At 40.3% G+C, this 144179-nt stretch overlaps 1 non-coding gene and 1 pseudogene across 1 annotated transcript; both read right to left on the reverse strand.

The window, feature by feature from the left end:
• Positions 1-36856: 36856 nt before the first annotated feature.
• LOC127796648 (uncharacterized) lies at positions 36857-119750 on the reverse strand (annotated as a pseudogene).
• On the reverse strand, positions 48948-49052 carry LOC127793631 (small nucleolar RNA R71). Its single transcript, XR_008021469.1, has one exon. It is a non-coding gene; the product is annotated as a small nucleolar RNA R71 (small nucleolar RNA).
• Positions 119751-144179: the final 24429 nt, after the last annotated feature.

Genomic DNA, 144179 nt, shown 5'->3' on the forward strand with positions numbered 1-144179 from the left:
GAGCACCATATGCCTTAGCTATTGGCTCGATCATGTATGCCATGTTATATATGTAACGACCCATTAGAGGGCCCAGTATTTATTCAGGAATTATTTAATTAATTATTGAAGCATTGATTAAGAGATTTTTCCAATTAATTATTTAATGTGGCAATTTAGAGATTTTAAAGGAAAAGAACAGCATTTATTTCTTTTTAATGTTACAGTTAAAGGAATTTGCCAAGGTGGCAATTTAGATTCTTAATTGAGAGAATAGTATTTAAATAGCATTTAAATGACATTTATTTTGTAGAAATTAAATGCAAGGACATGAAGGTAATTTTGGAGTTTTATTATTATTTGAGAGTTTTAATAATAATTTTTGTATTATTATTAATTAAGTGGGACTATGTATTTAAAGAAGAATGAGAATCCATGTATGAGATGGAATTGGATTAAGAGTCTCCTAGTCCCAATAGGAGAAGGTTTTGAGAGTCTCAAAGTTCAATTGGGAGAGGGATTCCAAGTTATAAAAGGAAAGGGATCTTGGACTTTATGTCTATATATAGAGCCCATAGCTTAGCTTTTCTTCACATTATGTGAAGAACAGAAAGGCCAAGAGATAGCAGAGGCTTGCTAGAGTCTTCAGGATCGCTCCAGGGTTCGATCAGAGAGTTCTATCAGGCAAGTATTCTTCCTGTAATCCCTTCCATTACAGGTTCATATCAGTTTTTCAGATTATTCCAGTTCTTCATTGAGTTCTTAGATTTTATATCAGTAAGCAGAGACGTATATAAATATATGCGTATAACAGTGAAGTTATGAGCAAGTTTCATTAATCCTTATCCATTTTGGATTGCAAGTTCCATTAATCCTTATCCATTTTGGATTGCAAGTTCCAGTAATCCTAATCCATTTTGGATTGCAAGTTCTATTAATCCTCATCCATTTTGGATTGCAAGTTCTAGTAATCCTTATCCATTTTGGATTGCAAGTTCCAATAATCCTTATCCATTTTGGATTGCAAGTTCTATAAATCCTTATCCTTTTTGGATTGCAAGTTCTATTAATCCTCATCCATTTTGGATTGCAAGTTCCAGTAATCCTTATCCATTTTGGATTGCAAGTTCTATTAATCCTCATCCATTTTGGATTGCAAGTTCCAGTAATCCTTATCCATTTTGGATTGCAAGTTCTATTAATCCTTATCCATTTTGGATTGTAAGTTCTATTACTCTAAGTTTTAATATCCGGATACCTTGTATCGTATCCGGATGTATCTAAAGTTCTTCAAGTATGATATCCGAATGGTTTGTTTATACATCCGAAAAGGTCAAGATAATATCCAGATGTCTCGCCTGATATCCGGATGCCTCCCTCAAAAGTTGAATTTTTCATTCGAATAGTCCCCAGTTATATCTGAATGCATCAGTGAGATATCCAGAGGACCAAAATCATATCCAGATGTCCTAGTTCATATCCGAATACTTCCCAGCATATCCGAATAGCTTCTTCTTTGAATGTCAGTGTATCCGGATGAGCCTTCTTCATATCTGGATGTCTTTCTTCTTATCCTAATATCCTTTCTAATATCCGGATGACTTTTCCAGAAATCTAATTTAGCTTCCAGTGAGTCCTAATTCAAGTTTAATTCAATCAATGTATTCAATACCTTCCAACATTGAATTCATAAGCCAGAACATGACAAGTTAATCATACCCATACCATAAATCATAATTCATAGAATCTTTGTATTCCAATATATAGATGAAGATCATATCATGTTCAATATTATTTTATTTTGACATGATCAACATTATTTTGTGAGATTATGTGCATACATTTTGGTATGAGCATTGAGCATGACTTTATATGGAGCACTACATATCGTGTGCCAGCATTTATGTGAGCATTGCATTGCATTATGCGCGCAAGGCGGCTTGTCCGCGGGGATCCCATCAGTTTTAGTTTCAGCTCAGTTTATGAGTTGCTCGCCTGGTGGCAACCAGGGGGCTAGGGGCTTTGCCCACAGTATGTGCTTACAGTTTTTATGTATGCAGGTTTCAGATCAGACAGGTATGTATTATCAGATTATGTGGGCCTATGAGCCAAAGTTGCATACCTGCATTTAGTTTACAGTTTATGTGCATTACATTTTTATGAATGCAATCAGACAGTGATTATACAGTACAAGTTTAGTCAGTTATTTATCAGTATCGATATTCTTCAATTCAGCTTCAGTATTCTTTCCAGCTTATTACTTGCTGAGCTTTTGTAGCTCACCTTGTACTCTTCACCCCTCCAGGTTCTAGCAGGGGAGTATCAGATGTGGGGCCTAGCAGCAGTGTTCAGTAGTGTGTGTACGTGGAGCCGCTCAAGATAAAAGATGTCTGGGAGTCTGTTGAGTTTCATAGTGTTTTCTTAGATTAGATCTTATTTTATATTTCAGTTGAGGGATTGTCCCTCAGTAAGAGTTTATGCATTTCAGTTTGTATTGACTAAGAGTTTTTATTCCAATTGATTGAGATGTTCAGTATTGGTATCAGATTTCAGATTATCAGTTAGTTTATTTTATTTTCCCCGTAGCACCTCTTCTCGGGCAGTTCTAGGAGAGAGGGTGTTACAGTATTGGTATCAGAGCGGTATTTTGAGGAGTCTCCCGTACACACATAGGATGTCGGGTTGAGTTAGGACTTGTGTCCATCAATTAGATATGTTAGCCCAATTAGTGGTATTCTAACCCTAAGTAGTGATGCAAAAAGATGAGTAATAGAAGAGGACGGCCCCGTACTCGCAGTCAGGCTGTTTCTATTCTAGTTGAAGTTCCAGTATCCACGCCTAATTTGCCAGGGGAGTCTAGTAGTGATCTACGATAAGGAATGGTCGAGATGCAAGGTATATTAGCAAGATTGATAAGGGTGGTAGATACCCTAGTTACTAATCAGGTAAGGGAATCACAAGTTCCCCAAGAAGTAGGAGGTAGTAGAAGCGATAAGTCAGTCGCTCCAACAACTCTAGTTGTGGAGGCAGATACAGGGAGCCAGCTATTAAAGGATTTCATGGCCTTTCGACCACCAGCGTTCCGAGGAGGCACATATGCAGCAGCAGTTGAGAATTGGATGCTATCGATGGTACAGATGATCGCCGAGTGCGACATAACACATTCTTATTTAGAGGCGATGCTGAGAGATGGTGGAAGACTGTCCGCCAAAGGTTTGCTAATCAAGAACCCACATGGGTCGAATTTTAACAAGTGTTCAATGACGCTTATTATCCAGCATGGGTCAAGGACCATAAAGTTTTTGAATTCGTTGAGTTGGTGTAAGGTATCAAGATAGTGGCCCAATGTGAGGCAGAGTTTTACAGCCTTAACTAGATAGGCCTCAGAGTTAGTGTCCACTGAAGCTAAGAAGGATGCTAAATTTCGGAGAGGATTGCATGCTGATATTTGCCACGCTTTTAGAGGAGCTCAGAGTGTGGATTATGCTACAATAGTTTAGCAAGCATATGCTATCAAGAGAAATGCTTGAGAATTGCGAGATCGAGGTACATGATAAGAAGCTATTTGGAGACTTAGAAATTCTTGATGTTAGGAATTTTGATTTGATCCTTGGCATGGATCGGTTGTCAAGGCATTATGCAAGAGTTGACCGTCGATGGAAGATTATAGACTTTGATTTAGCTCGACAGCCAGTCTAGATATATAGAGGAGTTAAGCCTATGGCTATGATTCCTATAATCTCAGTAATGAAAGTAAAGAAGCTGATGTGTAATGGATGTGAAGTTTACCTAGTTTTTGTTACCTCAGATGAGGGAAGCAAGAGGAAGTTGTTTGAGGTGCCAGTAGTACAAGATTTCTCAGATGCTTCTTTAATGAATTATCAAGATTACCTCCTCAGAGAGGAGCAGAGTTTACTATTGAGTTATTACCTAGTATACAGCCTATTTCTAAGGATCCATATCGAATTGCACCTGATAAACTAAAGGAATTGAAAGCCCAGTTAGAAGAATTAATAGAAAAGCATTTTATCCCAGTTCATCCCCGTAGGGTGCACCAGAATGGTTTGTAAGGAGGAAAGATGAATCTTTGAGATTATGTATTGATTATCACCAATTGAATCAGGTGACAGTGAAGAATAAGTATCCCTTACCTCAAGTGATGACTTGTTGGATCAGTTGAGAAGAGCTAAGGTATTCTCGAAGATAGATTTGAGATCGGGATACCATCAGATGCGAGTTAGAGATGATGATATTCAGAAGACTACTTTCAGGACTCGCTATGGACACTACGAGTTTGTGGTGATGCCATTTGAGTTAATGAATGCTCCAACTATTTTCATGGATTCGATGAATCGAGTTCTACGTGAGTACTAGATTGCTTCATTATTGTCTTCATAAATGATATTCTAGCTACTCACCAGTGTAGAGGAGAATACAAAGCATCTTACTATGGTATTGCAGAGGCTTAAAGAAGAGCAACTATATGCTAAGTTCAACAAGTGTGCGTTTAGCTCACTTAGATTGGATTTCTAGGCCATGTGGTGTTTGAAGATGGCATTTCAGTAGATCTAAACAGGACTAAAGCAGTTATGGATTGGCCGAGACCTACGATAGTGACAAAGATACGTAGTTTCCTAGGTCTTGTAGGATATTATAGGTGATTCATTGAGGGATTTGTTCGTTTATCTTCCCCTATGACTAAGATAACAAGGAAATGAGAGAAGTTGGAATGGAATGACGCGTGTGAAGGAATGACGCGTGTGAACGTGCTTTCAAAAAAATTAAAGTAGAAGTTAACTACTGCACCAATTTTAGCTATACCAAGAAGTGGAGAGAAATATTCCATTTGTAGTAATGCTTCCCATTAGGATTGGGATCCGTATTGATGTAAGAGGGTCGAGTTAATGCTTATGCTTCCAGATAATTGAAGAAACACGAGATGAACTACCCTACTCATGATTTGGAGTTGGCAACGATAGTATTTGCATTGAAGATATAGCGACACTATTTATATGGTGAGAAAGTCGAGATTTATACAGATCATAAGAGTTTACATTTTCTTCTATCCCAGAAAGAATTGAACATGAGGCAGAGACGTTGGGTCGAGTTATTTAAAGACTTCGACTGAGAGATTATATATCATCCAGGAAGGGCTAATGTAGTAGCCGATACTTTGAGTCGGCGAGGAGCTTCTATAGATATGATGATGGTTCAAGAATGGAAGTTATTAGAAAAATTAAGTGCTTTAACTATTTCAGCCCCAGAAGGTAGATCAGTTGTGAGTTGTGCTTACATAAGAATACAGCCCGAGTTATTTGATTTACTCAAGAACCAGCAATCAGAAGATGAAAAGTTGGAACAGATTTTAACAGATATCAAGAAATTTTCTCCTTTGGGATATACTCTATGGAGTGATGATATACTCTTATTTCAGAGATGTATTTGTATACTCAATGATGGAAATCTTAAGCAAGAGATTTTGAATGAAGCACGCAAGAGTTGTTACACTATTCATCCAAGTGTTGCAAAGATGTACCACGACCTTAAGTGGTAGTATTGGTGGAGTGGTATGAAGAAAGATATAACCAGATATATTTCACAGTGTTCAATATGCCAACAGGTTAAAGCAGAACATCAGAAACCCATAAGTTTATTATTTCCATTACCTATTCCAGAGTGGAAGTGGGATAATTTTGCCATGGAGTTTGTGATAGGTTTTACCCAGGATGACTAGAGGCTGTGATGCTATACGGGTGATTGTTGATCGTTTGACTAAATTAGCCCATTTTCTGCCTATCAAGAAGACTTACCCATTGAATAGATTTGCCAGAATTTATATTGAGGAGATCGTGAAGTGACATGGTGTTCTATCCAGCATTGTATCAGATTGAGATCCTCGTTTCACTTCTCATTTTTGGGGAGCTTTGCATGATGCATTGAGATCTTAGTTGAAGTTTAACACAACATTTCATCATTAGACAGACAGTCAATCAAAGAGGGCTATCAGGACTCTTGAAGACATGTTGAAAACTTATGTTCTAGACTTGCAAGGTAGTTGGGATGAGTATCTACCTTTGGTAGAATTTTCCTACAATAATAGTTTCCATTCAAGTATTGGAATGTCACAGTATGAGGCTTTGTATGGGCGACCATGTTGATCGCCAATATGTTGGGAAGAGATTGGTGATAGGGCTTTATTATGTCCTGAAATTATTGAGCAGGCATCAGAAAAGATTCGAGTTATCAAAGCTATAATGAAAATAGCCCAAGACAGACAGAAGAGCTATGCAGATAAGTGACATCAAGACCTCAAGTTTAAGGTAGGTGACCATGCTTGGTTAAGGGTCATGCCTATTAAAGGAGTTTGTAGATTTGGCGTAGCAGGGAAGCTTCATCCCCGTTACATTGGTCCGTTTGAGATTTTGAGATGAATTAGGACGTTAGCATATGAGTTAGCTTTGCCACCTCAGTTGTCCTATGTTCATAATGTGTTTCATGTTTCGATGTTGAGGAAGTATGTGCCAGATCCTTAGCATGTGATTGATTTTCAGAATCTTGAAGTTAGAGAAGATGTGTCTTATGAAGAGATGCCTACCAATATTCTAGAGCAAAAAGAAAAAAATTTGAGGAATCGATCAATTCCTCTCGTGAAAAATGCAATGGAAGTGACACTCGTCAGAAGAGGCGACGTGAGAATTAGAAGAAGAGATAAGGAGCTTTACCCCTCATTGTTTGAGTAACCAGGTACGAATTTGGAGGACCAAATTCTTTTAAGGAGGGGAGAAATTGTAACGACCCATTAGAGGGCCCAGTATTTATTCAGGAATTATTTAATTAATTATTGAAGCATTGATTAAGAGATTTTTCCAATTAATTATTTAATGTGGCAATTTAGAGATTTTAAAGGAAAAGAACAGCATTTATTTCTTTTTAATGTTACAGTTAAAGGAATTTGCCAAGGTGGCAATTTAGATTCTTAATTGAGAGAATAGTATTTAAATAGCATTTAAATGACATTTATTTTGTAGAAATTAAATGCAAGGACATGAAGGTAATTTTGGAGTTTTATTATTATTTGAGAGTTTTAATAATAATTTTTGTATTATTATTAATTAAGTGGGACTATGTATTTAAAGAAGAATGAGAATCCATGTATGAGATGGAATTGGATTAAGAGTCTCCTAGTCCCAATAGGAGAAGGTTTTGAGAGTCTCAAAGTTCAATTGGGAGAGGGATTCCAAGTTATAAAAGGAAAGGGATCTTGGACTTTATGTCTATATATAGAGCCCATAGCTTAGCTTTTCTTCACATTATGTGAAGAACAGAAAGGCCAAGAGATAGCAGAGGCTTGCTAGAGTCTTCAGGATCGCTCCAGGGTTCGATCAGAGAGTTCTATCAGGCAAGTATTCTTCCTGTAATCCCTTCCATTACAGGTTCATATCAGTTTTTCAGATTATTCCAGTTCTTCATTGAGTTCTTAGATTTTATATCAGTAAGCAGAGACGTATATAAATATATGCGTATAACAGTGAAGTTATGAGCAAGTTTCATTAATCCTTATCCATTTTGGATTGCAAGTTCCATTAATCCTTATCCATTTTGGATTGCAAGTTCCAGTAATCCTAATCCATTTTGGATTGCAAGTTCTATTAATCCTCATCCATTTTGGATTGCAAGTTCTAGTAATCCTTATCCATTTTGGATTGCAAGTTCCAATAATCCTTATCCATTTTGGATTGCAAGTTCTATAAATCCTTATCCTTTTTGGATTGCAAGTTCTATTAATCCTCATCCATTTTGGATTGCAAGTTCCAGTAATCCTTATCCATTTTGGATTGCAAGTTCTATTAATCCTCATCCATTTTGGATTGCAAGTTCCAGTAATCCTTATCCATTTTGGATTGCAAGTTCTATTAATCCTTATCCATTTTGGATTGTAAGTTCTATTACTCTAAGTTTTAATATCCGGATACCTTGTATCGTATCCGGATGTATCTAAAGTTCTTCAAGTATGATATCCGAATGGTTTGTTTATACATCCGAAAAGGTCAAGATAATATCCAGATGTCTCGCCTGATATCCGGATGCCTCCCTCAAAAGTTGAATTTTTCATTCGAATAGTCCCCAGTTATATCTGAATGCATCAGTGAGATATCCAGAGGACCAAAATCATATCCAGATGTCCTAGTTCATATCCGAATACTTCCCAGCATATCCGAATAGCTTCTTCTTTGAATGTCAGTGTATCCGGATGAGCCTTCTTCATATCTGGATGTCTTTCTTCTTATCCTAATATCCTTTCTAATATCCGGATGACTTTTCCAGAAATCTAATTTAGCTTCCAGTGAGTCCTAATTCAAGTTTAATTCAATCAATGTATTCAATACCTTCCAACATTGAATTCATAAGCCAGAACATGACAAGTTAATCATACCCATACCATAAATCATAATTCATAGAATCTTTGTATTCCAATATATAGATGAAGATCATATCATGTTCAATATTATTTTATTTTGACATGATCAACATTATTTTGTGAGATTATGTGCATACATTTTGGTATGAGCATTGAGCATGACTTTATATGGAGCACTACATATCGTGTGCCAGCATTTATGTGAGCATTGCATTGCATTATGCGCGCAAGGCGGCTTGTCCGCGGGGATCCCATCAGTTTTAGTTTCAGCTCAGTTTATGAGTTGCTCGCCTGGTGGCAACCAGGGGGCTAGGGGCTTTGCCCACAGTATGTGCTTACAGTTTTTATGTATGCAGGTTTCAGATCAGACAGGTATGTATTATCAGATTATGTGGGCCTATGAGCCAAAGTTGCATACCTGCATTTAGTTTACAGTTTATGTGCATTACATTTTTATGAATGCAATCAGACAGTGATTATACAGTACAAGTTTAGTCAGTTATTTATCAGTATCGATATTCTTCAATTCAGCTTCAGTATTCTTTCCAGCTTATTACTTGCTGAGCTTTTGTAGCTCACCTTGTACTCTTCACCCCTCCAGGTTCTAGCAGGGGAGTATCAGATGTGGGGCCTAGCAGCAGTGTTCAGTAGTGTGTGTACGTGGAGCCGCTCAAGATAAAAGATGTCTGGGAGTCTGTTGAGTTTCATAGTGTTTTCTTAGATTAGATCTTATTTTATATTTCAGTTGAGGGATTGTCCCTCAGTAAGAGTTTATGCATTTCAGTTTGTATTGACTAAGAGTTTTTATTCCAATTGATTGAGATGTTCAGTATTGGTATCAGATTTCAGATTATCAGTTAGTTTATTTTATTTTCCCCGTAGCACCTCTTCTCGGGAAGTTCTAGGAGAGAGGGTGTTACAATATACGAGGCTTGATGTCGCATATGTAGTAGATATCAAGCTGGTCTAGGTGAGAAACACTGGATTGCAGTAAAGAACATCCTTAAGTACTTGAGAAGACTAAAGAGATGTTCTTGGTATATGGAGAATGAGAGCTTACCGTGAAGGGTTCACGGATGCCAGTTTCCAATCTGACCATGATGATTTTAAATCACGTATAGTCGAAATTCATATTCTGCCTATATGGCAGGGCCATGAGTTGAAAGAGTTCCAACAAGAGATAGTGGCAGTTTCAACAACTAAAGTTGAATACATAACAGCTTTCGAAGCAAATAAGGAAGTTGTATAGATCCGTAAGTTCATTGAGGAACTTAAAGTGGCGTCCAGTATTGTTGATCCAATAATAGTTATTGGGACAACAATGGAGCCATCGAGTAAGCGAAGGAACCACGGTCTCATCAACGGACCAAATTTGTATTACGGCATCCCCATATAGAGAAAGTGTCGACAGATGACAACATCGTAGATCCCTTAACTAAAGCTTTGTCCCAAGAGAAACATGAAAGTCATGTTCGATCATTAGGTATAAGATACATGAGTGATTGGCTCTAGTGCAAGTGGGAGATTGTTAGTGTAGGTGCTCTTGACCCAATCAGATTGGACATGTTGTACACTGACAATTGTAATCATGTTTATTATTTGAATAATGAGTTATTCAAATTCACAAGAAGTCATTCTATTAGTTTCTTTTTATTATTGTAATGACCGAATGAAACTAGATAGAAGTCCATATGATGTATATTGTGATTAATCTATAAAGATGTGAGATGATGCATCACAGTTTCTAGATATCATTAAATGTCACAAGTCGTAGAAATGTTAAGAATGGACATTGACAATTGCAGTAAGATTTGTAGGTGCTATGTTTTTGCTATATGATAGTAATGGGGATCTCACACCCATAGGCATGGGGATGCCTGACAAGTACATAAACATGATTATATTCATATTTACATGCATTGCACCCTTACTAAGTCTTTATGACTCATGAGGTTTTACCTCATGATTATATTCATATTTACATGGATTTTTCTTGTTTGAGTTGGGACCGATTCCTGAGTGGATCGAAGGGAAGGACGAAGCCTAGTTCCCACCTAGGGCGTTTCCTATTGAAACATAGTCCAACCCTTCAGTTTTGGTTTGTCGGGTGAGTAATTCGGTCGATTATTTATCGGTGGCGCCCGTAAGTGGGAGCGGGTCGTTACAGTTGGTATCAGAGCCAGGTTAGCTATATGAGTGAGGAAAGCTAGCGTGCTTGGGTGTTAAGTATGGTCGGTTAAGTGTTTGATGTGAGCGATTGCCAGAGTAGTGAGTCGATGATGTCTGGTATGAATTCGGATATAAGTCGAAATGTCCTAGCTGCTGAGTTGGGGTCGAGAACAACTGATTTGAAATTTTGAGATTTCAATGTAAGGTTGGTCCGATAACCTTGAAAGTTGGACATGTGGACCGAGGACCCTAAGGGATTGGGTCAAGTCATTGAGGCCTGCAATGGTATGTTTGGATGTTCCTGTTCTAGGGATGAGAAAATACCCTGGATTGAGATGATATACCTGTGAGAGGTATATGGGTTAAGTAATGAGGAATCGAAAACCCGAGTATGGGTGTTGGTATCAAGAAAACTCGAATGTGGCATTTCGGGGATATGAAGTGTTTTAAGAATGGGAACTCCTTGAGATTGAAGTGTTAAGGCTCGTGTGGGGACACGAAGCCAAAGCATGACTAATCCGAGAGGGGATTAGTGGAGCATCCCTATGCTAGGGATTCGCCGAGCATGTTCGAGGGAATAGAGTTGTCCCTTGGAAGCAGTGCAGTAAGGCGTGTGCGCTTGAGATAAAATGAGCTAAAGTGGGTGTTAGCTCGAGGCTCAAGGAAATGAGTTATCAACTAGCTATGTGACGAGCCCCAGTATGGGGGCGAGGTTAATTGCAGTGAGGCTCCATGGGGGGCGTTCATATAATGCATCTGTATGTCATGGCCAATGAAGGCATGACGTAAGTTGAATCCGAAAGGACTCTGAGAGGAGTCAGGATGCTACATATATGTGATGCGATGTGATTGTATTGTTATGATGATCCCAGAGAGAATGTGCCTAGGGTATGAGTGGACCCTAGTTGGTCTCATGATGAGACAAGGTCTATCCTTGGGAATGATAGGCGTGTGGCAAGTGGACCCTAGCGGGTGTTTGCATGAGATGAAAGTCCCAAGTGAGTTGAGCTAGAATCTAAGGAAATCCAGATTGGGTATTAAGGAGTTAGGCATGCATTGATATGCGTGTAAAAGCCATGGGGTCAGAAGTCCTAGTTGTGTAGAGCCAAATGACTGTTCATGTGATTGATGGATGAGGGGCCATCAAAAAACTCTCTTTATGACGCTTGGGGTCTGGTGGGACACCTAAGGTCGGGAGATGAGAGGTGAATAAACCTTCATTATGATGCTTGGGGTCGTGATGACGCCTAAGGTCTCGAGACCCTTAATGGGAGACGAGGAGGTCACCTAATGAAGGGTATGAACGGGTATGTGGGCTTAGGGCGATGAGTTGTGACAACAGGACATCCATAGGCTAGCGCGCGATGGAAATGCCAACTTCAGATGCCTCGGTGGGCAGGGGCATGGCGTGTAATGTGAAGGCCCCGAATTTTCTATTCCAAGTCATGGGAGCCTGAGAAAGGCCTGCTGGAAAGCCAAGCTGGGCGTCGTGACTAAATGCACTGTGGGTGTGCAAGGAGAGTCGAGAGGTCTCGATTTACCTGGAAGGTAATGGTAGGTGCTCTATGGTTATGGGTGCCGGAGCTTGAGGTATGATCTCTTGGGGTAAGATCATGAGGCCTCAAGAGGAAAATTGGTTTGAGAGTCTCGTAAGCAGTAAGAGATGTAGAGTATGGAGGAGCGAGGCTCATGGTATGAGCTTAAGGTTATCAAGGTAAGGATAACCAAGTAAGATGGCTTTGGTAGGATGGTGGTGGAACCATCGTAGCTCGGGAAGGCTTTAAGTAGCCTTGATGCTAAGGGTGTAAGGCTCGGTGTAACGGATCTGATGCTATGGACCGTGTGGCAGAGGACTAATGAGTTGGCTCGCGTTAAGGGTAAGTGGCCTATGGGCCTGAACAATTTAGTGAACTGCAGATGACGGTTAGATGCTGAAGATCTGGAGCAGCACCTTAGGAAATCTGGTCAGGTGAGACCGAGAATCTCCTATAAAAGATAGGACATCTAGAGTAGTCCTAAGGAAGAATCGTGGAATGCGGTAATGATCCGATAGATTTTTGCCGAGTAGGAAGCCTGGTAAGGATAGTGGCTGCGAGCGTGGCGAGGTAATCATGTCAAGTTTGATATCAGAGGTGTGACTGAAAGGCTAAAAGTCACACTACGGAGTGCGAAACAGATCAGAGTGGGACCTGAGCCATGCTGTTGGAAACTGTTGTTGGGCCAGTGTAAGGGAGCCACACGGTAATAATGATTGGGTGTCGACTGTCCGAAGCACAGGGCAATACGATGGGGAACCAGTGTTGGACCAGTGTATGGGAGTGACACATGATTGGGTGTTGACTCTCTGAAGCACAAGGCGACACGATGGGGAACCAGTGTTGGGTCAGTGTATGGGAGTGACACGATGATGGTGACCAGGTGTTGGCGCGCGCCTAAAGCACAGGGCAACACAGTGACTATGTAGCTGGTCAGGGACTAAAAGATCTATGAGATGTTTGAGAAAGAAACCTGGGGGAAAAGAAACCAGTCTAGCGTGGGAATAACGCTACAATTGATGCCTACGGTTGATGGGTCTAATGCTAAGGACCACTGGATATAGACGGTTAGTTCATGGGAGGGACTGCAGCCCTCTATGTGGAGTAGCCTGTCTACGGTGGAGATGGTTAGACGCCGAAGACTTGGGGTATGTTGTAGGTTATGCCTGAGCCAGACCTAAATTTCTGTGAGGGTTGAAGAATCATGGTGGTGCCTTTAGTTGGCATGGCAGTTAGAAAGGTTGTGAATCGATTGGATGATATGTTGTGGTGTGAAAACAAGATGCGTGGCGATGCTCCTTACTAAAGAATGCTAACACAGTTGTGGTTAAATTGATCGCAGTTGATCGGGCAAACTGGGAGGATGAACCTTGTGTGATCTAGCGGTGAGGTAAGAAAATGGGTCGATTGGTGGAGTCAGTAAGTGACTCGAGAATGTTACGTAAGTGCCATGGCGGGCGAGACTTACGAGTTGGAAACCAACCATGAGATGGGAATAATGAAGCGTGCAAAAGTTTCAGGTATGGGGATCTCTAATCATGTGATGTGAGTTATGGCAGGCTGAATAAGTGGATAAGGCACGATTTGAAATCCATGAAGGCTCGTGATTGCACAGTCAAAAGTTAGTCCTGATGTGTCGACGCGAAAATAAGGAAGTATTCTCATGTAGCACTGGATGGATTTCCGGTTAATGACACAGGATCAGTTACCAGGTGGTAGCACCTGATGGCAATGATAGGAGCGTGAGGCTCGAGGACTGTGATGTAAAGCCTTATTGATTAACCGTGTACAAAAAGGTTCAGCAGGTCCTGGTGGTTAAACCAGGCGAATTTTGAGAAAGAGATCCAAGGTGATAAAAGATGGTTGGTCAAGGCAAAGTTGTGCCGCTTGAAGGAGTGTTACTCCGTAATGAGAGTTATAAATGGTGGAGTTGAAATGTGTCTTGGGTAGAACGTGAGAGGTTCTCCCGAGAAAAAGTTGAGCATAAGGCAACAACATTAAGTGGACCTCCTAAGGCACTACCACTCTAACAGGATGGATCACTCGAGAAAAGCCAGCGAAATGGCAAGTGCCTGAGTAGGAAGATGAGTCTTATGGCATTGAGTGGAAGTGCGAATTCCACAAAAGTGGCAGGGGTGATTTCCAGTGGATGGACTTTAAATCGAAGTCATAGTTGATGATTGCAAGTGTAGTGCTTGGAGGAAGCATGTGTTGGTTGTGAGCCGGGCGATCCGGCTGAAGCTAATCGGGTTAGTTAGTCGAAAATTGAGGGCGAATTTAAGATGTCGCCCGTGGGTGACTAGAGCTCGAAAGAAAGGCTTGGGGGACGAGATTGGTTCCCAGGAATGGTGTTTAGGTGATGAAACCACCTAATAGCTGTGAGTGATGCAGCTAGAGGGATGCCTTGGAGTGTGGGCAATTGATGAGATTTAATCTCGTGGCTAAAGGTTAACAGTTGCGAAAGAAAATCAGTTAGTGGAGTTGATTGGTGACCGACTGGGGGTAGCCGATGGTGATCGAAGACGCCGACCGGTGATAGCAGTTGCAACAATGCAGCGGCTGGCTAAGGTCGTGTGGCGTCGTGAGAGTAGTCGGTCAGTGGTGTAGGTGGCACCTGAGTCGTGGTTGCGGCTGGGTGTGGCGCTAAGCGATGGCAAGAGGTCGTTTTAGCTGATGATGATGGCCTTAGAGCCAATGTGGTCGCTCACCGAGTGGTGTGAGCTGATTGAAGCAAAAGTTATAAGAAATCCGGGAGAAGCCAAAGTCTCTCAGGGATTTAGCTAGTTGCTATAAGAAGAGCAAAGTGATATGAGGAAGGCGGCCTAAGAGTGGGGTCGTACCGGTTGCATTGAGCAGAGAGATTCATGGAGCAGCGAGTCTTTTGAGATGGCATGGTAGTGTCATCGTCGCTGTCAGGGAAAAGATGTCAGGAAAGGTCAAAGGTAGCCATTTTGCATGGTAAGACCTTGAAGCCAAGTGTGAATGGCCATGAAGGCCGGTGCCTGTGAAATTTCAGATGCAACGACCATGGAGGGAAAATTTGTTGCTGTTCTGGTGTTGTCCTTGCCGAGGAGGACAAAGGGAACCATTATGCATGGTTTAAATCGGGTGTTTAATGCAGATTAAGAATAAACCTAGTTTAGAAGGGCTGAAAGTGTAGTATCTCCAGAGAAAGAGGCCTTGTCGAGGCTCTAGTGAGATTTGAAAAGTCTCAATGAAATTGAAGCTGGGCGAGCAAATTTGTCTAGAAGATCGCTACAAGAGTGGGGGTGTAACCATGTTAGCTTATTGTGGTGCCGACCAAAGGCACGAGTCATCCTACATGTGCGATGCAATAAGTGATTGTGCAGATGGTAATAAACTAATCACTTGTGCCACGCACCATGGGTGATGACGAGGGCCGATTAATGGTTCCGCGACCTTAAGCGAAATGGTAGGACCCTGGACTCGTGGTAGGGTTAAACAGCCAAGGTAAGGCCTAGCATGGGGCATGATTGTGAAGGCCAAAATTAGGTGAAGATTTGTAGGGGGTTACTCAGTGAAGAGTTCCTTGTTATGGGTATGAGACCCTTATTAGCGTGCAATATCAGCCAGAAAGGAAGGCCAAGGTATTCTGTGTGCTTATGTGAGAAACTTCTGGTTGGGAGAAGGTTGGGGCCCTAGCATAGTTAAACTCGAGGTGAGATTGTAATGGTGCGTGCATCGCCAAGCTCGAGTTGGACTCGGGTAATGCACGTATGGTTGAAATGTGTAATTACCTAACATGGTGTTAGGTATATCGATTTTGCGTAATCGTATCGATAAATGAGGGTCGGTTGGTCAAAGTAGAAGACCATGTATGAAATGGTCGAAGCTGGCAGGGTGGGCCAAAAGGGTGCTTCCCATGTAGTGCTAGCATGATATGTTGATCGGTAATGAGAGATTGCCATGAGGATCAACTCAAGCTATGCATGTGTGTGATTAATGATGTTATGCCATGATAAATGGGTGTTTGAGTGTCTTGTGGGCACTAAGAGAAACATTGCGGCTGATGATCAGTGCTAAGACGTTGCTGGCTGGACCAGCGTAAAATTATGGCCATGTGTGATTCGCAGTGGGAAACGTTGCCGTGTGTGATCGGCGTAAAATCGTGGTGGACTGATCAGTAATGTAATGTTAGTGAGAGTTGTTTCGGTTGATGCAAAAAGGGGGAAATGGGAAGTAAACCTGCAAAGTGATGCTTCGAAGTAGAGAAAATCCATTCGGAGATGGATATCATTGCAGTAAGCATGACCAGCGACCAGTGGTACAGTTTGGCGAGAGGCCAAAGCGGTATTTGGTTAGTAAATGTCCTCGAGAGGCGAAGGATCAAATGCCTAAGTGAAGCCTTGAGGTGGGTATAACCCGAGGTAAAGGCGGAGAAATGGTTCGGCTACGAGATTCTCGAGCAGGGGATTCAGAGAGTAGCCTGAGAACGTGATCATCTTAGGAAAGCGATTAAGGCAAAGTGAATTTCGAGGATGAAATTCTTTAAGGAGGGTGGAATGTAATACCCGATATTACATGGTGTTGAAAATAAATAATTTTTTATTATTTTGAAAGGACCTCGGGTGGTTCGTGAAGCCCAGGGGTCAATCTCGAGAAATTAATTAGTAAAAATTGCCTAATTGGCAGCCGGGAGTGCCTCGAGACTTGGATGTCCAGGGAAGAGGGCAAGAGATTGGTGAGCATCTCGAGATGAGGATGATGACGCTTGAAGCAATCCGACCGGGAATAATTTTCGGAATAAATTCTATATAAGCCCGAGTGGGTGCCAATACCAAATAGTCGGAGGGGACCTCCTGGAAGCTGAGGGGACCCTAGGGGTGGTTCGGTTTTCTGAGTAAGGCAACCCTTAGGTGTTTTCGGGTCGAATAAAAGTCCCGTGTAGGTGCAGGGACGAGGTCGATATTCCTGAGTAAATGTCGTCAATTAATTTTTGAGAAATCAAGTTATTGTGTGGCTTTGATGATAATTAATTAAAACTTGGAGGGTCCAAGTATAATTATTAGAATTCCCAAGTGCAATTAATGTTTCTTTAAGTGAAATTATGAGAAATTAGTGGGTTAATTATGTAATTAGTTTATATATATATGTATATATATAGGCATGAGGAACCTTCCTTTAAGCTTCCTCGTGTACGCCTCTGCCATTTTTGAAATGGCCGAGAGGAAGCAAACCAGAGGGGGAGAGAGCTTGCGAGGGAGAGTGAGATCGCAAGAGTGAGCAGCTGAGAGAAAATGAGATCGCGAGAGAGAGGCGGTGATGGCCGATTGAGGGCGTCCATGGCAGACGCGGTGGAAGCAACTGCGGCCAATGGCAATGGGGTAGCAGCAGCGGTGGCGCGCAACAGAGCTTGCGGAGGCGGCTGGCGAGGTCGCAATGGGCTGAGGCGACTGCGTCGACGGCCGGAGGCGCTGGAAAAGCCAGTTGCAGCGGCCATGGAGGTTGTGGTCGTTGCAGCGAGCGCAGAGGAGAAGGCCAGCTGCTGTGGAGGCGGCGCAGGCCGGTGGTGGCGCAGCCGTGGGGTGTGGTCGGCGATGGCAGTGGGCAAACGGTGGCTGCCGGTGGTTGGTGCGCGCGCAGGTCGGCCGCGCGAAGAAGATGATGAACAGTGGCCGCGCACGGGAGAAAGAAAAGAGAAGAGAAAGAAAAGAAAAAAGAAAAAGAATATAGAAAATGAGAAAATCTGGAAAAATAGGAAAAATTCCAGAAAAATGGGGAAAAGTTCTGAAAATTAAATTGGGACTTGAGGAGCGTGTCGGAAGCTCGAAAATGGGATTTCGGGCATAAATGGCAGCTCGTGAGGCAACGTCGGTGCGGGCGTTTTTCGAATTTCTCTCTAGATGAGTCGAGGTAAATTAATATTTTCTTCCCAAATTATTTGCATTGAGCGAGTTAATTAGAATAATTATTGTTGGATTAAACCCCGGGTCGGGGTGGTTGGAAATTATTAAACGGCTGATGTATGGCGTGGTTGGTTGTTTGGAGATAGTGTTGTTGGTGATTTCGCGATGTGTGGCGAAATCGAGGGCATTGGGTTAATGCCGAATGTTAATTGGTTTGGGTTTTTGTGTGTTTGCCTCTAGGTTCGACCGAGAAGGCAGTAATCCTAGAAGAGCTCGGAGTTCGGGCTGGTGTTCTCGCCGAGGCAGAAATGAGGCTTTGAGCCAGGTAAGGGATGGCCCCACGTGGAGGTGGCCTTGCAAGTTGGTAAATATGTTTGATAATATTTTTATGTTACATTGGCATGTAGTGGTTATATCTTGTGTGATGCAAGATTCTAGTTGACCTATGGCCATATGGAGGACTAGTGTGGTAGGGGCTGATAGGTTGATGCCTCAAACCTTAGTGGGTTGTGAGGATGAGTGGGCCTAGCCTCATTTGCATGCATTTGTCATATATAAACATGATTATATTCATATTTACACGCATTACACCCTTACTGAGTCTTTAAGACTCATGAGGTTTTACCTCATGTGTAGATGATGCAAGTCCAGATGCAAGCAGGGAAGGCGCTGGGAGGCTGTTATGGCAACTAGCTGTGTTGCCCGAGTTGTGTATTTTATTATCTCTTGTACGTAGCCATGTGGTGTCATGTATGTATACCATTGTGAGTAAATGTATGTGTTGTTGAGCGTTTAATGTATTTAAATTGTTGTAATCATCATAGTGTGATAGATGATTGTGAGATTACTTGTTGTACGCGGCATATTTGGTGAAGCCAAGTTTCGGATTGAGTAAAGATCAGCGAGGTATGTTCTCATAAATCCCCAATACTCAGCGAAATGTTTGTATGCTAGCTTTGTGCCTGGGTCACCTCTGGCTTGCTATGGGGCAAGCTGAAGAGAGGTGAAGCTCACTCGGGTTTCGGGTCTTGGTCCGCTGGATTTTTCTTGTTTGAGTTGGGACTGATTCCTGAGTGGAGCGAAGGGAAGGACGAAGCCTAGTTCCCACCTAGGGTGTTTCCTGTTGAAACATAGTCCAACCCTTCAGTTGTGGTTTGTCGGGTGAGTAATCGGGTCGATTATTTATCGGTGGCGCCCGTAAGTGGGAGCGGGTCGTTACATCTTAGCCCCTGATTTCCATTTGCTTTTTGAGAGAAGATCCCAACCACACAAGGAAACACAATCCATGCCATTTCCTCTCTTCAAATTTCAACCATTGGATTATTTTGCCTTTACAAGACTTAATCTCCACCCTTAAAAGGAAACACAATCCATGTGCCTTTCCAAGAATTAATCTTAGCCATCCAAAATTAATCTTTAAATTAAATCATTAATATGTTGGCAATCCTTGCCAACTTTCAAGACTAAATGGTGGCCCTTAGATCATTTCCAATCCCAAGAATCAATCTCATCCTTCCAATATTTCATTTCTTTCCCATTTAAATTAATGGGATTATTTTCACCTCATCACATGAGAGACTACTTTGAAAGACATAAATCCTTCTTTTTCCATTTATTTATATCACCATTTTTATCAAGCATTAATGGTGACTAATTTCCCATTTTCTTTTGGATTTTCCTTAATCCATATAATCATGTCTCTCATTAATGCAAGAATGACCAATATCATTTCTTTTTGCATTTATTTAAATCACCCCATTTATACTTGAACAAGACTTTGCCAAGTGTCACCTTTTAAACCCATACTTGGCTCCCAAGTTTCCATCTCCACCATCCATCTGGCATTACCACATTTATTCACCATTTTAGGAAAAATTAATTATTTTCTTAAATAATTGCATATTCCTCATTTTCCCTATTTTCCATAATTAAATTCCTCTATGGAATTAATTCCAAAATTCTCAAAATACCTTTTTATGAATTATTAATCCCATATATCTCCACATAAATACAAAATTGGGATTTAATTCACTTACACACTTAATTCCACATATGAATTATTTCTAATTTACCAAAATACCCTTTTTTGGAGTTCACTATCCAAATTACCAAAATACCCCTCTCATAGGGCACCCTCATTCTTAAGGATCTATCACCTTCTCAAGGGTATTTTTGAAAATTTCACACTTCCTTTCTTATTCTCTTAACACCGATTACACCGGGTGTTACAGTATGCCTTGACATTGTTTCGATAGGTCTAAATAAAGGCTGCATGTGGGCTATCGTTGAGCATATTGCGAGGCTTATGGAGATGGGTGCATAGCCAAGGTGGGACTCGTCTACCCCTTGATAGAGGATGATGTATCTAAGGCGCCTTCAATGGATATTCACTTTAAATCAATGGCCATTGTGAAAGAGATCAATAAGGAGTTATTGATTCACTTTCTAGTAAGTGAAGATATCCGGATGATCAAAGAAAAACTCATGTGATCATAATCAAGTAACACATTGTCAGACTTGAGATCACATAAGATATATTGATGAGAGGATCGAATTACATGGTAACCATGCTCGTGAAAGGTTATTTGCGGATTATGAATCCTTCTGAATAATTGGGTAGGCATAATGCCTTGCTAGAGGCCAATCTTGTCTTATGTGTTCGTACCGATACATTGCCAACATATTCGGAAGCCTAATAAGTCATGCGCAATAAGCACGGTCCCTGGCTTTAACCAGGAGAGCGGACGTATGGTTAAGTGGGACACTCCAGCAAGAAGTTATGCCGTCGTAGGTTCTCGCAAAAAAAAGAACAAATAGACGTAATGACGTCAATATGATGAGGGGTCGTTATAAAGGAAAAAGTTTCCTAAAATAGCAATTGATTAAATTAGGAAGGAGTTTCTAATTTAATAATTTTTTATTTGTTAGAGTGGCAAATAGGAAATAATATATATTTTGGCTTAAGTTAATATTTGGATTAAATTAGATTTGGGCCAAATATTAAATATTATATTTGAGCTAAATTAGATTTGGACCAAATATTAAATAATAAATATTTGGGCTTGAATTAGATTTGAGCTAAATATTTTATAAATGGATTTGGGCCTCTAATTATATTTCTAGTTGGACTAGAATAAGCCCATTTAAGATTCTAGTTGAACTAGGATTAATGGGCTAGCCCAATCCATTAGGGTTTAAGAAACCGTAGGATGTAACTCTATAAATACCCCTTTATAGGTTACCCAAACTAGTGATTATTTTGGTATAGTTTTTCAAGAGTTGAAAAACAATTGGCATTCACTCTTCCCCGTTTCTTTTTGGCATCGATTTGAAATGTGGGCGTTCTTTTCCATCCATACACAAGCAGCAAAAAGGAGAAGGAGCTAGCACTCTTATTCCTCTCTCCTTACCAACGGATGCGTGCCGCGCATCATGAGTTAGAGGCTGGACGCTTGGACGACTGGAATCCATGGACGACTCGAAAATCTAAAGGTTAGATTTATTTTATTTGTATGTGAATGATTTGATTTCAACGTTGATCCTATCACTGGGATCGGGGTAAGGTTCAAAATTTTTTGAACTACACTGCTTGCCCCGTAGCGATATTGCTTCACTTTCATGTGGAGCCGCCCAAGAATAAAAGATGTCTGAGAGTTTTGTCAGTTTATAGTGTCTTGTCACTTTAGGATTATCTTATATTTTTAGTTGAGAGATTTTCCTTAGTCAGTGGATTGTGTTTCTTATTTATTTTGACTCAGAGTTTTATTACAGTTTGATTGAGATGATCAGTTATGATTGATCATTTTAGTTACTCCATCAATTGCGTTACTCCAAATTTCAGTTTATCAGAGATTTTTATTTATTTTATCTATTTTTCCCGTAGCACCTCTTCTCGGGCAATTCTAGGAGAGGGGGTGTTATAGCCACAACACCCACAATCTTATCAAGGTCTCAAGTTTTTTTCGGCCTCCACCCATGGTCTTATGCATCACAGGATCTACCTATTGTGAGCCTGCACCTACAGTCTTACACATCACAATCACAAGCCAACTTAAATCGCCATTACCACTATGCAATGCAACATATAAGGAATGTAACGGCTCTTGCAGCATTAACATAATGACAATGCCCCCATACGCCAAGCATTAGGCCATGCTACTCCTACGTAGGAATTCACACACACAAATGCTCTAATTCATATGCTCGCCTAACATACACAAGTTAGCACTTATAGGCTAACTGTGTGATGCCAATGCTCACGCTCCTAACACATACAAAGAATGACCCCCCAATGAGTGCAACCTATGGCCCAACATCATAATGTGAAACAATATGGAAACACAATGCAATGCAATGCAGCCACAAGCACAATTATCGTAATGACCCGTTAAAGGGTCTAGAATTTATTTAGAAATATTTAAAAGTAAATTTGCAAATTAATTATTTAATGTGGCAATTTAGAGATTTTTAATTGAGAAATAACACTTAATAGAATTTAGTTATTTATGAATTAAGTACAAGGACATGATACTCATTTAAGAAGTTGTTATTAGAATTTAATTTCTAATTAGTGATATTATGAGCTAGCTTATCCTCGCATGAGGAGAAGTGTGAGAGGTCTCCAAGTTATAATAGGAGATTGAGATGGGCTTTTAGGGTTATTCTCCATTATATATATATTCATAGTGTTTAGTTTTTCTTCATGCCGTGAAGAACAGAGAGTTGAGAAGGTTATAACAAAGAGTTGAAGAATGCAGTCAGTGAGATTTTTCGTAGGAGATTTCCATCGAAGTCGTAGAAGTCGACCAGAGAGATTGAAAGGCAAGTATCTTCCCTGTAATCCCTTCCATTATAGGTTCTTGTGAGTACGTCTTCAGATTATTTAATAGGTTCATTAAGTTTCAATTTTGTATTAGTAAAGATATACGTTTATATATCTCTATATATGTATGCGTATAACATTGAATTCATGAGCAAGTATTTATCCCGATAAACCATTCTTACGGGATCATGTTTCTGTAATAATCTCAGTTTCAGTAACTCTTTATTTGATTTTTTAGATTAATCAGATAGTATGTTTATATATATATACATGCAGTATATCAATGTACAGTAAGTTTTGATAAGTTATGCATAATTTTCTCGCAAGCATTTCCTTTCCCAGTATGATTGTCGATTCATCTTGATGTTATTCTATATCGATTGGGATTGTTCTCCTAAGATTTCTTTTGGAATGGTGTAGTAATATTAAGCTTCGATTCAAGATGCAGTCTCTATTACTGTAAGTTTACTCTTATGATGTTTTAGACATTTGAATAAGTTTTAGGTGTTATCTGAATGAGTTCTTAGTGTTATCGAATCATTCGAATGAGTTTTGTGGTGTCTGTTATCGTAAGCTTTATTTCATATGACATTTCAAACATTCGAATGAGCCTTGCGTCATTCGAATGAGTTTTTGTGGTATCCGAATGAGTTCTTTGTGTTATCGTATCATTCGAATGTGTTCTTAAGATTTTCAGTGTGCCATTCGAATGAGTTTTTTGTTATTCGAATGTGTTCTTAAGGTTTTTAGTGTGTCATTCGAATGAGGTTTTTTTTGTCATTCGAATGAGTCCTTGAAAGATCTGAGTAAGCCTTTGCTTTGTATTATCTAAGATTCAAATGAGTTTCCCTATCATTCGAATGACCCGTGTGTATTCCATTCACTCATTCGAATGGGGTACTGTTGCATTCGAATGTGTTACATTCTGCCCGTTCAAATGCTTTGGTTCCTTCAAATTCATTCGAATGAATTTTGGAGACATTCAAATGGCAATAGGGTGCAAGTCACTCACACCAAATTTTTCATACACTGCATTCCTTTTGGCAACCAATAATTAAGAACTCCAAAGTTAAGCGTGCTCGGGTAGGAGTAGTGATAGGATAGGTGACCCCCCTAGGAAGTTTTCATGTTGCACCCTCAAAATTAAATAATTAATTAAATAAATAAATAATTATGAGTAAATTCTATAATTCAAAGGGAAAAAACGAGTAATATGTGGATTCCAATAATAGTAAGAACAACTTGTACATTTTATACTTTTGTGTGAAGTTATGACATGTTCAGCATTATTTCATGAGATTATGCACATACATCTTGGTATGAGCATTGAGCATGACTTTATATGGAGCACTACATATCGTGTGCCAGCATATATATGAGCATTACATTATACTCGCCAAGCGGCTAGTCCGCGAGGATCCCACAGTTTTAGTTTCAGCTCAATTTATGAGTTGCTCGCCTAGTGGCCACTAGGGGGCTAGGGGCATATTGCCCACAGTATGTGCTTACAGCTTTTATGTTTGCAGGATTCAGATCAATCAAGTATGTATTACAGTTATGTGGGCCTATGAGCCAAAGTTGCATACTTGCAGTTATTTTACAGTTTATGTGCATTATATCTCATAAATACAACCTTATAGTGATTATTATATCTCTCAGTACAAGGACAGTTAGTATTTTTATGAGTATCGATATTTCTCGATTCAGTTTCAGTTATTCTTTCCAACTTATTACTTGTTGAGCTTTGTAGCTCACCTTGTACTCTTCAACATTCTAGGTCCTAGCGGGGGAGTACCAGATGTGGGGCCTAACAGTTGTGGTCAATAGTGTGTGTACGTGGAGCCGCTCAAGACAAAAGATGTCTGGGAGTTTGTTAGTTTATAATATCTTGTCAGTTAGGGTTATTTTATATTTCTGTTTAGGGATTGTCCCTTAGACAGAGTTTATGGTTTTCAGTTTATGTTGACTCAGAGTTTTATTTCAATTGATTGAGATATTCATTTATGGTATCAGATTTTAGTTTATCAGTTAATTTTATTTTATTTTCCTGTAGCACCTCTTCTCAGGCAATTCTAGGAAAAGAGGGTGTTACAATATAATGAATAACATTCACACACTCTTAATTTTTGCCCATTAAGGTTTTTGGCTATTTCACCCAATTCAACCTTTAAATAGGTTCCATCACATCAATTAAGGACAATTATTTATATGCTAATAGTATTGCATCACACATGAGATTCCATGGACATGCCAACCAAGAGCATTTCTTAATGACTTCCCAAATGTGATTATCATGCTTCCTCTTGCAACTTAATTACATTTTTATCTCATGAATCCCATGTATATACATATATATATCTTCAACCACATCCTATCATTTTAGAGGATTGAGTGATATCAAAGGAAGCATTTAATAGCAACTTATTTTAACAATCATACATAATATGGATTTAGAAAAGCCTTAATAAACTCATTTGATTGTTAGTTCTTAGTCTAGTCTCTCTCATCTTCTCCTCAATTGGCATTACTCCTACCTTATTACTAATAACCTCATTTCTAATTTTATCTTTTCTTGTATGGCCGCACATCCATCTTAGCATCCTCATCTCTGTTACGCTCGTCTTTTGCTCATGTTGGTATTTAACTGCCCAACATTCCGAGCCATACAACAAGACTGGTCTTATAACTGTCCTATAGATTTTTTTTCAGTTTTAATGGGATTTTACCATCACATAACACCCCCGATGCATTTCTCTATTTTACCCAATTGCCTTAATTCTATGCATGACATCCTTGTGAATTTCTCAATATTTTTGAATCACTAATCCCAAATATCAAAAATGGTATTTTCTTTGTAAGATTTGGTCTTTCAATTTTAATATAACATCCTCCACTCTTGCATTCACTAAATTTACATTCTATATTTTTTGTTTTCCTTCTACTTAATTTAAATCCCTTAGATTCTAAATTGTTTCTCCACAACTTAAGCTTAGTGTTCACTACCTCTTTTGTTTTATCCACCAACACTATGTCATCTGCAAATAGCATACACCATGGCATCTCTGTCTGAATGTGTTTAGTGAGTTTATCCATTACTAAAACAAATAAGTATAGACTTAGTGCAGAACCTTGATGCAGTTTCATTGTAATTTTAAACTATTCAGTATCTCCTCTACATGTTCTGACCCTTGTCTCTACACCATGATACATGTCCTTAAGGGCTTGTATAGAGGCTATTTGGACTCATTTTTTTCTCTAAAACCCTCCATAATACTTCTACAGGGACCTTATCATAGGCATTTTTTAAATCTATAAACACCATATGCAGGTCCTTTTGATGACCCCGATACCTTTCCATTAGGCACCTCAGTAGGTATATAGCTTCCATTGTTGACCTATCAGGCATGAAACCAAACTGATTGTTGACCTACCAGGTATATACTTTTACTCACTACTTTATTACTTGTACGATCCATGCACTTGTGAAAAATCACTATCATGGGGCAGTATTCCGCTTTTTCTACCGGACAGGCTTAAATTGAGGATCTACATTCAGATGGTGACATATCACATTTGGGCTAATCCCGAGCGTGTCATCTAGTGTCCAAGAAAAGATATCGACGTTTTCTCGAAGACACTTTACAATCTCCTGCTTTATCGGTCCTGGAAGCTTTGAGCCGACATATGTCAACTTCTCGGGATCGGTCTCACTCAAATGTATTGCTTTTAACTTTTCGACGGGCTGTGTAACGCCCCGTTTTTCGAGCGTGCTATAACTTAGGAAAATTCTAGGATAATAATTTTTTTCTTAATAACTATTGCTATAACAAGCTTCATCTCAAACCCTTGTTAAATAAAATTAGTTCATGATGAAATTAATGAAAACCCAGAATAACAGTGGTTGAAAAGAAAATAAGAGCTCCATGTGCGCTGCTTTAATACAAAGTATGTATATATATTATGTGTGCAGCGGCTTTCTCCAATCTTCAAAGCCTTCTGTGCACCTCCAATTTCTTCAATTGCGTCCACTATGCGCGGTTGAGTCTCACCAATATCCTCAATTTCTTGTGCGTCGACCAACCTCCTCCTTTCAATCCCCTCTTCTCCTGTAATCTCTTATTATATATATATATATATATATAGGATGCACGGTGCTCCCATTCTTCCTTCCTTCTCAACCCTTTATATATTATAATATATATATATATATGTATGGAGCCCTAGCCCAAATCTCACATTCACGCCATCCACTTTATAACATATATAAATAATATAATATATAATATAAAATATAATATTAAAAAAATATTAACTTTAATTATATTATAATATTATTTATTTTTAATATTTATTTTTATATTTATATTATAATATTAATTTTGAAATTAACTTTATAATATCTTCTTTTCTTTTCTTTTTACCTCCAAATCTTCAAAATAACATCCTTTGCTGAGTTCCTATAAAAAGAGATTAAAATGATGTAAAATCTATATAAACACACATTTTATGTAGGAAAAATCGCACAAGATTAAGATGAAAGTAGATAAAAATAATTAAACCCTATCAAATCATATCATTTCTCATATCCATCCCAAAATTTTCATACATCTATCTTGAAAGAGAATTATCATAAACATCAAATGCGGAAGCTAGAATCGAACCAAACATCTTAATATTAATCATAAATCAATTCTTACATCCTCATTAACCATAAATAAGGTTATACATCATCATTTCTCAAAACGTTTAGAATTCAAAGTAGCAGAACTAAAATATATGGGTTACATAACATACATTCAACTCATCATACAACTCATCATGCACTTTCCTAATTAGTGCTATTTCATGCCTCATTCATTCTCGTTTCTGCTACAATCTCCATTCGAAACGTTTAAATATTCCAGGGGCAAAGCCCAAGTTAGATGATGAATCATCTAAGTAAGGGAACAAAACATTTAATGCTTATGTATGTATACAATGCACATAACATCATAACTCTTTGTTTGGGTTGACCGCAACTTAAGATTACCTGCCATGTTTTACAGTCTCCCTACCAGATCGAGGTGTATGGGTGCCCCCTTGGAAAAGCAACAGCGCTAGTACCTAATCCCAAACTCATGCAACGTATGATCGTAAATCTCATCATGCTCATATGCATATTTCATAAATCAAAACATGTAAATGCAATCTACATGACATACTCACATCAAGGCATGATAACATGATAAAATCATTTACATAAAATCGAATTTTAGGGTAGAATAACTTACAAACCAAGCATTTTCATAAAACTAAATCCAGTTGGGAAGTACCACTTACTTTATCATGAAGTTCGAAATATCTCAAAAAATGTGCATCGCTTCAATTTGCGTGCCCGACCACGATTTTCGTGCCAACCCTCAAAAGTTGCCCCAATACAACAATCCTATAAACCATATTTAATCGCTAAATATCTTAGAACATTAATTTCCTCATTTTTATGCATTTTCTTCCATTTTTTTTTTCATTTTCCCTTCTAAAAATCCAAATAAATACCTTCGGGACTATTTTCTCTAATCTTTTTCCACAACAATTCATTAAAGTCAAAGAATATCAAAGGAAAATTGCTGGACTTACCTCAAACCCTTGTTTGCACGTAAAATAAGGTTGGTCGGTGTGGAAATCGAGACATCGGGAAGCCAAACACCAAATCTTTTTGCATGGACTTCAAGATCACATTTTTCTAGGAACTTCAAGAATTTTTCTCAAATTTTTTGAAGCCCTCACGCGCTTGCGCATTGGTTGCGCGTGGTGACTGCTGCATCACTCACCCTGCATTTGTCACTTTTTGTATTTTTCTTTCACTAATTCAGCTGATTTAACAACTAATTATGTTGACAGATAGGATGAGGTGTTTAGACTCGCCAGTGCACGAGTGTGATTGTAGCAGAAAATTTATATGTAATTTTTCTGGGCAAGACCGGGTCGACTCACAGGGAGATTACTCATGGAAGTAGATAACCACACCAGTTCTTTTGATTAACAGAATAATGAAATGAGATCAAACTAAATGTGATATAACTGTAATCTGGAAATGGAGAGATCTTGGGTCAAGACAAATCTGGTGCCAAACCCAACTGATTCACCATATAGCTTTCTGTGATGTAACTAGCAGCTCAAATAGCTTGGGTTTTCAACCATTAAATGTACTACTGAGATGATGATAACTCTTTGTTCAAGCAACCTCCATACATGACATGGAGACTCTATGGTAAGAAGCTATCATAAATCAGTGTATAAATAATGTTTTGACAAAATAATTGCTCGGGGCTTGGGTATGAGAACGTTTCCAGGTCAAGCAGCCCCCATACATGGCATGGAGACTCTAAGTTAGGCGTATGAACCAATCCAAGCCTGAGGTTTTCGTTAATAATATTTCCCAAACTGCTTTTGCTTTTGTTACTTTGACATATGGAGTTCTGTTATATTGATTCATCAGTGGCTTTAGGCACCATCTTTGCCTTAACCCAAGAATCGAATTAGCCACACATCTTCATAGGAAGTGCACGACTAAAACTAATCTCTACAGATGAATACACGATTCGTAAAGGAAATAAACTGAGACAACAGATAAGAACTTGGTAAACTACTGCTGTATTGATTACTGAAACGAACTACAACTTGAAGTAGAAATTAAAATGGACTTGTAATACAGAGCTCAGAATTAGCAAGAACAACTAGTGTAACTGAAGTGCTATTCGCAGAGAAAGAAATACAGACAAGAACAAAAATATAGGAGAAACAAACAAAAGGAAAGGAAAATCTCTACTTTCAAAATGATCTTCTTCTTTCTTGTATTGTTTTTCTTAGTATCTTCTGCACTCGCCAACCTCTGATTCCAAAGAATGTTGGTCCCTTTTTAAGCTTATGGCGCATGGAAGTGGGGACCATTTGTTGAAAAGTTGTTCAAAAAGTTGGTTGAATTTACCTTAGAGCCACCGCGTGTATTTGCGCATGTCAGAATTTTTGTTCGGCTGCTCATTCGAATGACTAGCAGAGACATTCGAATCCTTGCTGAGTTTCTTTTGGCTGATCGGCTCATTCGAATGAATTTTAGTCCTATTCGAATGAATTTCATGCTTTACTGTTCCTTACACGGTGATTTTCTCGGTCATTCGAATGCAACAGTACTTTTATTCGAATGAATTTCTAATTTTTCTCTTGACTTCTTCATTGCATTCGGATGACTTGGAGAGCATTCGAATATGGAATTCCTTGGGTTGCTTCTTATTCGAATTACTCAGCCTTCATTCGAATAGATTTCCTTTCTTCTTCAATTTCATTCGAATGACTTGGCTTTTATTCGAATATGTCTTCACTGCTTCCAATCGATGTGCTCATCCGAATTTCTTCTCATGCTCGGCTCATTCGAATGACTTGGCTTTTATTCGAATATGTCTTACTGCTTCCAAACGATGTGCTCATCCGAATTTCTTCTCATGCTCGGCTCATTCGAATGACTTGGATTTCATTCGAATATGCACAATCTTATCTGGAGATCTTGATTTTTGTTACTTCTTATTCGAATTAGGCCAAGCTCATCTGAATACATACCCGATATCTTGCATATTCGAATGTCTGAATAATTTATTCGAATGTTTGAGTAGCTCTCTTCTGTTTTGCTTCATATTTGAATACCTTTGAAGACTCATTCGAATGGCTTTGACTTTCATTAGGACACCTTTATTTCTTGACTTTTTATTCCTCTTTCAATCATGCTTTTGGAGAGTATGAGTCATTCTTTCATCTCTTTTCCTTCTTTTGGGCTGCAACAAGCAATTCTGGAGATTTTAAGTCGATCAAATGGATTAGGAGGTAATAAAAACATAACAAATATTGCATTTTTTTAACATCAATCACACCCCCCAACTTAAACATTGCTAGTCCCTTAGCAATCAAATTAAATTCACGAATGCTTCAACATTCACAAATTCATTGATAGTGCAAATCTCGTATGTGAAGCAAAAATGTATGGTCAGTAGCATAGGGACTTCGGACAATCAAAGGAATGTTTATTATTTGAACTTTTGTCTCAGGCATATTAAGTTAAATCAATCAGCATATTGCATTCAATTCTCTAAGCTTTGATTGCAAGTTTCACTGGATATGTATCTCTTCAATAAAATGTTCACTCAAAGTTGCTCTCAAGGATGTACCTCAATTTGGAGTGGATGTAAATCAAGTTCGAAGAGGTATCATCAATCATCAAAAATGCTATTAAGGAAGGAAAGGACCTGACATAGCTTCATGATTAGAATAGCATCTCAATGAATAGCATTTAAAATTAACCAAGTCTCCTTACTCTTGAAATTATATCCTGAAATTGCATGATTGATAAAACAAAGAGGGATCTTTCTGGGAAGAAATGGGGCCATATGGTAATGTGGTATAGCAAAGGGGATGATGGAAATCAAAAGAGTTATTAGGTCTCGGGAATTTTCTACTAAGAACTGAAGATTTTTTTTTTTTTTTTTTTTTTTTTTTTTTTTTTTTTTGGTATCAGAAAAAATAAACTGCACATGTGATGCATTCATGCATCAATAGCTGAAATCATATCAGGGCACCTAAATCCAGTTGGTCGTATCCGAACCTGAATCTAACTGCTATTCCAACTGATAATGAGCAAGCTTCCATTGCTTCACCCTCAATGGCTACGGGGGGTGTTTTTAATGTCCCAGACCTAGAGACAACCATTTATCTTAAATGGTAAAGTGGTCTTTTAACGTCAGATTCCCAGACGATTTTTTTTTTTTGGTAAACTACTGAGTAATTTCCGAGACCTAATCAATGGATAAAAAAAATGTCAAGGCTATGACCTGGACAGAGGGAATGATGCAACTGGTCATGAAGAGTTTTAATGGGCTATAAGTGGAAACTGATCAAAACAATAGGTTGATTGGCTCAAGTAGTAGGAAAATGATCCCTCTATGATGTTCCATAAATCAGCGTTATTCATTCAACTGGTTTCAAGCTTAGAGTCAGTTAAAATTAGCCGCGATCATTAAAGACACTCAAGGCAAAATGTTGTTTTGAAGCTATTGAAAGACAAGAGAATCAACAAAATATTTTATTTTATGAATAGGTGTTATTTCACTCAGAATAAAATATTATGAAGCTCTAACACTTACTTTGGTAACAAATCTCCACTTAATTTGAGAATTTGGGCAATTTGCTGATCATTTCACATGTTTTGTATGCCATCCAAACAAATGAACAGAAATAAAGCACCCTAAGTAGTCCTGGTCCTAGTTCTAAAGCTCATACAATTCTGTTCTCAAATAAAAGATTATCATTCAAGTAACCAGTTGTGAATCTAAAGCATCGAGCACAATAATTTGAAGCATAGAGTAAGCAAAGTCATTTTTATTGACAAATGAAAATGTGATTAAACTTTGTAGTTCATAGGTACAGAAATTAAATATGAAGCATCAAATCCTATGACTACTCAGTGCCATCCGTGGCATCGTCAGAAGTAGAGTTCTCCTCAGTGGAGTTTCCAGAGGGGGTCTTTGATGAAGGATCAGCAGGAGGAATAGAGGTAGAAGATGGAATGGTAGGGTGAGAAGGTGCTGCATGCTCCGGCTGCGGCTGTGCCCCTGATGTAGAAGGTGCACCCTCTTCCTCTCGCCATATGTCAATGGTCTTCTGTATGCAAGTTTCAGCATCAGCCAACTTGTCCTTTGAAGACTTTTGTGGAAGCTCTTCTATGGGTGTGCTTAGAAGCTGACCTACTCTCTTGTCCATCGCAGTGTAACGTTCATTCATGGTCATTATTCCTGAATAGATGACTCTCTGCCTCCAATGTAGATCTTCATAAATGGCCTCCTGTCTCTCTTGGATCTTCTTCAGTGATTGCTCTACTAGGGCTTCATGTTTTACTTGCCTATCGTGCATTTCCTTTACTATCTCATATAAGCCTCTGATAGTATGACCCTCCTCTTGTCTCTCTTCCTGATCTTCATGTAGTGGCAGTTCTTGAGTTGGTTCTTCTTGTGCTTCAACCTGCCTGCCTGATGTCTCTCTCTTCTCGGGTGTTGTTGCTTCAAGCCTCTTTAACTGCCCACTGCTCCTTCGTGTAGATGCTGGGCTGATCCTTTCCATTGGCTTGATGACTTCGAAAGTTGCCTTTTCTTTTACCCCGTGCCTTAGTACAAAATAGGTAATCAACCCTCCCAAGGGTAGTCCTCCGCCCCCTTGTGCATGCTTGGCCACTAAGTCGATGGTATCAAAAATGTGCTTGGCCAAGTCTATGTGTACTCCCAGGATCATCTTTCCCATGAATGTGGCTTGCTTAACCGAGACACTGCCAGTGAATGCGTGGGGCATGAAATGAGAACAAAGAAGCCTATGTAAGATGATGCATTTAGGGGACAAATTCTTCTTTGGGAGGGTAGGAGCTAACCACAAAACATCATCTACCTCTGTCAACAACCTAGCCAAGTTTTCTTTTCCTAAGTCTGCACTTGCCTCCTCAATGTCTCTAGGTGATGCCTCTCTTGGGATTTGGAATGTTTCAGCAATATCAGAGGGCTTCAACTCTATTTTCACCTTTCTCACTTCAGTGATCAAGCACCTATTCCCCGAGTCATCTCTGTCACTGGTTATATTTGAGTAAAATTCTTTGACTAAGGGAACTATGGCCTTGTGTTGAAACTTAACCCAAGTTTGCCATCCTTTGGCAGTAATCAATGACAACAAATCACATGGTGGTTCTTCAAATCGTTCAAGCATAATTCCCCTCTCACAAAGTACTGGCCTCTTAGCATACCCCTCAACATAGTTCTTTTCAGCCGCGGGGCTAATGAACCTGATATTGGAATAGGGAGGGTTCAAATCAATGGTTGGGATGGTAGTGGGTTCTTTTCCTTTCTGCCTCTTCGAGGCCCTAGAGCTTTCTCCTACGACCTTGGGGCGTTTTTGCTTTGGAGACATGTTGATTTGAGGAGTGTTTGGTCTAGGGAGTTGGTTCGGGGATTTTATCGAACAGTTGGTAGGCACAAACAGGTTCCTCTCTTTTCTTCTTCTTTTAACTTCCCAACCAATCCTCTCTTTGACACACTGAACTCCTTCACCCCCTCTTCACAACAACTCCTTCATCCAATCAATTAAATTCGGATTTAAACAATGGGAACAACTCTTACCTCTCGGCTGTTCTCTTCCCAGAATATTCGAATGAAGCGGCCCCCTATTCGAATGCTAGCGGACTGTTCTTCCTTGTACGAAACCGGATTGATCTTCGGGCGGATGAAATGGATGATGAATGAGGGTGGTTAGAACAAGGTAACAAGATATATAGGAAGGGTTCGGGTGGATGAATGAATAATCGCACCGCTTAAGGAGGGGTTTCGATCTTTGAAGGGGGGGGGCGTCGATTCGGATTTCAGGGACGGTTATGCGGTTAACAGGAGCATCATTCGAATGATACTGGGGTTATACGAATGATAGAGGAAGATTCGAATGGAGGTTAAGCAATTCGAATGATAGCTCGGGTCTTAGAACAATGGGTAGAAGAGGATTCGAATGAGAGAGAGAGAATGCGAATGTTCGCTGAAAGCTTTTAAAGGGCCAGACGCCTCATTCGAATGTGGAAAAAAATTCATTCGAATGAATTTTAAACAGTAACTTGGCTTATCGAAGGATTTGAGCCACTCATTCGAATGCAACAGTACTTTCATTCGAATGACTATGAGTGTCATTCGAATGAATCTGGCAGCACACTCTCAAAGAGGGCATTGAACAGAATGATCATTTGAATGCAAAAATCTTCATTCGAATAACCTTGAACACACTTTTTTTTTTTTTATTGCGCAAATTAACTAATTGAAACTATATTCGGATGTTAGAAATGGATTCGGATGAAGGGTAGGTTATTCGAATGAACTTGAGGATATTCGAATGCTGGCTTCAATTTTTTTAAGAAATAGCAGATTCATTCGAATGAATTTTGAGTATGGAGAAATTCATTCGAATGAATTTTAAACAGTAATTTCATTTGTGAAGGAATTTGGCCGGTCATTCGAATGCAACAGTACTTTCATTCGAATGAATTTTGAACATATTCGAATACAACAGAGGCTATTCGAATGCTTTCTTGCTTTCTTTTAACAGCTCACCGGTCATTCGAATGGTTTACAACTCATTCGAATGACTAAGCTCCATCCGGATACAGAATTCGAATAACAGCAAAGAAATTTTTTTTTTTTTTTTTACATTTCCAAACACCTAAACACAAAATTCAAACCCACACAGAATGTCATTAAATGAGCAAGGATCAACACAACAGTTCAGGCATACCTTTATCCCACCCAACTTGCTTTGAACAATTCTTAAAAACGAGGATATAAGGAATACCTGGAGATCTTCAGAAATGACTTTGAACACAAAGGTCCAATTGCTTACTTGGATGTTGCTGGTAACCTTCATTGCATGGGTGGATCCGTGAGCTTGCTTCAGTACTTTAAATCAAAATAAAGGGTGATAACAGTTTATGAAAGCAGAACACTAATTAAATTATTATATATATATATATATATATTTTTATTACTGACCACTACCCAATGGGTGGATCTGTAAGATCCATGCTCTCTTCCTGTTTATTCAAAAATTCATAGTATGGTTTCAGGCATTGTCCATTCACTTTGAGAATTTGACCAGATTGAAGATTTTCAATATCACATACACCATGAGCTGAGATGGAACGAATTTTGAAGGGCCCTGTCCACCTTGACTTGAGTTTTCCAGGAAACAGATGGAGCCTTGAATCGTAAAGTAACACATGTTGACCTATACAAAGAATTTTCCTGTTAATATGCTGGTCATGTAATTTCTTCATGTGCATCTTAGAAAACTTGGCATTCTCAAATGCCTCATTTCTAAGTTCCTCAAGCTCATTCAGTTGCAACTTTCTATTGAGTTCCACCTCTTCTAAACTTTCATTCATCTTCCTGATGGCCCAGTAAGCTTTGTGCTCAACCTCTACTGGCAGATGACATGGTTTTCCATAAACCAGTCGATAGGGAGACATGCCCAATATGGTTTTATGTGCAGTCTTATAGGCCCAAAGAGCATCAATCAACCTCAAAGACCAATCCTTTCGGTTAGAATTGACAGTTTTTTCTAAAATGCGCTTGATCTCCCTATTTGCCAATTCTGCCTGGCCATTTGTCTGAGGGTGGTAAGGGGTTGAGACTTTATGAACTACCCCATATTTTTTCATTAGTTCTGCCACTGGCTTGTTACAGAAATGAGAACCCCCATCACTGATGATGGCACGAGGCATTCCAAACCTACTGAAAATGTTTTCTTTGAAAACTTTTACCACTATCCTGTGATCATTTGTCCTTGTTGGAATTGCCTCAACCCACTTGGAAACATAGTCTACAGCAAGAAGGATGTATTCATGACCAAGCGAGTTAACAAAAGGGCCCATAAAATCTATTCCCCAACAATCGAAAATTTCAAGAACCAGAATGGGCTGCAAAGGCATCATACTCTTTTTTGTCAGACTTCCTAACCTCTGGCATCTATCACATGACAAGCAAAACTGGTGTACATCCCTAAACATGGTAGGCCAGTAAAATCCACTTTGTAGGATTTTTGCTATGGTTTTCCGGGTAGAGAAATGACCTCCACAAGCAAGGGTGTGACAGAAGTTCATAACACTATGTTGCTCATGTTCTGGAATGCATCTTCTCACAATTTGATCAGCACAATATTTAAACAGATATGGTTCATCCCAGAAAAATGTTCTGACCTTCCTGAAAAATTTTTGTCTATCTGGCTTAGTCCAATGACTGGGAACTGTACCTACAGCTAAATAATTAGCTATGTCAGCGTACCAAGGGGCAGAAGTCAATGTACTCACATGAAGAAGATGTTCATCAGGAAAGTTATCAGGAATGGAACCCTCAGTAAGATCCTGACCTGGGATTCTTGACAGATGGTCAGCTACAACATTTTCTACTCCCTTTTTATCCTTAATTTCTATGTGGAACTCTTGGAGGAGCAGAATCCACCTAATGAGGCGTGGCTTGGTGTTTTGCTTAGTGAGCAGATATTTCAAAGCAGCATGATCTGTGTACACAATCACCTTTGAACCTATCAGGTATGACCTAAATTTATCCAATGCAAACACTACAGCCAACAATTCTTTTTCCGTGGTAGTGTAATTTCTCTGGGCTTCATTTAAGGTTCTGCTAGCATAGTAAATGACATGGGGCTTCTTCTCTTTGCTTTGTCCTAACACGGCCCCTACGGCATAATCACTCGCATCACACATTAGCTCAAAGGGTAAAGTCCAGTCAGGAGGTTGTATGATGGGTGCAGTGATAAGTGCATGTTTCAGCTTCTCAAAGGCACTTTGACAATTTGGGGTCCACTCGAATGGAACGTCCAGAGAGAACAGACAACACAAAGGTCTTGCTATTGTGCTAAATGAGGCAATAAATCTCCTGTAAAAGCCAGCGTGACCAAGAAAAGATCTAATGTCCTTGACATTTCTAGGGGTTGGAAGCTTCTGAATGGCTTCAACTTTGGCCTTGTCTACTTCTAGACCCCTAGATGAGACTATGTGTCCTAGGACAATGCCTTGGTTAACCATAAAGTGGCATTTTTCCCAATTGAGCACAAGATGAGTCTCCTCACAACGAATCAAAACCTTCTCCAGATTCTTTAAACACAAGTCAAAACTACTTCCATAAACAGAGAAGTCATCCATAAACACCTCCACAATATGTTCAGCAATTTCACTGAAGATACTCATCATACACCTTTGAAAGGTGGCAGGAGCATTACACAACCCAAATGGCATACGTTTATATGCAAATGTCCCAAAAGGGCAGGTGAAGGTTGTTTTCTCTTGATCTTCTAGTGCTACATCAATCTGATTATATCCTGAATATCCATCCAAAAAGCAGTAGAATGCTTGACCTGCTATCCTTTCAAGTGTTTGATCTAGAAACGGGAGGGGAAAATGGTCCTTTCTAGTCATGGAGTTGAGTTTTCTATAGTCTATGCACACACGCAAACCTGTTTGGAGGCGGATTGGGACTAACTCATTCTTCTCATTTTTCACCACAGTAACTCCGGACCGTTTAGGAACGACCTGAGTTGGACTAACCCATTTTGAATCAGATATTGGATAAATAATACCTGCATCCAGCAATTTGAGCACCTCTTTTCGAACCACTTCTTTCATATTGGGATTTAACCTTCTCTGCATTTGCCTCACTGGTTTTGAATTTTCTTCTAAGAAGATCCTATGGGTGCAAATTAGAGGGCTAATTCCATGTAAGTCTGATATGGTCCATCCTAAAGCCTTCTTGTGTGCTCTCAGTACTTCCATCAACTGCACTTCTTGTTGGGTAGTTAGGCTGGAAGAAATGACTACTGGGTATGTCTCTCCTTCTCCTAGAAAAGCATACTTCAACTCATTCGGCAGTGGCTTCTTTTCAGGAATGAGTGGATAACTCACAGAGGTTGATGGTTTATGCAAAGGTTCTACAGGTTCTAGCTTAGGAATCCATTGAGTCAAAGGCATCTCACTTTTCTTTTTGATATCTTCCAAACGATTATCTCCTTTCACAGTTTGAGTGACAAATTCTTTCTCAAAATACTCTTCAGACAGAGTTTGAATTAAATCCACCTCTTCTATCTCACTTTCAGTGTTTTGTTGTTTGGAAATTCTGAAGATATTCATCTCCACAGTTATGTTTCCAAACGACAGTTTCAAAACTCCATTCCTACAGTTAATGATTGCATTGGAAGTTGCTAGGAATGGTCTTCCCAAGATGACTGGAATTGGTGGTTGTGGACCATGATGGGGTTGAGTGTCTAGAACTATGAAGTCTACTGGGAAGTAGAATTTATCCACCTGAACTAAGACATCTTCCACAATACCCCTAGGAACTTTGACTGATCTGTCTGCCAGCTGCAGAGTGACTCTGGTAGGCTTAAGTTCTCCCAAACCCAACTGTTGATAGACACTATAAGGCAATAGGTTGACACTTGCTCCTAAATCTAAGAGTGCCTGGTCAACCTTCTGGCTTCCTATTATGCATGGGATGGTTGGACAGCCTGGGTCCTTGTATTTGGGAGGAGTCTTAAATTGCAAAATGGAGCTCACTTGCTCAGTCAGAAATGCTTTTCCATGCACGTTCACTTTTCTCTTTACAGTGCAAAGATCTTTTAGGAATTTTGCATATGAGGGTGTTTGTTTGATCGCATCCAAGAGTGGAATATTGATCCTTACTTGTTTAAACACCTCATATATGTCAGTATTTTGTTGTTCTTTTTTTGTAACACTCAGTCTTTGAGGAAAAGGAGGTTTAGGATGATATTGAATTTCTCTTTCAATGTTCTTACCTTTTCCATCTTCTTTTTGTTTTTGCTTGTTTTTTTCTTCATTGTTTTCATTTTTTTCTAAGGTTGGCTCCTGTCCTTCTGCTTTCTCTTTCTCAACAACAGTTTGGCTTATCCTAAGATCATTTGGTTTTTCAATCACCTTTCCACTTCTTAGGATAGTTACAGATTGGACTTGTTCATGTGCATTACTTTCACCACTAGAAGATTCCACCTGATTTGTTTGCCTAACTGGGTTAGGATTGGTTTGTGAAGGGAATCTTCCAGGTTCTCTCACACTTAGTGTTTGGGTCAACTTTGTTATTTGGCTTCTCATATCCTCCACGGCTCTATTTGTTTGCTCTTGATTCTTTGTAAGCTGGGCAACCTGATTGTTGATGCCCGTTTGATTTTGAATGAACTGATGCAAGGTGTCTTCAAAAGATCTCCTATGAGGAGGTTGGTAGGTATTGGATGAAGAACCTTGATTCTGTTGGAAGGATTGTTGATGTGCAGGGAAGGAGTTTTGAGAATGACTCCCAGCATCATGTCTCCATGAAAAATTGGGGTGATTCCTATTATTGGGATGGTAGGAGTTGTAGTTTTGATTGTTCCCGTAATAGGTTCCACTTTGATTTTGATTCTGTCTTCCCTCAAAATTGTGTGAATTATTGTTGTTAGTCTGCCCATACAATACCTCCTTGAAAGCAGGTAGAGTAGGGCATTCTTCAGTTGCATGATCCATTGTTTAACAGATTGTACCTTTTTGGGCTCCAGATTTTCAACCTTTTTTGTTAAGGCAGTTAGTCTTGCATTTAGATCATGATTCTCACTCAACTGGTATCTACCTCTCGGTTGTGGATTTTCCCTTAGATCAAATGAAGATGTAGGGCCAGCTTCCCAATTTCTTGTATTTTCAGCCAATGTGTCAAAGAAGTGAAACGCTTCTTCTGGAGTTTTCTCATAGAATTCTCCATTACACATTGTAGAAACCAACATTTTTAATTGGGGCCTGAGTGAGTCATAAAAGAAACTGACCACTCGCCATTGCTCAAAGGCATGGTGCGGACAAGTGTGGAGAAGATCTTTGAATCTTTCCCACGCTTGGGCAAAATTTTCACTTGATTTACAGGCGAAGTTCATGATTTGTCTTTGAAGAGTAGCGGTTCTGTTGGCAGGAAAATATTTTTTCAAAAAAGTTGCTTGCATTTCTCTCCAAGTTCCTATAGATCTAGGTAGGAGAGTGCCTAACCACATTTTTGCCTTATCTTTTAGTGAGAATGGGAAAAGTTTTAACCTTACAACATCCTCATTTACTGTATGATCCATGCAAGTGCTACATACTTCCTCGAATTCCTTCATATGAGTGTATGGATTTTCAGAATCCATACCATGGAATGTGGGCAACAATTGGATTGTGCCAGGTTTGAAATTGAACCTATGGTGATTTATGGGAAGGATGATACACGAGGGTGTTGTCTGTCTTGGAGGGTGAAGGTACTCTCTAAGAGGTCTAATCAATTCCTGATCAATAGGATCAGGATCACCATGGTCACTCCCATGTTCAGACATGTTGTTTGGTTGAGCCATAAATGAGTGTGGCAATGAAAACTCAAAATCAGATGGAGTACTTTCTGAATGTAACACTTGTTCAACCACTCTACCGGATCTAAGTTTCATACACCAGACCAAACAGACAGAGAAGAGAAATTAAAGAACAGAAGTAAAAAGAAAAAGGACTAGGGATGATTATTTGGCTTACCTTAATCTCCCCGGCAACGGCGCCAAAATTTGCTGCATCACTCACCCTGCATTTGTCACTTTTTGTATTTTTCTTTCACTAATTCAGCTGATTTAGCAACTAATTATGTTCACAGATAGGATGAGGCGTTTAGACTCGCCAGTGCATGAGTGTGATTATAGCAGAAATTTTATATGTAATTTTTCCGGGCAAGACCGGGTCGACTCACAGGGAGATTACTCATGGAAGGAGATAACCACACCAGTTCTTTTGATTAACGGAATAATGAAATGAGATCAAACTAAATGTGATATAACTGTAATCTGGAAATGGAGAGATCTTGGGTCAAGACAAATCTGGTGCCAAACCCAACTGATTCACCATATAGCTTTCTATGATGTAACTAGCAGCTCAAATAGCTTGGGTTTTCAACCATTAAATGTACTACTGAGATGATGATAACTCTTTGTTCAAGCAACCTCCATACATGACATGGAGACTCTATGGTAAGAAGCTATCATAAATCAGTGTATAAATAATGTTTTGACAAAATAATTGCTCGGGGCTTGGGTATGAGAACGTTTCCAGGTCAAGCAGCCCCCATACATGGCATGGAGACTCTAAGTTAGGCGTATGAACCAATCCAAGCCTGAGGTTTTCGTTAATAATATTTCCCAAACTGCTTTTGCTTTTGTTACTTTGACATATGGAGTTCTGTTATATTGATTCATCAGTGGCTTTGGGCACCATCTTTGCCTTAACCCAAGAATCGAATTAGCCACACATCTTCATAGGAAGTGCACGACTAAAACTAATCTCTACAGATGAATGCACGATTCCTAAAGGAAATAAACTGAGACAACAGATAAGAACTTGGTAAACTACTGCTGTATTGATTACTAAAACGAACTACAACTTGAAGCAGAAATTAAAATGGACTTGTAATACAGAGCTCAGAATTAGCAAGAACAACTAGTGTAACTGAAGTGCTATTCGCAGAGAAAGAAATACAGACAAGAACAAAAATAGGAGAAACAGACAAAAGGAAAGGAAAATCTCTACTTTCAAAATGATCTTCTTCTTTCTTGTATTGTTTTTCTTAGTATCTTCTGCACTCGCCAACCTCTGATTCCAAAGAATGTTGGTCCCTTTTTAAGCTTATGGCGCATGGAAGTGGGGACCATTTGTTGAAAAGTTGTTCAAAAAGTTGGTTGAATTTACCTTAGAGCCACTGCGTGTATTTGTGCATGTCAGAATTTTTGTTCGGCTGCTCATTCGAATGATTAGCAGAGACATTCGAATGCTTGCTGAGTTTCTTTTGGCTGATAGGCTCATTCGAATGAATTTTAGTCCTATTCGAATGAATTTCATGCTTTACTGTTCCTTACACGGTGATTTTCTCGGTCATTCGAATGCAACAGTACTTTTATTCGAATGAATTTCTAATTTTTCTCTTGACTTCTTCATTGCATTCGGATGACTTGGAGAGCATTCGAATATGGAATTCCTTGGGTTGCTTCTTATTCGAATTACTCAGCCTTCATTCGAATAGATTTCCTTTCTTCTTCAACTTCATTCGAATGACTTGGCTTTTATTCGAGTATGTCTTCACTGCTTCCAATCGATGTGCTCATCCGAATTTCTTCTCATGCTCGGCTCATTCGAATGACTTGGCTTTTATTCAAATATGTCTTCACTGCTTCCAAACGATGTGCTCATCCGAATTTCTACTCATGCTCGGCTCATTCGAATGACTTGGATTTCATTCGAATATGCACAATCTTATCTGGAGATCTTGATTTTTGTTACTTCTTATTCGAATTAGGCCAAGCTCATCTGAATACATACCCGATATCTTGCATATTCGAATGTCTGAATAATTTATTCGAATGTTTGAGTAGCTCTCTTCTGTTTTGCTTCATATTTGAATACCTTTGAAGACTCATTCGAATGGCTTTGACTTTCATTAGGACACCTTTATTTCTTGACTTTTTATTCCTCTTTCAATCATGCTTTTGGAGAGTATGAGTCATTCTTTCATCTCTTTTCCTTCTTTTGGGCTGCAACAAGCAATTCTGGAGATTTTAAGTCGATCAAATGGATTAGGAGGTAATAAAAACATAACAAATATTGCATTTTTTTAACATCAATCAGTGACCAGCTCATGTGGCCCACACGCCGGTCGTCTTCCCCGGCGCCGGCACACTGGCAAATCTAGTTTTCTCTACCAGCTTCTTCTCCTTCTTCAGTTGATCAGAATGACCCATCTTGAGGCCTGAAATGACCATCGGAAAGCCGTCAACCAGCCGCTTGTAGGATCGGCAAGGTGGTCCGCCTTTATTTTTCGGCGAGGCCTAGAACAGCCTTCAAAACATCACGAAAATGCTTTAAAATTTCCAGATTTTCTTCTCATCTCATGGGTAGCAAAAGCCCCTTATTTTTGCCTCTTAATTTGTTTGAAAATGGCCTCGATTTCAAGCTCTATTTACTCTAATTTTTAGCCATCATGAATGCCTATTTATAGGTAAATCAAAAGCTTGAAACCCCTTTGGCCGCTCAATACCATGCCTTACGAGTCTCTACCTTCCTTAGATCGACCTGGAAGCAACCCTAGCTGACCAAAAATGCAACTTGCAGGGGCGACAAAATTGGCTAACTATCTGGTCGATTTTTTCTCAAAATCTAGCCACCCTAGTGGTTGTTGTCGGCCATGACTTGACCCAAAGGCATCCATAACCAACCCTCATGGGTTCCTCGTGGCCGAATTCGGTGATGGGATGGGCTGGTCGGCCATGGTTGTTTACAAGTTTTCTTGAAATTGCACTTTGGCCCCTCAAACTTTGGCTTTCTCACTTGGGCCCATTTTCACAAAGCCCCTCAACTTTTTATAATTGCATTTAAGACCCTCAAGTCCTAAAACATCCATTTCATTACCAAAGATTCCGGAAAAACCTAATTTCAACCTCTCTCTGGAAATTTTAGAAAACTGTACTTAGGCCCAAATCTTTGTTTTGGTCGTAAACCCTTTCGTTTCTTCTTGAAACCACTGAAGGGTTGCTCTACATGCCGAATATGAACCCCTTCAAGATTTTGTTGACTTACCGAAAATCCCCTATAACATTTCTATTTTTCATCCTGAATCGCAACTACATTTTAGCTATACCGAAAATCGTTCCTGGTCTAATTTCTTCCGATACCATAAATCATGCCTCAAAATTCTCATCAAACTCGTATCATTTTTCTTAGATATCTCTGCTTCAGGGCACTCCCTACAGTCAATTCAGCACTTATAATTGCTATCAAGTCAATTTTTTGGTATTCTAAACTTACTGAAATTACGTGGTAACCTCATGAAAATATGGGTTCTTACAGGCTGGGGCTTGTGGGCAGTTGCTCCTACCAAAGATTTATGTTTGGCCTGTTCAGCGATAGATAAAGTCTCATAAGTTCTGTAACACCCCCTCTCCTAGAGCTGCCCGAGAAGAGGTGCTACTGGAACAATACTGTATTATAAAATAAACCTGGCTCATACTATATGAACTGAAACTCTGATACCATAAGAATATCTCAATTGTGGAAAATAAATCTCTGGTATAATACTACTGAAAATAAAAGTCCGAGAAATAAATCTCTAATGAGAGGAAAAACCCTCACTAAAATAGAAAATAAATCTGACTACTATCTGACTCTCCCAGACATCTTTGGTCTTGAGTAGCTCCACGTACACACACACTATAATCCACTGCTGCTAGGCCCCACCTCTGGTACTCCCCCGGTAATACCTGGAATGGTGAAGAGTACAAGGTGAGCTACAAAGCTCAACAAGTATAAAGATGGAAAGAAATACTGAAGTTGAATCGAAGAATATCGATACTGAAATAACTGAAATACTTGCTGAACTGATACTGGAATTAAATACTTGATTTAATTGATACTGATAAATAAATCTAATATAACTGGTTGCATTCATAAACATCTAATGCACATAAACTAAAATAAAATGCAGGTATGCAACTTTGGCCCAAGGCCCACATAAACTGATAACACATACCTGACTAATCTGAACCTGCAAACAGAAAAAAACTATAAGCATATACTGTGGGTAAAATATACCCCTAGCTCCCTGGTCGACCACAGGCGAGCAAACTGGTGGGATCCCCGCGGACAAAGCCGCCTGGCGCGCAACATGCAATGCTATGCACATCAAGATGCTGGCACACAATATGTAATGCTCCATATAAACTCATGTTGAATGTTCATACAATGATATATGCACATAACTCACAAAGAAATGCTGATCATGACATTTTAAATACTAGTCATGAAATAACTGTTGCCAAACTGATACTTGATGTATTTTAAAAATACATGATTTTATAAATTATGTTGAAACATAATTTATTTTAATTTATACTAATATTATTTTCAATAAAGGGAAGAGATACACTGTTTTTATTGAAAATAAAAGAATTTTAACTTGCTGGAATTTAATACGGAATTCTGGACAGATTTGATACTCTTTCGTATCTTGGCCATAACTCTCTCGTCTAAACTCAGATTGAGCTGATTCAAATTTATATGAAAATCCAAGAGGAGGACCTACAACTTTTATGTTTTGTGTTTTCCAAGATTCGGGCTCCATAAAGGTCAAAATTGGTCCACAAGAGAACAAAAACGTTCTGAAAAAAAATGAAGTAAACTCGAAATCGTGAAAGGAATCGCCAGAAATCGAAACTGATACTAATAGAGTATCCGGATGCTGGAATTTATTATTTTTTTTATTCTAAACATCACCATTCGAAGAAATCTTGGGAAAAACAAGTCCCAATGAAGCAAGAATCATTATTATAGCAAATAAACAGATCAAAACTCGAAGAATCGATGATTCAACTCAATTGAAAAATCTGGTTTTCTGCCATTGTATGCATGTATATTGATAGCATGCATATTTATACCATATTTTGGCATTTCACCTCATTCTTATTAGGCCATTTGAAGCAATTTTTGCTGATATTTCATTGTTTCTATTTTATTATGCTTCAAATTGTCCTTACACTATTTTCTATCTTACCTCTACTCTATGGATCCAGGCTTTAGGGAATATTGGATGAACTAAAGGAGCTTGGGCCTACTAAAGGAGCTTTGGATCAACTAAAGGAGCAGACTTGGGCTCACTTGTTTTCTGTTGGGCTAGGCCCAACCCTAGCCTCCCTAGCCTTTCCTTTCTTGGCCATGTATTTAAGGCCTCTTAGCATTAATTTTCAGGGGGATATAGAGGAGGAGAGGAGAAAATAGAGAGGATTCTACCCGTTTTTGTCATTGTAGCATTTTTCTGTTTTCTACATGTTTTGTTCCATTCTATTTTCCTTGCTGTAATGATAGGCTAGAACATTTGGTAACCGGTTGTGTGTCTTGAATCCATGTGGAATTTGAGTCCCGGATGAGCTACAAGAATCTGGTTTGTTATTTGTTTCTTATTCATTTCTATTTGGTTTAGTTTGAGCAGATTTGTGAATGCATGGAGTTCATGGCAGGTTTGTGTGAACTTGCATGGTTTCACTTTCTGTTAGATGCTTAAGAGAACAGAATGTTATAGCCGGTTGGTATAACATCTCGGAAATGAATATTGTGTGCTTGAACGGTTGTTCTTGCATAGGTCCGGATAGGTTGAATAGAGAGTGAATGGTTGCATTTTGTTTGCAAGAGATTTCTGCATTCATTTTGTTATTTCCAATCATTCTAATCCTTGGACGGTTGTTGGGGATGCTTTGAGTTTGTTTTCCGGAGATCAAAGCATCTAGCAAACCAAGATATATAGAATGGACAAGGAAGATTTCACATAGGAGACAAATACACAGCCGGTTGCACTCCTCTTATTGATTTTTCATCCATCTTCATCTTTCTGTTTTACCAATTAGTTTTCTGTCAAAACCCCCCCCAAACAAACTGTTATTGGTTATGTTGGTTCTCCTTTGTTGGTAGAAGAAAGTGAGGCTCCTTGTGAGAGATGACCTAGGGTGCACTTTGCTGCAAACTAGAGAAGAGATGCAAACATAGATCTCTATTTCTGGAGTGGTTCGATAGCCGGCCAGAAATTTGGCGCCGTTGCCGGGGAGCCAAGTTTTTTGTTCTAAAAACATAGAGGACCGACCCTATTCTCTGTTTGTTTTGTTTTCTTGTTCGAGTGTTTTCTCTATTTTGTGTTCTTGGTGATAAGGTTATCAGTTTTTGTGTTCTTGGTGAAGAGAAATTCTGTTCTGTTCTTGAGATGAACTGATAGCAAGCAGCAACAGAGAAGCCTCATTTGCCTTTTCGATCTTCTTTTTGTTTGTGTGTATTTTCCTTTTATGTTTTCTCATTTTTGGAATCATTTTTGAACCAAGAAGTGGCTGTTGGAGAGGGCTGCATGACCTGATCTTCTGAAAAAGCAACCCTGCAGCCCTGCAGCAACTGAAAAAGCACAAAACACCTGCAGTCCTTCTCTGATTTTCAGTAGCACACCTGCAGTCCTTCTCTGATCTTCATGTGCTCTGATAGGCACTGAAAAGCAAGCTTACACAGCAAGGGGAGACAAGCCTGCAGCAGATCAAGAGAGCATAACCATTTTTAGAATGCTCTGAATCCTACTTTTCTGCCTCTGACAGCAGATCACCTGCACAAGAGGATATTCCGTTTTCTTTCTCTCATTTTCCTTTGATTTTCTCTCTTTTAACATTCCATTCAACGTTGTCTTTACCTTCCACACTAATATCCATTTTCGTTTGGCAGAAGACCCCAACAGCTGCAACCAAAAGAAAGCAGCCAGCAGCAGCCTTCCATTCAGCAGCGGTTTTGACCATCTTCATGACAGATAGCATTATTTAAGGATTGAGCTCGAGATACTGGTGCTATCCTCTTCCCTTCTCATCCTTACTTGATGTTCTTTCATGTCCATATGCTTTCCTTGATGTTTTATTGCATATAGAGTGGTTTCTAAGGCAAAATAGGAGTAGGTTTTGAAAAAAAAAATCAGTTTCCCGGTTACTGTTCATAGCTTTACACTTGCTCCGATTGAGCTGATTTTTGGTGTCCAAAGAAATGGGGGTGTGGGGATCAATAGTCACAGCTTTTCTGTGAGAAGAGCCTTTTTTGGCCAAATTCCAACGTTTAGACCACTTTTTGGGCCATTTTGTGTTTCTCAGTGGCTAATTTGGTGTGGTTTTTAGTGTTTTTAGGTCCCTCAGTGTTTTTGTGTTGAAATTTTGTGAAAAATTGCATAAAAAAATCGTCTAAGGGCTTATTGTTTGACCTGTTTTTGTGTTTTTGTGTTTGTGGTTTTTAGTGTTTTTGTTTTTGCTTGTGTGTTCTTGTTTGTGTTTCTGTGTTCTTGGTATGCATAGGCCATTTTGTGTGCTGTTTTTGAGCTGATCTCTAAGTGCATGACCAGATCCTCTAAGGAAAAATTACTTGATTTGGATCTTGAATTAGAGACTACTCTTAGAAGGCAAGCTAGAGAACTTAAGTCTCGGGATAGGATTGAACCTAACAGTACTTCTAATACTTCATCCGAACCTATTCCAGCATTCATCAATATGGCAGATAATGGTAATGGAGATAATGCAAACAATACAAATAATGGAAATAATGGTAATGGCAATAATGGAAATCATGGAAATAATGCAAATCATGGTCATTTGGATGGTAGAACTATTAGAGAGCTGGCTGCACCTGATGTGCATTACCAGCCCCTATGTATTCAATATCCACAGCTAGATGCTAACTTTGAACTTAAGTCTGGACTGATTCATTTGTTGCCCAAGTTTCATGGCCTTGCAGGAGAGGATCCACACAAGCATCTGAAAGAGTTTCATGTGGTTTGCTCAACCATGCGGCCACAAGGAGTAGATGAAGAGCAAATCAAGCTAAGAGCCTTTCCATTCTCACTTGATGGATCCGCCAAGGATTGGCTCTATTACCTGCCACCAGCTGCTATCACCAGCTGGGATGGATTGAAGAGGATCTTCCTGGAAAAATTCTTTCCAGCCTCCAGAACAGCATCAATTAGGAAGGAAATTTGTGGTATAAGGCAGATGAGTGGTGAGACTCTACATGAGTATTGGGAGAGGTTCAAGAAGTTGTGTTCCAGCTGCCCTCACCATCAGATAAGTGACCAACTCCTAATTCAATATCTCTATGAAGGTCTAATCCCCATGGACAGGTACTTAGTAGATGCTGCAAGTGGAGGAGCCTTGGCAGAGAAGACCCCAGCAGCTGCACAAGAACTGATATCAAAGATGGCACAAAATGCCCAGCAGTTTGGCACCAGAATTAACACTCCTACAAAAGCCATAAATGAAGTCAATGTGGCTGCCACTATGGACCAGCAAAGGATGGAAAACAAGCTTGAGGAATTGGCTTCCATGGTCAGGCAGTTGGCATTAGAGAGAAAGCAACAGCAGCTTTGTGGCATTTGCTCCTTGCCATCCCATACAACAGACCAATGCCCACAGTTGCAAGAAAATAATGAGACATGTGCAGGCATTTTTCCTGGAAGACCATTCCAGCACCAGCAGCATGGCCAACCACAACCTTCCAATAGGTATGACCCATACTCAGCCACCTACAATCCAGGTTGGAGAGACCATCCGAACCTCAGATATGGCAGCCCTTCCAATCAACATGTGCACCAACAGCAGCCATACCAGAATCAACCATTTCAGCAGAGGTTCCATCCTTCAAGCAACCATGCTCCACCACCAAGGCAGAATCAAGCCATGCAACAAGCACCACCATTACCGAAGTCAGAACCTACCTTAGATGATCTTGTTAAGCAACTAGCAGCCAACACACTCCAATTCCAACAAAAAACAGAAACCACCATTCAAAATTTGGAGACCCAAATAGGCCAGCTAGCCACAAACATCAATGAGTTAAGGAGTCAAGGTTCGGGGCAGCTTCCTTCACAACCAGTTGCCAATCCAAGGGGTAATGTTAGTGCCATCATGCTTCGAAGTGGAAAAGAAGTGATCAACCAAACCCCTCCACCATCATCAAACATGGAGCAGCATGTAGAGGAGCAGAATGTAGAGGGTAGCAAAGAGCAGCAACCTTCCTCAGTCCAAGAAGCCAAGCAGCCAAACTCCAGCTATCAAGAACAAGGAGAGTCTTCCAACATCCAGCCCCTCCCATTCCCACATCGAGCAACACAAAACAAGAAAAGAGCAGAAGCCGAAGTGGATAAAGAGATTCTGGAAACATTCCAGAAAGTTGAAGTCAACATTCCCCTCCTTGAAGCCATTAGACAGATCCCCAAGTATGCAAAATTTCTCAAGGATTTGTGTACTCACAAGAGGAAGCTTATGGGGAATGAGAAGATCAACCTTGGGAGAAATGTCTCTGCCCTTATCCAACCTGCCATGCCAGCAAAGTGTAAAGATCCAAGGATGTTCTCCATTCCTTGTACTATAGGAGACATGCAATTTAGCAATGCTTTACTAGATTTAGGTGCATCCATTAATGTCATGCCTAACTCTATTTATGCTTCATTGCAGTGTGGTCCTTTGAAGCCAACAGGAGTGGTTGTCCAACTAGCCAATAGAAGTACTGCACACCCCACTGGAGTCCTAGAAGATGTGCTGGTTAAGGTTAAGGATTTAATCTTTCCAGCAGACTTTTGTGTTTTGAATATGGAAGATAACAGCACATTTGAGCATGCACCCTTGATCCTAGGGAGACCATTCTTAAAAACTGCTAGAACTATTATCAATGTGCATGAGGGTACACTTTCCATGGAATTTGCTGGTAACACAATTAACTTCAAGATACTTGATGCCATGAAATTCCCTGCCGAGGATCATTCCACTTTTCAAGTAAATAGAGTTGACCTGTTAGTGAATGAAGCATGTTCTGAGTCTTCTGATTTAATTGATGAATTCCCCACTGTGCATGAGTTCCCAGATACGATTAATTGCACTAATTGTAGTGATGAAGAGAGTCAATGTGCTGCATGCTTAGAGATTGCTGAATTTTTGCATAAACATGAGTCTAATTTTGATGCTAACATTTCCCAAGTGGAAGATAGTGCTGCTAACCTTGTTGAGCAGGTTGATAGTGCCTTGGAGTTAGAGTTCCAGTCAAATAGGTCAGCCCCCTCTTTGCAGCAGCCACCCACCATTCAGTGCAAGCCTTTGCCTCAGCACCTCAAGTATGCATTCTTGGAGAAAGATGAGAAGCTGCCAGTCATCATTGCAAACAACTTGCAGCCTGACCAAGAGAGAAAGTTGCTGGATGTGCTGAAAAATAATAAGAAAGCAATTGGGTGGACTTTAGCGGACATAACTGGAATCAGCCCATCTGTTTGCATGCATCGTATTTTGTTGGAGGAAGGAGCAAAACCAGCAAGGCAGCCTCAAAGAAGACTTAACCCAACCATCCTTGATGTGGTAAAACAGGAGGTAAGTAAATTACTTGCAGCCGGTATTATTTACCCTATTTCTGACAGCAAGTGGGTGAGTCCCGTGCAGGTTGTTCCAAAAAAGACGGGCATCACGGTGGTCCCAAATGAGCACAATGAGCTCATCCCCATGAGAGTGCAGAACAGTTGGAGAGTCTGCATTGATTATAGAAAGCTGAACCAAGCAACCAGAAAAGATCATTTCCCCCTCCCATTCATTGATCAGATGTTGGAGAGGTTGGCTGGTAAGTCACACTATTGTTTCCTTGACGGTTTTTCCGGGTACTTTCAGATTTGCATAGCCCCAGAGGATCAAGAGAAGACCACCTTCACCTGCCCCTTTGGCACATTCGCTTATAGAAGAATGCCTTTCGGTCTATGTAATGCTCCAGGTACCTTTCAGCGATGCATGGTAAGTATATTTTCAGATTTTATAGAGCATTGCATGGAAGTGTTTATGGATGATTTTTCAGTTTATGGTACTTCTTTTGATGATTGCTTGGTTAGCTTGGGTAGAGTCCTAGAGAGATGCATTGAAAAGAACCTTGTTTTAAATTTCGAAAAATGTCATTTCATGGTAGAACAAGGAATTGTTTTAGGGCATGTTCTCTCTAAGAAGGGTATAGAAGTGGATCGGTCTAAGGTTGATGTTATTGCTTCATTGCCTTACCCCACCTCTGTGAAGGAGGTGCGTTCTTTCCTTGGCCATGCAGGATTTTACAGGAGGTTCATCAAGGATTTCAGCAAGATTGCACTTCCACTTTCCCACCTTCTCCAGAAAGAAGTGACCTTCCACTTTGATGAGCAGTGCAAGCGAGCATTCGAGGAACTGAAGAGTCGATTGATTTCTCCACCCATCATACAGCCACCCGACTGGGAGTTACCCTTCGAGCTGATGTGCGACGCCTCCAACTTTGCAGTGGGCGCCGTCCTTTCACAACGTGTGGAGAAGAAGTCACATGTCATTGCCTATGCCTCGCGCACCTTGGATGCTGCTCAAGCAAACTACACCACGACTGAGAAGGAGCTTTTAGCTATTGTGTTTGCTTTAGATAAATTTCGCTCCTATCTTCTGGGTTCTAATGTTGTCGTGTTTTCTGACCATGCAGCCTTGAAATACCTATTGAAGAAGCCCGATGCTAAGCCCAGGTTGATACGGTGGATGCTCCTACTTCAAGAGTTCAATGTGGAGATAAAAGATAAGAGTGGGGCTGAGAACCTAGTAGCTGATCATTTGAGCAGGGTCCCTCCTTCTTCAGATTCCACAGTCATGGACTCCCAGCCTATCAGGGATGATTTCCCAGATGAGTTATTATACCACATTCATGGTGTTGAGCCCTGGTATGCTGATTTAGTCAATTATTTAGTTGCTTCTGAATTACCTGCATATTTTAAGAAGGAACAGCTAAATAAATTTAAGAGTCAGGCTCGGTATTATGTGTGGGATGATCCCTATCTGTGGCGCATGTGTAGTGACCAGGTCATTAGGAGATGTGTTCCTAACCATGAGTTTGCATCTGTCTTAAATTTTTGTCACACACTTGCATGTGGTGGTCACTTTGGTCCCCAACGTACAGCTAGGAAAGTCCTAGATTCTGGATTATATTGGCCTTCACTCTTTAAGGATTCATATGAGTTCTGTAAGAATTGCACACGTTGCCAACACACAGGCACTATATCACGTAGGAATGAAATGCCTCAACGACCCTTATTGTTTTGTGAAATCTTCGATGTTTGGGGCATTGACTTCATGGGTCCATTTCCTGTGTCATTTGGTTATTTGTACATTCTGTTAGCTGTGGATTATGTTTCAAAGTGGGTGGAAGCTAAAGTCACCAGGACTGATGATGCTTCTGTGGTTGCAGATTTTGTTCGTTCTAACATCTTTTGTAGGTTTGGCATACCCAGGGCCATCATCAGTGACCAAGGATCCCACTTTTGCAATAGAAAGATGGACGCCCTACTTCGTAAGTATGGGGTAATACACAAAGTGGCGACTCCTTATCATCCACAGACTAATGGGCAAGCTGAAGTCTCAAATAGGGAAATCAAGCAGATTTTGGAGAAGACTGTCCAGCCCAATAGGAAAGACTGGAGCAAGAGATTAGAAGATGCGTTATGGGCCTACCGCACGGCCTACAAAACCCCCATCGGCATGTCCCCTTATAGGTTGGTTTTTGGAAAAGCGTGTCACTTGCCGGTGGAGGTGGAGCATAAGGCATATTGGGCGGTGAAGCAATGCAATATGGACATCAGTCAATCGGGGTCCCAAAGAAAGCTCCAACTTCAAGAGCTTGAGGAGATTAGGATGGACGCATATGAGAACTCGCGCATCTACAAGGAGAAGACCAAGGCTGTGCATGACAAGCTTATTGTGAAGAAGACATTCGAAGTTGGCCAGAAAGTTCTGCTATACAATTCCCGTCTCAAGTTGATGCCCGGTAAGTTACGTTCTCGTTGGACTGGTCCTTTCATAGTTATTCATGTTTTTCCCTTTGGTGCAGTTGCAATCCAGGACGAGTCCAATGCAAAGCAATTCACAGTGAACGGGCAGCGGCTTAAGCCATTCTACGAGAGCTTTCAGGAGCATATTGTGGAGGAGCTGCATCTCCTCAACGCCACCTACATTTGATACATCAGGCTGTTTCTCTCTCCCTAGTATTTTACATTTACTTGTCTTATTCTTGATTGGAATTGCATGTTTACATTGAGGGCAATGTAAAGTCTAAGTGTGGGGGGAGGCAGCATTCTTATTTTGGGAATTGCATGTTTACATTTAGTTGAGTTTGTTTTGCGTGGAAATGCAAGTTAAGCAATTAAGTCTAAAAGTACCCATCATGATTAGAACTTCGATCTTATCTTCCTTAATTTCGAGTGACTTGGCAATGAGTTTGATTTGATAGATTGATTGGGTAGTCTACAGCCGTGAGGATTTTGAGCCTATTGTCTTTCTTGTGTGTGCATTCACCTATCATGATCTCCACTCTAGAACTTGTTTTGATTCTTGGTTGAGGCTATATTTGTTCATGCATGACTCAAACATGATTAAGGCATTCTTTCTTGTCCCCATTTAGCCATTTTGTTTTGCGTGGAAATGCAAGTTAAGCAATTAAGTCTAAAAGTACCCATCATGATTAGAACTTCGATCTTATCTTCCTTAATTTCGAGTGACTTGGCAATGAGTTTGATTTGATAGATTGATTGGGTAGTCTACAGCCGTGAGGATTTTGAGCCTATTGTCTTTCTTGTGTGTGCATTCACCTATCATGATCTCCACTCTAGAACTTGTTTTGATTCTTGGTTGAGGCTATATTTGTTCATGCATGACTCAAACATGACTAAGGCATTCTTTCTTGTCCCCATTTAGCCATTTTGTTATACAAAAAAAAAAAAAAAAAAAAAAAAAACAAACAAAAAAAAATTCAATCAATCCCTTTCGCTTGCCACTTAGAGCCATCAGTTTTACCCTTCATTCTCATACACCCTTTTTGGACCTTCCAACCTTAGGAAGAGGAATAGTAAGTGCATTCTAGTGAGAGAGATTGAATTCATCGAGCAAGTCATAAGGCCAAAGGCCATTTGCATCCATGAAAAAGAAAAAGAAAAGCAAGAAAAGGATAGAAGGGTGAGAAGGAGCGTAAAACGCACTCACCTCTTTCGAAAAAAAAAAAAAAAAAAAAAAAAAAAAAAAAAAAAAAAAAAAAAAAAACTTGAAAATTGATGAGAAAAAGAAGAAAGCAAAGTTGAGACAGAGCGTAAAACGCACTCAACCAAATAAAGATGCAATGTTCTTCATAACGCTTGGAAATTCTATCTCTTGATCTTAGAGTTGCATGAAATGTTTTCTCGACCTAAGGCATGTTTTCCTTCATTGTTGTCTTTCCATTTCTTTCTTCCCCACATTACAACCCTGAATAAGTCCTTTTGATTTGTGGCATGCATTTGACATGGATAGTGGAGATTGAGAAGATAAACAAGCTTATGGTAGTGGAATTGTGATTGGGTGAATTTGAGCGAAACAGTCACCACCACCTCTTGAGAGATTTTTGAGCATACACTTGCCCTGTGAGAGGCTTCCACTTTTGATTTGTCTTATTGGATGAATTGCCATGTCACTTGTTTTCTTGGAAGTAGAGGAAAGATGATCTTTGAATGATGAATTCTTGAAGACTTACCTACCTTGCATCTAATTTGTGTTTTTCCACATTTCTATTCTTGAGTCATAGAGTCTAGTGTTTTGCCCAGGAGTGCAAAAGTCTAAGTATGGGGGAATTGATAGCATGCATATTTATACCATATTTTGGCATTTCACCTCATTCTTATTAGGCCATTTGAAGCAATTTTTGCTGATATTTCATTGTTTCTATTTTATTATGCTTCAAATTGTCCTTACACTATTTTCTATCTTACCTCTACTCTATGGATCCAGGCTTTAGGGAATATTGGATGAACTAAAGGAGCTTGGGCCTACTAAAGGAGCTTTGGATCAACTAAAGGAGCAGACTTGGGCTCACTTGTTTTCTGTTGGGCTAGGCCCAACCCTAGCCTCCCTAGCCTTTCCTTTCTTGGCCATGTATTTAAGGCCTCTTAGCATTAATTTTCAGGGGGATATAGAGGAGGAGAGGAGAAAATAGAGAGGATTCTACCCGTTTTTGTCATTGTAGCATTTTTCTGTTTTCTACATGTTTTGTTCCATTCTGTTTTCCTTGCTGTAATGATAGGCTAGAACATTTGGTAACCGGTTGTGTGTCTTGAATCCATGTGGAATTTGAGTCCCGGATGAGCTACAAGAATCTGGTTTGTTATTTGTTTCTTATTCATTTCTATTTGGTTTAGTTTGAGCAGATTTGTGAATGCATGGAGTTCATGGCAGGTTTGTGTGAACTTGCATGGTTTCACTTTCTGTTAGATGCTTAAGAGAACAGAATGTTATAGCCGGTTGGTATAACATCTCGGAAATGAATATTGTGTGCTTGAACGGTTGTTCTTGCATAGGTCCGGATAGGTTGAATAGAGAGTGAATGGTTGCATTTTGTTTGCAAGAGATTTCTGCATTCATTTTGTTATTTCCAATCATTCTAATCCTTGGACGGTTGTTGGGGATGCTTTGAGTTTGTTTTCCGGAGATCAAAGCATCTAGCAAACCAAGATATATAGAATGGACAAGGAAGATTTCACATAGGAGACAAATACACAGCCGGTTGCACTCCTCTTATTGATTTTTCATCCATCTTCATCTTTCTGTTTTACCAATTAGTTTTCTGTCAAAACCCCCCCCAAACAAACTGTTATTGGTTATGTTGGTTCTCCTTTGTTGGTAGAAGAAAGTGAGGCTCCTTGTGAGAGATGACCTAGGGTGCACTTTGCTGCAAACTAGAGAAGAGATGCAAACATAGATCTCTATTTCTGGAGTGGTTCGATAGCCGGCCATATATATAAATATACATTCTGTTTTCTTTGCTTTCTCATTAAAAGGAATCGAAACAATAGTTTGCTATTAATCCAAGATCACATAAGGACTGATTTATAATACAAAAACGTGATCAAAATTGGAACTTAAATCTGAAATTTCCTGGAATGCTATGAAGCATGAACTGTGCGTATATATGTATATATATATATATCTATACAGAATGAAGAAAGCTTGAGAATGGAATGGAAGAACTTGCCTCTAGATGCTTTGATTTAATTGATAAAAATTGGAGAAAAGAACTTCTTGATTGCGGCCAAGATTTGAAAAATAATTTCTTTTTGGCCAATTACATGCTATGCATGTATATATATATATACTAATAACAATAAAACCTAATGGGCTAAAATAGGTTTAATTAATCCTAGGCCCACTAGACTTTATTTAAAACCTTCTCCTAACCTATTTAGGAGATTATTATTTAAATTATCTTATATTTGGATTTACCATATATATATCACTTAATTAAATAATTAAGCAATACTATAAAATAACTAATGCTAAAAAGCCAAACAAGCCCTTACTCTTAATTCTCTTTAAAAATAAAGGAATTAATTCTATTTATCACTATTTTTCAATTAAAAATCTCTATTGCCAAATTAAATTAATTAATTGGCAAATATGTATTAAACTAAAAATTAACTAATTGCATTAATTAATCACTGAAATAAATTGCTAATCTAGGACGGGTCGTTACAAGTTCTTTTTCCCTTTATAGATGACACATAGCAGGTGTGTGCCTTCTTTTGATCTCCTCGAACCTGTCCCACTCCCTTGAGCGTGGGGAACTTCATCAATAAGTAAGAAGAAGACACAAAAACCCTCATATCATTGAGAAAGGGTCGGCCTAAGATTATGTTATACGCTACTAAAAGTACTCTAACCACCATAAAGTTTGTATGCCGAGTCACACTTTGGGGATCTAAGCCCAACGTGATTGGTAACTGAATAGACCCTGCTACAGGGATAACTTCCTTGGTGAAGCTGTATAGAGGAGAGGACACTTTCTTTAACCGATCGTGGGATATATGCATTTGCTTAAAGCAATTCTAGTAGATAAGTTTAACAAAGCTGCCACTATCCACCAAGATTCTACTAATAAGGTGTTTTACAATAACTGTGGAGACTACCATCGGATCGTCTTGTGGAAGTATTATATCTCCTCTATCAGCAGGAGTGAATTTAATTGGCTCCTCATCATCTCTTACCTCCATCACTAAATTAACCTGTAAGAATGACGGGCATGTGCTTTCCATGAGGCTGAAGTGTCTCCAACCAGAGTTTCTATAACACCCAAGATTTTTAAACTGAAATATGATGTAATACTCGAGATTGTTAGATTTGAATACTTGAAGAAATAGGAAATTTCAAGGGATTATGGAAGTCTTGAGATAAAATTTAGTTTCTGAGCCAGGGGCAAAATCATAAATATTGAAGTTCGGGTAAAAGTGTAATTTACCTAAAATCTTGGGGTATTAGCATAATTTATTCTTTCTTCGGGCGCTAAAATGCAATTAAAAAGTAGCCCGGGGACCAAGTTGCAAGGGGTCTAAGTGAAATTACCTAAATAGTTAGGACTAAGGTGTAGTTGTTGAAACTTCGTGACTGGGTCATTAGGATAATGAGCTAAGCCATCTGGACCATTTGAGAGTCATGGTTGCGGATCTCAAATAGCAATCAATTTCAGTTTTGGATTTTAAATCTGGATTTGGATTTCAAATCTTATTAAATATAGCTTTGGGTTTAAAGTGGATTTCAAATCTAACTTTGGATCATTTTAGAGTCCAAACCTTATTTAAATCAAAGTTTTTGTTAAAGTAAGTCTTCTCCAAGTCTTGTTAAGTAAGTATTCTCCAAGTCTTTGTTAAAGTAAGTCTTCTCCAAGTCTTTACTAAGTCTTTTCCAAGTATTTTCTAAGTCTTCTCTAAGTCTTTTGTTTAGCCTCCAAGTTTCTTAAAGTCTCCAAACCTTATCCTTAAGGACATGTGGGAAGCATTTATTAGCCACACATGGAAGGTAATAATGAGACCTCATGATGATGGGACATGTGGCAAAACATGATTGGATGAAAATGCCTATAAATAGGCCTTAAGGTAGTTCACAAGTTTTACGAAGAATTTGGGCAAGGTTGAGAGAATCAAAAGAGAGGATTTTGAGATAGAAAGTAAGGGAAAAATTCTGCAAAAGGAAGGAGCAAATTTGGTGTAGAAATAGGAGTAAAATAGTCTCGCTAGAAAATTTGGGTCCTTTCCAACCAAGTTGAGGTAAGTACACTATGAACTATCTACGATGTTTAAGCACGTTCATGAATCATGTTTATGTGGTCCCTCATGTTATGTTTGAAGCAAGTTTCATGTTCTCAAGCAAGTTATGGGATAGGGGTTTAGTAGCGCTACGCACGGAGGTTCTTACCCCTACCACTTGGTAGAACCTATCGTGTCCCCTTATGTTATATGTTCATGTTTCAAGTTCATGTCATGTCATGTTTAAATACGTTTGATAGTTCTCTTGTACTTATTGAGATTTGCGTAATCTCACCCCTTTTGTTCCCCCCCCCCCCAAGCGATCATGAATGAGGAGATTAGGGCGTGGACGTGGAGTGTGGTGGCTCATTAGAAAATAATTTTCAAGAATTTAAATTTTAGTTTCCTTTTGTAACAAAGTTTTCAGGGTTGAACTCTGATCTTTTTCTATATGTATGCTATAAAGCATGTCTTGGAATTTTATTGGATTTAAAGAAAGTTTGGTTTTGGTTTTAAGCTTCGAATTTCTCTATATGGATGTTATTGCTACAAATCTTATTCGTGAAGTCTTTCTTTCTTCTGTTGAAACCATATTTTCTGTGTCAAACTTTATACATACACTAAACCTACTTTGAATTTTATTATGTTTTAAAACTTTACTTAAGTTTATAAAAGTCTTGTTTCTCAAGTTTCTCTACTCTAAACCTTGAAGTTCATAAGAATATTATTATTATTATTAAGCATGTTTTTAAGTTACAGGTGTCACATAGTGGTATTAGAGCCAAGGTTTACTTTCCTGTAAACTCAAATTGTTTTTTTTTTTAAAGAACATTTTGATTTCTTTTTTTAAAAAAATAGAGATTTGTAAGGAATTTCTTTTAAGGAAAATTGAATATTCACCACATCTCGTCCAAGCTTCTAATCTCTGGGTAAGTTATAAGAATTGCTATGGTTATTCTTTATGGATACTATGCTTATGCAAGCCATATCCCCCTTAACTATGCAGTTATTCTCTCGAGCTATATTTATGAGCATATGTTTTTATATGTATCCACACGTATTAAAACATATGCTCATAAATAAGTATATGAGGGTTATGATTCTTATTTTCCATTAATTAGTATGCATTTTTCGCTAGTGATATTGCTCCAAACTCAAGAGTTCATGATTATATCAGAAATACTTATTTAGGAAGGGCTTATTAGAATGAAAGCAATTAAGTCCATGAAGAAGAGCTTGCATAATGAATCATAATTAAACATGAATCTATTTTTGAGTTTATTGATATGTGTGATCATGCTAAGGGCTTTGTCACGAAGACCTAAAGTGTCTAAGGTAAGCTTGGGACTTAAGTGGTCCACATGACCCCCCTCCTTACCTGGAAGCTCTTTAGTTGCGTGTTATACATATTGGTAGACAAAACGATGGACTAACAAATCATAGTAATTCGCAAAAAACCTCCCTAGTCAGAGCATTTCTGGAAGGTTTGGAAAATGATCTCAAGAAAATAGAGTTTTTTTAGAGACAAACTTAAACGGGGGCAATTTGGAAGAACTTATGAGGATATGGGTAGAGGCTAAGAAGAACTAGGGAATCAAGTATGGGCATCTGATTATGGAATTAAGGATAATAAGCGTTTCAAATACAAGGATTCCTTAAGACTTAAGGGCGTGAAACTGAGCTATAACATAATGTAATGACCCGCTCCAACTTATAGGCGCCACCGCTAAATAATCGATCGGATTACTCACCCGACGAACCACAACTGAAGGGTTGGACTATGTTTCAACAGGAAACGCCCTAGGTGGGAACTAGGCTTCGTCCTTCCCTTCGCTCCACTCAGGAATCGGTCCCAACTCAAATAAGAAAAACTCAGCGGACCGAAACCCGAGTGAGTTTCACCTCTCTTCAGCTCGCCTCATAGCAAGCTAGAGGTGACCCAAGCACAAAGCTAGTATAACAAACACTTTGCTGAGTATTGGGGATTTATGAGAACATACCTCGCTGATCTTTAATCGATCCGAACTTGGCTTCGACAACTAAAGCCACATATACATCATTCAGACTCACAATCATCTATCACACTGTTATGATTACAACAACCAGATACCTCTAGTGCTCAACAACGCTTACATTCAAACACATGAATACATATAAGAAAATACAGGAGAATTCACATCCACACATCTCGAGCAACGATGCTAGTTGCCACAACAGTCTCCCTACACCATCCATGCTTGCTTTTGGTCTTGCATCATCTACAACATGAGGTAAACCTCATGAGTCATAAAGACTCAATAAGGGTGTAATGCATGTAAATATGAATATAACCATGTTTATGTATGTCAAATGCATGCAAATGAGGCTAGGCCCACACATCCTCACAACCCACTAAGGTTTGAGGCATTGACCTATCAACCTCCACACACTAGTCCTCCATATGGCCACAGGTCCACTAGATCTCACATCATGTGAGTGTTAACCACTACATGCAAATGCAACATAAAAACATTATCAAACACATTTACCAACTTGCAAGGCCACCTCCACATGGGGCCATCCTTTACCTGGTTCGAAGCCTCATCTGCCACGGCGAGAACGCTAGCCTGAACTCTGAGCTCTTCTAGGATCACTGCCTCCCTGGTCGAACCTAGATGCAAACACACACAAACCTAACTCCATTAACATCTGGCATTCAATCAATGCCCTCAACTACGCCGTATACCGCAAAAACCACTCAACAACAACTCAACAAAACAACCCCAATCGAGGGAATAATCCAAACAACTCTTCACATTTCATTATTTCACAACATCTCACATAAAGCATTTAACTTGAAAAGAAAATAGTAATTTACCTTTACTCATTTTTGGAGGAGAAATTCCATAAAATGCCCCTATCGACGCTGCCTTCTTGACCTCAAATCTTACGCCCAAATCTCACTCTCAGGCCTCCAGCACGCTCCTCAAGCCCCAAAATAATTTTCTCCAATTTTCTGGGATTTTCTAACTATTTTTCCCTTATTTTCCATATTTTTTTCATTATTTATTTTCTTTTCTTTTATTTTATTTTTTTTCCTTCTTCTCCATTTCTTCTTCTCTCATGCACTTCTTCTTCCTCCGTTCTTCACTGCACATGGCCACTGGCCATGCCCGCTGCCGCTGGTCTACAAGCCTCCGTAGGTCGCTACTGAGGGTAGCCTTGCCACCACCGGTCGCCTCCAACACCGCCGCGCACCGCTGCCACCGGTCGCCTCACGCCGCGAGCCTCCCGCGCCAGCACGCACAACAGCGCTACAACTGCCATGGCCGGCCGTCGAAGCTCTCAGCCATCCTCTCGCCTGTCAGCTGCAACACACCGCCACCACGTCGACCGCCTTAGCTCTTCCCCGTGCCTTCACCGCTTGCTGGTTGCTCGGCTGAGTCCCTGCCTCTACCCGACAGCCATGACAGCCCTCCTGCTATCGAGCTCTCTCTCTCTCTCTCTCCCGCGAGCTCTCTCACACTCTTGAGATCTCTCAAGCTTCGACTCTCGGCTCCCTCGCAATCTCTCTTCTCTCTCGGTCGTGAGCTCTCCTGAGCCCTCTTGTCTCTGTCTCACTCTGATTTCAATTTGAGAGAGAATGGGCACTGTAACAAACTCGGTGGTCACGCCTATACATACACTTATATATATACATATTGCCCCTCTAATATACTCTTAAATTCACTTGAGAAATTTTTATATATAGCACTTGAGCCCTCCATGGTTTTAATTAATATCACCTAGGCACACAGAATCTCAATTTTTTTCAAAATTAATAATTGACTTTTACTCAAAAATGTCGATTTCGTCCTTGTGCTTGCACAGGACCTTTATTCCACCTAGAAACACCTCAGGGTTGTCTTATTCTCAAAACCGGACCACCCCTAGGGTCCCCTCAGCTTCCCGGAGGTCCCCTGCAACCATTCGGTACTTACACTCATTCGGGCTTATACTGAAATTATTCTAAAAATTATTCCCGGTCGGACCCCTTCCAGCGTCATTATCCTCAACTCGAGACGCTCACCAATCTCCTGCCCTCTTCCCTAGACATCCAAGTCCCAAGGCATTCCCTGCCATCAATTATGCAATTTTATTAATTAATTTCTCGAAACCAACTCTTAGGCTTCCTAGACCACCCAAGATCCTTTCAAAATAATCAAAAATTATTTATTTTCAATACCATGTAATACCGAGTATTACATTCCACCCCCCTTAAAGAATTTCGTCCTCGAAATTCACTTTACCTTAATCTCATGCCCAAGACAATCACATTCTCGGGCAACATGCCAAATTCCCATGCTTAAGAATTTCATAGCCTGACCATTTCTCACTTTTACCTCAGCTATACCCACCTCAAGGCTTCGCTTAGGCTTTTGGTCCTCCACCTCTTGAGCACATTCATCAACTAAATACCGCTTTGGCCTCTCGTCAAACCATACCACTGATCGCTAGTCATGCTTACTGCAACGATGTCCATCTCTGGATGGATTTTCTCTACCGTGAAACATCGCTTTGCAATCTACTTCCCATTTTCCCATCAATTGAAACAAACACGCACTAACATTGCATCACTGATGAGCCTACCACGATTTTACGCCGATCACACATGGCAACATTTCCCACTGCCAATCACACATGGCCACGATTTTACGCTGGTCCAACCAGCAACGTCTTCGCACTGATCATCAATTGCAACATCTCTTCTAGTGCCCACAAGACACTCTGACACCCATTCCACCATGGCATACAGCCATTTATTACAAGCATGTATAGTTTAAGTTGATCCTCATGGAAACCTCTCATTATCGATCAACTAACCATGCTACCACTACATGGGAAGCAACAATTTGGCCCACCTAGCCAACTTCAACCATTTCATATATGGTCTTCTACCTTGAGCAGTCGACCCTCATTTATCGATACGAGTATGCATAATTGACATACCCAACACCATGCCAGGTAATTCATATTTCAGTCATACGTGTGCTGCCTGAGTCCACCTCGAGCTTGGCGATGCACCCACCGTTACAATCTCACCTCGAGCTTAACCATGCTCGGGCCACAACCTTCTCCCAACCAGGAGCTCTTCACATAAGCACATAGAGATACTTTGGCCTTCCTTATTGGCTGATATTGCAGGCTAGTAGAGGTCTCATACCTATACGAGGGAACACTTTACTGAGCAACCCCTCTTCAATTCTTCCCCTATTTTAGCTTTTACAATCATATCCCATGCTAGGCCTTTGTAATACTCGGTATTGCATGGTATTAGAAATAAATAATTTTTGAATTATTTTGAATGGATCTCGGGTGGTCCGGGAAGCCCAAGAGTCGGTTCCGAGAAATTAACTAATAAAATTACCGAATTGATGGCAGGGAGTGCCTCGGGACTTGGATGTTCAGGGAAGAGGGCAAGAGATTAATGAGAGTCTCGAGATTAGGATAGTGACGCTGGAAACGGTCCGACCGTAAATAATTTTTGAAATAAATTCTGTATAAGCCCGAGTGAGTGCTAATATCGAATAGTCGGAGGGGACCTCCGAGAAGCTGAAGGGACCCTAGGGGTAGTCCGATTCTACAAGTAAGGCAACCCTTAAGTGCTTTCGGGTCGAATAAAAGTCTCGTGCAGGCGCAAGGATGAAATCAGTATTTTCAAGTAAAAGTCAATTATTAATTTTGGAGAATTAAGGTGTTGGTTGCCTGCGGGAAATTAATTAAAATCTTGGGAGGGTCCAAGTATAATTATTAGAATCCTCAAGTGTAATAAATAAAATCCCCAAGTGTAATTAAAATTCTTAAGTGGAGTTAATATGTTTATTGGGGTTAATATGTAAATTATATATATATATATATAGGTTACTCATGTGCTTGGAGGCCAAGCCTTCTACAGTGTGCGCCTCTGAAAATGTGAGATCAGAAACAGAGAATGAGGGATCGAGAGATGGAGCTCACGATCGAGGGAGGGAATAATGGCCGAACCAGAGAGTGAGCTCGGGAAAGAGATGGCGGCAGTGGCTAAAGGCCGCAGCCAAAGCCACGTGCTGGAGCTCGGGGGAGCGGCCATGGCTGCCCGATGAGGGAAAAAGAAGGCAACAGTGACGGACCAGCAATGGCGGAGGCGGCTGGAGGGGTCGCGGTGGGGGCCATCTTGGGCTAGCGCCGGCGACCGAAAGTGAGCTGGTGGCTCGCGGTGACTGATGGCCGAAGCGGCGGATGGCCATGGCAGCGCGCAGGGGAGGTCTAGTAGTGGCAGTTTGCGCCAAAGGCAACCATGGCCGGGGGTCACGCGTCGAGCAGCAGTCAGCTGAAGGTCGAAGGCGAGCTGGTGGAGCAAGCGGCGGTGGCAGGCGGCGCGCTCAGGCGCTATGCGCGCACGGGACATGGTGAAGAAGACGATGAACAGGGCCAGCGCTCGCGGGAAGGAAGAAAGGAAAGAAAGAAGAAAAAAAAGAAAAAGGAAAATAGAAAATAAGGAAAATATGGAAAATTCCAGAAAAATTGGAGAAGTTTCTAGAAATTATTTTGGGACTCATGGAACGTGTCGGAAGCTCGAAATGGAGATTTGGGCGTAAGAGAGCGGTATAAAAAGCAAGGCCGGTATGGGCGTTTGGCTACGTCGGGGTTGTTTGGAAAATTATCGATGGCTGGTCTATGCCGTGATTGGTATTATTTTATTGAGTTTGTTGATGTATGGTTCTGATGGTGTGTGTCGAAGTTGAGGGCATTGGTTTAATGCTGGATGTTAATGGAGTTGGGATTTTATGTGTGTTTGCCTCTAGGTTCGACCGGGAAGGCGGTGATCCTAGAGGAGCTCGAAGTTCCGGCTGGCGTTCTTGCCGAGGCAGAGATGAGGCTTCGAGCCAGGTAAGGGACGGCCCCATGTGGAGGTGGCCTTGCAAGTTGGTAAATATGTTTGATAATGTTTTTATGTTGCATTGGCATGTAGTGGTTATATCTTGTGTGATGCAAGCTCTAGTGGACCTATGGCCATATGGAGGACTAGTGTGGTAGGGGCTGATAGGTTGATGCCTCAAACCTTAGTGGGTTGTGAGGATAAGTGGGCCTAGCCTCATTTGCACGCATTTGGCATACATAAACATGATTATATTCATATTTACATGCATTGCACCCTTACTAAGTCTTTATGACTCATGAGGTTTTACCTCATGTGTAGATGTTGCAAGTCCAGATGCAAGCAGGGATGGTGACGGGAGGCTGTTATGGTAATTAGCTTGTTGCCTGAGATGTGTTGTTGTGTAATCTCCTGTAATTTTTATATGTATTCATGTAATTGAATGTAAACGATATTGAGCACTAGATGTATTTAATTGTTGAAATCATCGTAGTGTGATAAATGATTGTGAGATTGTTCGTGGTATATGGCTTAGTTGGAGAAGCCGAGTTTCGGACCGAGTAAAGATTAGCAAAGTATGTTCTCATAAATCCCCAATACTCAGCGAAGTGTTTCTATGCTAGCTTTGTGCCTGGGTCACCTCTGGCTTGCTATGGGGCGAGCTGAAGAGAGGGTGAAGCTCACTCGGGTTTCGGGTCTTGTTCCGCTGGATTTTTCTTGTTTGACTTGGGATCGATTCCTGAGTGGAGCGAAGGGAAGGACAAAGCCTAGTTCCCACCTGGGACGTTTCCTGTTGAAACATAGTCCAACCCTTCAGTTGTGGTTTGTCGAGTGAGTAATCCGATCGATTATTTACCGGTGGCGCCCGTAAGTGGGAGCGGGTCGTTACAGCCTTATCTTGGCTGTTTAACCCTACCATGAGTCAGTGATCCTATCATTGCGCTTAAAGGCTTGGAACCATTAACTGACCCTCGTCATCACCCACGGTGCGTGGCACAAGTGATCAGCTTATTACCATCTGCACAATCACTTATTACACTGCACCTGTAGGATGACTCGTGCCTTTGGTCCACACCATAGCAAGATAACATGGTTACACCCCCACTCTTGTAGCGGTCTTCTAACCAAATTCACTCGCCCAGCTTCAATTTCATTGGGACCTTTCAAATTCCGCCATTTCTCAACAAGGCCTTGTACTCTAGAGGCACGAAACCTTTCGGCCATCATAAATCAGGTTTATTCTCAATTCGCAAGAGACACTTGACTTAAACCATGCATAATGGTTACCTTTGACCTTCCTGACAACATCTTTTCCCTGACAGTGACGATGACACCACCATATCATCTCAAAAGACTGGTTACTCCTTAAATTTTACTGGTCATTGCAACCAGCATGACCCCACCCTTAGGCCGCCTTCCTCATATCACTTTTCTATGCTTATAGCAACTAGCTAATTCCTTGAGAGACTCTGGCTTCTCCCGAACTTCTTATACACTTTGCTACAATCAGCTCACACTACTCGGTGAGCGACCACATGGGCTCTATGCCACCATCATCGGCTAAGATGACCTCTTGCCATCGCTTAGTGCCACATCCAGCTGCAACCGTGACTCAGGAGCCACCTACGCTACTGACAAACTACTCTCACGACGCCCCGCGGCCATGGCCAGCTGCTACTCATCGCTGTTGCTATCAATGGTTGGCGCCTTCGGTCACCACTAGCTACCCTTAGTCAGTCACCAATCGACTCTTTGTTAGCTGCTTTCTTTCACACCCATTAGCCTCTAACCACGAGACTAAATTTCATCAGTTGCCCACACTCCAAGGCATCCCTCTAGCTGTATCACTCACAGGTATCAGGTGATTTCATCACCTAAACACCATTCCTGGGAACCAATCCCATCCCATAAGCTCTTCATTCGAGCTCTCTTTACCCATTGGCGACATCTTAAATTCGCCCTCAACTTCCATCTAACCAACTCGATTAGCTCTAGCAGGGTCGCCTGGCTCACAACCAACGCAACCTTCCTCCAGGCACTACTTTTTCCATCATCGTCTATCACTTCGATTTAAGCTCCACCCGCTAGAAATCACCCTTGCCACTCCTGTGCAACTTACACTTCCACGCCTATACATACACTTATATATATATTTACACATTGCCCCTCTAATATACTCCTAAATTCACTTGAGAAATTTTTATATATAGCACTTGGGCCCTCCATGGTTTTAAATAATATCACCTAGGCACACAGAATCTCAATTTTTTTTCAAAATTAATAATCGACTTTTACTCAAAAATGTCAATTTCGTCCCTGTGCTTACACGGGACCTTTATTCCACCTAGAAACACCTCAGGGTTGCCTTATTCTCAAAACTGGACCATGCCTAAGGTCCCCTCAGCTTCCCGGAGGTCCCCTGCAACCATTCAGTACTGACACTCATTCGGGCTTATACCGAAATTATTCCAAAAATTAGTCCCGGTCGGACTGCTTCCAGCGTCATTATCCTCAACTCGAGACACTCACCAATCTCCTGCCCTCTTCCCTGGACATCCAAATCCCAGGGCATTCCCTGCCGTCAATTCAGCAATTTTATTAATTAATTTCTCAAAACCAACTCTTGGGCTTCCCGGACCACCCGAGATCCTTTCAAAATAATCAAAAATTATTTATTTTCAATACCATGTAATAATGAGTATTACACATAAGTCATGATAATCCTAAGACATAGCTAAGGAGGGATCAGTGGAACATCTCTATGTCAGGAGATTAGCTAAGTATGGTTGGAAATATAAAATTACCCCTCGAGTTGAAGTAATGAGATAAGGCTTATGCATTCAAGATGAACAAAATAGTATCCTTAAGACTCGACTAACCTGAGAAGTGAGATAGAGAGCTAAAGGTAGGAATTAGCTCGTAACTCTAGGAGATGATTATATCTAAGGCTTGAAGTGACCCTAGTCGGTTTAAGGATAAAAACAAGGTCTAGAGCACAAGCATGAGTATGGAATGGAAAAATCCCTAGTCAGTCGAGTTGGAATCTAGAGGAGCCTTGTTGTTACCAAAATACAACAATTAGAATTTCTAGGAGTAGGATGTGAGTGGATGTCGTCGGCCTCGGGACTCAATCGAAGATTTAGCTACAAAATTAAGGGGGGCTTTCGAAGGGTTCCTTCTGAAGGGACGCTTCCGAAGGGTCAATGTAAGCTTCCGAAGGTCTCTTCCGCAGTCAGCTTCCGAAGGGTTCAAGTGGGCTTCCGAAGGTTTAGGTGGGCTTCCGAAGACTGGCCACCAAATTGAGCTTCCGATTCCGAAGGAAAATAGGGGCTTCCAAAGGAATGCTTGGGATAGCCTTCCGAAGATCTTTCCAAATCAGCTTCCGAAGGTGTTCTCCAGTAGCTTCTATGTAACGCCCCTTCTCTTAGAACTGCCCGAGAAGAGGTGCTACTGGGGATAATAAAATAAACTAACTGATAAACTGAAATCTGATACCATAACTAAACATCCCAATCAACTGGAATAAAAACTCTGAGTCAATACAGACTGAAAAGCACAAACTCTGTCTAAGGGACAATCCCTCAACTGAAATATAAAATAAGATCTAATCTGAGAAAACACTATAAAACTCAACAGACTCCCAGACATCTTTTATCTTGAGCGGCTCCACGTACAAACACTACTGAACACTGCTGTTAAGCCCCACATCTGATACTCCCCTACTAGAACCTGGAGGGGTGAAGAGTACAAGGTGAGCTACAAAAGCTCAGCAAGTAATAAGCTGGAAAGAATACTGAAGTTGAATCGAAAAATATCGATATTGATAAATAACTGACTAAACTTGTACTGTATAATCACTGTCTGATTGCATTCATAAAAATGTAATGCACATAAACTGTAAACTAAATGCAGGTATGCAACTTTGGCTCATAGGCCCACATAATCTGATAAAACATACCTGACTGATCTGAAACCTGCATACATAAAAACCGTAAGCACATACTGCGGGCAAAGCCCATAGCCCCCTGGTTGCCACCAGGCGAGCAACTCATAAACTGAGCTGAAACTGAAACTGATGGGATCCCCGCGGACAAGCCGCCTGGCGCGCATAATGCAATGCAATTCTCAAATAAATGCTAGCACACGATATGTAGTGCTCCATATAAAGTCATGCTCAATGCTCATACCAAAATGTATGCACATAATCTCACAAAATAATGTTGATCATGTTATAATAATGCTGAACATGATATGATCTTCATCTATATATTAGAATACAAAGATTCAATGAACTATTATTTAGGTTATGGGTATGATTAACTTGTCATGTTCTGGCTTATGAATTCATTGTTGGAAGGTATTGAATACATTAATTGAATTAAACTTGAATTAGGACTCACTGGAAGCTAAATTAGATTTCTGGAAAAGTCATCCGAATATCAGGAAGGATATCCGGATATGATGAAAGACATCTGGATATGAAGAAGGCTCATCCAGATACACTGACATTCAAAGCAGAAGCTATTCGGATATGCTGGGAAGTATTCGGATATGAACTAGGACATCCGGATATGATTCTGGTCATCCGGATATCTTGCTGATGGGTTCGGATATAACTAGGGACTATTCGAATGAAAAATTTAACTTTTGAGGGAGGCATCCGGATATCAGGCGAGACATCCGGATATTATCTTGACCTTTCTGGATGTATAAACAAACCATCCGAATATCATACTCGAAGAAATTTAGATACATCCGGATACGATACAAGGTATCCAGATATTAGAACTTAGAGTAATAGAACTTGCAATCCAAAATGGATAAGGATTAATGGAACTTGCAATCGAAAATGGATGAGGATTAATGGAACTTACAATCCAAAATGGATAAGGATTAATGGAACTTGTAATCCAAAATGGATGAGGATTAATAGAACTTACAATCCAAAATGGATGAGGATTAATAGAACTTGCAATCCAAAATGGATAAGGATTAATAGAACTTGCAATCCAAAATGGGTAAGGATTAATAGAACTGACAATCCAAAATGGATAAGGATTAATAAAACTTGCAATCCAAAATGGATAAGGATTACTGGAACTTGCAATCCAAAATAGATAAGGATTAATAGAACTTGCAATCCAAAATGGATGATGATTAATAGAACTTGCAATCCAAAATGGATATGGATTACTAGAACTTGCAATCCAAAATAGATAAGGATTAATGGAACTTGCAATCCAAAATGGATAAGGATTATTGGAACTTGTAATCCAAAATGGATAAGGATTAATGGAACTTGCAATCCAAAATGGATAAGGATTAATAGAACTTCCTCATAACTTCACTGTTATACGCATATATATATATACATCTCTACTTATTGATATAAAATCAGAGAAGTCAATGAAGAACTGGAATAATCTGAAAAACTGATATGAACCTGTAATGGAAGGGATTACAGGAAGAATACTTGCCTAATAGAACTCTTTGATCAAACCCTGGAGCGATCCTGAAGACTCTAGCAAGCCTCTGCTATCTCTTGGCCTTTCTATTCTTCACACAGCGTGAAGAAAAGCTAAGCTAGTGGGCTCTATATATAGACATAAAATCCTAGATCTCTTTCCTTTTATTACTTGGAATCCCTCTCCCAATTGAACTTGGAGACTCTCAAAACCTTCTTCTATTGGGACTAGGAGACTCTTAATCCAATTCCATCTCATACATGGATTCTCATTCTTCTTTAAATACATAGTCCCACTTAATTAATAATAATACAAACATTATTATTAAAACTCTCAAATAATAATAAAACTCTAAAATTACCTTCATGCCCTTGCATTTAATCCACAAAATAAATGCTATTTAAATACTATTATCTCAATTAAAAATCACTAGTTTGCCACCTTGGCAAATTCTTTAACTCCAAAATTAAAAAGAAATAAATGCTATTCTTTTCCTTCAAAATCTCTAAATTGCCACATTAAATAATTAATTGGCAAAATTGCTTAATCAAATACTTCAACAATTAATTAAATCATTCTTGAATAAATACTGGGCCCTCTAATGGGTCGTTACATTCTAAAGCTCTTCTCCTGCAGCTTCCAAAGGGAAAGAAGGGCTTTTGAAGCAATGATGAGGCTTCCGAAGCACTAGAGGGCTTTCGAAGAGTAAGGCTTCCAAAGGAACAGGATTGCTTCTGAAGGTCCGTACGGGACAAACAACGGTTAGAACGCTCGCGGGATTTTCCCCCCGCGAAGGCCCTCCGATGCTCAAGTCAGTAACGGAAGGAAAATAATTGCGAGGAATGGAAAAGAAGACTAAATTTCGGAAGGAAAGTGGGAGAGAAATACCGATGTCCAGATCCTTTTCTGAGTGTTAAACTTGGCCTTTTATAGAGATCGAGTAGGGAGCACACGTGGCCCTTCCGAATGATTCATTCCAAAGGAACCTTCCCCAGCCGCTTCCGAATGGGACTTCCAAAGGGAGCTTCCAAAGCTCCTCCTCAGTAGCTTCTGAAGCCCCTTCCTCAACAACTTCCGAAGCCCCTTCCTCAGCAGCTTCCGAAGCTCCTCCTCAATAGCTTCTGAAGCTCCTTCCTCAGCAGCTTCTGAAGCTCTTCATCAGCATCTTCCGAAGGCCTTCCTCAGCTTCCGAAGCTCCTCCTCAGCAGCTTCCGAATGTGGCTTTCCCACCATGCTTGGACTTTTTCGTTCTCCATTTTTTTGGGCACCACAATTGTCCTCCACTCTTTGTTTTGTTCTTTTTAGATAGAAAATGAAGAGTATTTTCTAAACATAGTACACCAACAATCGAAAATGGCCTTTCCCGAATGACCTTTATTTCCTCATGAACCTTGCTTCCCCAGGAATTTTCTCGGATGTAACTTTTGACAATGTTATGTTCATGGAGCTCTTATGCTCATGATCTCAAGGAGGGCGAAGTATGTTTTGGCATGTCTAGCACCACTCAGATGGTCGAGAAGGGCCTAGAGATGGACCTTAACACTGTTGCTTCTCAAAGTCTGCTCCCTAGTATGGGTTCAGGTCATGTGGATCGTCCCTCGGCCGAAGATTAGTGCCTACTTTATAATTTACATTATTTTTTAACTGGCTGTAAGGAACGATCATTTTGCTAGTTTCGTCTCGAAGCATTCTTCTTAGAATTTTTGACGCATTTCTTTGGCTATTGCATTTCATTTTGTCATCTTCGGATGAATCTAGTTTCTTTGCGGTCGTTTCAACGTGCCTCATGTAATTGCCTTATTTGAATCACTACGTAATTCTATTATGTTTCCATCATTTGCTTGTTGGTCATGCGACTTGCCTTCATACCTCTTTAGGCTTTGATTTATTAGCCACAACAGTTTAGTTTTTGCCTGTTCCTGTCTACACCTCCTCCTCAAGGCTCTTTGGCCCCATGAAACTCAAGATAGGCCTCGCGCCCCTGACATGATTGTGAGACTCATGTAACATTCATCGAGCTCTCGACTTTTGTCCAGATTGGGGATTGTCGGGCCTTCGTGAACATTTTCGAGAGAAGCCTTCGTTTTCCATAGGGAAGCTAGATTGGGCTAAAGATCCAACATGGGATTCATCCCGAGCATTCGAGTTTTTTTCGAGAGACCTAGGTGCTAAATCGATCGAGGAGTCTAGCTTAAGAGCGTAGCATCGGACTTAGTCAAGTGATCTAGGTGAGTCTGCGGGCATAGGTGTCAGAGCATCCAATAATCCCGAGTTGATCTATCGTCATGGGTGGTTCTCGATGGTGCCTGTTGTTTTCCATCAGTTTTGTTTGCCTTGGGAGGGCTGGATTGATTCAAGGATCCAATGCGGGATTCGTCCTAGGTGTCTGAGTTTTTGTCGGGAGACCTAGGCGCCAGATCGATCTAGGAGTCGGGTTTAGCTTAAGAGTGTAGCGCCGGACTCAGTCAAGTGATCTAGGTAAGTTTGCGGGCATAGGTGTCGGAGCATCCGATGATCCGGAGTTGACCTTATCGTCATAGGCATTAAATTGAGTCTTGGCAGTCAAGTCTTCGAGGGTTGCATCTTGTCTCTTACTTTCTTCGTCTATCCTTTTGAGGTCCGGTCTGTCTAGAGGGATCTGGCTTTGACCAAAGATCCAATCCAAGATTCCTTCTAGGTGTCCGAGCTTGCCGGGCTAGGTGCCAGATCAATCGAGGAGTCGGGTCTAGCTCAGGGGCATAACACTGGACTCAGTCGAGGGATCTAGGTGAGTCTGCAGGCATAAGCATCGGAGCATTCGGAAAATTTCTTTTTTTTTCTAAATTTTCAATGGTGGAATGAAGGTCGCACCTAGGCAACATAAACATCGCATGGCGAAGGCGTCTTTCGACTTACCATATAGCAGCTCACCGCTTTGAGGTCTGGTCTGTCCCAGGGGATTTGGAGTTGGCCAACAATCCAATTCAAGATTCCTTCTGGGTGTCCGAGCTCGCCGGGAGACCTAGGCACCAGATCAATCGAGGAGTCAGGTCTAGCTCAGGGGCATAGCATCGGACTCAATCGAGGGATCTGGGTGAGTCTGCAGGCATAAGCATCGGAGCATTCGGCGATCCCAAGTTGGTCTTAGGTCGTAAGAACTAGATTGTAGCTAGACGACTTAAGCCTTGTGCGGTGTGGATGCTTTTCTACTTACCATGTAGCGGCGTCACTGATAGAGCGCATATTTTCATATTATTTAGCCCTCATATTTAGTCTTTTTGCACGTTAGTTGTATCATTTTATTCATCTTGATTTTGTTTTATTTTATTTTATAGGAATTGGGCTTCACACTATTTTATCTTATTTTGGACAGATTAGGGCTTCCTGGGTCATGAGAAATTTTGATGGCAAGAAGGGAAACAAGGAGATTGGAGACAAAGAAGCAACCAATGTGCTGGCAGATTTGACCTTCTATGCTTCTTTCAAGTTTTTGGCCAAGTTAAAATCCCAGAACGTGAATGATGTCTTCAGAGATATTGTAGATGACTTCTTTGGATTTCTGTAATGGTATGGTTTGTCCAAATCCAAGTTCGTTTGGGCCTCCAAACAGCGCTTCAAAGTCGGGACCAGAAAGTTGGGTCAAATTAGGAAAGCTGCACAGATGCTGAATCTTTAAAAGGCCATAACTTGGGCGTCCGATATCCAAATCAAGTGATTTAAAAGCCCAAATTCATCTAATCTTCCTAATATACAATTGTTATGAAGGGTACGAAGCCCAAAACTCACTTTATCCTATTATAAATCGGATGTGAAGTTGCAATAACTTAGGGTTTCCTCCCTAAGCTCTATTTAAGCACATTAAGTGGCCGATTTTGGGGGTGGCCGATTTTGGGAGACTTCTCACGATTTCAACCAAGAAGATGGAAGGCTAATTCACTTGTGATTCGCTACATTCTCGTACCTCTTGCCTGGTTTGAGTCTCGATCATATTGTTGAATCCGGTTTGGAACTCGATTTTCATGTATTAATTGATGATTCTGTTTCTTTCCTTCTCTAAGTTTGTGTATGTTTCTTTTATGAAATTGTGTGAATGCATGCATGATCTTTGGATGGTTTTAATTGAGGTACTCGGTTGAGGCTTTGATTAGAAAGAAACGGTATATTTGTATAAGCGATTGCTCGATTGGATTTAATCTTTTACGGTTGTAGAAGAGTTTTTCAAATCAAAAGAAAATCAAACCAAAACAGATTGTTTTCATAAATGAGATGAGGATTACCGCGGTAAAGAGGTAGGGCTTGTAGCGGGTTACGTTTTACTTCATCGTTGTTTCATTCTTGAACGTTTATATTTCAGTTTTCATCATAACCCCCCTCATTTAGTCTTGTTTTGACAGATCCGTTTGAGGTTCGTTGGGAGACGACTTTGGGTTGCACCCTTATTGCAAATCCGAATCTATATTTCATCTAATCTATCATTGTTCGACAGCACCGATCAGATTTTTCCATCTTTGAAATTAAGTCCCGGGCTGCAGCTGGTGTCTTTTCCACTAAGGCTCCTCCAGATGCAGCATCCACTAAGTACCTGTCCATGGGGAGCAAACCTTCATAAAAATATTGAATGAGGAGCTGGTCACTTATCTGATGATGAGGGCAACTAACACACAGCTTCTTGAATCTGTCCCAATACTCATGCAAGCTTTCTCCATCTATCTGTCGAATGCCACAAATGTCCTTCCGGATGGCTGCTGTCCTGGAAGCAGGGAAGAACTTCTCCAGAAATATTCTCCTCAGGCCATCCCAATTGGTAATGGAAGCAGGTGGCAAGTAATACAACCAGTCTTTGGCAGCTCCATCAAGAGAGAAAGGGAATGCCCTTAGTTTTATTTGTTCTTCATCAACCCCTTGCGGCCTCATGGTGGAGCAAGGCATAGTCTTAGGTCATGTGATCTCCAAACAAGGTATAGCAGTCGATAGTGCCAAGGTGGATGTCATTGCTTCTTTACCTTACCCCGCGTCTACGCTGGAAGTTCGCTCTTTCCTTGGCCATGTAGGGTTTTACAGGAGGTTCATCCAAGACTTCAGTAAGATTACAATTCCATTATCCCACCTCCTCCAAAAGGATGTGGATTTCAAGTTTGATGAACAATTCAAGCGAGCCTTCGAGGAACTTAAGAGGCGATTGACTTCTCCACCGATCATCTAGTCACCCAACTGGGAGTTGCCCTTCGAACTCATGTGTGATTGTAATACCTGGTATTACATGGTATTGAAAATAAATAAATTTTGGATTATTTTGAAAGGATCCCGGGTGGCCCGGGAAGCCCAAGAGTAAATTTGAGTAATTAATTAATAAAAATTACCGAATTGGCGGCTGTGAGTGCCTCGGGACTTGGATGTCCAGGGAAGAGGGCAAGGGATTGGTGAGCTGCTGCATCACTCACCCTGCATTTGTCACTTTTTGTATTTTTCTTTCACTAATTCAGCTGATTTAGCAACTAATTATGTTCACAGATAGGATGAGGCGTTTAGACTCGCCAGTGCACGAGTGTGATTGTAGCAGAAAATTTATATGTAATTTTTCCGGGCAAGACCGGGTCGACTCACAGGGAGATTACTCATGGAAGGAGATAACCACACCAGTTCTTTTGATTAACGGAATAATGAAATGAGATCAAACTAAATGTGATTTAACTGTAATCTGGAAATGGAGAGATCTTGGGTCAAGACAAATCTGGTGCCAAACCCAACTGATTCACCATATAGCTTTCTGTGATGTAACTAGCAGCTCAAATAGCTTGGGTTTTCAACCATTAAATGTACTACTGAGATGATGATAACTCTTTGTTCAAGCAACCTCCATACATGACATGGAGACTCTATGGTAAGAAGCTATCATAAATCAGTGTATAAATAATGTTTTGACAAAATAATTGCTCGGGGCTTGGGTATGAGAACGTTTCCAGGTCAAGCAGCCTGCATACATGGCATGGAGACTCTAAGTTAGGCGTACGAACCAATCCAAGCCTGAGGTTTTCGTTAATAATATTTCCCAAACTGCTTTTGCTTTTGTTACTTTGACATATGGAGTTCTGTTATATTGATTCATCAGTGGCTTTGGGCACCATCTTTGCCTTAACCCAAGAATCGAATTAGCCACACATCTTCATAGGAAGTGCACGACTAAAACTAATCTCTACAGATGAATATACGATTCGTAAAGGAAATAAACTGAGACAACAGATAAGAACTTGGTAAACTACTGCTGTATTGATTTCTGAAACGAACTATAACATGAAGCAGAAATTAAAATGAACTTGTAATACAGAGCTCAAAATTAGCAAGAACAACTAGTGTAACTGAAGTGCTATTCGCAAAGAAAGAGATACAGACAAGAACAAAAAATAGGAGAAACAGACAAAAGGAAAGGAAAATAAATCTGCGCTTCCAAAATGATCTTCTTCTTTCTTGTATTGTTTTTCTTAGTATCTTCTGCACTCGCCAACCTCTGATTCCAAAGAATGTTGGTCCCTTTTTAAGCTTATGGCGCATGGAAGTGGGGACCATTTGTTGAAAAGTTGTTCAAAAAGTTGGTTGAATTTACCTTAGAGCCACCGCGTGTATTTGCGCATGTCAGAATTTTTGTTCGGCTGTTCATTCGAATGACTAACAGAGACATTCGAATACTTGCTGAGTTTCTTTTGGCTGATCGGCTCATTCGAATGAATTTTAGTCCCATTCGAATGAATTTCATGCTTTACTGTTCCTTACACGGCGATTTTCTCGGTCATTCGAATGCAACAGTACTTTCATTCGAATGAATTTCTAATTTTTCTCTTGACTTCTTCATTGCATTCGGATGTCCTGGAGAGCATTCGAATATGGAGTTCCTTGGGTTGCTTCTCATTCGAATTACTCAGCCTTCATTCGAATAGATTTCCTTTTTTTTTTTTTTTGGTATCAGAGAAAATAAACTGCACATGTGATGCATTCATGCATCAATAGCTGAAATCATATCAGGGCACCTAAATCCAGTTGGTCGTATCCGAACCTGAATCTAACTGCTATTCCAACTGATAGTGAACAAGCTTCCATTGCTTCACCCTCAATGGCTACGGGGGGTGTTTTTAATGTCCCAGACCTAGAGACAACCATTTATCTTAAATGGTAAAGTGGTCTTTGAACGTCAGATTCCCAGACGATTTTTTTTTTTTTTTTTGGTAAACTACTGAGTAATTCCCGAGACCTAATCAATGGATAAGAAAATGTCAAGGCTATGACTTGGACAGAGGGAATGATGCAACTGCTCATGAAGAGTTTTAATGGGCTATAAGTGGAAACTGATCAAAACAATAGGTTGATTGGCTCAAGTAATAGGAAAAATGATCCCTCTATGATATTTCATAAATCAGCCTTATTCATTCAACTGGTTTCAAGCTTAGAGTCAGTTAAAATTAGCCGCGATCATTAAAGACACTCAAAGCAAAATGTTGTTTTGAAGCTATTGAAAGACAAGAGAATCAACAAAATATTTTATTGCATGAATAGATGTTATTTCACTCAGAATAAAATGTCATGAAGCTCTAACACTTACTTTGGTAACAAATCTCCACTTAATTTGAGAATTTGGGCAATTTGCTGATTATTTCACATGTTTTGTATGCCATTCAAACAAATGAACAGAAATAAAGCACCCTAAGTAGTCCTGGTCCTGGTTCTAAAGCTCATACAGTTCTGTTCTCAAATAAAAGATTATCATTCAAGTAACCAGTTGTGAATCTAAAGCATCGAGCACAATAATTTGAAGCATAGAGTAAGCAAAGTCATTTTTATTGACAAATGAAAATGTGATTAAACTTTGTAGTTCATAGGTACAGAAATTAAATATGAAGCATCAAATCCTATGACTACTCAGTGCCATCCGTGGCATCGTCAGAAGTAGAGTTCTCCTCAGTGGAGTTTCCAGAGGGGGTCTTTGATGAAGGATCAGCAGGAGGAATAGAGGTAGAAGATGGAATGGTAGGGTGAGAAGGTGCTGCATGCTCCGGCTGCGGCTGTGCCCCTGATGTAGAAGGTGCACCCTCTTCCTCTCGCCACATGTCAATGGTCTTCTGTATGCAAGTCTCAGCATCGGCCAACTTGTCCTTTGAAGACTTTTGAGGAAGCTCTTCTATGGGTGTGCTTAGAAATTGACCTACTCTCTTGTCCATCGCAGTGTAACGTTCATTCATGGTCATTATTCCTGAATAGATGACCCTCTGCCTCCAATGTAGATCTTCATAAATGGCCTCCTGTCTCTCTTGGATCTTCTTCAGTGATTGCTCTACTAGGGCTTCATGTTTTACTTGCCTATCGTGCATTTCCTTGACTATCTCATATAAGCCTCTGATAGTGTGACCCTCCTCTTGTCTCTCTTCCTGGTCTTCATGTAGTGGCAGTTCTTGAGTTGGTTCTTCTTGTGCTTCAACCTGCCTGCCTGATGCCTCTCCCTTCTCAGGTGTTGTTGCTTCAAGCCTCTTTAACTGCCCACTGCTCCTTCGTGTAGATGCTGGGCTGATCCTTTCCATTGGCTTGATGACTTCAAAAGTTGCCTTTTCTTTTACCCCGTGCCTTAGTACAAAATAGGTAATCAACCCTCCAAAGGGTAGTCGTCCGCCCCCTTGTGCATGCTTGGCCACTAAGTCGATGGTATCAAAAATGTGCTTGGCCAAGTCTATGTGTACTCCCAGGATCATCTTTCCCATGAATGTGGCTTGCTTAACCGAGACACTGCCAGTGAATGCGTGGGGCATGAAATGAGAACAAAGAAGCCTATGTAAGATGATGCATTTAGGGGACAAATTCTTCTTTGGGAGGGTAGGAGCTAACCACAAAACATCATCTGCTTCTGTCAACAACCTAGCCAAGTTTTCTTTTCCTAAGTCTGCACTTGCCTCCTCAATGTCTCTTGGTGATGCCTCTCTTGGGATTTGGAATGTTTCAGCAATATCAGAGGGCTTCAACTCTATTTTCACCTTTCTTACTTCAGTGATCAAGCACCTATTCCCCGAGTCATCTCTGTCACTGGTTATATTTGAGTAAAATTCTTTGACTAAAGGAACTATGGCCTTGTGTTGAAACTTAACCCAAGTTTGCCATCCTTTGGCAGAAATCAATGATAACAAATCACATGGTGGTTCTTCAAATTGTTCAAGCATAATTCCCCTCTCACAAAGTACTGGCCTCTTAGCATACCCCTCAACATAGTTCTTTTCAGCCGCGGGGCTAATGAACCTGATATTGGAATAGGGAGGGTTCAAATCAATGGTTGGGATGGTAGCGGGTTCTTTTCCTTTCTGCCTCTTCGAGGCCCTAGAGCTTTCTCCTACGACCTTGGGGCGTTTTTGCTTTGGAGACATGTTGATTTGAGGAATGTTTGGTCTAGGGAGTTGGTTCGGGGATTTTATCGAACAGTTGGTAGGCACAAACAGGTTCCTCTCTTTTCTTCTTCTTTCAACTTCCCAACCAATCCTGTCTTTGACACACTGAACTCCTTTACCCCCTCTTCACAACAACTCCTTCATCCAATCAATTAAATTCGAATTTAAACAATGGGAACAACTCTTACCTCTCGGCTGTTCTCTTCCCAGAATATTCGAATGAAGCGGCCCCCTATTCGAATGCGAGTGGACTGTTCTTCCTTGTACGAAACCGGATTGATCTTCGGGTGGATGAAATGGATGATGAATGAGGGTGGTTAGAACAAGGTAACAAGATTTATAGGAAGGGTTCGGGTGGATGAATGAACAATCGCACCGCTTAAGGAGGGGTTTCGATCTTTAAAGGGGGGGGGCGTCGATTCGGATTTCAGGGACGGTTATGCGGTTAAGAGGAGCATCATTCGAATGATACTGGGGTTATACGAATGATAGAGGAAGATTCGAATGGAGGTTAAGCAATTCGAATGATAGCTCGGGTCTTAGAACAATGGGTAGAAGAGGATTCGAATGAGAGAGAGAGAATGCGAATGTTCGCTGAAACTTTTTAAATGGCCAGACGCCTCATTCGAATGTGGAAAAATTCATTCAAATGAATTTTAAACAGTAACTTGGCTTATCGAAGGATTTGAGCCACTCATTCGAATGCAACAGTACTTTCATTCGAATGGATTTCTTGTTCATTCGAATGACTATGAGTGTCATTTGAATGAATCTGGCAGCACACTCTCAAAGAGGGTATTGAATAGAATGATCATTCGAATGCAAAAATCTTCATTCGAATAACCTTGAACACACTTTTTTTTATTATTATTATTATTTTTTTTTTATTTTTTTTATTTTTTATTTTTTTTATATATATATTTTTTATTTTTTTATTTTTTTGCGCAAATTAACTAATTGAAACTATATTCGGATGTTAGAAATGGATTCGGATGAAAGGTAGGTTATTCGAATGAACTTGAGGATATTCGAATGCTGGCTTCAATTTTTTTAAGAAATAGCAGATTCATTCGAATGAATTTTGAGTATGGAGAAATTCATTCGAATGAATTTTAAACAGTAATTTCATTTGTGAAGGAAATTGGCCGGTCATTCGAATGCAACAGTACTTTCATTCGAATAAATTTTGAACATATTCGAATATAACAGAGGCTATTCGAATGCTTTCTTGCTTTCTTTTAACAGCTCACCGGTCATTCGAATGGTTTACAACTCATTCGAATGACTAAGCTCCATCCGGGTACAGAATTCGAATAACAGTAAAGAAATTTTTTTTTTTTTTTTTTTTTTTTTTTTTACATTTCCAAACACCTAAACACAAAATTCAAACCCACACAGAATGTCATTAAATGAGCAAGGATCAACACAACAGTTCAGGCATACCTTTATCCCACCCAACTTGCTTTGAACAATTCTTAAAAACGAGGATATAAGGAATACCTGGAGATCTTCAGAAATGACTTCGAACACAAAGGTCCAATTGCTTACTTGGATGTTGCTGGTAGCCTTCATTGCATGGGTGGATCCATGAGCTTGCTTCAGTACTTTAAATCAAAATAAAGGGTGATAACAGTTTATGAAAGCAGAACACTAATTAAATTGTTATATATATATATATTTTTTCTTTTTTTCTTTTTTTTTTTTTTATTATTACTGACCACTACCCAATGGGTGGATCTGTAAGATCCATGCTCTCTTCCTGTTTATTCAAAAAATTCATAGTATGGTTTCAGGCGTTGTCCATTCACTTTGAGAATTTGACCAGATTGAAGATTTTCAATATCACATACACCATGAGCTGAGATGGAACGAATTTTGAAGGGCCCTGTCCACCTTGACTTGAGTTTTTCAGGAAACAGATGGAGCCTTGAATCGTAAAGTAACACATGTTGACCTATACAAAGAATTTTCCTGTTAATATGCTGGTCATGTAATTTCTTCATGTGCATCTTAGAAAGCTTGGCATTCTCAAATGCCTCGTTTCTAAGTTCCTCAAGCTCATTCAGTTGCAACTTTCTGTTGAGTTCCACCTCTTCTAAACTTTCATTCATTTTCCTGATGGCCCAGTAAGCTTTGTGCTCAACCTCTACTGGCAGATGACATGGTTTTCCATAAACCAGGCGATAGGGAGACATGCCCAATATGGTTTTATGTGCAGTCCTATAGGCCCAAAGAGCATCAATCAACCTCAAAGACCAATCCTTTCGGTTGGAATTGACAGTTTTTTCTAAAATGCGCTTGATCTCCCTATTTGCCAATTCTGCCTGGCCATTTGTCTGAGGGTGGTATGGGGTTGAGACTTTATGAACTACCCCATATTTTTCATTAGTTCTGCCACTGGCTTGTTACAGAAATGAGAACCCCCATCACTGATGATGGCACGAGGCTTTCCAAACCTACTGAAAATGTTTTCTTTGAAAAATTTTACCACTATCCTGTGATCATTTGTCCTTGTTGGAATTGCCTCAACCCACTTGGAAACATAGTCTACAGCAAGAAGGATGTATTCATGACCAAGCGAGTTAACAAAAGGGCCCATAAAATCTATTCCCCAACAATCAAAAATTTCAAGAACCAGAATGGGCTGCAAAGGCATCATACTCTTTTTGGTCAGACTTCCTAACCTCTGGCATCTATCACATGACAAGCAAAACTGGTGTACTTCTCTAAACATGGTAGGCCAGTAAAATCCACTTTGTAGGATTTTTGCTATGGTTTTCCGAGTAGAGAAATGACCTCCACAAGCAAGGGTGTGACAGAAGTTCATAACACTATGTTGCTCATGTTCTGGAATGCATCTTCTCACAATTTGATCAGCAAAATATTTAAACAGATATGGTTCATCCCAGAAAAATGTTCTGACCTTCCTGAAAAACTTTTGTCTATCTGGCTTATTCCAATGACTGGGAACTGTACCTACAGCTAAATAGTTAGCTATGTCAGCGTACCAAGGGGCAGAAGTCAATGTACTCACATGAAGAAGATGTTCATCAGGAAAGTTATCAGGAATGGAACCCTCAGTAAGATCCTGACCTGGGATTCTAGACAGATGGTCAGCTACAACATTTTCTACTCCTTTTTTATCCTTAATTTCTATGTGGAACTCTTGGAGGAGCAGAATCCACCTAATGAGGCGTGGCTTGGTGTTTTACTTAGTGAGCAGGTATTTCAAAGCAGCGTGATCTGTGTACACAATCACCTTTGAACCTATCAGGTATGACCTAAATTTATCCAATGCAAACACCACAGCCAACAATTCTTTTTCTGTGGTAGTGTAATTTCTCTGGGCTTCATTTAAGGTTCTGCTAGCATAGTAAATGACATGGGGCTTCTTCTCTTTGCTTTGTCCTAACACAGCCCCTATGGCATAATCACTCGCATCACACATTAGTTCAAAAGGTAAAGTCCAATCAGGAGGTTGTATGATGGGTGCAGTGATAAGTGCATGTTTCAGCTTCTCAAAGGCACTTTGACAATTTGGGGTCCACTCGAATGGAACGTCCTGAGACAACAGACAACACAAAGGTCTTGCTATTGTGCTAAATGAGGCAATAAATCTCCTGTAAAAGCCAGCGTGACCAAGAAAAGATCTAATGTCCTTGACATTTCTAGGGGCTGGAAGCTTCTGAATGGCTTCAACTTTGGCCTTGTCTACTTCTAGACCCCTAGATGAGACTATGTGTCCTAAGACAATGCCTTGGTTAACCATAAAGTGACATTTTTCCCAATTGAGCACAAGATGAGTCTCCTCACAACGAATCAAAACCTTCTCCAGATTCTTTAAACACAAGTCAAAACTACTTCCATAAACAGAGAAGTCATCCATAAACACCTCCACAATATGTTCATCCATTTCACTGAAGATACTCATCATACACCTTTGAAAGGTAGCAGGAGCATTACACAACCCAAATGGCATACGTTTATATGCAAATGTCCCAAAATGGCAGGTGAAGGTTGTTTTCTCTTGATCTTCTAGTGCTACATCAATCTGATTATATCCTGAATATCCATCCAAAAAGCAGTAGAATGCTTGACCTACTATCCTTTCAAGTTTTTGATCTAGAAACGGGAGGGGAAAATGGTCCTTTCTAGTCATGGAGTTGAGTTTTCTATAGTCTATGCACACACGCCAACCTGTTTGGAGGCGGATTGGGACTAACTCATTCTTCTCATTTTTCACCACAGTAACTCCGGACCGTTTAGGAACGACCTGAGTTGGACTAACCCATTTTGAATCAGATATTGGATAAATAATACCTGCATCCAGCAATTTGAGCACCTCTTTTCGAACCACTTCTTTCATATTGGGATTTAGCCTTCTCTGCATTTGCCTCACTGGTTTTGAATTTTCTTCTAAGAAGATCCTATGGGTGCAAATTAGAGGGCTAATTCCATGTAAGTCTGATATGGTCCATCCTAAAGCCTTCTTGTGTGCTCTCGGTACTTCCATCAACTGCACTTCTTGTTGGGTAGTTAGGCTGGAAGAAACGACTACTGGGTATGTCTCTCCTTCTCCTAGAAAAGCATACTTCAACTCATTCGGCAGTGGCTTCTTTTCAGGAATGAGTGGATGACTCACAGAGGTTGATGGTTTATGCAAAGGTTCTACAGGTTCTAGCTTAGGAATCCATTGAGTCAAAGGCATCTCACTTTCCTTTTTGATATCTTCCAAACAATTATCTCCTTTCACAGTTTGAGTGACAAACTCTTTCTCAAAATACTCTTCAGACAGAGTTTGAATCAAATCCACCTCTTCTATCTCACTTTCAGTGTTTTGTTGTTTGGAAATTCTGAAGATATTCATCTCCACAGTCATATTTCCAAACGACAGTTTCAAAACTCCATTCCTACAGTTAATGATTGCATTGGAAGTTGCTAGGAATGGTCTTCCCAAGATGACTGGAACTGGTGGTTGTGGACCATGATGGGGTTGAGTGTCTAGAACTATGAAGTCTACTGGGAAGTAGAATTTATCCACCTTAACTAAAACATCTTCCATAATACCCCTAGGAACTTTGACTGATCTGTCTGCCAGCTGCAGAGTGACTCTGGTAGGCTTAAGTTCTCCCAAACCCAACTGTTGATAGACACTATAAGGCAATAGGTTGACACTTGCTCCTAAATCTAAGAGCGCCTGGTCAACCTTCTGGCTTCCTATTATGCATGAGATGGTTGGACAACCCGGGTCCTTGTATTTGGGAGGAGTCTTAAATTGCAAAATGGAGCTCACTTGCTCAGTCAGAAATGCTTTTCCATGCACGTTCACTTTTCTCTTTACAGTGCAAAGATCTTTTAGGAATTTTGCATATGAGGGTGTTTGTTTGATCGCATCCAAGAGTGGAATATTGATCCTTACTTGTTTAAACACCTCATATATGTCAACATTTTGTTGTTCTTTTTTTGTAACACTCAGTCTTTGAGGAAAATGAGGTTTAGGATGATATTGAATTTCTCTTTCAATGTTCTTACCTTTTCCATCTTTTTTTTGTTTTTGCTTGTTTTTTTCTTCATTGTTTTCATTTTTTTCTAAGATTGGCTCCTGTCCTTCTGCTTTCTCTTTCTCAACAACAGTTTGGCTTATCCTAAGATCATTTGGTTTTTCAATCACCTTTCCACTTCTTAGGATAGTTACAGATTGGACTTGTTCATGTGCATTACTTTCACCACTAGAAGATTCCACCTGATTTGTTTGCCTAACTGGGTTAGGGTTGGTTTGTGAAGGGAATCTTCCAGGTTCTCTCACACATAGTGTTTGGGTCAACTTTGTTATTTGGCTTCTCATATCCTCCACGGCTCTATTTGTTTGCTCTTGATTCTTTGTAAGCTGGGCAACCTGATTGTTGATGCCCGTTTGATTTTGAATGAACTGATGCAAGGTGTCTTCAAAAGATCTCCTATGAGGAGGTTGGTAGGTATTGGATGAAGAACCTTGATTCTGTTGGAAGGATTGTTGATGTGCAGGGAAGGAGTTTTGAGAATGACTCCCAGCATCATGTCTCCATGAAAAATTGGGGTGATTCCTATTATTGGGATGGTAGGAGTTGTAGTTTTGATTGTTCCCGTAATAGGTTCCACTTTGATTTTGATTCTGTCTTCCCTCAAAATTGTGTGAATTATTGTTGTTAGTCTGCCCATACAATACCTCCTTGAAAGCAGGTAGAGTAGGGCATTCTTCAGTTGCATGATCCATTGTTTCACACACAGCACATTTCACTTCCACTTGTTTAACAGATTGTACCTTTTTGGGCTCCATATTTTCAACTTTTTTTGTTAAGGCAGTTAGTCTTGCATTTAGATCATGATTCTCACTCAACTGGTATCTACCTCTCGGTTGTGGATTTTCCCTTAGATCAAATGAAGATGTAGGGCCAGCTTCCCAATTTCTTGTATTTTCAGCCAATGTGTCAAAGAAGTGAAACGCTTCTTCTGGAGTTTTCTCATAGAATTCTCCATTACACATTGTAGAAACCAACATTTTTAATTGGGGCGTGAGTGAGTCATAAAAGAAACTGACCACTCGCCATTGCTCAAAGGCATGGTGCGGACAAGTGTGGAGAAGATCTTTGAATCTTTCCCATGCTTGGGCAAAATTTTCAGTTGATTTACAGGCGAAGTTCATGATTTGTCTTTGAAGAGTAGCGGTTCTGTTGGCAGGAAAATATTTTTTCAAAAAAGTTGCTTGCATTTCTCTCCAAGTTCCTATAGATCTAGGTAGGAGAGTGCCTAACCACATTTTTGCCTTATCTTTTAGTGAGAATGGGAAAAGTTTTAACCTTACAACATCCTCATTTACTGTATGATCCATGCAAGTGCTACACACTTCCTCGAATTCCTTCATATGAGTGTATGGATTTTCAGAATCCATACCATGAAATGTAGGCAACAATTGGATTATGCCAGGTTTGAAATTGAACCTATGGTGATTTATGGGAAGGATGATACACGAGGGTGTTGTCTGCCTTGGAGGGTGAAGGTACTCTCTAAGAGGTCTAATCAATTCCTAATCAACAGGATCAGGATCGCCATGGTCACTCCCATGTTCAGACATGTTGTTTGGTTGAGCCATAAATGAGTGTGGCAATGAAAACTCAAAATCAGATGGAGTACTTTCTGAATGTAACACTTGTTCAACCACTCTACCGGATCTAAGTCTCATACACCAGACCAAACAGACAGAGAAGAGAAATTAAAGAACAGAAGTAAAAAGAAAAAGGACTAGGGATGATTATTTGGCTTACCTTAATCTCCCCGGCAACGGCGCCAAAATTTGCTGCATCACTCACCCTGCATTTGTCACTTTTTGTATTTTTCTTTCACTAATTCAGCTGATTTAGCAACTAATTATGTTCACAGATAGGATGAGGCGTTTAGACTCACCAGTGCACGAGTGTGATTGTAGCAGAAAATTTATATGTAATTTTTCCGGGCAAGACCGGGTCGACTCACAGGGAGATTACTCATGGAAGGAGATAACCACACCAGTTCTTTTGATTAACGGAATAATGAAATGAGATCAAACTAAATGTGATTTAACTGTAATCTGGAAATGGAGAGATCTTGGGTCAAGACAAATCTGGTGCCAAACCCAACTGATTCACCATATAGCTTTCTGTGATGTAACTAGCAGCTCAAATAGCTTGGGTTTTCAACCATTAAATGTACTACTGAGATGATGATAACTCTTTGTTCAAGCAACCTCCATACATGACATGGAGACTCTATGGTAAGAAGCTATCATAAATCAGTGTATAAATAATGTTTTGACAAAATAATTGCTCGGGGCTTGGGTATGAGAACGTTTCCAGGTCAAGCAGCCTGCATACATGGCATGGAGAGTCTAAGTTAGGCGTACGAACCAATCCAAGCCTGAGGTTTTCGTTAATAATATTTCCCAAACTGCTTTTGCTTTTGTTACTTTGACATATGGAGTTCTGTTATATTGATTCATCAGTGGCTTTGGGCACCATCTTTGCCTTAACCCAAGAATCGAATTAGCCACACATCTTCATAGGAAGTGCACGACTAAAACTAATCTCTACAGATGAATATACGATTCGTAAAGGAAATAAACTGAGACAACAGATAAGAACTTGGTAAACTACTGCTGTATTGATTTCTGAAACGAACTGCAACATGAAGCAGAAATTAAAATGAACTTGTAATACAGAGCTCAAAATTAGCAAGAACAACTAGTGTAACTGAAGTGCTATTCGCAAAGAAAGAGATACAGACAAGAACAAAAAATAGGAGAAACAGACAAAAGGAAAGGAAAATAAATCTGCGCTTCCAAAATGATCTTCTTCTTTCTTGTATTGTTTTTCTTAGTATCTTCTGCACTCGCCAACCTCTGATTCCAAAGAATGTTGGTCCCTTTTTAAGCTTATGGCGCATGGAAGTGGGGACCATTTGTTGAAAAGTTGTTCAAAAAGTTGGTTGAATTTACCTTAGAGCCACCGCGTGTATTTGCGCATGTCAGAATTTTTGTTCGGCTGTTCATTCGAATGACTAGCAGAGACATTCAAATACTTGCTGAGTTTCTTTTGGCTGATCGGCTCATTCGAATGAATTTTAGTCCCATTCGAATGAATTTCATGCTTTACTGTTCCTTACACGGCGATTTTCTCAGTCATTCGAATGCAACAGTACTTTCATTCGAATGAATTTCTAATTTTTCTCTTGACTTCTTCATTGCATTCGGATGTCCTGGAGAGCATTCGAATATGGAGTTCCTTGGGTTGCTTCTCATTCGAATTACTCAGCCTTCATTCGAATAGATTTCCTTTCTTCTTCAACTTCATTCGAATGACTTGGATTTCATTCGAATATGTCTTCACTGCTTCCAAACGATATGCTCATCCGAATTTCTTCTTATGCTCGGCTCATTCGAATGACTTGGATCTCATTCGAATATGTCTTCACTGCTTCCAAACGATATGCTCATCCGAATTTCTCCTTATGCTCGGCTCATTCGAATGACTTGGATCTCATTCGAATATGCACAATCTGGAGATCTTGATTTTTGTTACTTCTTATTCGAATTAGGCCAAGCTCATCTGAATACATACCCGATATCTTGCATATTCGAATGTCTGAATGATTTATTCGAATGTTTGAGCAGCTCTCTTCTGTTTTGCTCCATATTTGAATACCTTTGAAGACTTATTCGAATGGCTTTGACTTTCATTAGGACACCTTTATTTCTTGACTTTTTATTCCTCTTTCAATCATGCTTTTGGAGAGTATGAGTCATTCTTTCATCTCTTTTTCTTCTTTTGGGCTGCAATAAGCAATTCTGGAGATTTTAAGTCGATCAAATGGGTTAGGAAGTAATAAAAACATAACAAATATTGCATTTTTTTTACATCAATCATGAGCGTCTCGTGATGAGGATAGTGACGTTGGTGGCGGTCCGATCGGGAATGATTTTCGGAATAAATTATGTATAAGCCCGAGTGGGTGCCGATACGGAATAGTCGGAGGGGACCTCCTGGAAGCTGAGGGGACCCTAGGGGTAGTTCGGTTTTCTGAGTAAGGCAACCCTTAAGTGCTTCGGGGTCGAATAAAGGTCCCGTGCAGGCGCAGGGACGAGGTCGGTATTCTCGAGTAGCAATCGGTCATTAATTTCGATAAATCAAGTCTTGGTGTGGCTTAAAGGTAATTAAATTAGGCTAAGAGGGCCTAAATGATATTATTAAGAATTCCTAAGTGGAATTAAGGGTTCTTTAGTGCAATTAATGAGAACTAAAGGAGTTAATATGTAAATTAGTACATATATATATATACATGTGAGAGGAGGAAGCTTCCTTAAAGCTTCCTCACGAGCGCCCCTGGTATTTTGAAATGAAATGGCCGAGAGGAGAAAATCAGCCAGAGAGTGCGAGAAAGAGAGTGAGATCGAGAGAGAGTTTGATCGAGCATTTGAAAAAGGGAGATCGTGGCAGAGTGCTGGCCGAGGCATCGCGAGATCGAGAGATCGAGATCGAGAGAGATGAGGGCAGCTGGTCGCTGGCTGGTTTAAGGCGGCCATGGCTGATGCTACCGAAGCAGCTGTGTTATGAAGCTGCAACAATGGCGACTGAGGGCGGCAGCGTTTGATGGCGGCGGAAGGCGAAAGCGGCCGAAGCTGGCCGAGCTGAGGCCGATTAAGGCCGAAGGTAGCAAAGGCGAGCGGCCATGGCAGCAGCTTCGCTGTTGTTCCAGCTGCTGGTTAGCGGTAGGGGATGCATGGAGGAGGCTGTGGCAGTCGCAAGGGCTCGAGAAAGCATCCGAGATGGCCGGAGGCGCGGCCATTGCAGCGCGAAGCTGCTGTTGCAGCAGCTAGGAGCGGCCATGGCAGCGCAGAGCAGCTGCAAATGGCGAGCAAAGGCAGCGGTTGGGGCACTCGAAGAGGCCGGTCAGGGGCAGCACGGTGCGGCTGGTGGTGGCCACCGAGGGAGGTGCTGCGAATGGTGGCTGGCGCGAGGCCAGGCGGCAGCTGGTGGGCGGTCGTGCGCAGCAGCTGGCGCGGCCCTGTATGTGCACGGGGAAGAAGCAGCCGCGGAGAGGAGAAATGGAGGAGAAGATGAACAGTGAAGAAGAAATAAAATAAAAATAAAAAAAGAAAGAAATGAAAATCTGGAAAAAAAATGGGAAAAATAGTCGAAAAATCCAGAAACATTGGGGGAAAGTCCTGGAAATTAATTTGGGACTCGAGGAGTGGGCCAGAGGTTCGGTATATGAATCCGAGGGCTTTATGGCGGTCCAATAGGCGATGCCAATGTGGGCGATAAGCCGATTTTCTCTTCCAGACTAACTGAGGTGAGTTAATTAACTCTTTTCAAAATATTTCCTTATGTGAGATATTAAATTGTGTAGAGTAATTAATTGTTGAATTAAACCTTGGGTCGGGGGTTGTTTGGAAATTATTAAACGGCTGATGTATGCCGTGGTTGATTGTTTGGAGATAGTGTTGATGGTGATTTTGCAATGTGGCGAAATCGAGGGCATTGGGTTAATGCTGAATGTTAATGGAGTTGGGTTTTTGTGTGTTTGTGTAATACCCAGTATTACATGGAATTGAAAATAAATAATTTTTGATTATTTTGAAAGGACCTCGGGTGGTCCGTGAAGCCCAGGGATCAATCTCGAGAAAGTAATTAATAAAAATTACCGTATTAGCGGCCGGGAGTGCCTCGGGACTTGGATGTCCAGGGAAGAGGGCAAGAGATTAGTGAGCATCTCGAGATGAGGATGATGACGCTGGTGGCGGTCTGATTGGGAATGATTTTCGGAATAAATTCTGTATAAGCCCGAGTGGGTGACAATATCGAATAGTCGGAGGGGACCTCCTGGAAGCTGAGGGGACCCTAGGGGTGGTTCGGTTTTCTGAGTAAGGCAACCCTTAAATGCTTCAGGGTCGAATAAAGGTCCCGTGCAGGCGTAGGGACGAAATCGACATTTTCGGGTAAAAGTTAATTATTAATTTTAGAGAATTAAGATTTTGGGTGGCTTTGGGGTAATTAATTAAAATCTTGGGAGGGTCCAAGTATAATTATTAGAACCCCCAAGTGAAATTAATATTTCCTTTAGGTGAAATTAATGAGAATTTATGGGTTTTTATGTAATTAGTAAATATATATATATATATCCATATAGGCTTAAGGAAGCTTCTTTGAAGCTTCGTGCCTCTGCCATTTTGAAATGGCCGTGAGAACAGAGAAATGAGATTGAGGAGAGTGAGCGATTGAGAGAGTGAAGTGGGCTCGGGAGATGATCGCGGCTGAGAGAGCGAGACCGAGCGAGGAAGAGAGTGGAAGTGAGAGTGATGAAGGATCGAGCGAGAGAGGCCGATCGGCCATGGCTGCAACTGCCATGGTCGATGATGGAAGAAGAAGGCTGAAGCGGCGGAGCAGCAAAGGCACGCGGTGGAGCTTGTGGAGGCCGGAGGAGGAGTGAGCTTGTGGCTGAGGTGATGCTCGCGGCAGTGGCCGACGATGGCTCAGGGGGGGGCGATGAAGCAGCTCACGGTGGAGCTTCGGCCATGGCTGCTGGTCGCGCAGGGCGGTGGCTCGCGATGGTGGCGACCCCGTGCGGCGGTGGTCGGGCGGTCGACAAGGGAGCTGGGCATGGCCGCGGCCGGCATAGGCCGTGAGGGCTGGTCGGCGTTGAGGAAGAAGGAGCAGGTGGCCGCGCGCAAGGAAGAAGAAGAAGCACAGTGCGCGTGCAGGGGGAGGTGCGGGAAGAAGAGAAGAAAGGAGGAAAAAAGAAAAAAAAAAAGAAAAATAAAAATAAAGGAAATTCTGGAAAATAGGGAAAAATCCTGAAAAATTCCAGAAAGATTGGGAAAAGTTCTGGAAATTAATTTGGGGCCCGAGGAGCGTGCTGGGAGCTCGAGAATGGGATTTTGAGCGCAAGTGGCAGCTTGAGAGGCGATGCCGGTGTGGGCGGTTGGCCGATTTTCGTTTCCAAATTGTTCGAGGTAAATTAATATTTCTTCCCAAATTATTTACATTAAGTGAGTTAATGTAGAATAATTAATCATTGGATTAAACCCTGTGTTGGGGTTATTTGAAATCTTGTTGATGGATGATTTTGGCAATGTGCGGCGTAGCTGAGGGCATTAGTTAAATGCCGGATGTTAATGGAGTTGGGGTTTTGTGTGTTTTGCATCTAGGTTTGACCGGGGAGGCGGTGATCCTAGAGGAACTAGAGGTTCGGGTTGGAATTCGGGCCGAGGCAAAGATGAGGCTTTGAGCCAGGTAAGGGATAGCCCCATGTGGAGGTGGCTTTGCAAGTCGATAAATACGTTTGATAATGTTTTTATGTTGCATTGGCATGTAGTGGTTATATCTTGTGTGATGCAAGCTCTAGTGGACTTGTGGCCATGAGGAGGACTAGTGGTGGGGGCTGATAGGTTGATGCCTCAAACCTTAGTGGGTTGTGAGGATGTGTGAGCCTAGCCTCATTTGCATGCATTGGCATACATAAACATCGTTATATTCATATTTACATGCATTGCACCCTTACTGAGTCTTTATGACTCATGAGGTTTTACCTCATGTGTAGATGATGCAAGTCCGGATGCAAGCAGGGATGGCGTCGGGAGGCCGTTGTGGCAACTAGCTGAGTTGCCCGAGTTATGTATTTTTAATATTGCTTGTATGTAGCCAGGGGGTGTGGTGTATGTATGCCCTTGTGAGTAAATGTCTGTGTTTGAGCTTAAATGTATTTAATTGTGTAATCATCATAGTGTGATAGATGATTGTGAGATTGCTTGTTGAATGTGGCATAGTCAGTAAAGCCAAGATTGGACCGAGTCAAGATCAGCAAGGTATGTTCTCATAAATCCCCAATACTCAGCGAAGTGTTTGTATGCTAGCCTTGTGCCTGGGTCACCTCTGGCTTGCTATGGGGTGAGCTGAAGAGAGGTGAAGCTCACTCGGGTTTCGGGTCTTGGTCCGCTGGATTTTTCTTATTTGAGTTGGGACCGATTCCTGAGTGGAGCGAAGGGAAGGACGAAGCCTAGTTCCCACCTAGGGCGTTTCCTGTTGAAACATAGTCCAACCCTTCAGTTGTGGTTGTCGGGTGAGTAATCCGGTCGATTATTTATCGGTGGCGCCCGTAAGTGGGAGCGGGTCGTTACAGTGATGCTTCCAACTTTGTAGTAGGCTCCGTTCTCTCTCAACGAATGAATAAGAAGTCGCATGTCATTGCCTACGCCTCACGTACCCTGGACAGTGCTCAAGCCAATTACACCACGACTTAAAAAGAGCTCTTAGCCATTGTCTTTGCTTTAAATAAATTTCGATCATACTTATTGGGATCTAAAGTTATTGTGCTTTCTGATCATGCAGCCCTGAAGTTCCTTCTGAAGAAGCCCGATGCAAAACCTAGGCTTATCCAGTGGATGCTGCTACTCCAGGAATTTGATATTGAGATCAAAGACAAAAGTGGAGCTGAAAACTTGGTCGCCGACCACCTAAGCCGGATACCTGCTTCTCCTGACTCGTCTGACATGGATCATCCCCCTATCAGAGATAATTTTCCAGATGAGTTACTTTATCACTTACATGGTACTGAACCTTGGTATGCTGACATGGTAAACTTTCTAGTTGCTTCTGAATTACCTGCACATTTTAAGAAAGCACAATTAAATAAATTTAAGAGCGAAGCTAAGTACTATGTATGGGATGATCCATATTTGTGGCGCTTGTGTAGTGACCAAGTCCTTAGCAGGTGTGTCCCTGATCATGAATTTGCATCTATCCTCCATTTCTGTCACACTCTTGCATGTGGTGGTCATTTTGGTCCGCAACGTACTGCTAGAAAGGTCTTAGATGCCGGGTTATATTGGCCATCCCTTTTCAGAGATGCATATGGATTCTGTAAGAACTGTACACGTTGCCAACACACAGGTTCAATTTCACGCAGAAATGAAATGCCTCAGAAACCTTTATTATTTTGTGAGACATTTGATGTATGGGGCATTAATTTCATGGGTCCTTTTCCTGTCTCTTTTGGTTTTGTGTACATTCTTTTGGCTGTGGATTATGTTTCGAAATGGGTGGAATCTAAAGCCACTCGGACTGATGATTCTTCTGTGGTTGCCGATTTTGTTAGATCTCATATTTTCTGCAGGTTTGGCATTCCCAGGGCCATCATTAGTGATCAAGGATCCCACTTCTGCAATAGAAAGATGCAATCCATGCTCTGAAAGTATGGAGTTTTACATAGAGTGGCGACGCCCTACCATCCACAGACCAATGGGCAGGCTGAGGTTTCAAACAGAGAGATCAAGTAGATTCTAGAGAAGACAGTCCAGCCCAATAGGAAAGACTGGAGCCAAAGGTTGGAAGATGCACTTTGGGCCTACCGCACGGCCTACAAGACCCCGATCGGCATGTCCCCATATCGACTGGTCTTTGGAAAAGCATGTCATCTGCCGGTAGAGATCGAGCATAAGGCCTATTGGGCAGTGAAGCAATGCAACATGGACATGAAAGAAGCTGGTTCCCAATGGAAGCTTCAATTGCAAGAACTTGAGGAATTGAGGTTAGAGGCATATGAGAACTCCAAGATCTACAAGGAAAAGACCAAAGCTGCACACGACAAATTGATTGCCAAGCAGGAGTTCAACGTTGGCAATAAAGTCCTCCTCTACAATTCACGCCTAAAGCTGATGCCTAGTAAGTTGCGTTCTAGATGGGTTGGTCCTTTTATGGTTACTCATGTTTTTCCCTATAATGCAGTTGAGATCATGGACGGGTCGACTACGAAGAAATTCACAGTTAATGGGCAGAGGCTTAAACATTTCTACGAGGGCTTTACAGAACACACAGTGGAGGAGCTATCTCTCTTGGACCTTCCTCAGACTTGATACCACCAAGTTGTTTCTCTCTCTTTACTTTTCTTACTTGTCCTATACCTCATTCTTGCTGCATGCTTACATTGAGGACAATGTAATGTTTGAGTAGGGGGGGAGTTTTAGAATAGAAGTTTCTTTTCAAAAAAAAAAAAAAGATTTTTGACAAAATGGGGCAAATTGAGTTTGAAAGAATTTGGCATGATTAGAAAGTTGATCTTATCTTTTTGGGCTCTCAAGTAAATTGGCAATGAGTTTGGCTTAGTGGGTTGATTGAGGTAGTCTTTGTGAGGATATTTGTGCTTGTTCTTTCTTATGATATGAGTGCATTCACTAATTATGGGTATCACTCCAGAGCTTGTTTTGAATCTTTATTGAAGCTATCAGTGCTCGTGCATGTGAAAAGATGATTAAGGCACTCTTTCATTTTACAAAAAAAAAAAAAAAATCTTTCCCCTTCTTTAGGTTGAAGAACATTCATTACATCCCTTGATTATGGAAACATATTAAGCAAGTCCTTTGGAATCAAAAAGAAAAATAGATAGAAAGGCCAAAGGCCAAGGTGAGATGGAGCGTAAAACGCACTCGCCAAGGTGAGATGGAGTGTAAAACGCACTCACAAAGGTTGGGATGGAGCGTAAAACGCACCCACCTTTCAAAAAAAAAAAATGTGTCTATTTTATGCTTGCTTAATAGTTCTTCATTGATCTTGGGTTGTCTTGAATGTTTTCTTCCTAAGGTTTACCTTACTTTTCATTGTTATCTTCCTATCCTTTTCAGAGCCATGAATAAAAGCATTGAGAGTGGAGATTTAGAAGATGAGCATATCCGGTAGTGGAATTGTGATTGAGTGGAGTGAGGCATAGCATTTGAGGAACTTGAGAGCATATTCTTATTCTATGAGGGTCTGCTTATTTTGACTTGTCTTGCTAAGTAAAATTGCCATGCTACTTGTTTATCTGGGAAGTGTAAGAAAGATGATCTTTGAGTGTTGAATTCCTATAAAACTTGCTGTGCCTCTCATTTTGCATTTTTCACATCCATTTTGTTATTGAGTGTTAGTGTCTAGTGTTTTTCCCAGGAGTGCAAAAGTCTAAGTGTGGGGGAATTTGATAGAGCGCATATTTTCATATTATTTAGCCCTCATATTTAGTCTTTTTGCACGTTAGTTGTATCATTTTATTCATCTTGATTTTGTTTTATTTTATTTTATAGGAATTGGGCTTCACACTATTTTATCTTATTTTGGACAGATTAGGGCTTCCTGGGTCATGAGAAATTTTGATGGCAAGAAGGGAAACAAGGAGATTGGAGACAAAGAAGCAACCAATGTGCTGGCAGATTTGACCTTCTATGATTCTTTCAAGTTTTTGGCCAAGTTAAAATCCCAGAACGTGAATGATGTCTTCAGAGATATTGTAGAGGACTTCTTGGGCTTTCTGTAATGGTATGGTTTGTCCAAATCAAAGTTCGTTTGGGCCTCTAAACAGCGCTTCAAATTTGGGACCAGAAAGTTGGGTCAAATTAGGAAAGCTACACAGATGCTGAATCTTTAAAAGGACATAACTTGGGCGTCCAATATCCAAATCAAGTGATTTAAAAGTCCAAATTCATTTACTCTTGCTGATATACAATTGTTATGAAGGGGTCGAAGCCCAAAACGCAAGTTATCCTATTCGAAATCGGCTGTGAAGTTGCGGTATCTTAGGGTTTCCTCCCTAAGCTCTATTTAAGCACATTAAGTGGCCGATTTTGGGGGTGGCCGATTTTGGGAAGATTCTCACGATTTCAACCAAGAAGATGGAAGGCTAATTCACTTATGATTCGCTACATTCTCGTACCTCTTGCCCGGTTTGAGTCTCGGTCATATTGTTGAATCCGATTTGGAACTCGATTTTCATGTTTTAATTGATGATTCTATTTCTTTTCCTTCTCTAAGTTTATGTATGTTTCTTTTATGCGATTGTGTGAATGCATGCATGATCTTTGGATGGTTTTAATTGACGTACTCGGTTGAGGATTTGATTAGAAAGAAATGGTATATTTGTATGAGCGATTGCTCGATTGGATTTAATCTTTTACGGTTGTAGAAGAGTTTTTCAAATCAAAAGAAAATCAAACCAAAACAGATTGTTTTCATAAATGAGACAAGGATTACCGTGGTAAGGAGGTAGGGTATGTAGTGGGTTATGTTTTACTTCATCGTTGTTTCATTCTTGAACGTTTATATTTCGGTTTTCATCACAACCCCCCTCGTTTAGTCTTGTTTTGACAGATCCGTTTGAGGTTCGTTGGGAGACGACTTTGGGTTGCACACCCTTATTGCAAATCCGAATCTATATTTCATCTAATCTATCGTTGTTCGATAGCACCGATCAGTCACTACCTTTTGTCCCTCATGAGAGTCAGTCTGTCCTTGGTGTATCCGGGTTCAATAGCCAGTCAAGTTCTGGATTCTTTTCGGGCGTCCGAGCTTGTCGGGAGACCTAGGCCCTAGATCAATCGAGGAGTCGGGTCTAGCTCAGGGGCATAGGACCGGACTCAATCGAGGGATCCAGGTGAGTCTACGGGCACAGGCATCGGAGCATCCGATGATCCCGACCCGGCCTGGGGTTATATGCGCCCGATTTCTACCAAGTCACCCTGATCTCATCGAGGTCATCGCCGAGCTGTTGCACCTGCATTACATTTCATCGTACATATAAATGCTCCAGGCATAGCTTACGTGGTTCGGCTTATACTTTGCCTACTCCACGGGAATACAGGGGGTGTATTCTTTTATGTACTGGGGGATATTATTATAATGGAAAATTTAAAAATAATTCCGGCTCATAGCGGAGTCAGGTAGTGCCTCTTGCAATGAACGCATCTCCATGTCTTGTGCTTCAGATCTTTCATAGCTAGCCCTGACCGATAGAGCAGGGAAATACCTTTGATGGTGCATAGTGTTCCAAGTCTTTCTCTTCACATCTCCTCTGATTGTTTCTCCTGGACCTTTTCCCCCAGCCTTGATGGGTTTTTGGTTTATCTAGTATGAATTGATTTGAGTTTCCCATCTTTGACTAGCTGTTTAATCTAGTTTCATAGCTCTTGACACTATTCTGTAGTGTGCCCTGGGGACTCGTGAAATTTTGCAGAAAGAGTCCATGTCCCCACCCATGTGCAATAGAGGAAAGGATAGCGACTCTTGGCTTAGTAAAGGGAGTAAAGCTCTAGAATTGCGTCTTTTGGGGGCTCTTCTTTTCTCGACAACTTCCCTGATGTGTTCGACCCAACGTCGTTCGACCTCCCTCTTCTTTTTCCTTTCCATGCTTCTAAAATTTCCATTTGAACGATGAATTGTTCGACTCGAGCAAACAATTCAGCCATTGAGTCTGGCTCAGAAAATGCTAGTGATCTTTTGAGCAGGGCATAGGCGGTTCCATTAAGCAAGGCTGAGGCTGCCAAACTAATCGGGAGGTCCCTTACCTCTTGCATTATAGCCCTAAACCGCTTGATGTATCATTTTAGGGATTCATTTGGCCTTTGTTGCAAGCTCATCAAATACATTGTTGGAAATGTATGCCCTAAAGACACGTTTTGTTTAATTTATGGTAATGATGTTTCTTTTATTCAGTTTATGGCACATATATTATTTGCATTTAATTGTTGGAAAGGTGTCCATGCTATTAAGTAAGTGATTCATGTGATGGGTCGTTCTTCACAGTTAGGCATGAATCATGGGTACTTAATAAGCAAGAAAATATTACTCTTGATCTTTTGATAGAACTGGGCATTCTATCATGATAAGATCATTGTGCAATAGATCCTAATGGAGGATGGCTTGCCTAAGCCAGTAAACAGTCCGTTTACTCTAATTGTACAAGCGCATTTGGAATGCGTAGAGTGAACCTGTGATAGAAGCTAATGACAAAGTACTAATTATCATGGAGCTAGTCTATCACTGCTACTACGTGGACGAGTACTCTAATACTTGAGTATTAGTTGGTGGTCTAGTGAACCTAGAGCTATATTCTTAGATTTATTGTAGGTGAGGTCTATCAAAGATCAATATCCTTTTGAGTTGGGAGTATGGTTTCTAATTAGCTAAGACAGACTAATACAAGATAGTTTCTGTGATTCACCCCCTTGTGATTGTCCAAGAATAATCAAATAATCCAGGGCCCTGGGAACGTGACTTAAGAGTGTGTGCTTCTGGGTAGCTCCCAGTGATAAGCAAGTACATTCGAGTAGTCACGGATTATTGGACTAGTGATCTAAGGATGGTAGAAATCATTTAGAAAGGTGTTAGTACATTATTCCTTTCTAAATGATGGGTGTTACGCAGAGGGGTATTTTCGTCATTACACTAGTAGGTCAAAGACATGGCATATGCAAAATTATTCGTGGGGTCAGTGTTACCATATGGTGATAGTTGGAACACTTAGAATGACTAAATATAGCTACTAGGTAGCAGGGATATTTTGGTCATTTTAGTAGCCGTGAATAATTTGTCTTTTGGTCCCCGGGGTAGCTCGATGTAACTCATGTATTTTTTAATACATTTGGCTTGTTGGATGAATTGCATTGAGAGAGAATTATTTTATTCAGAATGGTCCATAATTAATTGGGCTAGAATAAAATAATAGTTCATTAGGGTTTTTAATTAATTAATTGGGCTAACCCAATTAGAAAATTAATTAAATGATATTGGCCCATTAGGGTTTGGCCCACTAGGGTTTTAACCCTAGGGTTCTCCCTATATATTCTCTCATTATTTGTTTTTTCATCCAAGTCGTTTTTCATTCTTCTTCACCGAAGAAAGGCCACGAGTTCGAGTCATATTTCGGAAGATCGAAAGAGAGCCTCGAAGTTCTGATGCGAAGTAGCCGAAGGATAGCAGGATAGCCGTCGTCTCCACCACGAGAAGAAGCTACCGCGCATCCTGCCCCTATCGCCCCATTCCGACCGCTAATCCGTCGTAAAAGTAAGTCTCTTAGATTCTAATCAATACGAGGATCGTTTTTGATTAAAACGCTTCCGTTGCATGCTTTTGTATCCTCGTTTTTTATCCTTCATACATGACACTCTTCTTCTTCGGGACATAGGCAACGAACGCCTCCAAAAACTCTTTCTTCAGTTGTTCAAATGATCGGACGTGTCCGGCTGGTAATTTAGTAAACCATTATTGAGCGTGTCCTACCAGGGAGAGCAGGAAGGCTCTGCGCTTAGTGACCTCATTCCACCCATGTAAAGCGGCCATTGCGACGAAGTGTTGTAGGTGCTTCTCTGGGTCCTCCTTTCCCAAGTATACCGAAAGCTGTGGTAGCTCGAACCCTTGTTGCATTGGTTTCCTTTGGAGTTCTTCAGATAAAGGAAACCCCTTTGAGGGCGCTTCCTTTGGCGTCATCATTACCTTCTTCTGCTCTAGCACCTCTTCTATGAGGCACTTGATGTCAGACGCCTTGAGTGTTTCCTATTCTGCTTCATTTTTGCGAGGAGGTGGGACATAAGGAGCTCGTGAGTATATGCTTCTTGTTGCCTCTTTATACATGAGAGCTTTCCCTATCCTCCTATCACGTTCCCTTCCCAAGCCTGTCGTCTCTAGGACTTGGTTATTCAGCCATGGAGTTATAACTCTTACCCCCTGTCGTGCGGTCCTTGGAGGGGTTTCTATGGATCTCCAATGTTCTTCCCCCGTATCGGCTTGTCTTATGCGGGGAATTAGTTCACGCAGCAAAGCAGTGATTCCCTGTAGTTTTCTCATATTCTTCTTATTGTTTATCTTGAGTTCAATATTTTGTTGTTTTAGTTCCTCAAAATTCTTCTATAGTTGTTCATAATCTGATAGTAGGACTGTGGGTGGGGCTATCTCGGAGGATTCTGGAGGTACTAAAGTCTCCACGAGGTCTCTATTTGGAATTGAAGAATGTCCAAATGAGTGTTTGTAACGACCCATTAAAGAGCCCAATATTTATTCAAGAATTATTTAATTAATTGTTGAAGTATTTGATTAAGAGATTTTGTCAATTAATTATTTAATGTGGCAATTTAGAGATTTTGAAGGAAAAGAATAGCATTTATTTCCTTTTAATGTTGGAGTTAAAGGAATTTGCCAAGGTGGTAATTTAGATTTTTAATTGAGAGAATAGTATATAAATAGCATTTAAAGAGCATTTAATTCTAGTTATTTATTTTGAAAATTAAATGCAAGGGCATGAAGGTAATTTTTGAGTTTTATTTTTAATTGAGAGTGTTAATAATAATTTTTGTATTATTATTAATCAAGTGAGATTATGTATTTAAAGGAGAATGAGAATCCATGTATGAGATGGAGGATTAAGAGTCTCCTAGTCCCAATAGGAGAAGGTTTTGATAGTCTCCAAGTTCAATTTGGAGATGGATTCCAAGTTATAAAAGGAAAGAGATCTAGGACTTTATGTCTATATATAGAGCCCATTAGCTTAGATTTTCTTCACGCCTGTGAAGAACAGAAAGGCCAAGAGATAGCAGAGGCTTGCTAGAGTCTTCAGGATCGCTCCAGGGTTCGATCAGAGAGTTATATCAAGCAAGTATTCTTCCTGTAATCCCTTCCATTACAGGTTCCTATCAGTTTTTCAGATTATTCCAGTTCTTCATTGAGTTCTCAGATTTTATATCAGTAAGCAGAGACGTATATATATATATGCGTATAACAGTGAAGTTATGAGCAAGTTCTATTAATCCTCATCCATCTTGGATTGCAAGTTCCATTAATCCTTATTGATTTTGGATTGCAAGTTTTATTAATCCTTATCCATTTTGGATTCCAAGTTCCATTAATCCTTATCCATTTTGGATTGCAAGTTCTATTAATCCTCATCCATTTTAGATTGCAAGTTTCATTAATCCTTATCCATTTTGGATTGCAAGTTCTATTACTCTAAGTTCTAATATCTGGATACCTTGTATCGTATCTGGATGTATCTAGAGTTCTTCGAGTATGATATTCGGATGGTTTGTTTATACATCCGGAAAGGTCAAGATAATATCCAGATGTCTCGCCTGATATCCGGATGCCTCCCTCAAAAGTTGAATTTTTCATTCGAATAGTCCCCAGTTATATCCGAATGCATCAGTGAGATATCCAGATGACCAGAATCATATCTGGATGTCCTAGTTCATATCTGAATACATCCCAGCATATCCGAACAGCTTCTGCTTTGAATGTCAGTGTATCCGGATGAGCATTCTTCATATCCGGATGTCTTTCATCATATCCGGATATCCTTCCTGATATCCGAATGACTTTTCCAGAAATCCAATTTAGCTTCCAATGAGTCCTAATTCAAGTTTAATTCAATTAATGTATTCAATATTGAATTCATAAGCCAGAACATGACAAGTTAATCATACCCATACCCTAAATCATAGTTCATTGAATCTTTGTATTCTAATATATAGATGAAGATCATATCATGTTCAGCATTATTATAACATGATCAGCATTATTTTTGTGAGATTATGTGCATACATTTTGGTATGAGCATTGAGCATGACTTTATATGGAGCACTACATATTGTGTGCTAGCATTTATGTGAGCATTGCATTGCATTATGCGCGCCAGGCGGCTTATCCATGGGGATCCCATCAGTTTCAGTTTCAGCTCAGTTTATGAGTTGCTCGCCTGGTGGCAACCAAGGGGCTAGGGGCTTTGCCCACAGTATGTGCTTACAGTTTTTTATGTATGCAGGTTTCAGATCAGACAGGTATGTATTATCAGATTATGTGGGCCTATGAGCCAAAGTTGCATACCTGCATTTAGTTTATAGTTTATGTGCATTACATTTTTATGAATGCAATCAGACAGTGATTATTCAGTACAAGTTCAGTCAGTTATTTATTAGTATCGATATTCTTTGATTCAGCTTCAGTATTCTTTCCAGCTTATTACTTGCTGAGCTTTTGTAGCTCACCTTGTACTCTTCCCCCCTCCAGGTTCTAGCAGGGGAGTATCAGATGTGGGGCCTAGCAGCAGTGTTCAGTAGTGTGTGTACGTGGAGCCGCTCAAGATAAAAGATGTTTGGGAGTCTGTTGAGTTTTATAGTGTTTTCTCAGTTTAAATCTATTTTATATTTCAGTTGAGGGATTGTCCCTCAGACAGCGTTTATGGCTTTCAGTCTGTATTGACTCAAAGTTTTTATTCCAGTTGATTGAGATGTTCATTTATTATATCAGATTTCAGATTATCAGCCAGTTTATTTTATCTTTCCCGTAGCACCTCTTCTCGGGCAGTTCTAGGAGAGGGGGTGTTACAGTGTTGTTCCTGACTAGCAAGTGCTTCATGCTGGACTTGCTTCCCTAGTTCTGTAGCATGCCTCCTCAATCCAGCTACGTATACTTTTTCCTGCTCTGAACGTTCCATGTCCCCCAGTCTAGTGGTCTGGTTGCCCTCAAGCGTAGGAAAATTTTCTGAACGCACTTCATTGTCATGGTGATCTTCTGAAAATTATGGCATCGCGGGGTGCACCTGATTGGGGCCTCTTTTATCTTCTATCTTAGTACGAGCTCTTCTTCGGGTGGAGTTATGCGTGTTCGTCGACGTAGCTAACTGGTCCCATTCGGCATTTTGCGTTAAGATTGGCTTTTTTGTTGCGTTTCCCATAGACGGCGCCAAATTGTTGTTGCCAAAATACAACAATTAGAATTTCTAGGAGTGGGATGCGCGTGGATGCCGTCAGCCTCGGGACTCGATCGAAGATTTAGCTGCAAAATTAAGGGGGGCTTCCGAAGGGTTCCTTCCGAAAGGACGTTTCCGAAGCCTTCCTTCTGAAGGGTCAACGTAAGCTTCCGAAGGTCTCTTCCGCAGTCAGCTTCCGAACGGTTCAAGTGGGCTTCTGAAGGTTTAGGTGGGCTTCCGAAGACTGGCCACCGAATTGAGCTTCCGAAGGTATGAAGGAGCTTCCGAAGGAAAATAGGGGCTTCCGAAGGAATGCTTGGGATAGCCTTCTGAAGATCTTTCCAAATCAGCTTCCGAAGGTGTTCTCCAGCAGCTTCTAAAGGTCTTCTCCAGTAGCTTCCAAAGGGAAAGAAGGGCTTCTGAAGCCTGCTACGAGTTGGGCTTCCGAAGCAATGATGAGGCTTCCAAAGCACTAGAGGGCTTCCGAAGAGTAAGGCTTCCGAAGGAACAGGATTGCTTCCGAAGGTCCGTATGGGACAAACAACGGTTAGAAGGCTCGCGGGAATTTCCCCCTGCAAAGGCCCTCCGATGCTCAAGTCAGTAACGGAAGGAAAATAATCGCGAGGAATGGAAAGGAAGACTAAATTTTGGAAGGAAAGTGGGAGAGAAATACCGATGTCTGGATCCTTTTCAGAGTGTTGAACTTGGCCTTTTATAGAGATCGAGTAGGGAGCATACGTGGCCCTTCCGAAGGATTCCTTCCCCAGCCATTTTCGAATAGGACTTCCAAAGGGAGCTTCCGAAGCTCCTCCTTAGCAGCTTCCGAAGCCCCTTCCTCAGTAGCTTTCGAAGGCCTTCCTTAGCTTCCGAAGCTCCTCCTCAACAGCTTCCAAATGGGACTTCCAAAGGGAGTTTCTGAAGCTCCTCCTCAGCAGCTTCCGAATGTGGCTTTCTCGTCATGCTTGGATTTTTTGTTCTCCATTTTTTTGGGCACCACAAGCCTGAATTTTGAATGAATGTGTTAAAGATATAATTAAAAGGACTATAGGCTAAGCTACCATTCATGGAGTAATGGACAGATCAGATGTAATACCCCAAAATTTAATGTAAAGGTTGGATGTTGCAATAAAGAGTTTTAAATGGAAGTTTGGAAATAAAGTGTAAACAAAAAATGGTTTTAGGACCCAAATGCAAATATCATAACTTGTAAAAGAGATAGCTTGTCTCCAACGAATAAGAATATTTGCAATGATGAATTCTTATCTAAGAAGACTTGAGTTGGAAAGTTAGGATTGGAGAATTTTCCCTAAAGTCCTAAAGCCTATTGATGGTAATAATTGGATTCACCCTAAAAGTCAAAAGTAATATAACTTGTAAGTTTTGCATTGACTTACAAAGGAAGTAGATAAAGAAACTTATCTTGAAGGCCACGTGAGGGTTTGGATTGGAAGAAATGGAGGCTTGTTTTGGAAGATAGAATCAAAGAAGGAAATTTTAAAGTTTGTAATGATTGATTTTTATCCTAAAAGTCTAAACTTGGAGAATTAGGATTGGCTAGGATTTAGCTTGCAAGGGAAGAAGATGATAAAGCTTATCTTGAAGGTGTATTTGGTGACCAAGGATTGGAAAAAGTAGAAGCTTTAATTGGAAGATTGGAAGAATTTCAAAGTTGTGATGATTACAAGGGTAGAAAATGAGTAACTTGGAGGCTGTAACACCCCAAATTTCTTGAGCGTGTTATAACTTAGGATTTCGAGAATATAAAAATTTTTCATATCACAATAGCTGTCATACATCATACAATATCCCAAAAACCCTAATTTTCACCTTCTCAGCTTAACAAACCCAATAATCAAATAGTTAAGACAGGCATTAAAATCTGGAATGCGGAAGCTAGATCGAACCTGATATGGTTCTCAACTATAATACTTTATTTATCATAAAATTGTTCAAGATGCCTACAAAATATATTACATGGACATCATCAAGTGATAACTGAACATCTTAAACATATCCAAAATTACATAGGTTCGCACAAAAATATGCTAATCATGCTATAGACAGTAATTTAAGCTAATTCTCCAGCTACCTCATTTCCCTTAGAGTCGCTCGTCGAACCTGGAACGTTTGAATATTCCAGGGATATAGTCGAATTAGAAGATGAATCTTCTAGTGAGAAACTCCAAAAACAATTTATATCGATGCATGATCAGGTATAAAATGTATGAGAAGACAATGAGAACTACTCTGAAGTGTCTCGTGAACACGCCAGCCTCCTCCAACAAGAGCTTTCTCAATGACGCACGCATAGCGCCTCTCGGGAGGTCCCTAACCATGTCACTTTGGCCCGGCTTCATAGCACTCATGCAAGCACCACATCCGTTGTTCCTTGGACTCACGGTTTTCCCCACGAGAGCTTTCTCGATGGTGCATGCATAGCACCTCTCGAGGGATATCCGACTTTTTCCCTCAGCTAACAACAAATAGATACAACAGTATGGCCACACGAATTTTATAAATGCAACAATTAAAAAGTCAACAGCATATATTTTTTTAGAAAAATACAGTTCATATATGCAACATGATTTCACGTAAGAGAATAACAAGCGTTTATGTATAAGAACTTGACGAAACACGTCTCATGCAATAGAAGTCTCTCATAAGAGAATAAAAAATAGGATTTGGAGTATAGGAGTCTCACCTTGTTGGGTTATCTCTTGGATGGTATAATTTCACAGCAAATGGCCTAGGTTTCTGCAGAAAACATGAGTTTTGGTAAGCCTAACCTCAAATATTTTTACACAAGGTTGAAGGGTATTAAAGTAGGGGCACAACTGAAAAATTTGAAGGGAAATGGGCCTCTCACGTGCCCTAACGCTTCCCCGGAAGGTGGCTCACGCGCCTTCACGCCCAGCCATTTCCGGCGCGTGTAACTCACGCGCTGCCCAGCAGTTTCGGACAGCTTCGCCTCTCTTTCGTATTTTGGCCATAACTTCCTCATTTTAATCCCATTTGACCCCCGTTTGAACCTCTTGCCATCACTTAATGCCACACCCAGCCGCAACCGCGGCTCAGGAGCCACCAACGCCACTGACCGACTACTCTCACGACGCCCCATGACCCTGGCCAGCCGCTGCATTATTGCTACCGTTATCACCGGTCGGCGTCTTCAGTCGCCATCAGCTACCCCTAGCCGATCATCAATCAACTCCACTAGCTGCTTTCTTTCACACCCATTAACCCCTAACCACGAGGTTAAATCTCATCAATTGCCCACACTCCCAGACGTTCCTCTAGCTATATTACTCACAGCTTTCAGGTGATTTCATCACCTAAACATCATTCTTGAGAACCAATCTCATCCCATTAGCTCTTCCTTCGAGCTCTTGCCACCCATTGGTGACGTCTTAAATTCACCCTCATCTTCCATCTAACCAACTCGATTAGCTTTAGCCCGATCGCCCGGCTCACTACCAACACAAACTTCCTCCAGGCACTGCACTTACAATCATTGTCTATGACTTCGATTTGAACTCCACCCACTGGAAATCACCCTCTGCCACTCATGTGGAACCCACACTTCCACTCGATGCCCTAGGATTCACATTCCTACTCAGGCACATGCCATCACGCTGGCTTTCCCCGGGTGATCCATTCTGATAGAGTTGTAGTGCCTTAGGAGGTTCATCTAGTGTTCTTGCCCCATGCCCAACCTTTCTTGGGAAAACATCTCAAGTTCTTCCCAGGCCACATTTCAACTACCATTGATAGCTCTCATTCCGGAGCCACACTCCTGTAAGTGGCACAATTTTTTTATTTTTTTTTCACCTTGGATCTCTTTTGCCAAATTCGCCTGGTCTAATCGCCAGGACCCGCTAAACCTTTATATTGCATACTGCTGCATCGCTCACCCTGCATTTATCACTTTTTGTATTTTTCTTTCACTAATTCAGCTGATTTAGCAAATTAATTATGTTCACAGATAGGATGAGGCGTTTAGACTCGCCAGTGCACGAGTGTGATTGTAGCAGAAAATTTATATGTAATTTTTCCGGGCAGGACCGGGTCGACTCACAAGGAGATTACTCATGGAAGGAGATAACCACACCAGTTCTTTTGATTAACGGAATAATAAAATGAGATCAAACTAAATGTGATATAACTGTAATCTGGAAATGGAGAGATCTTGGGTCAAGACAAATCTGGTGCCAAACCCAACTGATTCACCATATAGCTTTCTGTGATGTAACTAGCAGCTCAAATAGCTTGGGTTTTCAACCATTAAATGTGCTACTGAGATGATGATAACTCTTTGTTCAAGCAACCTCCATACATGGCATGGAGACTCTATGGTAAGAAGCTATCATAAATCAGTGTATAAATAATGTTTTGACAAAATAAATGCTCGGGGCTTGGGTATGAGAACGTTTCCAGGTCAAGCAGCCCCCATACATGGCATGGAGACTCTAAGTTAGGCGTACGAACCAATCCAAGCCTGAGGTTTTCGTTAATAACATTTCCCAAACTGCTTTTGCTTTTGTTACTTTGACATATGGAGTTCTGTTATATTGATTCATCAGTGGCTCTGGGCACCATCTTTGCCTTAACCCAAGAATCGAATTAGCCACACATCTTCATAGGAAGTGCACGACTAAAACTAATCTCTACAGATGAATACAAGATTCGTAAAGAAAATAAACTGAGACAACAGATAAGAACTTGGTAAACTACTGCTGTATTGATTACTGAAACGAACTACAACTTGAAGCAGAAATTAAGATGGACTTGTGATACAGAGCTCAGAATTAGCAAGAACAACTAGAGTAACTGAAGTGCTATTCGCAAAGAAAGAAATACAGATAAGAACAAAAGTAAGAGAAACAGACAAAAGGAAAAAAAGAAAACTCTCTACTTTCCAATGATCTTCTTCTTTTTTTTGTGTTGTTTTTCTTAGTATCTTCTGCCCTCGCCAACCTCTGATTCCAAAGAATGTTGGTCCCTTTTTAAGCTTATGGCGCATGGAAGTGGGGACCATTTGTTGAAAAGTTGTTCAAAAAGTTGGTTGAATTTACCTTAGAGCCACCGCGTGTATTTGCGCATGTCAGAATTTTTGTTCGGCTGCTCATTCGAATGACTAGCAGAGATATTCGAATGCTTACTGCGTTTCTTTTGGCTGATCGGCTCATTCGAATGAATTTTAGTCCTATTCGAATGAATTTCATGCTTTACTGTTCCTTACACGGCGATTTTCTCGGTCATTCGAATGCAACAATACTTTCATTCGAATGAATTTCTAATTTTTCTCTTGACTTCTTCATTGCATTCGGATGACTTGGGAAGCATTCGAATATGGAATTCCTTGGGTTGCTTCTTATTCGAATTACTCAGCCTTCATTCGAATAGATTTCCTTTCTTCTTCAACTTCATTCGAATGACTTGGATTTCATTCGAATATGTCTTCACTGCTTCCAAACGATGTGCTCATCCGAATTTCTTCTCATGCTCGGCTCATTCGAATGTCTTGGTTTTTATTCGAATATGTCTTCACTGCTTCCAAACGATGTGCTCATCCGAATTTCTTCTCATGCTCGGCTCATTCGAATGTCTTGGTTTTTATTCGAATATGTCTTCACTGCTTCCAAACGATGTGCTCATCCGAATTTCTTCTCATGCTCGGCTCATTCGAATGACTTGGTTTTTATTCGAATATGCACAATCTTATCTGGAGATCTTGATTTTTGTTACTTCTTATTCGAATTAGGCCAAGCTTATCTGAATACATACCTGATATCTTTGCATATTCGAATGTCTGAATGATTTATTCGAATGTTTGAGCAGCTCTCTTCTGTTTTGCTCCATATTTGAATACCTTTGAAGACTCATTCGAATGGCTTTGACTTTCATTAGAACACCTTTATTTCTTGACTTTTTATTTCTCTTTCAATGTTGCTTTTGGAGAGTATGAGTCATTCTTTCATCTCTTTTCCTTCTTTTGGGCTGCAACAAGCAATTCTGGAGATTTTAAGTCGATCAAATGGATTAGGAGGTAATAAAAACATAACAAATATTGCATTTTTTTAGCATCAATCACACCCCCCAACCTAAAGATTGCTAGTCCCTTAGCAATCAAATTAAATGCACGAATGCTTCAACATTCACAAATTCATTGACAGTGCAAATCTCGTATGTGAAGCAAAAATGTATGGTCAGTAGCATAGGGACTTCGGACAATCAAAGGAATGTTTATTATTTGAACTTTTGTCTCGGGCATATTAGTTAAATCAATCAGCATATTACATTCAATTCTCTAAGCTTTGAGTGCAAACTTCACTAGCTATGTTTCTCTTTAATAAAATGTTCACTCAAAGTTGCTCTCAATGATGTACCTCAATTTGGAGTGGATGCAAATCAAGTTCGAAGAGGTATCATCAATCGTCAAAAATGCTATTAAGGAAGGAAAGGACCTGACATGGCTTCATGATTAGAATAGCATCTCAATGAATAACATTTAAAATTAACCAAGTCTCCTTACTCTTGAAATTATATCCTGAATTTGCATGATTGATAGAACCAAGAGGGATCTTTCTGGGAAGAAATGGGGCCACATGGTGATGTGGTATAGCAAAGGGGACGATGGAAATCAAAAGAATTATTAGGTCTCGGGAATTTTCTACTAAACTTTTTTTTTTTTTTGGTACAGAAGAAAAAAATAAAAATAAAATGCACATGTGATGCATTCATGCATCAATAGCTGAAATCATATCAAGGCACCTAAATTCAGTTGGTCGTATCCGAACCTGAATCTAACTGCTATTCCAACTGATAATGAGCAAGCTTCCATTGCTTCACCCTCAATGGCTACGGGGACTGTTTTTAATGTCCCAGACCTTGAGACAACCATTTATCTTAAATGGTAAAGTGGTCTTTTAACGTCAGATTCCCAGACGATTTTCTTCTTTTTTTTTCTTTTTTCTTTTTTCTTTCTTTCTTTTTTTTTTTTGGTAAACTACTGAGTAATTCCCGAGACCTAATCAATGGATAAAAAAAAAAATGTCAAGGCTATGACTTGGACAGAGGGAACGATGCAACTGGTCATGAAGAGTTTTAATGGGCTATAAGTGGAAGCTGATCAAAACAATAGGTTGATTGGCTCAAGTAGTAGGAAAATGATCCCTCTATGATGTTCCATAAATCAGTGCTATTCATTCAACTGGTTTCAAGCTTAGAGTCAATTAAAATTAGCCGCGATCATTAAAGACACTCAAGGAAAAATGTTGTTTTGAAGCTATTGAAAGACAAGAGAATCAACAAAATATTTTATTGCATGAATAGGTGTTATTTCACTCAGAATAAAATGTTATGAAGCTCTAACACTTACTTTGGTAACAAATCTCCACTTAATTTGAGAATTTGGGCAATTTCCTGATCATTTCACATGTTTTGTATGCCATCCAAACAAATGAACAGAAATAAAGCACCCTAAGTAGTCCTGGTCCTGGTTCTAAAGCTCATACAGTTCTGTTCTCAAATAAAAGATTATCATTCAAGTAACCAGTTGTGAATCTAAAGCATCGAGCACAATAATCTGAAGCATAGAGTAAGCAAAGTCATTTTTATTGACAAATGAAAATGTGATTAAACTTTGTAGTTCATAGGTACAGAAATTAAATATGAAGCATCAAATCCTATGACTACTCAGTGCCATCCGTGGCATTGTCAGAAGTAGAGTTCTCCTCAGTGGAGTTTCCAGAGGGGGTCTGTAACGACCCGCTCCCACTTACGAGCGCCACTGGTAAGTAATCGACCATATTACTCATCTATCAAACCACAACTGAAGGGTTGGACTATGTTTCAAGAGAAACGCCCTAGGTGGGAACTAGGCTTCGTCCTTCCCTTCGCTCCACTCAGGAATCGGTCCCAACTCAATCAAGAAACACAGCGGACTGAGACCCGAAACCCGAGTGAGCTTCACCTCTCATCAGCTCGCCCCATAGCAAGCCAGAGGTAACCCAGGCACAAGCTAGCATACAAACACTTCGCTGAGTATTGGGGATTTATGAGAACGTACCTTGCTGAACTTGACTCGGCCCGAAACTTGGTTTTACCGACTATGCCACATTCAACAAGCAATCTCACAATCATCTATCACACTATGATGATTACACAATTAAATACATTTAAGCTCAATGACATAGACATTTACTCACAAGGGTATACATACACCACGCCCCCTGGCTACATACAAGCAATATTAAAATACATAACTCAGGCAACATAGCTAGTTTGCCACAACAGCCTCCCGGCGCCATCCCTGCTTGCATCCAGGCTTGCATCATCTACACATGAGGTAAAACCTCATGAGTCATAAAGACTCAGTAAGGGTGCAATGCATGTAAATATGAATATAATCAAGTTTATGTATGCCAAATGCATGCAAATGAGGCTAGGCCCACTTATCCTCACAACCCACTAGGGTTTGAGGCATCAACCTATCAGCCCCTACCACACTAGTCCTCCATATGGCCATTGGTCCACTAGGTCTTGCATCACACAAGATATAACCACTACATGCCAATGCAACATAAAAACATTATCAGACATATTTACCAACTTGCGAGGCCACCTCCACATGGGGTCGTCCCTTACCTGGCTCGAAGCTTCATCTCTGCCTCGGCACGAATTTCCAGCCCAAACCTCTAGTTCCTCTAGGATCACCGCCTCCCCGGTCAACCTCGGACAATTCGGAAACGAAATTCAGAAACGATCACGCTGACGTTGCCTCCCGAGCTGCCGCTCGCGCCCAAAATTCCATCTTTTTGAGCTTTTGACAAGCTCTTCAAGCCCCAAACTAATTTCCAGAACTTTCCCTAATTTTTCTGGAATTTTCAGCTATTTTTCCCAATTTTTCAGAATTTATTTTCCTTTTATTTATTTTTTTTATTTTTTTATTTTTTTCCTTTCCTTCTTTTCCTTTCTTCTTCCCTGGCTTCCCGCGCGCGCACTGTTCCTCCTTCTTCTTCCCTCAGCCGTGCACCAGCAGCCCTCCCTGCGCACGCCGCCGCTGCCCAGCACCATATCATGCAGCGCCACCGGCCGTCGCGCCTCCACCGCGAGCCACCATCGCGAGTGCCAACGGCCGCGGCTGCTGCTCCCAACTCCGCGCGCTGCCCTGGCTAAGGCTGCCATTGCTGGTTTCCGAAGCTTCCCAGCCATCGTTGCTGGCCAAACGGCCTCCTACCACGGCTAGGCGCAACCCCGATGGCCGCCTCCACGCTGTGCGCACCCCGATCATCGGCCTCTGCAACAGCGGCCCGCGACTCCCTGCTCGCACCAGCCATCGCCATAGCCGAACCAGCAGCTTCAAGCCGCCATTGCCAATACTTCAGCCACCTCCGAGCACCGCCTCAGGCGTCGCATCAGCCGCCGTACGCCGCGATCGCCGTCGGTCGTCTCGACCAGCCCCTCAATCGCTGCTGCTTACTCGGCCATGGCAGCTTCTAACGCTGCTACCAGCCGCGGCCTCTTCCTCTAATCTCTCTCAATCTCTCTCTCTCTCTCTCTCTCTCTCTCGCAATCTCTCACACTCTCGTGATCTCTCTCTCGATCACTCTCTCCCTTGCGCGCGGATGGCCCTCTCGGCCTTTGCTATCTCCCTGCTTTTGATTTCAAATATTCAGAGAACACATGAGGAAGCTTCAAGGAAGCTTCCTCCCCCTTTACACGCACACACCGAAATATATACATATATATATTTAAATTACACATTTACCCCATTTAATATTATTAATTCCTCTTAACAACCTCTTAATTCATTTAGGAATTTTAATAATATCACTTAGGCCCTCCTAGCCTAATTTAATTATCCTTAAACCACATAATTTTTTGATTTCTCGAAAATTAATTACCGACCTTTACTCGGAAATATTGATTCCGTCCCTGCGCCTACACGGGACATTTATTCCATCCGAGATGCCTAAGGGTTGCCTTATTCAGAAAACCGAACCACCCCTAGGGTCTTCTCAGCTTCCAGGAGGTCCCCTCCGACTATTCGGTATTGGCACCCACTCGGGCTTATACAGAATTTATCCCGAAAATTATTCCCGGTCGGACCGCTTTTAGCGCCATTATCTTCATCCCGAGATGCTCATCACTCTCTTGTCCTCTTCCCTGGAAATCCAAGTCCCGAGGCACTCCCGGCCGCTAATTCGGCAAATTTTCATTAGTAAATTACTTGAATTTGACTTTTGACCTTCCCGGACCACCCGAGGTCCTGACCAAAATAATCAACATTATTTATTTTTCAATACCATGTAATACCGGGTATTACAGGGTCTTTGATGAAGGATCAGCAGGAGGAATAGAGGTAGAAGATGGAATGGTAGGGTAAGAAGGTGCTGCATGCTCAGGCTGCGGATGCTCCCCTGATGTAGAAGGTGCACCCTCTTCCTCTCACCACATGTCAATGGTCTTCTGTATGCACGTCTTAGCATCGGCCAACTTGTCCTTTGAAGACTTTTGTGGAAGCTCTTCTATGGGTGTGCTCAGAAGCTGACCTACTCTCTTGTCCATCGCAGTGTAACGTTCATTCATGGTCATTATTCCTGAATAGATGACTCTCTGCCTCCAATGTAGATCTTCATAAATGGCCTCCTGTCTCTCTTGGATCTTCTTTAGTGATTGCTCTAGTAGGGCTTCATGTTTCACTTGCCTTTCGTGCATTTCCTTGACTATCTCATATAAGCCTCTGATAGTATGATCCTCCTCTTGTCTCTCTTCCTGATCTTCATGTAGTGGCGGTTCTTGAGTTGGTCCTTCTTGTGCTTCAACTTTCCTGCCTGATGCCTCTCTCTTCTCGGGTGTTGTTGCTTCAAGCCTCTTTAACTGCCCACTGCTCCTTCGTGTAGATGTTGGGTTGATCCTATCCATTGGCTTGATGACTTCAAAAGTTGCCTTTTCTTTTACCCCATGCCTTAGTACAAAATAGGTAATCAATCTTCCAAAGGGTAGTCCTCCGCCCCCATGTGCATGCTTGGCCACTAGGTCGATGGTATCAAAAATGTGCTTGGCCAAGTCTATGTGTACTCCCAGGATCATCTTTCCCATGAATGTGGCTTGCTTAACCGAGACACTGCCAGTGAATGCGTGGGGCATGAAATGAGAACAAAGAAGCCTATGTAAGATGATGCATTTAGGGGACAAATTCTTCTTTGGGAGGGTAGGAGTTAACCACAAAACATCATCTGCCTCTGTCAACAACCTAGCCAAGTTTTCTTTTTCTAAGTCTGCACTTGCCTCCTCAATGTCTCTTGGTGATGCCTCTCTTGGGATTTAGAATGTTTCAGCAATATCAGAGGGCTTCAACTCTATTTTCACCTCTCTCACTTCAGTGATCAAGCACCTATTCCCCGAGTCATCTCTGTTACTGGTTATATTTGAGTAAAATTCTTTGACTAAGGGAACTATGGCCTTGTGTTGAAACCTAACCCAAGTTTGCCATCCTTTGGCAATAATCAATGATAACAAATCACACGGGGGCTCTTCAAATCGTTCAAGCATAATTCCCCTCTCACAAAGTACTGGCCTCTTAGCCTACCCCTCAACATAATTCTTTTCAGCCGCGGGGCTAACGAACCTGACATTGGAATATGGAGGGTTCAAATCAATGGTTGGGGTGGTAGCGGGTTCTTTTCCTTTCTGCCTCTTCGAGGCCCTAGAGCTTTCTCCTACAACCTTGGGGCGTTTTTGCTTTGGAGACATGTTAATTTGAGGGGTGTTTGGTCTAGGGAGTTGGTTCTGGGATTTTACCGAACAGTTGGTAGGCATAAACTGGTTCCTCTCTTTTCTTCTTCTTTCAACTTCCCTACCAATCCTCTCTTTGACACACTGATCTCCTTCACTCCCTCTTCACAACAACTCCTTCATCCAATCAATTAAATTCGGATTTAAACAATGGGAACAACTCTTACCTCTCGGCTGTTCTCTTCCCAGAATATTCGAATGAAGTGACCCCCTATTCGAATGCTAGCGGACTGTTCTTCCTTGTACGAAACTGGATTGATCTTCGGGTGGATGCAATGGATGATGAATGAGGGTGATTAGAACAAGGTAACAAGATATATAGGAAGGGTTCGGGTGGATGAATGAATAATCGCACCGCTTAAGGAGGGGTTTCGATCTTTAAAGGGGGGGGCGTCGATTCGGATTTCAGGGACGGTTATGCGGTTAACAGGAGCGTCATTCGAATGATACTGGGGTTATACGAATGATAGAGGAAGATTCGAATGGAGGTTAAGCAATTCGAATGATAGCTCGGGTCTTAGAACAATGGGTAGAAGGGGATTCGAATGAGAGAGAGAGAATGCGAATGTTCGCTGAAAGCTTTTAAAGGGCCAGACGCCTCATTCGAATGTGGAAAAATTCATTTGAATGAATTTTAGACAGTAACTTGGCTTATCGAAGGATTTGAGCCACTCATTCGAATGCAACAGTACTTTCATTCGAATGGATTTCTTGGTCATTCGAATGACTATGAGTGTCATTCGAATGAATCTGGCAGCACACTCTCAAAGAGGGCATTGAATAGAATGGTCATTCGAATGCAAAAATCTTCATTCGAATAACTTTGAACACATTTTTTTTTTTTTGGTTTTTTTTTTTATATATATATTATTATTTATTTTTTTTATTTTTTTTATTTTTTTTTAGCGCAAATTAACTAATTGAAACTATATTCGGATGTTAGAAATGGATTCAGATGAAGGGTAGGTTATTCAAATGAACTTGAGGATATTCGAATGCTGGCTCCAATTTTTAAAGAAGTAGTAGATTCATTCGAATGAATTTTGAGTATGGAGAAATTCATTCGAATGAATTTTAAACAGTAATTTCATTTGTGAAGGAATTTGGCCGGTCATTCGAATGCAACAATACTTTCATTCGAATGAATTTTGAACATATTCGAATACAACAGAGGCTATTCGAATGCTTTCTTGCTTTCTTTAACAGCTCACCGGTCATTCGAATGGTTTACAACTCATTCAAATGACTAAGCTCATCCGGATACAGAATTCGAATAACAGCAAAGAATTGTTTTTTTTTTTTTTTTTTTATATAAAAATTTCCAAACATCTAAACACAAAATTCAAACCCACACAGAATGTCATTAAATGAGCAAGGATCAACACAACAGTTCAGGCATACCTTTATCCCACCCAACTTGCTTTGAACAATTCTTAAAAACGAGGATATAAGGAATACCTGGAGATCTTCAGAAACGACTTTGAACACAAAGGTCCAATTGCTTACTTGGATGTTGCTGGTAGCCTTCATTGCATGGGTGGATCCATGAGCTTGCTTCAGTACAAATAAAGAGTGATAACAGTTTATGAAAGCAAAACACCAAATTTTTTTTTTTTTTTTTTACTGACCACTACCCAATGGGTGGATCTGTAAGATCCATGCTCTCTTCCTGTTTATTCAAAGATTCATAGTATGGTTTCAGGCGTTGTCCATTCACTTTGAGAATCTGACCAGATTGAAGATTTTCAATATCACATACACCATGAGCTGAGATGGAACGAATTTTGAAGGGCCCGGTCCACCTTGACTTGAGTTTTCCAGGAAACAGATGGAGCCTTGAATCGTAAAGTAGCACATGTTGACCTATACAAAGAATTTTCCTGTTAATATGCTGGTCATGCAATTTCTTCATGTGCATCTTAGAAAACTTGGCATTCTCAAATGCCTCGTTTCTAAGTTCCTCAAGCTCATTCAGTTGCAACTTTCTGTTGAGTTCCACCTCTTCTAAACTTTCATTCATCTTCCTGATGGCCCAGTAAGCTTTGTGCTCAACCTCTACTGGCAGATGACATGGTTTTCCATAAACCAGTTGATAGGGAGACATGCCCAATATGGTTTTATGTGCAGTCCTATAGGCCCAATGGGCATCAATCAACCTCAAAGACTAATCCTTTCGGTTGGAATTGACAGTTTTTTCTAAAATGCGCTTGATCTCCCTATTTGCCAATTCTGCCTAGCCATTTGTCTGAGGGTGGTATGGGGTTGAGACTTTATGAACTACCCCATATTTTTTCATTAGTTCTGCCACTGGCTTGTTACAGAAATGAGGACCCCCATCACTGATGATGGCACGAGGCATTCCAAACCTACTGAAAATGTTTTCTTTGAAGAATTTTACCACTATCCTGTGATCATTTGTCCTTGTTGGAATTGCCTCAACCCACTTGGAAACATAGTCTATAGCAAGAAGGATGTATTCATGAACAAGCGAGTTAACAAAAGGGCCCATAAAATCTATTCCCCAACAATCGAAAATTTCAAGAACCAGAATTGGCTGCAAAGGCATCATACTCCTTTTTGTCAGACTTCCTAACCTCTGGCATCTATCACATGACAAGCAAAATTGGTGTACATCCTTAAACATGGTAGGCCAGTAAAATCCACTTTGTAGGATTTTTGCTATGGTTTTCCGAGTGGAGAAATGACCTCCACAAGCAAGGGTGTGACAGAAGTTCATAACACTATGTTGCTCATGTTCTGGAATGCATCTTCGCACAATTTGATCAGCACAATATTTAAACAGATATGGTTCATCCCACAAAAATGTTCTGACCTTCCTGAAAAACTTTTGTCTATCTGGCTTAGTCCAATGACTAGGAACTGTACCTACAGCTAAATAATTAGCTATGTCAGCGTACTAAGGGGCAGAAGTCAATGTACTCACATGAAGAAGATGTTCATCAGGAAAGTTATCAGGAATGGAACCCTCAGTAAGATCCTGACCTGGGATTCTAGACAGATGGTCAGCTACAACATTTTCTACTCCCTTTTTATCCTTAATTTCTATGTGGAACTCTTGGAGGAGCAGAATCCACCTAATGAGGCGTGGCTTGGTGTTTTGCTTAGTGAGCAGATATTTCAAAGCAGCATAATCTGTGTACACAATCACCTTTGAGCCTATCAGGTATGACCTAAATTTATCCAATGCAAACACCACAGCCAACGATTCTTTTTCTGTGGTAGTGTAATTTCTCTGGGCTTCATTTAAGGTTCTGCTAGCATAGTAAATGACATGGGGCTTCTTCTCTTTGCTTTGTCCTAACACAGCCCCTATGGTATAATCACTCGCATCACACATTAGTTCAAAAGGTAAAGTCCAGTCAGGAGGTTGTATGATGGGTGCAGTGATAAGTGCATGTTTCAGCTTCTCAAAGGCACTTTGACAATTTGGGGTCCACTCGAATGGAACGTCCTGAGACAACAGACAACACAAAGGTCTTGCTATTGTGCTAAATGAGGCAATAAATCTCCTATAAAAGCCAGCGTGACCAAGAAAAGATCTAATGTCCTTGACATTTCTAGGGGCTGGAAGCTTCTGAATGGCTTCAACTTTGGCCTTGTCTACTTCTAGACCCCTAGATGAGACTATGTGTCCTAAGACAATGCCTTGGTTAACCATGAAGTGGCATTTTTCCCAATTGAGCACAAGATGAGTCTCCTCACAACGAATCAAAACCTTCTCCAGATTCTTTAAACACAAGTCAAAACTACTTCCATAAACAGAGAAGTCATCCATAAACACCTCCACGATATGTTCAGCCATTTCACTAAAGATACTCATCATACACCTTTGAAAGGTGGCAGGAGCATTACACAACCCAAATGGCATACGTTTATATACGAATGTCCCAAAAGGGCAGGTGAAGGTTGTTTTCTCTTGATCTTCTAGTGCTACATCAATCTAATTATATCCTGAATATCCATCCAAAAAGCAGTAGAATGCTTGACCTACTATCCTTTCAAGTGTTTGATCTAGAAACGGGAGGGGAAAATGGTCCTTTCTAGTCATGGAGTTGAGTTTTCTATAGTCTATGCACACACGCCAACCTGTATGGAGGCGGATTGGGACTAACTCATTCTTCTCATTTTTCACCACAGTAACTCCGGACCGTTTAGGAACGACCTGAGTTGGACTAACCCATTTTGAATCAGATATTGGATAAATAATACCTGCATCCAGTAATTTGAGCACCTTTTTTCGAACCACTTCTTTCATGTTGGGATTTAGCCTTCTCTGCATTTGCCTCACTGGTTTTGAATTTTCTTCTAAGAAGATCCTATGGGTGCAAATTAGAGGGCTAATTCCATGCAAGTCTGATATGGTCCATCCTAAAGCCTTCTTGTGCGCTCTCAGTACTTTCATCAACTGCACTTCTTGTTGGGTACTTAGGCTGGAAGAAATGACTACTGGGTATGTCTCTCCTTCTCCTAGAAAGGCATACTTCAACTCAAATGGCAATGGCTTCTTTTCAGGAATGGGTGGACAACTCATAGAGGTTGATGGTTTGTTCAACGGTTCCACAGATTCTAGCTTAGGAATCCATTGAGTCAAAGGCATCTCACTTTCCTTTTTGATATCTTCCAAACGATTATCTCCTTTCACAGTTTGAGTGACAAATTCTTTCTCAAAATACTCTTCAGACAGAGTTTGAATCAAATCTACCTCTTCTATCTCACTTTCAGTGTTCTGTTGTTTGGAAATTCTGAAAATATTCATCTCCACAGTCATGTTTCCAAACGACAGTTTCAAAACTCCATTCCTACAGTTAATGATTGCATTGGAAGTTGCTAGGAATGGTTTCCCCAAGATGACTGGAACTGGTGGTTGTGGACTATGATGGGGTTGAGTGTCTAGAACTATGAAGTCTACTGGGAAGTAGAATTTATCCACCTTAACTAAGACATCTTCCACAATACCCCTAGGAACTTTGACTGATCTGTCTGCCAGCTGTAGAGTGACTCTGGTAGGCTTAAGTTCTCCCAAACCCAACTGTTGATAGACACTATAAGGCAATAGGTTGACACTTGCTCCTAAATCTAAGAGTGCCTGATCAACCTTCTGGCTTCCTATTATGCATGAGATGGTTGGACAGCTTGGGTCCTTGTATTTGGGGGGAGTCTTAAATTGCAAAATGGAGCTCACTTGCTCAGTCAGAAATGCTTTTCCATGCACGTTCACTTTTCTCTTTACAGTGCAAAGATCTTTTAGGAATTTCGCATATGAGGGTGTTTGTTTGATCGCATCCAAGAGTGGAATATTGATCCTTACTTGTTTAAACACCTCATATATGTCAGCATTTTTTTGTTCTTTTTTTGTGACACTCAGTCTTTGAGGAAAAGGAGGTTTAGGATGATATTGACTTTCTCTTTCAATGTTCTTACCTTTTCCATCTTCTTTTTGTTTTTGCTTGTTTTTTTCTTCATTGTTTTCATTTTTTTCTAAGATTGGCTCCTGTCCTTCTACTTTCTCTTCCTCAACAATAGTTTGGCTTATCCTAAGATCATTTGGTTTTTCAATCACCTTTCCACTTCTTAGGATAGTCACAGATTGGACTTGTTCGTGTGCATTACTTTCACCATTAGAAGATTCCACCTGATTTGTTTGCCTAACTGGGTTAGGGTTGGTTTGTGAAGGGAATCTTCCAGGTTCTCTCACACTTAGTGTTTGGGTCAACTTTGTTATTTGGCTTCTCATATCCTCCACAGCTCTATTTGTTTGCTCTTGATTCTTTGTAAGCTGGGCAACCTGATTGTTGATGCCTGTTTGATTTTGAATGAACTGATGCAAGGTATCTTCCAAAGATCTCCTGTGAGGAGGTTGGTAGGTATTGGATGAAGAACCTTGATTCTGTTGGAAGGATTGTTGATGTGCAGGGAAGGGGTTTTTAGAATGACTTCCAGAATCATGTCTCCATGAAAAATTGGGGTGATTCCTATTATTGGGATGGTATGAGTTGTAGTTTTGATTGTTCCCGTAATAGGTTCCATTTTGATTTTGATTCTGTCTTCCCTCAAAATTGTGTGAATTATTGTTATTAGTCTGCCCATACAATACCTCCTTGAAAACAGGTAGAGTAGGGCATTCTTCAGTTGCATGATCCATTGTTTCACACACAACACATTTCACTTCCACTTGTTTAACAGATTGTACCTTTTTGGGCTCCATATTTTCAACCTTTTTTGTTAAGGCAGTTAGTCTTGCATTTAGATCATCATTCTCACTCAACTGGTATCTACCTCTTGGTTGTGCATTTTCCCTTAGATTAAATGAAGATGTTGGGCCAACTTCCCAATTTCTTGTATTTTCAGCCAATGTGTCAAAGAAGTGAAACGCTTCTTCTGGAGTTTTCTCATAGAATTCTCCATTACACATTATAGAAACCAACATTTTTAATTGGGGCGTGAGTGAGTCATAAAAGAAACTGACCACTCGCCATTGCTCAAAGGCATGGTGCAGACAAGTGTGGAGAAGATCTTTGAATCTTTCCCACGGTTGGGCAAAATTTTCACTTGATTTACAGGCAAAGTTCATGATTTGTCTTTGAAGAGTAGCGGTTCTGTTGGCAGGAAAATATTTTTTTAAGAAAGTTGCTTGCATTTCTCTCCAAGTTCTTATAGATCTAGGTAGAAGAGTGCCTAACCATATTTTTGCCTTATCTTTCAGTGAGAATGGGAAAAGTTTTAACCTTACAACATCCTCATTTACTGTATGGTCCATGCAAGTGCTACATACTTCCTCGAATTCCTTCATATGAGTATATGGATTTTCAGAATCCATACCATGGAATGTGGGCAACAATTGGATTGTGCCAGGTTTGAAATTGAACCTATGGTGATTTATGGGAAGGATGATACACGACGGTGTTGTCTGTCTTGAAGGGTGAAGGTACTCTCTAAGAGGTCTAATCAATTCCTGATCAACAGGTTCAGGATCACCATGGTCACTCCCATGTTCAGACATGTTGTTTGGTTGAGCCATAAATGAGTGTGGCAATGAAAACTCAAAATCAGATGGAGTACTTTCTGAATGTAACACTTGTTCAACCACTCTACCGGATCTAAGTCTCATACACCAGACCAAACTGATAGAGAAGAGAAATTAAAGAACAGAAACAAAAGAAAAAGGACTAGGGATGATTATTTGGCTTACCTTAATCTCCCCGGCAACGGCGCCAAAATTTGTTGCATCGTTCACCCTGCATTTATCACTTTTTGTATTTTTCTTTCACTAATTCAGCTGATTTAGCAAATTAATTATGTTCACAGATAGGATGAGGCGTTTAGACTCGCCAGTGCACGAGTGTGATTGTAGCAGAAAATTTATATGTAATTTTTCCGGGCAGGACTGGGTCGACTCACAGGGAGATTACTCATGGAAGGAGATAACCACACCAGTTCTTTTGATTAACGGAATAATAAAATGAGATCAAACTAAATGTGATATAACTGTAATATGGAAATGGAGAGATCTTGGGTCAAGACAAATCTGGTGCCAAACCCAACTGATTCACCATATAGCTTTCTGTGATGTAACTAGCAGCTCAAATAGCTTGGGTTTTCAACCATTAAATGTACTACTGAGATGATGATAACTCTTTGTTCAAGCAACCTCCATACATGGCATGGAGACTCTATGGTAAGAAGCTATCATAAATCAGTGTATAAATAATGTTTTGACAAAATAAATGCTCGGGGCTTGTGTATGAGAACGTTTCCAGGTCAAGCAGCCCCCATACATGGCATGGAGACTCTAAGTTAGGCGTACGAACCAATCCAAGCCTGAGGTTTTCGTTAATAACATTTCTCAAACTGCTTTTGCTTTTGTTACTTTGACATATGGAGTTCTGTTATATTGATTCATCAGTGGCTCTGGGCACCATCTTTGCCTTAACCCAAGAATCGAATTAGCCACACATCTTCATAGGAAGTGCACGACTAAAACTAATCTCTACAGATGAATACAAGATTCGTAAAGAAAATAAACTGAGACAACAGATAAGAACTTGGTAAACTACTGCTGTATTGATTACTGAAACGAACTACAACTTGAAGCAGAAATTAAGATGGACTTGTGATACAGAGCTCAGAATTAGCAAGAACAACTAGAGTAACTGAAGTGCTATTCGCAAAGAAAGAAATACAGATAAGAACAAAAGTAAGAGAAACAGACAAAAGGAAAAAAAGAAAACTCTCCACTTTCCAATGATCTTCTTCTTTTTTTTGTGTTGTTTTTCTTAGTATCTTCTGCCCTCACCAACCTCTGATTCCAAAGAATGTTGGTCCCTTTTTAAGCTTATGGCGCATGGAAGTGGGGACCATTTGTTGAAAAGTTGTTCAAAAAGTTGGTTGAATTTACCTTAGAGCCACCGCGTGTATTTGCGCATGTCAGAATTTTTGTTCGGCTGCTCATTCGAATGACTAGCAGAGATATTCGAATGCTTACTGCGTTTCTTTTGGCTGATCAGCTCATTTGAATGAATTTTAGTCCTATTCGAATGAATTTCATGCTTTACTGTTCCTTACACGGCGATTTTCTCGGTCATTCGAATGCAACAGTACTTTCATTCGAATGAATTTCTAATTTTTCTCTTGACTTCTTCATTGCATTCGGATGACTTGGGAAGCATTCGAATATGGAATTCCTTGGGTTGCTTCTTATTCGAATTACTCAGCCTTCATTCGAATGGATTTCCTTTCTTCTTCAACTTCATTCGAATGACTTGGATTTCATTCGAATATGTCTTCACTGCTTCCAAACGATGTGCTCATCCGAATTTCTTCTCATGCTCGGCTCATTCGAATGTCTTGGTTTTTATTCGAATATGTCTTCACTGCTTCCAAACGATGTGCTCATCCGAATTTCTTCTCATGCTCGGCTCATTCGAATGACTTGGTTTTTATTCGAATATGCACAATCTTATCTGGAGATCTTGATTTTTGTTACTTCTTATTCGAATTAGGCCAAGCTTATCTGAATACATACCCGATATCTTTGCATATTCGAATGTCTGAATGATTTATTCGAATGTTTGAGCAGCTCTCTTCTGTTTTGCTCCATATTTGAATACCTTTGAAGACTCATTCGAATGGCTTTGACTTTCATTAGAACACCTTTATTTCTTGACTTTTTATTTCTCTTTCAATGTTGCTTTTGGAGAGTATGAGTCATTCTTTCATCTCTTTTCCTTCTTTTGGGCTGCAACAAGCAATTCTGGAGATTTTAAGTCGATCAAATGGATTACGAGGTAATAAAAACATAACAAATATTGCATTTTTTTAGCATCAATCACATACACAGCAACCAACAAGGTTTTACACCACAGTCCTCGAGCCTTACACTCCCGTCATTGCCATCAGGTGCTACCACCTGGCAACTGATCTTGTGTCACCAACTAGAAACCCATCCAGCGCTACATGAGGATACTTCCTCATTTTCGCATCGACACAATTAGGACTAACACTAAACTGTGCAATTGCAAGCCTTACGTAACATCCTAGAGCCATTTACCGACTCCACCAATCAACCCATCTTCTCGCATTATCGCAAGGTTGCACTGGGTCTATCATCCCAATTTACCATAACCATTTCGGTCATATTAACCACAACTGCGTTAGCATCCTTTAACAAGGAGCATTGCTACGCATCTTGTTTTCATACCACAAGATATCACCTAATCAATTCACAAACCTTCTTACTGCCAAGGCAACAAAAGCACTATCATGATTTTTCAACCCTTACGGAATTTTAGGTCTGGCCCAGACATAACCTACAGCATACCCCAGGTCTTCGACGTCTAATCGTCTCCACTGTAAACGAGTTACTCCACATAGAGGGCTACAGTCCCTCCCGTGAACTAATCGTCTATATCCAGTGGTCCTTAGCATTAGACCCGTTAACGATAGGCATCAATTGTAGCGTTATTCCCATGCTATACCCGTTTCTCTTTCTCAGGTTTCTGTCTCAAACATCTCGAGATGCTATAATGCCTTAACATTCGCTAAATCGCCTTAACACCGATTACTACTTGCAGCTGAGTTGTGGGACTAACCACTGCTTTCGTCGCCCCTACCGCATCTCACAGATCTTCAGCCCTCCTTAAAATACGTGGCATCTTCACAAAAATATGGGGTATTATATTCTCCCCTCCTTAAAAGAATTTCGTCCTCGAAATTTGAAACATACTCAACATTATTGAATGTTAAATAATTATTGCATTCTGAAATACAATTTCTGGAAGAAAATATAAAAATTTCCTACTCTATTTCCATTTCCTCGAATAAATGAGGATATTTCTTCCTAATTGTTTCCTCAAGTTCCCACGTTGCCTCGTCATCCGAGTGCTTTCCCCACTGAACCTTCACTAACGATATCTCTTTATTTCGCAACACTTGAGTTCGGCGATCTAAAATTGCTCCAGGTGACTCTAGGTAGGTGTAACACCCCACTCCCACTTACGGGTGTTACTCGTGAACAATCACCCGAATTGTCTTCCTGCCCGGCCTTTGGCGAAGGGTGGACCATGTTTCAAGACGAAACGCCCTAGGTGGGAGCTAGGCTCATCCTTTCCTTCGCTGAATCCCAGGATTCACTAGTAGAATTGGGCTTTAGCCACACCGCATTAGCTATAAAGAAAATCTCATTCAGACGTCCAATCGCCACTTTCTCAATTATTTTTAATTCTTTTCCCATTCAAGAATTTTTACCGGGCTCCATAAAATAACCAATTTAAATCAATCCATTGATTGATTACCAAATTTGGAGGAAAAACTCAAATTTTCAATTTTTCAAAATTTCGGCATTTTCTCAAAAAATGCCCGAAAAATCCCTTTATTTTGAAAATTCTTCCGGGACTCAAAATCAATTTAGAAATACCCCTTAATTTCCCAAAATTCCAAAATTTTAAAAAAATTTGGCCGGCCGGGCCCGCTGGCACGCCCGGGGCCCCGCTAGGCGTTGGCCGCGCCTGCAGCGCGCGCACAGGCTGCTATTGATTCCAAAAAAAATATATATTTTTTCCTTTATTTCTCCATAATTAAGGCTTAAACAACACCCTTGATGCTTCCACAACAACTCATACCAAAATGAGATTTAATCCTAGGCTTCAACATGCCATAAACCTCAATCTCATTTCAATTTAAAATCAACCCTTCAACGATAATACACCCATAGCTTGGGCTTTGAAAAGTCATTATCAATCAAATGAGTTTTACATCTCATAAATCAAACACAATCACATAGGCTTCCATAAGCCATAAATTTACAACAAAAATAATTAAACACCATGAGCTTCCAACCACAAGCTTTCAACTTTTTCTTCTCTCTTTCGACATGAGAACAACCTACAAGGGGAGGATAAAACCTCATGAGCTCAAAAGCTCAGTAAGGGTGCACATGCAAAGTAAATACAAGCATAACAAGTGTAACGACCCATTAGAGGGTCCAGTATTTATTCAGGAATTATTTAATTAATTATTGAAGCATTGATTAAGAGATTTTGCCAATTAATTATTTAATGTGGCAATTTAGAGATTTTAAAGGAAAAGAATAGCATTTATTTCTTTTAATGTTGGAGTTAAAGAAATTTGCCAAGGTGGCAATTTAGATTTTTAATGGAGAGAATAGTATTTAAATAGCATTTAAATGGCATTTATTTTGTAGAAATTAAATGCAAGGGCATGAAGGTAATTTTGGAGTTTTATTATTTGAGAGTTTTAATAATAATTTTTGTATTATTATTAATTAAGTGGGACTATGTATTTAAAGAAGAATGAGAATCCATGTATGAGATGGAATTGGATTAAGAGTCTCCTAGTCCCAATAGGAGAAGGTTTGAAAGTCTCCAAATTCAATTGGGAGAGGGATTCCAAGTTATAAAAGGAAAGAGATCTAGGACTTTATGTCTATATATAGAGCCCATTAGCTTAGCTTTTCTTCACGCCATGTGAAGAACCAAGAGGCCAAGAGATAGCAGAGGCTTGCTAGAGTCTTCAGGATCGCTCCAGGGTTCGATCAGAGAGTTCTATCAGGCAAGTATTCTTCCTGTAATCCCTTCCATTACAGGTTCATATCATTTTTTCAGATGATTTCAGTTCTTCATTGAGTTCTCAGATTTTATATCAGTAAGCAGAGACGTATATATATAATGCATATAACAGTGAAGTTATGAGCAAGTTTCATTAATCCTTATCCATTTTGGATTGCAAGTTCTATTAATCCTTATCCATTTTGGATTGCAAGTTCCATTAATCCTTATCCATTTTGGATTGCAAGTTCTAGTAATCCTTATCCATTTTGGATGGCAAGTTCGATTAATCCTTATCCATTTTGGATTGCAAGTTCTAGTAATCCTTATCCATTTTGGATTGCAAGTTCGATTAATCCTTATCCATTTTGGATTGCAAGTTCTAGTAATCCTTATCCATTTTGGATTGCAAGTTCCATTAATCCTTATCCATTTTGGATTGTAAGTTCCAGTAATCATTATCCATTTTGGATTGCAAGTTCTAGAAATCCTTATCCATTTTGGATTTCAAGTTCGATTAATCCTTATCCATTTTGGATTGCAAGTTCCAGTAATCCTTATCCATTTTGGATTGCAAGTTCTATTAATCCTTATCCATTTTGGATTGCAAGTTCTATTACTTTAAGTTCTAATATCCGGATACCTTGTATTGTATCCGGATGTATCTAAAGTTCTTCGAGTATGATATTTGGATGGTTTGTTTATACATCCAGAAAGGTCAAGATAATATCCGGATGTCTCGCCTGATATCTGGATGCCTCCCTCAAAAAGTTGAATTTTTCATTCGAATAGTCCCCAGTTATATCCGAATGTATCAGTGAGATATCCGAATGACCAGAATCATATCCGGATGTCCTAGTTCATATCCGAATACTTCCCAGCATATCCGAATAGCTTCTTCTTTGAATGTCAGTGTATCCGGATGAGCCTTCTTCATATCTGGATGTCTTTCTTCTTATCCTGATATCCTTTCTAATATCCGGATGACTTTTCCAGAAATCTAATTTAGCTTCCAGTGAGTCCTAATTCAAGTTTAATTCAATCAATGTATTCAATACCTTCCAACATTGAATTCATAAGCCAGAACATGACAAGTTAATCATACCCATACCATAAATCATAATTCATAGAATCTTTGTATTCCAATATATAGATGAAGATCATATCATGTTCAATATATTTTATTTTGACATGATCAACATTATTTTGTGAGATTATGTGCATACATTTTGGTATGAGCATTGAGCATGACTTTATATGGAGCACTACATATCGTGTGCCAGCATTTATGTGAGCATTGCATTGCATTATGCGCGCAAGGCGGCTTGTCCGCGGGGATCCCATCAGTTTTAGTTTCAGCTCAGTTTATGAGTTGCTCGCCTGGTGGCAACCAGGGGGCTAGGGGCTTTGCCCACAGTATGTGCTTACAGTTTTTATGTATGCAGGTTTCAGATCAGACAGGTATGTATTATCAGATTATGTGGGCCTATGAGCCAAAGTTGCATACCTGCATTTAGTTTACAGTTTATGTGCATTACATTTTTATGAATGCAATCAGACAGTGATTATACAGTACAAGTTTAGTCAGTTATTTATCAGTATCGATATTCTTCAATTCAGCTTCAGTATTCTTTCCAGCTTATTACTTGCTGAGCTTTTGTAGCTCACCTTGTACTCTTCACCCCTCCAGGTTCTAGCAGGGGAGTATCAGATGTGGGGCCTAGCAGCAGTGTTCAGTAGTGTGTGTACGTGGAGCCGCTCAAGATAAAAGATGTCTGGGAGTCTGTTGAGTTTCATAGTGTTTTCTTAGATTAGATCTTATTTTATATTTCAGTTGAGGGATTGTCCCTCAGTAAGAGTTTATGCATTTCAGTTTGTATTGACTAAGAGTTTTTATTCCAATTGATTGAGATGTTCAGTCATGGTATCAGATTTCAGATTATCAGTTAGTTTATTTTATTTTCCCCGTAGCACCTCTTCTCGGGCAGTTCTAGGAGAGGGGGTGTTACAGTATTGGTATCAGAGCAGTGTTTTGAGAAGTCTCCCGTACACACATAGGATGTTGGGTAGAGTTAGGACTTGTGTTCGTCAGTTAGACATGTTGGCCCAATTAACAGTATTCTAACCCTAAGTGGTGATGAAGAAAGATGAGTAATAGAGGTGGATGACCCCGTACTCGCAGTCAGACTGCTTTTATGCAAGTTGAGATTCCAGTATCCACACCAAGCTCACCAGGAGAGTCTTGTCGCGATCTAGGACAGGGAGTGGTAGAGATGCGAGATATGTTAGCAGGATTGATGAGGGTGATAGACACCCTAGTTACTAATCAGGTAGGGAATCACAAGTTCCCTAAGAAATAAAAGGTAGTAGAGGAGATAAGCCAGTCGCTCCAGCAGCTCTAGTTGTGGAGGCAGATACAGGGAGTTAGCTATTAAAGGATTTCATCGCCTTCCGACCATCAGCATTCCATGGAGGCAAAGATGCAACAACGGTTGAGAATTGGATTCTATCGATTGTACAGACGATTGCCGAGTGCGACTTAGCACATTCTTGTTTAGAGGCGATGCCGAGAGATGGTGGAAGACCACTCGCCAGAGGTTGGTAATCAAGAACCCACATGGGTCGAATTTTAGCAAGTGTTCAATGATGCTTATTATTCATCATGGGTTAAGGACCAAAAAGTTTTTGAGTTCGTTGAGTTAGTGTAAGGTACCAAGACGATGGCCCAGTATGAGGCAGAGTTTACAGCCTTGACTAGATAGGCCTCAGAGTTGGTGTCCACTAAAGGTAAGAAGGCTGTTAAATTTCAGAGAGGATTGCGTGTTGATATTTGCCACGCTTTTGGAAGAGCTCAGAGTGTGGATTATGCCACGATAGTTCAACAAGCATATGCTATCAAGAGAAATGTTTGAAAATTGCGAGATCGAGGTACATGATAAGAAGTTATTTGGAGACTTAGAAATTCTTGATGTTAGGGATTTTGATTTGATCCTTGGCATGGATTGGTTATCACGACATTATGCAAGAGTTGACCGTCGATGGAAGATTATAGACTTTGATCTACCTCGATAGCCGGTTCAGATATATAGAGGAGTCAAGCCTATGGCTACAATTCCTATGATCTCAAAGATGAAATTAGAGAAGCTAATGCGTGATGGATATGAAGCTTACCTAGCTTTTGTTACCTTAGATGAGGGAAGCAAGAAGAAGTTGTTTGAGGTGCCAGTATTATGAGATTTCCAAGATGTTTTCCTTGATGAATTACCAGGATTACCTCCCCATAAAGGAGCAAAGTTTACTATTGAGTTATTGCCTGGTATACAGCCTATTTCTAAGGCTCCATACCGAATAGCACCTGATGAGCTAAAGGAGTTGAAAGCCTAATTAGAAGAATTAATAGAGAAAAGGGTTTTATCCAACCCAGTTCATCCCTATGGGGCGCACCATATTGGTTTGTGAGGAAGGAAGATGGATCTTTGAGGTTGTGCTTAGATTATAGCCAACTGAATTAGGTGATAGTGAAGAACAAGTACCCCTTACCTCGAGTTGATGACTTGTTAGATCAGTTGTGAGGAGCTAAAGCGTTATTAAAGATAGATTTGAGATCGAGATACCACTAGGTGCGAGTTAGAGATGATGATATTCAAAGAGACTACCTTCAGGACTCGCTATAGACACTTTGAGTTTGTGGTGATGCCATTTGGGTTAGCGAATGCTCCAGTTGTTTTCATGGATTTGATGAATCAAGTTTTGTGTGAGTACTTAGATCGCTTCATTACTGTCTTCATAAATGATATTCTAGTTACTCACCCAGTGTAGAGGAGAATACGAAGCATCTTACTATAGTATTGCAGAGGCTTAGAGAGAAGCAATTATATGCCAAGTTTAGTAAGTGTGAGTTCTGGCTCACTCGGATTGGATTTCTAGGCCATGTGGTGTTTGGAGATGGCATTTCAGTAGATCTAGACAGGACTAAAGTAGTTATGGATTGGCTGAGACCTATGATAGTGACAAAGATACGTAGTTTTCTAGGTCTTGCAAGCTATTATAGGCAATTCATTGAGAGATTTGTTTGTTTATCTTCCCTATGACTAAGATAACAAGGAAATGAGAGAAGTTGAAATGGAATGACGCGTGTGAACGTGATTTCCAAGAATTAAAGCAGAAGTTGACTACTGCACCAATTTTAGCTATACCAAGAAGTGGAGAGAAATATTCCATTTACAATAATGCTTCCCATTAGGATTGGGATGCATATTGATGAAATAAGGTTGAGTTAATGCTTATGCCTCCCGATAATTGAAGAAACACGAAGTGAACTACCCTACTCATGATTTGGAGTTGGCAGCGGTAATATTTGCATTGAAGATATGGCAGCAATTTTTATATGGTGAGAAAGTTGAGATTTATATAGATCACAAGAGCCTACATTATCTTTTATCCTAGAAAGAATTGGACATGAGGCAAAGACGTTGGGTCCAATTATTTAAAGACTTCGACTGTGAGATTCTCTACCATCCAGGAAAGGCTAATGTGGTAGTTGATGCCTTGAGTAAGCAAGGAACTTCTATGGCTAGGATGATGGTTCAAGAATGGAAGTTATTGGAGCAATTGAGTGCTCTATCTATTTTAGCCCCAGAGGATAGTTTAGTGATGAGTTGTGCCTATATGAGAATACCACCCGAGTTATTTGATTTACTCAAGAACCAGCAATCAAAGTATGAGAAGTTGGCTCAGATTTCAGCAGATATTGAGAATTTTCTCCTTTGAGATATACTCTACGAAGTGATGGTATACTCTTATTTCAAAAACGTATTTGTATACCCGATGATGGGAATCTTAAAAAAGAGATTTTGAATGAAGCACACAAGAGTTGTTACACTATTCATCCAGGTATTGCGAAGATATACCACGACCTAATGCAGCAGTATTGGTGGAGTGGTATGAAGAAAGATGTAGCCAATTATGTTTCACAGTGTTCAGTATGCCAACAAGTTAAAGCGGAATATTAGAAACCTGTAGGCTTATTAGTTCCATTACCTATTCTAGAGTGGAAGTGGGATAATGTTGTTATGGATTTTGTGATGGGTTTTACCCAGGATGACTAGAGGCTATGATGCTATATGGGTGATTGTTGACAACTGACTAAATTAGCCCATTTTCTACCTATTAAGAAGACTTATCCATTGAATAAGTTTGCAAGAATTTATATTAAGGAGATCGTGAAGTGACACGGTGCTCCATCCAGCATTATATCAGATCGAGATCCTCATTTCACTTCTCATTTTTGGGGAGCTTTGCATGAGGCATTGGGATCTCAGTTGAAGTTTATACAATATTTCATCCGTAGACAGTCAGTTAGAGAGGGCTATCAGGACTCTTGAAGACATGTTGAGAGCTTATGTTTTAGACTTCCAAGGTAGTTGGGATGAGTATCCACCTTTGGTAGAATTTGTCTACAATAATAGTTTCCATTCAAGTATTGGAATGTCATTGTATGAGGCTTTGTATGGGCGACCATGTCGATCGCCGATATTTTGGAAGATATTGGTGATAGGGCTTTATTAGGTCCTGAAATCGTAGAGCAGACGTCAAAAAAGATTCGAATTATCAAAGCTAGAATGAAGACAGCATAAGACAGACATAAGAGCTATGCAGATAAGTGACGACGAGACCTCAAGTTTGAGGTAGGCGACCATGTTTGGTTAAGAGTCATGCCTATTAAAGGGTGTGCAGATTTGGCGTAACAGGGAAGCTTAGTCCTCGTTACATTGCTCCATCTGAGATTTTGAGATGGATTGGGACTTTGGCATATGAGTTAGCTTTGCCACCTCAGTTGTCCAATGTCCATAACGTGTTTCATGTTTTGATGTTGAGGAAGTATGTGTCAGATCCTCAGCATGTGATTGATTTTCAGAACCTTGAGGTCAGACAAGACGTATCTTATGAAGAGATGCCTACCAGTATTCTAGAGCGAAAGGAAAAAATTTTGAGGAATCGATCAATTCCTCTCGTGAAAAGTGCAATGGCAGTGACACTCGTCAGAAGAGGCGACGTGAGAATAAGAAGAAGAGATGAGGGGTCTTTACCCCTCGTTGTTTGAGTAACCAAGTACGAATTTGGAGGACCAAATTCTTTTAAGGAGGGGAGAAATTGTAACGACCCATTAGAGGGTCCAGTATTTATTCAGGAATTATTTAATTAATTATTGAAGCATTGATTAAGAGATTTTGCCAATTAATTATTTAATGTGGCAATTTAGAGATTTTAAAGGAAAAGAATAGCATTATTTCTTTTAATGTTGGAGTTAAAGAAATTTGCCAAGGTGGCAATTTAGATTTTTAATGGAGAGAATAGTATTTAAATAGCATTTAAATGGCATTTATTTTGTAGAAATTAAATGCAAGGGCATGAAGGTAATTTTGGAGTTTTATTATTTGAGAGTTTTAATAATAATTTTTGTATTATTATTAATTAAGTGGGACTATGTATTTAAAGAAGAATGAGAATCCATGTATGAGATGGAATTGGATTAAGAGTCTCCTAGTCCCAATAGGAGAAGGTTTGAAAGTCTCCAAATTCAATTGGGAGAGGGATTCCAAGTTATAAAAGGAAAGAGATCTAGGACTTTATGTCTATATATAGAGCCCATTAGCTTAGCTTTTCTTCACGCCATGTGAAGAACCAAGAGGCCAAGAGATAGCAGAGGCTTGCTAGAGTCTTCAGGATCGCTCCAGGGTTCGATCAGAGAGTTCTATCAGGCAAGTATTCTTCCTGTAATCCCTTCCATTACAGGTTCATATCATTTTTTCAGATGATTTCAGTTCTTCATTGAGTTCTCAGATTTTATATCAGTAAGCAGAGACGTATATATATAATGCATATAACAGTGAAGTTATGAGCAAGTTTCATTAATCCTTATCCATTTTGGATTGCAAGTTCTATTAATCCTTATCCATTTTGGATTGCAAGTTCCATTAATCCTTATCCATTTTGGATTGCAAGTTCTAGTAATCCTTATCCATTTTGGATGGCAAGTTCGATTAATCCTTATCCATTTTGGATTGCAAGTTCTAATAATCCTTATCCATTTTGGATTGCAAGTTCGATTAATCCTTATCCATTTTGGATTGCAAGTTCTAGTAATCCTTATCCATTTTGGATTGCAAGTTCCATTAATCCTTATCCATTTTGGATTGTAAGTTCCAGTAATCATTATCCATTTTGGATTGCAAGTTCTAGAAATCCTTATCCATTTTGGATTTCAAGTTCGATTAATCCTTATCCATTTTGGATTGCAAGTTCCAGTAATCCTTATCCATTTTGGATTGCAAGTTCTATTAATCCTTATCCATTTTGGATTGCAAGTTCTATTACTTTAAGTTCTAATATCCGGATACCTTGTATTGTATCCGGATGTATCTAAAGTTCTTCGAGTATGATATTTGGATGGTTTGTTTATACATCCAGAAAGGTCAAGATAATATCCGGATGTCTCGCCTGATATCTGGATGCCTCCCTCAAAAAGTTGAATTTTTCATTCGAATAGTCCCCAGTTATATCCGAATGTATCAGTGAGATATCCGAATGACCAGAATCATATCCGGATGTCCTAGTTCATATCCGAATACTTCCCAGCATATCCGAATAGCTTCTTCTTTGAATGTCAGTGTATCCGGATGAGCCTTCTTCATATCTGGATGTCTTTCTTCTTATCCTGATATCCTTTCTAATATCCGGATGACTTTTCCAGAAATCTAATTTAGCTTCCAGTGAGTCCTAATTCAAGTTTAATTCAATCAATGTATTCAATACCTTCCAACATTGAATTCATAAGCCAGAACATGACAAGTTAATCATACCCATACCATAAATCATAATTCATAGAATCTTTGTATTCCAATATATAGATGAAGATCATATCATGTTCAATATTATTTTATTTTGACATGATCAACATTATTTTGTGAGATTATGTGCATACATTTTGGTATGAGCATTGAGCATGACTTTATATGGAGCACTACATATCGTGTGCCAGCATTTATGTGAGCATTGCATTGCATTATGCGCGCAAGGCGGCTTGTCCGCGGGGATCCCATCAGTTTTAGTTTCAGCTCAGTTTATGAGTTGCTCGCCTGGTGGCAACCAGGGGGCTAGGGGCTTTGCCCACAGTATGTGCTTACAGTTTTTATGTATGCAGGTTTCAGATCAGACAGGTATGTATTATCAGATTATGTGGGCCTATGAGCCAAAGTTGCATACCTGCATTTAGTTTACAGTTTATGTGCATTACATTTTTATGAATGCAATCAGACAGTGATTATACAGTACAAGTTTAGTCAGTTATTTATCAGTATCGATATTCTTCAATTCAGCTTCAGTATTCTTTCCAGCTTATTACTTGCTGAGCTTTTGTAGCTCACCTTGTACTCTTCACCCCTCCAGGTTCTAGCAGGGGAGTATCAGATGTGGGGCCTAGCAGCAGTGTTCAGTAGTGTGTGTACGTGGAGCCGCTCAAGATAAAAGATGTCTGGGAGTCTGTTGAGTTTCATAGTGTTTTCTTAGATTAGATCTTATTTTATATTTCAGTTGAGGGATTGTCCCTCAGTAAGAGTTTATGCATTTCAGTTTGTATTGACTAAGAGTTTTTATTCCAATTGATTGAGATGTTCAGTCATGGTATCAGATTTCAGATTATCAGTTAGTTTATTTTATTTTCCCCGTAGCACCTCTTCTCGGGCAGTTCTAGGAGAGGGGGTGTTACAACAAGTCTATGTAATGGCAAATGCATGCAAGCATGGTTAGGTTATTCCATCCTCACAACCCAACATGGTTTGAGGCATCAACCCACCACTTCTTTCCCACCCCCATGGCCTTAGGTCTCATGAACAAATAAAGCATGCAAAGAGATACATAAAAATTTATGCAACCTACTTACAATGCAATGCAAGGCCTCCACCACTTGGGGCCATCCCTTACCTCATTCTTGAACCTTCCAATCTTTATTTCAAGAGAGCTTCCATCTTCATTTTCTCCCATCTTGATTCCTTCTTCATTTCTTCTCTCTTTCCTCTCATTTCTTCTTTCTTTTCTTTCTTCTTCTCTCTTTCTTTCATTCAAATGGCCAAAGGGAAAACAAATCTTCCATACTTGCCCTTATATACTACCATTTTCCAATTTCAAGAATGGATCTTCACCATCCATTTAAAGCAAAATCCATGTGCTTAAGGGAGACTTAATCTCAACCATCCATTTCAAATAAACAAGACTTCTCTCTAGGAGGAAACACACTTTTAAATAGGTTGGCAATCCATGCCATTTACTCTCTTTAAATCCCCACCCTTGGATTTATTCTCCTTCTCAAGAATGCATCTCACCCATTAGATCTCTTGCATTTTTCATTTATTTCTCATTTACTTAATGAGACTATTTTCATATCCATTTTCAAGACTTAAATATAAGCCATTGGATATATCTCACCTTTCCAAGACTTGATCCTAACCCTTGGATCATTTAGTTTTCCAATACCATAATTAGCCATTTTCTCAAATATTTATTTTGACTAATTTCAACAAATCAACTTGAGTGACTAATTTCACTCTTTCTCATTTAGATAAATCCTCCCATTTTCACTCATAAATGAGTGACTAATTTCCATTTCTTTTGCATTTTCTTTTTAGGCAACAACATCATGGCTTGCATTTAACACTTGAAAGACCATTTACTCTCCAATTTTGAATTTCATTTAAATGCCTATTCTTGATTCACAAGATTATACCATGTGTCACTAACCACCATATCTCATTTCTCATTTCTTTCCCATTTAAATTAATGGGACCAATTTCCACCATCACATGAGAGACCACTTAAAAGACATAAATGCTTTCTTTCTCCTTTAAATAAATACCATATTTTCCAAACATTAATGGGAGACAAATTTTCATTTCTTTTGGATTTTTATTTTAATCCAACACTATTATGCCTCTCTTTAAATGCTTACAAGACCAATTATCATTTCTTTTGCATTTATTTAAATCTCCCATTTAACTTGGACCACAAAATGCCAAGTGTCATTCTAAGACACAAACTTGGCTTCCAAGCTTCCATCTCCACCATCCATGTGACATCACCACAATTATCCACCAATTTAGGAAAAAATTAATTATTTTCTCAAATAATTTCATATTCTCCATTTTTCCTATTTTCCATAATTAATTTCCTCTATGAAAATAAATTCCAAAATTTCCAAAATACCCTTTGTGAATTTATTAATCCCATATATCTCCACATAAATACCAAATTGGGATTTTCTTCACTTACACACCTAATTCCACATAGGAATTATTTTCAATTTCCCAAAATACCCTTTTTATTGGACTTCACTATCCAAATTACCAAAATACCCTTCTTATGGGCATTCTCAATCTCAAGGATCCTTCACCTTCTCAAGGGTATTTTTGGAAGTTTTCTTACTTCCTTTGCTATTCTCTTAACACCGATTACACCGGGTGTTACAGTAGGTCAAGTCATTCCTTAGCTCAATTGTCTCCACCCGAACTCCGAGAGTTGGATCTGACACATGCCTTCGAAGTTGGGAGACGTGGAACACATTATGAATCCCAGACAAGCTAGGCGGAAGCTCCAATCGATAGGCCAAAGGTCCGACTCTTTCCACAATCGGATATGGTCCTATATACCTTGGCTTCAGCTTTCCTTTACCGCTTCCACGCGTCACCAAATGCTGGGGTGACACCTTGAGATACACTAGATCCCCGACCTCGAACTCTAGATCCCTTCTTCTTTGATCAGCATAGGATTTTTGTTGGCTTTGCGCAGCTCGGATCCTCTCTTGGATTATTCAAATCTTATCAGTAGTCTGTTGCACAAGCTCGAGCCCCAACATCTGTCGTTCCCCTACTTTGGTCCAACAGATAGGCGACCGACACTTTCTTCCATACAAAGCCTCATAAGGAGCCATCCCAATGCTACCGTGGTAACTATTGTTGTACGCAAATTCTACCAACGGTAGATGCTCTTCCCAATTTCCTCCAAAATTAAGGGCACAAGATCTCAGCATATCTTCAAGCGTTTAGATTGTCCTCTTTGATTGCCCACCTGGGGGTGATAAGTCGTACTCAATTTCAGCTGAGTCCCCATGCATTCCTAGAAACTCTCCCAAAACCTCGAGGTGAACCTTGGGTCCCGATCTGAAACTATGCTTATCGGCGCACTGTGGAGTCGTACTATTTCCTTCACGTACTGCTTGGTGAATTTTCATACTGGTTGGTCAATCCTCGAAGGTAGGAAATGCGCTGACTTTGTCAACCTGTCTACCACCACCCAAATGGCATCATAACCCCTTCGACTCTTTGGAAATCCTGTCACGAAATCAATGGAAATCCTGTTCCCATTTCCACTCGGGAACTTCCAAAGGTCTCATCAACCCTGCGGGTTTCTGGTGCTCAATCTTTACCCTTTGGCATATATCACATTGTGCCACCCTCATAGCCACGCTGGCCTTCATCCCAGGCCACCAATAGATTTCCCAATGATCTCGATACATCTTCGTGGCTCTTGGGTGTACGGTATACTTAGCTCTGTGGGCTTCATCCAAAATTTTCTGCCTCAACTCCCGAAGGTTTGGCACGTACACTCTACCTCGAAACCTGAGAATTCCATTTCGCATCTCAAAATCTGAACTCTTTGGCTGGCCTTGCTCGTCTACCCATAGACGTGACGTATACGTTGGTCACTTCCACTAGCCTCACGTATCTCGGTTTCCAGATCCAGCCGAACCACCAAGCTAGCTACTAGGACAGAAGACCCCCTTCGGCACTACACTCACCGTCATCAAGCTAAAAGCCTCAATTAACAGCTACTCCTGGGCCATCAATGTAACAGCCCGCTCCCACTTACGGGTGTTACTCGTGAACAATCACCCGAATTGTCCACCTGCTCGACCTTTGGTGAAGGGTGGACCATGTTTCAAGATGAAACGCCCTAGGTGGGAACTAGGCTCGTCCTTCCCTTCCCTGAACCCTAGGATTCACTAGCAGAATTGGGCTTTAGCCATACCGCATTGGCTATAAGGAAAATCTCATTCAGACGCCCAATCGCCATTTTCTCAATTATTTTTAATTCTTTTCCCATTCAAGAATTTTTACAGGGCTCCATAAAATCACCATTTAAATCAATCCATTGATTGATTACCAAATTTGGAGGAAAAACTCAAATTTTCAATTTTCCAAAATTTTGGCATTTTCTCCAAAAATGCCCGAAAAATCCCTTTATTTTGAAAATTCCTCCAGGGCCCAAATTCAATTTAGAAATGTCCCTTAATTTCCCAAAATTCCAAATTTTAAAAAAATTTGGCTGGCGGGGCCCTGCTGGGCGCTGGGCGGGCGGCTGACCGCGCATGCCGCGCCCGCCCGCCCGCGGGTGCGACCGCCTGCGAGCGCACACGGCTGCCCTGCGACCTGCTGCTGCAGGCTGCTGGCTGCCTCCCCCCTACTGCTCCTTCACTCCTTTTTCCCTTTTTATATTTTTTTCTTTGGGCTTTTAAACCCATATTTTCCAGAAAAATAATTTAAATAAAATAATTCACTTTCATCCAAAATTTGTCTCTATTTTCCAACAAAATTATTTTATTTTATATCTTGGTTGCTTCCCACAACACACCCAACAATGAGGCTTCACCCAACCTAGGCTTCAACAAGCCTTAAACCAATGCCTAATTTCAAAATAAAATCAAACCTTTAAAGGAGAAATACATTCATAACTTTGGCTTTAAAAAGCCATTCTCAATCAAATAAATTTACATTTATTAAATCAACACCACACCTAGGCTTCCATAAGTCATAAATTTACAACAAACAAAGAGAAATACACCAAGAGCTTCCAATCACAAGCTTACACTTTCCCTTTTCTTCTTTAACATAAGAACAACCTACAAGGGGAGGATAAAACCTCATAAGCTCAAAAGCTCAGTAAGGGTGCATATGCAAAGTAAATACAAGCATAACAAGTTTATGTAATGGCAAATGCATGCAAGCATGGTTAGGTTATTCCATCCTCACAACCCAACATGGTTTGAGGCATTAACCCACCACTTCTTTCCCACCCCCATGGCCATAGGTCTCATGAACAAGTAAAGCATGCAAAAAGATACATAAAAGTTTATGCAACCTACTTACAATGCAATGCAAGGCCTCCTCCACATGGGGCCATCCCTTATCTCTTCTTAAATCTTCCAATCTTTATTTCAAGAGAGCTTCCATCTTCATTTTCTCCCATCTAAGATGGCATTCAAACAAAAACTCACTTACTTTTCATACAAAAACACTAGATAATGGGAGGAAGAAGGAAACTTACCTTGATTCCTTCTTCATTTCTTCTCCCTACTTTCATCCCCTTTTCTTCTTCAAGGCTCTCCAAAATGGCCAAAATTTGAGACAAAGGCTCTCTTTCCCCTTATATACTTCTTTCTAGCATTTCAAGAATAAATCCTCACCATTGGATCTTTCCCCACTTTATGAGAGCAAATCTCCTCCTTCCAAAGAAGCACAATCCAAGTGCTTGGCTAGGTTTAAATCTCCACCATTGATTTTTGGAAGAATTAATCTCCACCTTTAAGAGGAAACACACTCTAAAGGAGTTAGCAATCCATGCCATTCTCCAAGATCCACTTCTAACCATTGGATCCATTCTTCTCTCAAGACTTAAGCACAACCATTGGATCACTTGGAAATTTCCTTTTTATTTTCAATTAATTTATTTTGACTAATTTCCTACCATCACACTTGAGAGACTTAATTAATTTCTTTCCCATTTAATTTAATGGGACTAATTTCCACCATCACATGAGAGACCACTTGAAAGACATAATAGTTTCTTTCTCATTTAAATAAATCCCACAATTTTTCAAAGCATTAATGGGTGACCATTTTCCCATTTTTCATTACATTTATTTAATTCACCATAATTTCAAGCATTAATGGTGACCATTTACTTTTCTTTTGGATTTTTCTTTTAATCCAACACCATTATTCTTCTCATTAAATGCTTGAAAGACTAATATCCTTTCTTTTTGCATTTCTTTAATTCCTTCTCCAACTCATAAATCCACATATATATATATGCTCCCACATTTCAATATATATTTTCTCTCAAATTTCCAAGATTTTGCCAAGTGTCACTCTAAGACACAGACTTGGCTTCCAATTCCTTATCTTGGTCCTCCATGTGGCATTACCACATTAATTCACCATTTTAGGGAAAATTAATTATTTTCTCAAATAATTCAATATCCATTCTCCCTATTTTCCATAATCAAATTCCTTTATGGAAATAAATTCCAAAACTCCCAAAATATCCTTTGAGAATTTATTAATCCCATATATTTCCACATAAATACCAAATTGGGATTTTATTCACTTACACACCTAATTCCACATAGGAATTATTTTTAATTTATCAAAATACCCTTTATTGGACTTCTCTATCCAAATTACCAAAATACCCTTCTCATAGGCATTCTCAATCTCAAGGATCCATTACCTTTTCAAGGGCATTTTTTTTTGTGGACGTTTTCTTACTTCCTTTGCTATTCTCTTAACACCGATTACACTGGGTGTTACAATCAACCCGGCCATAACAGTAGGCACAGTCCTACTCAAAGCATCAGCTACCACATTGGCACGCCCCGGGTGATACAGGATCGTGCAGTCGTAGTCCTTCAGGAACTCCATCCATCGTCGCTGCCTCATGTTCAACTCTTTCTGCGAGAACACATACCTTAGACTTTTGTGGTCTGTGAATACATCGAATGTCTCTCCATATAGGTAGTGCCTCCATAGCTTCAGAGCATATACCACCGCTGCCAGCTCTAAGTCATGCGTTGGGTAGTTCACTTCGTGTCTCTTCAATTGGCGTGATCCATATGCGATCACCCGACCATGCTGCATCAATACACAACCCAAACCAACCTTCGAGGCATCGGTGTATACAACATATCCACTGAGCCCACTAGGCATTGCCAGCACAGGTGCTGAGGTCAGTCTATCCTTGAGCTCTTGAAAGCTTTCATCGCACTTTGCAGTCCATCGAATTTTACCTCCTTCCGTATGAGTTTCGTCATAGGTGCAGCTATCTTCGAAAACCCTTCCACAAATCTTCGATAGTAGCTTGCCAATCCCAAAAAGCTTCGTACTTCGGTCACGCATGTCGGCTGCTTCCATCCTTGAACAGCCTCAATCTTGGCTGGATCCACTGAGATTCCTTCGGCTGAGATCACATGCCCAAGAAACGCCACTTGGGATAGCCAGAACTCGCACTTCGAGAACTTGGCATACAATTGGTGTTTCCTGTGGGTTCCTAACACTATTCTCAAGTGTTCCTCGTGGTCACTCTCATTCAAAGAATACACCAATATATCATCTATGAAGACGATCACAAACCGATCT

Source organism: Diospyros lotus, chromosome 1 (assembly GCF_014633365.1).
Source record: "Diospyros lotus cultivar Yz01 chromosome 1, ASM1463336v1, whole genome shotgun sequence".
Lineage (NCBI taxonomy): Eukaryota > Viridiplantae > Streptophyta > Magnoliopsida > Ericales > Ebenaceae > Diospyros > Diospyros lotus.